Consider the following 144,179-nt stretch of genomic DNA (forward strand, 5'->3'; position numbering starts at 1 on the left):
TACATCACCAAATTTAATTCCAGTACCATTGTATTACTGGCTTTAGCTCTTAAAATAAATTATATTTCTTCACCAAAATCCTATTCACATGTTTTATTCTTGTTTGAAAGAAACCCTGGTTTGTTTTTTTTAATAGGATATGCCAGTGGAAGTCAAGCTATGGTAGATAATAATAATAATGCAATTACTTACATGGTGCTTTAAGGTTTGCAAATGACTTTACAAATATTATCTCATTTGATCTGTACAACAACACTGGGAGGTAAGTGCTATTAATATCCCTATCTTACAGATGAGGAAATTGAGGCAAACTGATGCTTAGTGACTTGACCAGGGTCACATAGTAAGTGAGGTGAGATTTGAACTCAAGTTTCCTGACTGTAGGCCCAGTGTTCTATCCACTGGGTAACTTAGCTTCTTTGTAGGCCCTACTAAGGCGAAATTTTCAAATATGGGTCTGGTAGTTTGGTTATTAGCTGTTCAATTAAATTAATTTACTAATTATCTATTCATCCATCTACCTATGCATTTACTTATTCATTTATTGTCACTAGATGCTAAATTTTTATTTATTTATTGGCTACTGCAGCTCATGCAGACTCTCTGAGAAGGGAGTAGGGGTAGAAAACTTGTCACTTGCATTAATCGAGGATGTACCCACAGGGATATAATAAAGATTCCTCTATACTAGGATTGAAGATTCTGAGTTGGGCAGGGCTACTTTGGGATCAGGCTATTTCATCTCTTCATTCTATAGATGAGGCAACCGAGGCCTCTCTAAAGCAACTTACCCGAGGTCGCAGAGGTAGTGGGTGACAATGTCGGCCTTGAAACCCCATGTCTTCTGGCTGCAGATTCTGACTTTTCTATTATATCTTGCTGATTCTGGGCTAGAAATGTTTTCTGGGTGCCTATAACAAAGGCTTTCCACTCTAGTATGTCATTTTCTTCTTTGCAAGATTGTCGGTGGATAACAGACCCTTACAACTTGGCCTAGACTTCCTAGTACAGCCCAGAGAGACCTTCTAAATTCAGTGTACCTGTGAATCTTAATCCCCTATGCGCTCATTACTCACCAACCTCTAACCTCAGGGATTTAGTGATCATTCTGGGGCTCTTGGGGAAGGCAGTCATTACTTCTTCCTTATTTTAGGCTGTGAATATATGTATGCATGTAGATATATATATATATACACACATATATGTGTATATACACATATACACATATATACACACATATATGTGTATATACACATATACATGTATATACACACATATATCCATATGTATATATATCCACATACATTAGATATAAGATATATATAAATATATATATATTTATAAATAATTTCCTACATGTCTGAATTTAGAGCCTAGATTTCAGGACTGGTCATCTTGATTTTAGTAGGATACGGTAAATAGCCTGACCAATCAACCAACCAACCAAAACATCTAAAACATTAGGGCCAATGCCTCAAACTGACTGGTGTCAAGTTTCAGAGATGGAATAATTACTGGGCATTTTTCAATCCTGAAGCTGTTTCCCACTGACAGTACTTAATATAAAGGCATAAACCACAACATTGACTAAATATTGCTTTATTCTAAACAAAACAAGGTTTGATCAAGGCTGATGTTGAACTGTGTGAAGGAAATAGTAGTACTGCACTGTCTCCAACCCAGTCCTAGTTCCATATTATTCCTTTTTGCCCCGAACCCCAAACAAAATGGGGACCAGACTTCCCTACTGACTGAAGGGGACAGTCATGACCACATCTTGCTTTTGCTTATCCTAGGACAGGAAAGAATACGAGGAAGGAGCAGGTGGGGAGGTGATAATTGGCTTCCACTGCACTCCCCACAGGACAGTAAAGATTTGTAAACAAAAGGGAGGGCTGAGGCGGGGGAAGCAGGAGGCTGAGCTAACAGCCCCTACCACACAGCTGTTCCCAGCTTGGGGCTTTGGTAGCTCAGGTGGCCATGACTTCCTTGGAGACCCTCCTGGAACTTCTTTGACCCCACTTAAAGGAACATTGAACTAAGTGGATACTTTCCCTTTGAAGAGCAAAGAAAAGTTTACAGAGCCCTGGGTGGAGTTGTTTCACAGCAGTCTCTGTCTAGAAGCATTTGATCCATGATTAAGTACTTCCACCCCCCCCCCACCCCCACCCCCCACCAGCCCCCCAACCCCTGAAAGCAACCAGGTGTCCTGTTTCTTGGGTGTGTGAATACCTTTGTTACAAAAACACCACCCCTTTAGGACCACTGAGACTTAATTAAAATATAGAAAGTGTAAAGTTTAACTGGGGAGAGGATACTGAGAGATGAATCAATCCAAATACCTGAAGGCTTTTTGTAGTATTAGGGAGCGCTTCCCTGCTGCTCCGTGACTAAGCTGAGTTCTTGAAAACATTAATATTCAAAGATGATTTCTTAGAAGATAGTGTCAGTATCTACTGTTTGTCTCAGACCCTGCGTAGTACACCACAGTTGCCTCAAATAGATTATATTCAACTTTTTGTGTAAACATCCAACTCAAACCATAACAAGGCAACTTCTTGGCTGGTTTTATGTTGGTATGCACATTGCTGGGTCAGTTTGCCCAGGCCTCCTTTAGGACGTGGGGAAAAAAAGCAGCTCTAGTTTCAGTCACTGGCTTTCTTCACTTAGCACTATATAATTTCCTGCCTGACATTTGTCTTGAATTGCTTCACATATGTAAATGGTATCGCTGTACTAATAAAACTATAAGCTCTTTGAAGGGAAGAAGCAAGCCTTATGACCTGGAATCTAGTCTGTCTGTCCCCATCCTTCCCAACTAGTAGTGTGATCTAGAACAAGATCCTTCATGAGTTGGATTAGAAAAGAGGGATTCTTAACTGTAGGTAGATTTCAGAGGGTGCACAAACTTAGAACTTTTGATGTTTTGATAACTATATTTCAATATAATTGCTTTCCTTTGTAATCCAATGTATTTCACTGTATGCATTTAAAACCACTGTTATGAGACAGTGTCCACAGACTTCACCAGACTGCCAAAGGGGTCCATAACACAAAAAAGATTAGGAATTCCTGGATTAGATGAACTCCAACAGTCTATAAGTTAATGGTATGTTTCCTTTGTATCTCTTCCACAGTGTCAAGCATCTTGCTAGATGCCAAATACTTGTCGAATTCAATTAAAATAAATTAATCTGTCAGCTAGTGTTCCTTTAACGAATATGAAAAAATCTACTTCACTACTTTATTTTTCATGTTACTGAGGTTCATTGCTAGATTAATCCATGGTATGATCTTGGTCAGTAGGGGAACAACTGTTTAAAAATTATGCAAGATAGCCAACATTTTGAACTGGATTTTGGAACCTATTTGCCAGTTGTGTTAAATGACTGGAGAAGAGACACTTAAATCCCTGCACACATGAGGGTATGGCTTCAGTGCTAGAGAAGGGTAGGCTTAAAGGCTGCTAGCTAACTATGACAGAGTTCTAAGAAGCTGCAAGCCCACCAACTTGACAGAGGTTCTGTAGTTGACTAATCCAAAACTCATAATATTGAGGACAGAACAGGAAGAATATGGAGACTTTGCATCATGCAATAATTAAGATTCTTCCTTAGGAATCCATTTACAGAAACTTCGGCATGCAAGGTTAAAGAGTAGGAATCTCATTCATTTATAAATATTTCTCTCATTTCTTACTTCCAAACCATCTCTTAGCACTTTGGAAGGCCTGTGATTTCACTGGTGTGGGAATTCCTTCCACTTATGGAGGGCACGATATCCCCATCCCTGGGTCTTTTCACTTTGTGCAATTCTTCTCCCTGGTAGTCCACAAACCCTCCATCTAATGCACTAAGAGGTCTTACCCTGATTCCTTTCACATCTCAGGGATACTGGTACTTTAGTTGTCTCCGATTCAGCAATCCAACTCAACAAGCATTTGTTACGTATCTATTGCTAGGTGGGATAGTAGATAGAGAGTAGTGGACTTGGAGTCAGGAAGGCCCCATTACCCCTGACCTTAGCTGTGAGACTTCAGGAGAGTTAACCTCTCTCTGCCTCAGTTTCTTCATCTGTAAAATGGGGTAATACTAGCATCTCCAGGAAGGGCAGAAGGTTACAGTCAGAAAGAAGAATTTCAAGAGTCATGGATTGCTGAGGTGGAATGCTTGAAAGTGATGCTATCAAGGATATGACTTTCCCTGTGTATGGCTAAGGTGGGGAAAAGATGCAGACCGTCTAGCAATATATAGCAACACTAGATAAATGCTACTGTTGTGGTGTTGTTATTGCTACGCTGTGCTGCCTGCCATAGAGAAGTTGATAACCTACTGAGAGGAAGCAACATGTACACAAGTATGTAATTACAAAATATATACCGCATGAATACAAAATAATTTTTCAGGGAATTGCGGAAATAGTATCATTTGGGAAAATAAGTAAAAGGCTTCTTGAAGTAGGTGTCATTCACTTGATCTGAGAAGGATGCTAGGGGTTCTAAGAGGTAGAGGTGTGAAGGGAGAATGGTCTCTGAAAAAACACGGTCATGGGAGATGTGGTATAGTTGTCCAGGAGCAGAAAGCAGGCCAATTTGCCTGGGATATAGAGTGTATCAGGGAGAATAGTGTACAATTAATCTGGATAGACAGACTAGGGCAAAATTCCAAACAGAGGAGTTTGTATTTTGTTCTAGAGCAAAAGAGGAAGCTGCTGAAGCTTTAGGAGCATAGTCAGACTTGTACTTTAGAAATACCAATATGGTAGCTATGTGAAGGATGGGTTAGAGAGGGAGAGACTGGATGTGGAGAAATACATTAGGAGTATTGGCAAGAAGGGATGAGGGCCTAAGAAAAGGAGATAGAAAAAAAATCACCCTGACACACTTCAGATTAAGCTGCATTATCATTTTCACAATCGCTTTCTTGTCTAATCAAAACAATAAATCAAGCTCTGATTTGTAGTGTTTATTGATTTCTGGAGGTAGATTCTATAAAATTTTAAAAATCGGCTTGAGTTGGTAGGAACTGATTCCAGCATACCAATGAAGGAAGGGCAGAAGGTTATGATCAGAAAGAAGAATTTCAGAGTTATGGATTGCTGAGGTGGAATGCTTGAAAGTGACGCTATCAAGGATATGACCTTCCCTGTGTATGGCTAAAGTGGAGAGAAGGTGCAGATTATGAAAGCTAAGGAAGTTGATGAACTGGGAAGCCAGGGTCTTTTGAGGGGGAATCAACATGAAGGTGAAGTCCCTCAGTGTAAGGACAGGGCAGGGGGTTGTAGAGAGACTGAGCTTGGTACTGTTGTTGTTTGTCTTTCCTTCCTGAAGACAATCATGACATCAGGGAGGTGATGCCATGACACACAAGTGAATTGGATTTAAGTGAAGGAGGGCTGTGCAAAGTCACCAGTCTCTTTTTCTCCTCCGGAGCCATCTGGGTCCAATGGCCAGATATAGATCAGGACAGCTGCAGATGGCCCTGGATGCAGTGGGGAACCTTGGCCTTTTCAAGCTAAGTTCTTTAACAGGTTTGATTGAGGCATCGCTCATTTGGTGATTAGGGCTTAATAAGAATTGAGGCAGAGCATGGCCTCTCCTAGTACTGAGCTCTTTCAGCAAGAATTTTCACTACATGATTAACTTATTTCCTTTTCTAAATCATACACAGTATTTTCACAAATGCCAATCACTGTACTACTTAGGTTTGGCATCACTTTGTTACTACTTTCAATTTGCAACATTAATACTTCTGAAATCATGGCATTCTATTATTTATAGCCACACAACATCACTAGCAGAATCAGTGTTTCACAGTCACCCATTAAATTCTTATGTCTTTTTCACGTTAGCTCAATTTTCTGTTCAAAATTTTCCATGGATTCCCTTTACAGGGCTAACCTTTCTACAAGTTAGATGTCCAATGCCTCATACTCATACTTAGGGACTTCTCCAAAACCTAGAGGCAAATGGACTTTTCCAGAATTATCTACCACCATGTTTCTATATAAACCCCAAACTAACCAAACTGGTCTAACTCCTCTTCCTTGAAATAACCTGTGTTTTTTTCTCCTCCCCTCTGCAGAATGCTCTTTCTCTTCCCTAATCAAAGCTTATCCTTGAAGGCACAGATCCAATCCTACCTCCTCTTGGAAGTGTTCCCAAGGAGCCTCCCTCCTCTGATACTTGTCCTACTCATTGATCTTTATTTACTGTCCTGTATTTTTAGTTACATCTTTATGTGCATTCTTATCTCCCCAATTAGGCTGCAAGATCTTTTAATGTAGGACCTGTTTTGTACATAGTACCTTGTGCCTATTAATAAGCATTTATTTACTGCTTTAGAAGTATTGGGGAGCAGAAACCTGTTCTGGTAGGCATTGAGAGACTCTAAACCAGCATCAATAAAAAGGACATGCAATTAGAAGTTGGGGTACCACAATGATGTTGTTCAGCCATGTCTAATTCTTTGTGACTCCATTTGGGGTTTTCTTGGCGAAGTGGTTTGCCATTTTCTTCTTCAGTTCATTTTACAGATGAGGAAACTGAGGCAAATAGGGTTAAGTGACTTGCCTAGGGTCACACAGCTAGGAAGTATCTGAGACCAAATTTGAACTCACAAAGAGGAGTCTTCCTGACCTGAGGCCCAGCCCTCTATCCATTGTGCCACCTAGCTGCCCACTGTTGAAATTCGATAAATTCTGACAGAACTCAGGAAGAGCAGAAAAATGGACATTTTATTGGGAATACCCCAAATAAACTTGAATGTTATGGATAACTAAATCAATTTTCTTTAGAAAAAGAGTCCCTTATTAAGGGCTTTTCATGTGCAAGGAATTATACTAGGTCCTGAGGGTATTGAAAGATTTAAAAAATAACAGTGCTCATTTTCATGGAGTGTATGTGCTACAACAGCAATGGTTCTCAAAGACTTTTTAGGGGATCTGTGAGGCCAAAACAATTTTCATAATAATACTAAGATGTTTTAATTTCTAATATGGTAAATAGCAATACATATAACCCATGTGAATCAAAGCTCTTTGGGGGTCCTCAATAATTTTGAAGAGTGTAAAGGGGTAGTGGGACCAAAAAGTTTGAGAAGTGATATGTATGCTACACTGATAAATATAATGAATGAAAAAGCATTGGTTAAGCTCTTACTGTGTGCAAAGCACTATAAACTAAGTACTAGGGATACAAAGAGAAAAGCAAGACTGTCCTTGTTCTTAGGGAGATCACATTCTGAGAGGGGGAGATAGCACAAAGAGGACATTTCAGCCACAAGTCAGATGGTAAGGGCCCATTGTGCCTCTGGTGCAGAGACAAAGTAGATGGTAATGCATCTTTAATGTAATTTCCATCCATAAAACCATTGACAATGCAAGAGAGTAAGATGCCAAGGAAAGCTTCTACCTACATCAAAAGTCCAGGTCTCAGAACATGTAAAGAGAGGGAATGTGTTTTTAGCAAGGGTGTTTCTTCGACATTATAGGTACGGGATCATTGCTTGCCTACTCAATAGGTGGGGGACAAGCTAGAGGAAGTGAGAATGAATGTAACAAATAAACAATAAATTTAAAAATAGCCATAGGATCAATGAACAAGTATTTATTAAGCACATACTATGTGCCAAGTTCTGTACTAGGTGCTAGGGAAACAAGTACAAGGAATGAAATAACTCTTGGTTTTTATGAGGCTAAATCTGAGAGGTACTTTGGTGTCCTAAGACTGCAAAACCCCATTAAATACTTGCTGCTACTTTGCATACTGAATATACTACTTATTTTTAGTCATGGGAATTTTTACCTAAGAGTGGGGTCTATATACTTCACCCAAGAGTTTTCCAGGTTTGTCTGTAGAATTCACAGCATCTCTTAGGGTTCTGCATTATTTTCTCAGTCAAGAACGTGAAGAACCAGATTTTGTAGGCTAAGGGGCTTGCTAACTTTTTGGTTTCCTATTGACATAGAACAAAATGAAGGATCCTATGTCCTAGGTCTTGCTAGCATAATCAAATAAAGAAATCTTTCCTATATTTCAGAGACCAATATGTATAGCTCATTGTCTTTCCACAAACGGTTACATTGTACCAAGGATTCAACTACAGCAAATACACAAGGCATGGCAGCCTGGCTGAATCATGTAGGCAAGAAATGCAAATAGCTCATGTTCATGGTCTCAGTCCTCGCTCCCCATTCATTAAGTCATGTACGACAGAAGTATTTGACCCCAACCATACACTTAGCAATAACCCCGTGTCAGGGCTACTGACTACCATTGCTTCCCTCCCTACTTTCCTGGTTAGCTTAAACCTGTAGGACAGGTTAAGTATAGGCCCCAACCTTTAATAAAACAAACCCCCAAACGCTCCACCCCAAAACATCAAGCCTCTCTCCACCTTTGTATTTCATTTCAAACTGATTCATCACAGGATTCCTCACTTTGAAACCAATGGCCCAATAGATCTTTAAGGCTCTATCTTCCACACTCTATGTACATGGTTTGTACTTAAAATACCTTCCATCCACTGAACTGCACATGCTTTTCAAACAATAATTAATCCTTTCAATTGTCTAGTGAGGTAGGCATTATTTTTATTTTTAGAAGAGGGATAAGTCAAAGAGACTGGTCAGAGTTATAAAGCATTCCGCAGATGAAGCCCCAATCCACAGCTTCCTCCTCCCAGGAGATTGCTTCATCAGATGTACATACCTGATTTATTATTCTATGGTTGGAAGCAAAATTCTATATGGCCAGACCTATGCCACACCTGAAAAGACTACATAAATACAATACAGAAATAATTTACCAATTCAGTTTACTTGTTTAACTAGTCTTCTTCCCAATGACCATGGCACATTGTAAATTCATGCCATCCAGCTTTAACCGGGCGCTCACTACAAAAAGGCAATATCCTTGTCTAATGGGCTCCTCACCTTACTCTCCACAGAAGCCAGGCATTCTAAATTTCTTCTCATGTTTCCCATCCCTCCCTCCCCTGCCAGTAGATGATCTTCCTTCTTACTTTACTGGGAAATTGAGATTATTCAATGTGAGCATCCTCTTCTCCCCTTTTCATCTCAAAACTCCTTGACATTATCCCCCCCTCCCCCTCCTACTTCCAGTCTCTTTTTAGTGAAGCGGCCTTTCTCTCTGCCAAGGCCAACCCCTCTACATTTGCCCTGGATTACATCTTGTGATGTGACTAGATTTTTATCCTTCAATCACACCCTAGCTAATCTTCAACTTTTTCTTATCTACTTGTGCCTTCCCTGCCAGCAAACACATATAGATCTCTTCCATCATTAAATGACCTTCACTAGGCCCTACTAATCCCTTAAACTGTGACTCTCTTCTCAGCCAAACTCCTAGAAAATGGTCCTCTAGATGGCCCGTGTCCTCTCTTCTCATATTCATTTCTTAACTTTTTGCGGTCTGGCCTCTAACCTAATCAGTTAATTGAAAGTGCTTCTCCAAAGTTACCAATAGTTTTTTGGGGGGAGTGGGGGTGGTAGTTGGTGTTAAGTGACTTGCCCAGGGTCACACAGCTATTAAGGGTCGGAGGCTGGATTCGAACTCAGGTCCTCCTCGCCCCAGGGCCAGTGCTCTATCCACTGAGCCACCCAGCTGTCCCTCAATGATCTAATTATCAAATCTGATGATCTTAGTCCTTTATCCTCAACCGTAGTACATAACAGACGCTTAATATATCATGTGGATCATCTCCTGGATTTGTCACCTCTCATTCTGGATACTCTCCTTAAAGCTTTTGTCACACTACCCACTCTCTCCAGGTTTTCTTTCTCCTTGTCTAACTTCCTCTTCTACACCTCTTTTGCTGGCTCACCATCCTGATCATACCCCCTAAGTGTGATTATTCTCCAGGAGCCTGTTCTGGCTCCTCTTCTCCTACTTTCTTAGAGTCCTCATCAGTCCCCATGGAGAAGGAAGAAAAAGCATCTATCAAAGTGCATAAAGCATTGTGCTGAGTACTTTGCAAACATTATCTCATTCGATCTTCACAATGGCCCTAGGAGGTAGGTGCTACTGTTATCCCCATTTTACAGTTAAGGAAACTGAGGCAGAGAAGTAAATATCTTACCTGGGGTCACAAAGCTGGTGTCTGAGGCTGGATTTGAACTCAGGTCTTCCTGACTCCAGGCTCAAAACTCAATCCACTGTACACCTATAGTTGTCATGGGTTTAATTGTCATCTCAATGCAGATTTATGTGCTTCAGTCCCACATCACTCACTGCATACTGGCCATTTCAAACTCAACATATTCAAAACAGAATTAATTTTTCCCCCCAATTTTATTTCTGCCAAAGGCATCAGCACTCTTTCAGTTTCCTAGGTTAATCACCTCGACGTTAGTCTCAACTCTTCACTCTTTCATCACATATCAGTTTCTAAATCTTGCTATTTTTATTTCCACATCTTTGACCTGACCCCTTTTCTCTATTTACACAGCTACCAACCTTGGTTCAGAACTTCAACTCAAACTCCAATGGCTCTCTAGTACTGACCTGAGGTGGGAAAAACAAACTCCCTTTATTTAGCTGTTAAAGCCCTTCACAATCATGCTCCAACCTACCTATCCAGCCATATTGCATTCTCCCCCTCCTATACTCTGCCATCCAGCCAAACTGGCCTTCTCCCTGTGCCTTCCATATGACACTCCCATCTCCTGTCTCCTGACCTTTGAGCACTGGTCATTTCCCATACCTGTGATCTACCTTTTCTCATTTCTGCCAAACAGAAGCTCCCTCTTCAAGACAAGGCTCAAGTATGACTTTCTATGTGAAGCCTTTCCTGATCCCTCAGCTGCCAGTGTCCTCCTTCCCAAACTACTTTGTATTTACCTGCTTTGTATCTGCTGTCTTTATAGTCTCCTTATATGTAAGCTCCTTGGCACTAGAGATCAGTGCATTTTTTTTGGTATTTATATTCCTAGCACCTAACATAGTACCTGGTATATAGGAGGCATTTACTAAATATTTGAGTGTTGAAGACTCTCATCCATGTCTTTCCAGAAATCATCCATAGTGGATTTATCCACTATGAATTTAAGAAAATTACTATTGTACTAATGCTTACTGGACTTCACACTTTGCAACTTTAATTTTTTTTTTTAGTAATATTAAAAAGGCTATTCACTTTCCTCATTCCACAGTACCGCTTTTGCAAATGTACCTCTTTTACAGTTTTAATACTCTTATTTGTGAAAATTGGAGATGTCTAAGGAATAGAAACACATTTTTAGGGCCAAAGTTCATACACTTGGGTCTATGAACTTTTTAAAAAAGAAATTTTGATAACTGTATTTCAACATGATTGGTTTCCTTTGTAATCCTATGTCTTTTAATTTACTTATTTAAAAACATTATTCTGAGAAGGCATCCATCTGTGGGTTTTTTTCAGACTGCTAAAAAGTTCCACGACACAAAAAAGCTTAAATATTCTTGCTTTAGAATTTATGAATGTACTCTTAGGAAGCAAGTCTTTTTGCTTATTTTCAACTTTTTTCTGTACTCCTCTGATAAAAACCCATCAATTAAGACTATCCTCTACTTCCTATTTTTCATTCTCTACCCCCATAGTATTCTCTTTTTTTTGATAACCCATTTTATTTACACATTTTATGGCTCATCTTTACCACTACTTTGGATCTAATGATTCAGAAATGTCTTGGGCAACTTAGGATCATAGAATCAGAGAGTTAGATCTGGAAGACCCTTGGGAGTCCAAATCTCCCTTATTTGACAGCTGAGGAAATCGTGCCCAGGATTTTACCGCTAGTGCAGGGGTGGGGAACCTGTGGCCTTGAAGCCACATGTGGCCCCCTCAGTCCTCACATGGCTTAGAGGTCACAGGTTCCCCATCCCTGGGCTGGTGAATGTCTAAGGCAGGATTTTGAACTTATACGTTCTTGACTCCAAGTCCACTATCCTACCTGCCCTGTCACCTTTATCTCCTCAGAACTGAGACTGCTATTTTCTGAACCTAATTTTGCATGCTCAACAATTCACAAATTTACCTTAGCTGGAGGAATATCCCCTCCTCAATGAATGTCACACTTATATGGATGAAACAGGGGTTTAGAGTAAACAATTCTAGTTTACATTACCCAAATATCTTACCAATAATATTTTTGTGTGTCTTTTATGCAAAGTTTTTTTAAAAAGTTAAATATTTTGAAATGAGACAAGAAAAACAACAGGATTGCAAAGTTAACATTTCTTTTATTGAACTAAAATTGGTGTAGAACAGTGGGGGCAACAACGGCTCAAGTGTTCATTAGCTTAACAAAATGCCCCTGTGGCATTTTACCTTTGAGAGTCCTAATATGGGTTGTGTGGAACTGAGAAATAATGTGGGTATGTACTTTTTTGAAACACTTCAAAAAATTCAAAAAGGAGCCTCACAGCCTTGTTTATTTAGTCTTCATGTTACAAAACGCTTTGCAAACATCCCCTGTTGTTTTTCTTTAGTAGTGTCAGTTTCATATTCTTCTCCAAAAATGTTCCTTTCACAGTGCTGGCTATGTTAACTCTTTCCCACTAGGTATGTGGAAGGAAAGGATTTAGTAACACTTAGGCAGATAGCTAGCTGTAACAATTTCAAAAGTAGCGAATGCATATGCCAAACATATGTGGTGAGTTAACACTGCCAGAAAGGCAATGAACTGGCTAAAATGTCTCAGTAAAGTTTAAAAAATAAAGATGGAATGAGCAGAACTGTCAGGTTATAGTATATCTCAAATGATGGATCATTTTTGTTTAAATCTCATTTCAGAACCTTGCTTTTAATATGTGAATCTGCCTTTGCTTTACATAATACAGTTAAATACTTCAGAGAAAAGGAAATTCTTGTAAAGATTATAAGATGATTTGGAGATATATAGAAATTAACACTGAATTTTTTTAAAATAAAAGTAGCCAGCAATGATCTAAACTTGCTTCAACCAGCTACTTTGCAAGAATCAGGATTGACTGTCTACTCAGAAGGTTGATCCCTCTTCCTAATTTATCACTTGAGAAACAGAAAACCAACAAAATGAGGAAAAAAAAATCTATGGTTTATTTTTGCTTTTATAAAACTATTCAGTATCATTTGGTTTGATTTAAATCAACTGTTCATTCCATTTCATAAGAGTCAATTAGAGAAGAAAAACTCTTAATGAGTGCTTCCGACTGATTTAGACTAACTGCTGTGAAAGACATGACAACCTTGACTGATGCTAGTTTACTATTATTGTTTCTCTCAAATGAATCAAACTGTATACAGAGAGTGTGTAACTGAACCTGCACCATCACCATCACCTGAAAAGTTTCATTTGGCTTTCAGTTGAGAGAATCTATAAATCTTGCGGTGAGAGATTAATTATTATTAAAAAATCACTTTGATAAGTTCATACACTCATTCAACAGAGAAGCAGACTAGAGTAAGAGCAGATATGTAGATTTAAAGAACTACATTTTGCAACCAATTAGATGGACACACATTTTGCAAGGATATGACCAATGCAAAGGATGCCATCTACATTAAGGCTTTTACAGTAGGTGGTGAAGCCTAAGGATGTGCAATGCTGGACTATACATGTGATCTCCAGCTTAAGTTATTACCCAACCTGTAAACCAGAAGATGTGCTCACATGTTTGTGGTAGTAGTTTTAAGCAGGATAAAATTTTGGCTACAGGGAGAGTCTTACTTGTAAACATAATATTTAAGCAGGAATTGGCATGGAAAAAATTCTAGATGGACTCTTAGATCACAACTAGAGAAGAAGTGACTTGTATGTGATGATGGGCAGACACATATCGGTAGTGTTTTCTCTCTCTTTTTCCGTTATTTAAACTTACATTTTAACTGAAAGATGATCTCTAGGGTTTCTTCCAGCTCTAAAATACTATGGCTTACAGATTTGGAGTTGTACCCAAGCCTTTAGAAGTATATATTTCTTGTCTTAAAGCCAATTATTTTTTTGTTAACCTATCAATTCATCATCATCCAAGTAGTTATACCAATGAATCCCTTCTGGGATGAACTGCATTATTTATAGATAAAATACTTGCGATATACTGATAAAATCATAATATGTATAAAGACCAAATTCTACCTTATCCCGGAATAAATTCCCCTTGGTTTGTATATATATTCTTTAAATTTGGAATCCTATTAACATCTAATAGTGATTGTATCAATTATGAGGTAAGAGAAAGAGCACCAAGAGTCTCAATGATGAGTAGTAAAATACCGTGAATTCTGCTCTCCTTATCAATAGGACTGCTGTTTATAGTAATGTGAAAAAGAGCTGGAGACAAAGGCAGACTTGTGGAGCCTTTGCAAGTTTCTCTCACACGAGCTAATCTTTTTGGTAAATGTCCTGGAAGGACATTGGAGAGAAGGTTCCCCCTCCCGCCCTGACTACCGGATGATGACATGGTACCTCAAGTAGCCTAGACACTGAACATATTCTGGTTTACAGTGATACGCAACAAAGTTGGTTAGGTTTTTTTGGATGCTGGAGACATTTATTAAAGACACTACCAAAATTTTGGCAAACATTCCAAAAATCAGATTTGTAAACATAATGCTTCCCTTTTCAATTGGCAGCACTTTGAAAAGACAATACGGTAAGACGACACAATTTAAGCCAACATTAGTTCAAAATCCTTACGTGCTTGACCAAATAACTTATGTTCCCACGTGATAAAATAAGCGATAGTTTAAATCAAAGTAAACAGATAAACTGCATGAAATGAAAGTTTGTGCTGTTTGATGAATCACAGTATTTTATAGTTAAATATATCTGTTCTTTGTTATATTCCTGTTACCCAGGAGAAAAAAAAATCTTTAAATATACATTTCATGTAGGCAATAGCTTCTTTGCATATCTCTCTTCAAAAAAATACTTTGTAGCAGTATATAAATAGGTCACCTACATGTTTAATTTTATAATTTTGCCCCAAAACTATAGATCAGTTCCATTTTCATAACATCAATTTTCCCCAACATTAATAAAGCTGACAAACTGTTGAAATGGAAATGCTTTTGTCTTCCACAATAGAAGTAGCAATTTTATAGGAAAAAACCTACAGTAACACTCGTCAGTTGTTTGAACCTGAGCGTTTTGGCCTACTAAGAGTAGCAGCTTTTTTCTTCATGCATGCTCACATCCACACAACCTCCGCACACATACAGTAAGCACAAGCACACTCTTACAGACGCTGGTAGGCCACAATGTGCTTCTCCATTGCTTTAATAAAATGGGAAGCTGTGTAGCTAATGATTAACTACACTATGTATACAACAAGCAAACACCTTAAGGCAACCATTGCAATGGGGGGGAAGGGTTTAACTTGTAGAGATAAATTACTGTTCGAGATCAAGTCAGTCTGTATATAGTTTATACATATGTATACACACACCTTTCTATTTCTTAACCCTCCAAAACAATGTTTTAACTTTTTTTTTGTATTTTGTGCAAATTTCTAAACCTTCTACCAATTAAGGCAAAGAGTTCTCATTAATAAAGGTCAAAAAACAGGCCTATATTTATCCAAAAGCATCTCAACTTGCTACATTGTTATTTCTTTGAAAATGTGCACAACCTTTAAGTATAGACACTGGACCCCCAATATCTAAAAGTGATCTCCACGGACAAACTAAAGTCTTGAGGGGGAAAAAGGGACCAGAAAAAGCAGCTTCAAATATGCAGGGAAGCAAAATAAAATAAAAAATAATAAAAAAAAGTAACTCAAAGTTTGCTAATACTGAAACTTTCAAATGACAAAGTTTCAACTTTTTAGAATCTTAGAGCAACTCATTTGGAATTTTAAATAAATAAGCTTAAGTTTATTCACATCTTCTGGTCTAAGCAGAGGTCTAGTGCCAGGACCCTGCTTGCTGTTGGTCGAATTCACCTATTAGTCTTTTGATGTGAGCCAACTTGTTATGAAGATATTCACATCTGTATTTTTCTTCATGGTAATTAGGACTAGACTGTGGAAGGGAAAAAAAAGTTGGTTTTAGAAACATTTATTATACTTTCTTACTACAGAATAGAAAGCAAAATACTGACTGTTCCTACCTGATTGATCTTCTTATATTCTTCTAAGACTTCTTCATGAATAGTCTAAAAAACAAAATGTTTGAAATGAGAACAGAAGGAAGCTTTCTTTAGGAAGAATGATCTCATTGGTAGGAGCTGAATTTCATTTTGAAGTTTGTTATTAACTAATAATGCAGAAGGAAATAAAAATTAAATCCATCTCCACTGCTTATACCCTAACTAAGTAATCCTGTAAAAATGGTACAATTCCATAAAGTGCATATAAAAAAATTAAACCCTGTTAAATCTGTCATGTAATGAATGAAAGGCATGAGCCTTCAGGTTGTTTATCCATGGAGGGGAAAGGAGAGGATAGATTTATACTGACCCCTACCTACTGTCATCTATTCCATTTTGTCAGGATTTTATATGCATTTTATGACCATACAACAAAGCAAATGCTATCTATTTGCCTTACTTAGGGAGGGAGGGGTAAGCTAGCCTGATCCTTCTTTTATGAATTAGGAACAATTCCCTTAGCCAAACGGTTGGGAAACACTCCAAGTACTTATGTCCTAGGTTTCCTAAGTGTGACATAGTAACAGTTATCACTTGAAATGGAAGTTAGAGCTCAATGACTTAGGTGGCTTGAACAAGGGCTGGGATGGTTAAATCTGAAGTTGGGGTGACAAATTCATGCTATTTGTTTATATTTTATCATAATTTATGCTATATATTGTTATGAGTGTTTACTAAATTTTTATTTCAAGAGGTTAAAATGAAGGTAAAGTGATTCCACTATGTTTAAGGATATAATAAGGATTATATAAGGGTATAATACATAAAGTGCTAACATACATGAGTCTCAGTAGTTAGTAAACAAATGCTTATTAAATGCCTATAATGTGCAAGCTAATATATCAGGTGTTGAGGATGCAAAGGCACAGTACCCGCCAACAAGGAGCTTACCCTGGGGAAGAGGATGAGATTTGCAAAATATGACAAAAGGAAGAATTGAGTAAGTGCAAAGGAAGACATCCAAACAGAGCGCTATGAGAAATCTAGGAATTTCTGTTATGGGGAGAGCAGGAATGGCTTAATAATTGATGAGTGACTTGGATTAGGAAGTAAGGGAATTATTTCAAAAAGGGCAAAATGGGAATGGTGGGCACAATTCAAATATGAGGTGATGGCATACACACAGGCAAGAAGACAGGAGAGACCAGGACGAAAATGAGGCAGTCCCACTTGGCTACAACACTGAGCAAGTGAAATGGAACAATATGAGATAAAAGGTAGGAAAGGTAGGTTAGTAACAGATTGTGGAGGACCTCGAATGCCAAGTAAGGACATTTATACTGCAATTGTTAATCACATTTGTTTTTTAAGTACACTAATGACATTGTCTGATCAGTGCATTAAGATTCATGTAAAGGACAGAGGAGAGACTTGAGTTAAGAAGGCCAATCAGAAAGCCACTTCCCACTTTACTAGAACTGGCTGGTAAGAAAAGCGAGAAAATAAGGAGGAACATTTAACAGAATTATGTAATAAGCTCATATCTGAAAAAACACTAGTTATTGAGGAAAAAAAGCAAAAGTAATCATGAGTGTGTCATCAACACCAATTTGACAGGTACGCCTTCACCACATGAGCAAATTTCCGATATAGCGCTACTCAGATATTTCCCTCAGCAGACAGTAGGAGAGGAAGTTAAGAATTAAAGCCCAAATGAATATTTGAGCAATTAAATTAAAATGTGGGAAAGGTTAAATTAGACATAGTGGCAAAGTTTTAGTATTTTTATGTGTTCGTAAGTGTTTTGATGATTTAATAACTTGTTTTGGGTGACAAATGCAAAAAAGGGAATTCCTAATAGGTAATGCTTTCTTCAAACACCACAGGTTATGGGCACGGAACATACATGTTATGCATGCTCTAAGGCAGGGCTGTCCAAAATGCAGCCCACAGTGCAATTTTATGCGGCCCACCCACAAGCACAGGAATTTACACAAATGCTTCAGTAAATGAAGCTGAGCTATCGCAGAGCTCCCACTAAAATGGCAAATCAAAATATACTGTCTATTGTTTCAATAAAAACCTAAGGTTGGACAGCCCTGCTCTAAGGGATAAGTTCTCATTTTTATTCATGTCAAGGTGGTACTTGTCTCGTGGGTTCAAAGAGTTAATATACCTCCAAAAAGGACACATTCCTTCTACTCATGGGATGAAACTGAACACTTCTATCAGTAATAATTTTTCCGTTAAAGAGCTCTTTGAATTATGTATTGCCTCTCTAACTTTATATTAGGTCAAATATCACATAGCTGTGCTTGCCACTCTGAGCACTGCAAAAGGGCTAAGGTTTTCTGAAAGTGGGCTTGCACTCTTTGGTTCGAAATGGAAGAGGGGGACAGAAAAGTTCAGTCATGATCATGAGGTCTAGTCCACCCATTTATTACCTGATACTCCTTGGAGCCTGGAGAAAGGCGCTTGCGTTGTGCATCGAGTTTAATAAACCTTCTAGCTACAGTCTCCATCCTGGCATGCAAAGTTCTGTACTCATCATACTCTGCATTGAAGTCATCTTTATAATTCTGGCGTTGCTCGTGGGAGACAATAGCAATGTATTTTCTAATAAAAAAAATTTGAAGGTTAAGATTATAAGGCAGAACACCTAAAAATATAAGCATCATCATTCTGACTGCGGATTTTATTCAAATATTTGAAAAAACATCTTTGATAACTTCCATTTTCATGTTTCTATTACCAATTGCAAGAAAAAACTACAAATATTCTCTTTGCTGAGCTATCATAAACAAGTTAGTAAAAGCTTAAGGGCTTAAATGAAATCTGATAAAATGTAAAACAACACTGATAACAACAACTTGGTGACGGAATGAATTAAAATGTCTTCGGGCAAAAAAAAAAGAGAATAATTTATGGAAGATTTATTCTCTTAAAACTACTTCTTTCCAAAAGCAGGCTCCCACTACACTAATCACAGATAAGTATTTGACACATTGAGACATAAGGAATCAAAAGAATTGCAAAGTATTCATAACCACAGGAAAGAATGCTCCAAATTGCTAATAAGAGAAATGCAAATCAAAACAACCCTAAGGTTTTACCTCACACCCTGACCAAAAAAGGAAACAGTTAATGATGGCAGGGCCACGGAATTTTGGGCACACTAACTCCTAGTAGGTGGAGCTTTGAAATGGTACAACCATTTTGGAAAGCAATTTGGAATTATCAAGCGACTTAAAATTTCCACACTCTTTGAACCAGAGACTATTACTGGGCTTATGTCTCCATGAAGCCATCAATAAGAAAAAAGTCCCCCAAAACACTAAGATATTTATAGCAGCACCTTTTGTGATAGCTAAGAATTAGAAACAAAGCAGATGCCTATTGACTGGAGAATGGCTAAACAAATTGTGGTACACGAATGTAATAGGATATTACTGTGCTGTAAGAAATGGTGTAGGTGATGAATACAGAGAAGCATGGAAAGATCTATATAAACTGATTCAGAGTAAAGTAAGCAGAGCCAAGCAAACTATACACCATAACTACAACAATGTAAACAGAAAAAACTACATCAAAAATCAAAAGAAAATCTAACAAAATCATAAAGATCAAGCGTAACTTGATTGAAGAGATATGAGAAGATACTCTCTCATCCTTTGTGGGTCCCCAGCTATTATAAATTGTATATGTTTTTGAACCTTTTCAAGGTACTGATCAGTTGTGTTGATTTTTTTCCCTCTCAAAAATATACTATACAATATATGGGATGTTTTTCTGGGAGGGGAAGGAGAAGGATACTTGGGATAACTATGCTGATGTAATAAACAGAAGATATTAATAAAAACTTATTTAAAAAATAAGTCATGAGGAATTTGAATCCTAGCACATAACCAGAAGAATATTATTATACTTATAATAGAGCAGGGGCTTTTAACTTGATTAAAAATTGTTATCTGCAGTTCAGTTTAATTGGTTGTCTTTTTAATCCTGTACATTTTCTATGCATTTAAAAACATTATTCTGAGAAGGGGGGGGTCCATAGGCTTCACTAGAATGCCAAAGACACAAAAAAGGTTAAGGGGTCTCTCTCCTTGATAATTTCTTGAAAGATGGTATCTAGGCTCTTTTTTTGATCATGGCTTTCAGGTAGTCCAATAATTTTTAAATTATCTCTTTTCAATCTATTCTCCAGGCCAGTGGTTTTTCCAATGAGATAGTTCACATTGTCTTCCATTTTTTCATTCCTTTGGTTCTGTTTTACAATATCTTGATTTCTCCTAAAGTCACTAGTTTCCACTTGCTCCAATCTCATTTTTAAGGTAGTATTTTCTTCAGTGGTCTTTTGGATCTCCTTTTCCATTTGGCTAATTCTGCCTTTCAAGGCATTCTTCTCCTCATTGGCTTTTTGGAGCTCTTTTGCCATTTGAGTTAGTCTAGTTTTTAAGGTTTTATTTTCTTCAGTATTTTTTGGGTCCCCTTTAGCAAGTCATTGACTTGTTTTTCATGGTTTTCTTGCATCATTCTCATTTCTCTTCCCAATTTTTCCTCTACTTCTCTAACTTGCTTTTCCAAATCCTTTTTGAGCTCTTCCATGGCCTGAGACCAGTTCATGTTTTTCTTGGAGGCTTCTCATGTAGGCTCTTTGACTTTGTTGACTTCTTCTAGCTGTATGTTTTGGTCTTCTTTGTCACCAAAGAAAGATTCCAAAGTCTGAGTCTGAATCTGAGAATGTTTTTGCTGCCTGGCCATGTTCCCAGACAACTATTCCCCTTGAGTTTTTCGTTGGGGTATGACTGCTTGTAGAGTAGCAGAGTACTCTGTCCTAACGTTGAGGGGCTGTGCTGTTGTTTTCAGAGCTATTTCTACACAGCCAGCTCTGCCACACCAGTGTTACTCCTCCCCCAAGAACTGCCTACCCAGACCATGACTCAGATCTAAGCAGGCTCTGCACTCCTGCTCTGATCTACCACTTAATTCCTCCCACCAGGTGGGCTTGGGGCTGGAAGCAATGGCAGCTGTAGTTCTGTCCTCAGAGCTGCACCACCTCCTCTGCTGCCACGGTGGTAGCCGAACTGGGAACTCCTTTCACTCTGTCCCTGCAGCTTTTCCCACTAACCTTCTCTGTTGTCTTGGGTGTTTGTGGGTTGAGAAGTCTGGTAACTGCCACAGCTCACTGATTCAGGGCACTAGGGCCTGCTCCACCTAGCTCCTGGTCCCGTTGGTCCAGGCACGGCTCACGTTGTGCTCTGCTCCACTCTGCTCCCAGCTCCATGCGCAATAGACCTTACCCAGCAACCATCCAGGCTGTCCTGGGCTGGAGCCCTGCTTCCCTCTGCTATTCTGTGGGTTCTGCAGTTCTGGAATTTGTTCAGAGCCATTTTTATAGGTGTTTGGAGGGTCCTGGGGGAGAGTTTTAGGCAAGTCCCTGCTTTCCAGCCACCATCTTGGCTCTGTCCCACAAGGTTAAGGATTCTCACAAAAGAATCTGGCACTAGGAGTATTTCATAAGGTGCAAGTATGCATCTTAATTATATCGTATCCACAGGACACATCCATAGGATATAAAAAGTGTTATTCATAGTTCATTTAACAATCACAGCAATAAAACAGAACAAAATCTATTCTCTTAGGCAGAGAGGTAGAAGGGATTATAATCATGCCTGATATAGATTCAGAGATAATGAAGTTGAGGGATTAGAATGAGGTTTTATTGATTATTGAATTTAGTTTTTTGAAAACACTCATATGTCACACTGTATGGACGACACCTGGAAGACAGTAGTATACATTTTAAGATGAGGTTATTATACTACCTAACATAAGATTACTTTCAATTTTCTTTCCTAGGAAAATGTCTTGATTTACATTCAACTGCATTTATTACATGATCCTATCGATTTCCTAGTAATGGATATACTACAGATGCTACAGGAAACAGTGATTTAATGCTCCACTTAGTATATTTATTCATGCTGAGTTGGTATGCAAGTTTAATTTCAGTGTAACTGAGATAGTAAGGCAATGCCAATTTCAAGTCATTCTGCTGGCCAGAATTGCCAAGGAGGGGCAAAATTAGTCTTCATTGCAAGTGGATTGCCTTGACTGCACACCAGATGGAGCCCAGAAAAAAAAGAAAAGAGAATTTACTGGGAATATCAAGAATAGGCAAAATGGCTACACAGAACACCAAGTTTAGTTTTATTTTATCACTTAAAATATTTATCCCTTGCCAGATTCATGCTTTCCAGCTAAAGTTAGTTATTTTATTTAGTGGCCCTAAACCATTAGGAATACGTTTGGTTATGCAGTTTAGGGTCTTGTCAGTATTTTATAACTTCTATTTAAACATTTGAAAAATTTTCCTTAAAATTAAAAAAAAATGGCTCACTTTTTTGTTAAAGAATGATGTTTAAAGTGGTACTAGAGCAGATAATAAATAGCAACGAGACATACAAAGTAAATTATGCTTCTTGTGGCCAACTCCCAGTTTTTAAAGGGATAGTTAACCAAGTTGGGGATAATTGTCCTTTGCTTTTATTTTGCCTTCTTTTCTCTGACAATCAGTCTTTGAGATACTTTGCTGTCCTTAAGTTAGTGGGGGATCTGGGATAGTAGAAAAGAAAGGCAAATTAATTCACATCCACTTTGCTAATTGTTAAGCATCATTATAAAAGTGTCTAGCTGGATTAAAATTTCTAGTTAGGATGAAGTTTAGAATTATGGGAGAATTATTTGTCCACTAACTTCTGTCTTAGACATAAGAAAAACTGACATTGACACAGCTGACTACCACATCCTCATGAACAATACTTTTTCCTCATGATAGTCGTCTGTGTTGGTAGATCCTTCTGAGATTCCTCTGCAGGGGTGCTTATCTCTCAGTTCCATTCCCACTGTATCAGTTTACCTGAAAGCCTCTGTCCTGAGCCTCACTACATTCTCAGTGATTTCATCAGCTCCCATGGAGTCAATCTTCTCTAGGCTGACAACTCTCAAATCTTCATATCCACCTCCCATCTTTCTCCTGAGCTCTAGCCAGGCATCTCCAACTACCTGGGGTGTCCCACAGGCACCTGAAACTCACTATTTCTTAAACAGAACTCATTATCCCTTTCTTTATGCCTATTTCTCCTAATTAACTTCTCTGGATCTGTTTAGGGTGCCACTACTTTTCTAGGCAAACAACTCTTCACTCTCACTTATCCCCTTTCCCCCATACCCAAGGTATTATTGTCAGGTATTACTGATTCTGTTTCTTGAATATTTCTCACATCCAGTGCCTTCTCTCTCATATCATAGCTATGATAACTTAGGTCCTTATCACCTCTCATTTGGATGAACTGGCTTTCTGGTTTCCATCCTTCATGAAGGTGTTACACTGATATTCCTAAAACATAGGATGGACAATGATACTACCCTGCTCAAGGAGTGTTAATGGCTCCCAGTCCCATTATGATAAAATACCTTTTCTACTTGTTATTAAAGCTTTTCCTAATCTGGCTCCAGTCTATCTTCCCAGGATGATTGATAACAGGTTTGAATGATTACCCTCCTTTACTTACTCTATACTCTAGCCAAGCTGGCTGCCTTTCCCATTCTCTTTATATGACATTTATATGGTTCTCACTTCTGTACCTATGAATAGCCTCCCCCGAGCTGTTCCCATGTCTTGAATACTGTCCCTTTCTCACCTGCCAGATCTAGGCTGATTACCCTATGGCTTCCAGCTCCCTTCAAGACTTTGCTCAAGGGCATCTCCTTCAAGAAGCCTTTTTTGATTCTCTGTTTGTAGTGTCCCCTAACCCCATGTATCACTTGGGGTCTATGTTGTAAATATCTTTCATTAGCTTGTCTGTGAACACAATGTATTCCCTCTTCCTCTCCCCCCACTGTAAGCTCCCTGAGGGTGGGGACCACCTCACTTTGGGATTTTTATTCTCAGTGCCCAGCACAATGCTTGGGACATAGTGTAAGTATTTCATTAATGCCTACTGATTCATACTGTGAAAATGCTGGTTGATTGACTAGGGTGTCAAACTTCTTTAAAGTACATAAACCCAAAGGACATGAACAAAATTTCTCATTCACCCCTCACGCTCATTTTTGTACGTATATATAAAAAGTTACCAGCACAAGTTTGTTAATCATAAATATCAACACAAACATGTATAAGGGACTATAAAAGAGCCATTTAAATTGTGATTTCTTTTGGAAAAAAAAAGTAGTTACAAATGGCCCTAAATTTCCATTAGATACTGAAGATAAAAAAAAATAGTATCTTTTTACATTCCTTTACAATGAATCTGTCATCACTAGTTATGTGGACAGGGGGAGGAAGGATTGGTTCCACATACCAATAGCAAATGTTGACAAAGTACGTTTTACCATTCCATCATGGTGAATCCAACATCTACAGGAAAAGAATTTAGGATACAATACTGTCCTGTCACTTATCATATGAGAGTGTTATAGAGAACAGCAAAATTTCTGTAGTTACAAAAAAGCATCCTCTGTAGCCACGGAGGAGGTGCTGTCTCACCAGAGAGCATTGCTGACAGTCAAAGGCAGTGGAGTGCCAGCTCAGCAGACACTGCGAAGTAGCTGATTTGGTCCTGGCTGCTATTGGGTGTGTTTTTTTTAGGCTTCTCTACAGAGCTCTAAAATCATATACTAATTCAAATGAAAGGGATTGTTTAGCACTACTTCTCGCATGCCTTTTGAGCTACACAAGTAATAATTAGCATGGAAAGCTGGATCTGGAGTCAAAGAACTAGGTTCAAATCCCAGCTTGCTACTTAATAGTTATCTTACTTTCTTCAGTTTCTTTATCTATAAAATAAAGGCACTGGATTGGATCAGGGTGTCAAACTCAAATAGAAAAGGGGACCATTAAACTGTACATGAGGATCCCTGTGGGATATTGACTTAGAAAACCACATATTAACATTGTTTGTTTTACTGTATTTTTATTTATTGGTTAAATATTTCCCAATTGCATTTTAATCTGATCCTGGCTACATTCAGGAGCACTGTGGGCCATGAGTTTGATATCTCTGGAGATGACCTATGGGGTCATCTTTCAGCTCTAAATTTATTATCCTATGTTTTAGGGAATTATCATTCAAAATTAAATTTGTTTTTCAAAATAATGCAATCACTTCATTAATAGGAACTTTAGGATATATTATATTTCAGAAAGAGTGTTTTTGGAAAATCTAGATAGCATAAAAGTCTGACCTAATCTAACATAAGATTCTGACAGTGGCAAAGGTCCTTCCAAACACTAGCCTAAATTCCATTTAGCTTTTTATGTTTCATAAATGTTACACATTTGTTCATAATGCATTTGGAATAGGGTTTGCCTGACTCAATTTCTCCATCCTCCTGCTGCTTAATTATTTTCTACTCCAATAGAACTTATGATCCTATAGAAAGCAGGAGGTATCCAAATCATAATTTCAGCTTGTAATAACATTCCCAACTCAGCATTTTAATATGTGAGTGGTATCATAAATATATTATACACACACACACACATACACACACGTACATAGTCACACACAGGGAGAGGAATTAGGACCATATAGACATTGTTCAAATTTCCACATTTTCTCCATCTTAAAGGGAGAACAGACCTTTAAGTGTTTGTTTCAGTATTTGAAGAAAACAATGTACTGCTGTCCTTTATCTAATTAAAAAGCATGCCGTAAATCCCAGTGATTCCACATTTACTAATAACTAAGCCTCCCTTTGGGAGGCTAGAAAATGACTGGCCCCCTGACTAAGTCAGGCTTGTCAGCTTTGAAGTATTGGAGAGCTGAAATTCTTCCATATTCAAATGCTTCCTCTACCCATGGGAACAAAGAGCAGGATTCTTGTACACTTAAAGGCCATTGAACAGAAGAACAGCCCAGAAGAAGGATGGGGCGGTACTACATGCCTAACCAGGAAAGCCAGTGGGCAGGACTAATTTGAGAAATATCAGCTTTTAAGAGGTAGTTTTTTGAGGGGAAAAAAATTGTCCAAGTACTTTATTTTTTAAGCCTTCTTACATTTTCTGATTTGGAAGTCATGCAGAGGGAATCTGCAGACTTTTAAGCCCCACACTATCATTCTCTGGTGGCAGACATTTCAACTTACATCAAGTAATCCGGGAGTTCAATAGTTGATGAAGGATCTGTGGAGGCAGGGCAAACCTCTTTAACTCCTAGGAAAAAACAGAATTTTAACATGTTCATCACCTAACACAGTTATAATAAACCTCAAATTCTAATCGAGATCAGAAGCACCCAGAACACTCTTCCTAGAAATTCTATTCTGCCACCTCAATAAGCAACAGTGAGCAAGGAATACAATTGAACATGAACAATAGAGGCCATATGACCAGTTCTACCATGGCCAATACCAGGAGTTGAAAGTGCATTGGCTACTGCAGCGTCTGCACAATAAAGGAATCCAATCTTAACCCAAGGTCAGTCTTCTATTATTTCAAGAAAAGTTGTGGCATCTGCACAGCATTCAATGACTGTGGTGGCAGATGCAGTCAAACAATCAGAGATACAAGTTTTACATCAACATCGAATTTTCATGGGATTTGAACAAGACAGACAAGACAATAATGGGAGGTAGCAGACTGCTTTAGTCACTGTATTTTTACTGCCATCCTTTTTGGGAGGAGATGGGGAGGAGGAGTATGAAGTCTGCTGAATAGTGTCAGAAGCTTTCCCATCAGTTTTAAGACACTTAAAATAAGGCAGTGCTATGCCCTATTGCATACTGAACTAACCTGCTAATGCTAAACACAGCTTAAAAAAAAAGAAAGAAAAAAAATAATGTTTAAGTCCCTGAGGACTGTTATGAAAGTGTGTAAAATCCCCACAGTATTCCATCTGAGTAAACTATCTTCAGAGAGCATGTTTAGTGGTTCTTTTAATTAGAGTAAATTTGTGCCATCCAAAGTAAAGCGAGGCTAATAAACTAATACTCTATCACTTGCTTGCTGGAAAAACTTATATCTTCTTTGCATAATAAAAGTGAACATTTTGTAATTTCATAGACATTTTTTTCTCTCCATCCCCTCCCCCCTGCTGCCCCTGCTTCCTACAACGCAGAACTCTCCTTCCAGAGCATGCAGACTTTGTAAGTTTGTGGTTCTTAAGGATATCTGAGGAAGGTTTGGATAATGCCCCCCGCCAAAAAAACCCAACAAACAACCTGTGACTAGTATCCCTTGCATCTCTGTATAAGCCAAAGGAGAACACATCCTTGTGGATACCTGAGTACATGTCATCTGGTCCCTCTCCCTAGTCATTAAAAGGAGATTGATCTCAAACCAGATTCAGGGAATATGGCTCTAGATGTTCTTGTTTTTCTCCAACCAGATTAGCTCTGGGAGGCTCCAAACTCTGACTGAAAAACTCCAAGAAGCCTGAGATAGAATCTGTCAAGGGAAAGGAGTCTGACTCCTACCGAATTTCTGAGGACAACACTAAGCCTGGTGAAGAGTTGACTTGACCATCTCAGAAGTTGAAAATGTGTGTCCCTAAGTATTAAATTACTCTGGACCCCAACACAAGATTAAGCCAGAAAAAGAAGTCTATCTTGCAGGCAAGGGGAGAGGTTAGGAGACAGCATATATTTAGAGATTTTGATCTATGAATTCTGAATCCTGCACTTCTGAGGTTACTGAATTATGCCTCCTTTTTATCTGCCTAAATTAAATATTGTGGGTTTGGAAGAGACAGCCCCTGCTTCAGACTCACCATGCTATGAGTCTATATAAGTACTTTAAAGGGCATACATTGACATGCTATTATACGCAAGTTCACATTAATGATAAATTTTACTACGAACATTCTACTGTACCACTTCTGCAGACTTTTCACTGCTAAGAACACCATATGGCAAAAAAAAAAAGAAAGTTAGATTAGAGAACTGTACCACTTCAATTCCATACACAAAAATAGAAAGTAAAACATGACACTCCTTAAAACCTTATTCATACACTTGACAAAAGTAGTAATTTTTTCTGGGAAATTTTTCCTTAGTCATCTCCTGCATTTATAATTAGCTGCAAGACTGAAAGATGGGCTTGGATTCTTCAATTTTTTGGTGAGCCTGACCTCAACTCTTAGAGAAGTAACTCCAGAAGGCAGTATTTCTTTTTGAAAAGCAAAAAAATGGAATTGTACTATGATCAGATTTTAAGTTCAATGCAGTGACTTCAAGAAAGCACCCTAGGAAAGCTCTATTGTGGGAATTACAGTACTTTAAGCTTAGTGTTTTCTTTAAATGGGGCTTCTTAGTCTATCTACTTGTTCTTTTTTTTCTTCTTATGATGTTAAGCTTCTGCCAGAACACGCAGACTCTCTATGTTTATGGTTCTTGGGAAAAGACGACACTGATCTAGGTTTGGATAAAAGAAACCTATGCACATCATCCCTTGCAATTCTGTTACCCCTGAATAACTGGGTTAATAGGAATTCAGAATTTTCTTAATTATATTACCTTACTGATATACAAGACTATTGTTATAAAATATCTGCACAAGACTTATCAAACTATTAAAATAGCAGCTTATGGAAAATTGGTGAGTCTGAATGAAGGTGACATTCTGCATCTTCAAATTTAATTTTATTTGTAAATTCCAAAGGTTTTTTAAAAATATTTTCTCACCTCTAATGCTAATCATAGTAGCTATATTTCTTTTTTCTGGGGGAGGAGTAATTAATAAATATTCCTCATTGTTAAGTTTAAAAATGACATTTATAGCTGTTAAAATATCCTGTAAAACTTCAATAAGACCCACTTTCTATAAGAGGCCTAAAGGACATTCTTGGGAGGGAAGACTGACAATCAACCCTATTGTATTGTTACCAAATACTACACATATAAAATCATATTTAAAGATCTTTTTAAAAAGTATTTTCAAAGGAAACCATAGAAAAGACAATGCAAAAAAAGGTTATAAATTGTCATTAAAAAAAACAGCAATATTTCTGGACATTTCAAATACCTTCATCTGAATCCAGACTGGAGTTATTTAGCTTGGCAATTTCATCTTTTGTCTTAAGATCTTTCTCCTTTTCTTCAATGTCCTGTTTTTTAATTTGGTCCTTTTCCTTATGTTTTTTAGATTTTTTTTTAGATTTTTTATGTGACATTGAATGTTTCTCTTCCATGGGCTTTGGACACTTCAACAGGATTGAATCAGGCGGTGGAATTTCCAAAGAAGTCCTAGAGGTATATTTGTCCTGCTGGTCCTCAAAGATACTACCATTTTGACTAAAACTGTCAATAGGTAGGTCTTGAGTCCCCCGGCCTTCTGGAGTGCTAGGGGAATTGGAGTTAGAATTTACAGTCTGAGGAGGATTTGAAACTGGAAGGTGGGTTGAAGGAAGAGGTGGTGGAGTTGGGGTGGCGGCAGCTGCAGGAGGAGGTGGTGGCGGAGGAGGAGGAGGTGGTGGTGGTGGTGGTGGAGCCACAGCAATTTTTTCATGGGTGGAATTCAAATGACCGTTTAATGTTGGGTGAACTCTATTTGTTAGGTGAGATATCCGAGTTTTTTTATTCATTAAAGGATCTATGAAATCTGAATCCAAGAGGCGTTTCTGAAAAACAATAATAGGAAGGAAAACAAAACAGGCTAGTTGGCACAAAAATGGAACACAAAATTTAAATGCTACGTTAACACATGTCCAGTAGAATAGCCTTGCTCACACCTTAATGCTAAGGGTGCAACTTCAACTTTTTCTTAACTGTCAGCAACAATAAAAAATAAATGTTAATGTCACTTAGCAGTCTGGCTCATGGATATTTTTCTTAAGAGATGGTATTCACATCCATTTGATCAGATCACCCCCTCTCTATAAATGCCTCTGTCACAGAGATCTTAGGACATAGTAATAGCACTAAATAAAGCAAGTAGTCAAGCGCTGCTGGCCATAGTTGACCTAGTTTCTGACAGTGTGAGGACGAAGCAATTTGTACCATTTCATCCTGTGAGAACTAACAAGACCTGGCAAAAGGCAATAGACCAACACTTATTTAGTCTCTCCTAATGTGTGAAAATATTCCAGCTTTAAAATGAATATTACAGCTTGCATTTATTATTTCATCTACCTTGGAAGAGGAAGTGATTATACCAGTAATTTCTTAAGTACCTATTTTTACTCAAATATTGTCACCAAATAATAACAATAATGATAATGATAGCTAGCATTTATATAGTGCTTCAAGGTTTACAAAGTGCTTTACAACTATTAGATCTCACTTTATTCTCACAACAACCCAGGGAAATAGGCGCTATCGTTATCTTCATTTTAGAGATGAGAGGTGCCCACATATCTAGTACGTATCTAAGGACGTATTTGAACTCAGGTCTTTGTGACTCTTAAATGTAGTGCTCTATCCATGGCACCACAAAGCTGTTTTCAGGTTACAGAAGAGAGCTAAGTGAGCTCAGAAGAATGATAGGGAACAACTTTGACTCAACCAGGAGAATATCTACTGTCACAAAGTTATAGATGGATCCATCTATACCAGGGGTTCTTAACCTGGAGTCCATGGATCCCAAAGGGGTTCATGGGTAGATTTCAGAGGGTTGGTGAATCTGGATGGGGTAAAAATTACATTGCTATTTTCATTAAACTCTAAGAGGAATTTAGTATTTCCTTCAGGTACTTAAAAACATCTTTTTGAGAAGGGATCTGTACGATCTAATAGGTTACCAAAGGGGTTTATAACACAAAAAAGATTAAGAATCCCCTTTACTTTATGTAGAAAAGATGGGATTTAAATAAAAAGTGAAGCAAGGCAGTTCAAAGTACAAGTTACAGGTTTAAAATGAAATGTAATATAATATTGCAGGCTTCATGTGTGATACAAACAACATAAGGAATAACCAATACATTTATCTACTCTCTCACAGAATTTAACACCATTTATCTGCCACCATGAAGTATCAAATCATTCTCAGTATATAATTAGATCAGAGTATAAGTAGTGTCAATAACAGTTATTTGCTATGTGGGTAAAGCTCTGACAAAGTCAGAGCAAAGCCACAAATCAAAAGATTTTCTTTTCTCCTATGCTCTTCACAATACATCTCCAACATCTCCTAATAGCCTAAGGTAAATGGAGAAGTTATGCACCAGGGATAATGATGAGGATGAATTAACAGCTGCCAGGAAACCCAAGGCATGCTTCATTATTCTTTACCACAGGTCACTTCTATTCCCAGTCCTGGGCATGTGTGCCCAGAGTGGGAGGTCTATTCTGGTCATCAGTACCATCAGGGATCTGGGTCAACTGCCAAGAATAAACGATCAAATTTGCTCGAGACTGCTTCACAAGTCTTGGGCAGAAACAGATTATGTTCAACCTCAGGCAGACTGGTTCTGATTTAACCCAGAATTGCTCTGATCTCCCTTTGGATTAGGCTTAATCCACTGGGGTATAATTCCAAGTCAGAGGGGATCCTCTGGGACACCCTAGTTCAGAGAGGTTACAACCTGACTGGAAAGGCATGGCAAATGTTTGTTTGCTTCCTTCCATTCAGTGAAAGACTGAACATTTTTTCCCACACCTGGAACATATGGAAAAATGTTTTCTTTGAACCTACAAGCATATTAAAAACAAACTTACTCGATATTTTCTTTCCTGAAAAAGGATGTGAAAATAAAACTCTTAAATAAGTAAATTAGGTTTTAAATGTATTAAGGAAGGCGTCCAGCAGTTTAAGTGGCTTATCTAAGGAGTATTTATTAGAAAGAAATGGCTAACAATCAATTAGGCTGAGGAGTTGAGGGGTTGCAATTTGTACCAGTAGGTCAGCCCACACCCAAGCAGAGTATAGCTTCATTTAAATATTCAAGTTAAGGGAAGTTCATTTTTAAAGAGAATTTTCAATGAATGCTTTCACAAAACAAATAATTGTTCTGTAATATGGATAGCCACCTTCTAGATTTACATCATTTAGTTTTCTTTATGACCCTTCGTGTAGGGCTTTTAAGAAAATCGCTAAAAAGGTTCCAAAAAATTAAAATTATACACATTTCTAGTTAAGATTAGATTTCCTGAATTTCCTACAGTAAATCACAGAATCATGGGGCTGGAAGGGACTTGAGGGTCATCTAGTCAGTTATCAAATGGAATAGAAGAAAATCCTGTTATGATAGTTAAGCTTTAGAACCACCACCACAGAAATCTGTTTTGTCTGTTGCACCAGAGGGTCAAAGTGAAGCATTCCTCTTAAGACACCACTGCAGGGGGAAGGGCACTGGATTGGGAGCCAGAGGACCTGGGTTCTTCTCTTGGCTCTGGCCCTTCTCCCAGCTGTGTGGCCTTCGGCAGTTACTTCCCCTTTGGGCACCTCAGTACCTTCATTTTCTATAAATCAGGGTCAGACTCGATGATCTCCAAGGTCCTTTTCAGCTCTAACATTCTATGATTTTATGAAATACCTGAGAAGGAGAAGATGCAGCATCTTTACTAGAACATATAGGAGACTCTGAACCGCTGGTGCTGGTAGCATTCTGAGGAGATGGATTTAATTTTCTGTAAAGGACACACATGTTCCAGGTTATACTAAAGATTGAATCAAGACTTTAAAGAGAAAGTTTACCCCTGTTTCTCCTCCCCACTCCCCAAATCAAAACAACATTAATTGCCAATGTTTATCATCAAAATTTTATTCTTCCCCTTTAAAAGCTACAAAACAACTTACCTAGATAGCACTAACTCCAGGGACTGTCTGTCTATCTCATTGTATCCAGGCCAATCTTTTTGGAGCTCTTTAAATACATAATCCTTTAAGGTATAAGAGAGGTCCTTAGGATTCAGGTTGGCTACCTGTATCATAGGACATAAGAATATAACATTACACCAACTGGTAAAAGAAACTGCACTGGCTCCTTATCATCTCCAAAATCAATAGTCCTCTATTTGGCATTCAAAGCCCGATGTTTATCCTATACATATGTCATGTTTGACCTAGTTGTCTTTGGGGGCAGCTAGGTGGTGCAGTGAGTGCTAACCCTGGAGTCAAGAGGACCTAAGTTCAAATTTGGTCTCAGACGCTTAGTAACTGTGTGAAACTGGGCAAGTCACTTCACCCTGTTTGCCTCAGTTTCCCCATCTGTAGAATGAGCTAGAGAAGGAAATGGCAAACCACTCCAGTATTTTTGCCAAGAAAACTCCAAATGGGGTCACAAAGACTCAACTGAACAACAAAGTATAGAACCAGTAGCAACTTTTAAGATTTACACTTACAAGTCACTATTGAAGAATTAGCATACAAGAGATGGCTAATTGTGTACAGGGTAGATTTCATTAAACAGACTTTATTTTATTTTAGAAAGTCTAGGTTTTTTTTTTCCTTTTGTGGGCATCTAAATGTTTTCTTCCTGAAAGGCTTTTTCACTTATATTACTATGATATACAAAGATAAGTAGGAAAATATCATTAGGATAAATGAGGAGAAAAAGCATTTCTTGGATAAATTCATCTCTATTTTTCCAACCACAGGCAGCAGTTTTGTTTATCAATATCACTATATATCTCTAGTTATAGTAGCATTACTCTCCAAAGAGAGTTAATTCTCAAATTATCTATGCTCCCAACATACACATACCTTATAAGGACACAAGACAATTGGACATTTGAACTAAATTAAAACTCATTTAACTTTCACGTTAAGAAACATTTCTTTGGCCACAGTCTAGAAAAAACCTCACCCTAGAAGAATCAATTTGATTACACTGTTAATGTTTATATTTTACCAAGCCTGAAAACGTGTTTGCTATATACTACTGAAGCCTGCATAGATATTTAACTAGATTTGAAATAACTACCTCCTGCCTTCCAGTAGCTGCCGGAATCATCCCAGGAGCACTAATATAATAATGAACAGGTAAAAGTTATATGGAAATAAGTTATCAATTTGTTTTTCCTCCTTTTACCTCTATTTGCTTATTTTCACCAATCCATTTATTAACTACACAAATTCATGGTTTCCAGAATTGATTAATTACAACAAGTTATTTTTTTCCCCCAGGTTAGATGAAAGGTGTCATTTTACAATGGAATCTCTACTTTTTTGGGAGGATGGATTGTAAGTTTCTTTCATGATTTCAAATCACCTCAAATCACAAATATCCTTAACTACACAATTGTCTCACTGCAACTCAGCTGAAATTTATACAGTTTATGCACTGATGACAAGAAATGGATACTTGAAGGACCTGTTATTGGTAATACAGGGGAGAAGTCCTGGTGTAGGAACTCCCTCTAACAAGCAAACTGTTGCAATCCATCTATGGCTTGGTAGTTCAGACTTAGGGAGATGACTGAGACTTATTCAGCATCACATAACTATTGTCAGAGGGATTTTCTAAACACAGGTATTCCCAACTCCAAGTCCATCACATGACCTCATTATGCCATTTGTATTTATGATGATATGCAAACTAATGTAAACTATAAATTTTGTGGCAGAGAAATTATAAGTGAAAAATGTTAACATTAAATTAACATTATATTTTTATGCAACGTCACCAGACTTTTACAGTACAATTCCTGTTTTCCATTAGGAAATCCTCAGGCTTCCCACTATTCTTTATGAAGTTTATGACTACTGTCCTCCTGAGTTGTCTGTAGCTACATCTCTGGCTACCCTGACCACTCACTAGCTGTGGCAGGCACAGGGTGATTGAGCACCCAAATCATCCAGGCCATGATGGAAGCTGAAGTATGATTAGTAAATTGGAGTGTCACGCCTTTATTGAATGGTCAACAAACTCAGGTTATCAATAGCAGAAATTTTATTTTCACTTACGGGAAAAGAAGATATTGTCCTAAAAAGTATGTCAAAATGTCTTTTATTTATTCATTCATTCATTCATTTATTTATTATGTTTAGATGCCTTTAAACATTTATTTGAAGAGTGTCAAAATTTTTGATGTTATCTTTTGAAAACAAAATCAGTTATTTTAATGTTAAATCATAAGGGCACACTGTTGGAGAGAAGGTGGACCTTGGAGTCAGGACCTGGAGATCTGGATTCAAATTCTGCCTTTCAAACACCTTCGGCTATGTAACTGCTGACAAATTATTTAACCTTTCATTACCTCGGACAACTTCTTAAGAGTGTAAGTTACCGACAGAACTGCTGATATCATTGGTAGAAGGAGTTTCCAAATTAATAAAATCACAAGTCACAGTTAAAAAAAGGTTAAATCTAAGTTTATTCTAGTAAAGCAAAATGGAAAGCTAACCTGAAAGCCCAGATAATTTGAGTAGTAAAACCCAATGATTTTTTTGCTTTGATTATTTGGCTATTGAAGGTTGCCTTGGGGTTGAATTACAAGATAGCTGCTTCAGTTCTTCCCTTTCTAAGTATAAGCCTGGCCTTAACATTTGAGCTGATTTTTCCTGTGCCAGGAAAATGGACACACAAGAATATTCTCTGTAGAGTTATAAGGTAAAATTAAGAACAAAGTCATACATGTTTTTTGAATAAAGAACAAGTAATCAAAGTTCCCAAAAATATTAAGCTAATTTTAAATTGAGGCATAATCATTTCAGTTGCACTTTAGTTTGAGGAGCTATCAACTCACTGAATTAACAACAACTTTCAAGGGATGACTTATAATAATCAGGTTAAGCAACAAATCAGCAAACATCCCTATTGGCAGAGGAGGGACAGGATTAGTTTAGGCAACTTTTCAACTTTATTACTCAGGAGATGATTAACCAGTTTGTGGACAATCCCTTGATCTTTCTCTTTCCAACCCTTACATGTCCTTTGGGGCAAGCTTACTATCCATTTCCATGGACATTAGAGAGAAAGGAAAGGCAGTGAAATTTTAGCCAATATATTCATGAACTGCAAAGATACTAGATTTAATTCAATCAGATATAATTTGATACAGTTAAGTATCTAAGTGTCTATTCAAGGTAAAGCACTGGGGACAAAAAGACAAAATTGAATCAGGCTCTGCTCTCAAGGAACTTCTACTTAGGAAAGGTACTAAGATGAAATCAATGTTGCTGTTCTGTTGGGGGCAGGGAGAGAGGATTCCTGTGAATTTCTTCTATCTCTGCTTTGCCTAGGCTCTCCTAACATTATTACATCTTATGGTTTCAAGACAGAAGAGTCAAGAACCACATAGTATAGGGTCCCTATATATCAGGAATCCCAAAACAACTCCCTCAAATGCTCCATTCATCAATGCATGCCCAAGGCTTTAAGACATCTTTGTATACAAACAGGCATGTGTACCATACCTGAGGTTTATCAACACTGTGCTTATCCATTTTGTCACTCCTATTAGAGTGTCACTTCTGTATTCCAATGCAATAATTTTGATTTGTAACCTGCCTATAGTAAACACTTTTCCCCCAAAGAGCTCTCTGTCATATGAACTTAAACTGATTTTCTTTCTTGGATTGTTTTTAAAAATACTCAAACCACCTGACACCTGAAGATATGAATATATACATGCTAGGATGGGACAAATCGATATCTCTTCTCTAATTCTGCATATCATTTAGTAGATAATGCCATGAACATATTAGACATCCAATGAGGGAATAAAAAGTTTTTAGTCTTCAGAGAAATAGATTAAAACCTGTTAAAACTTTTAGTGAAACTTAATAGCTACTCCTAAAGTGAAACCGTTTTTAGAAAAAACAAAGGATAACAAGTCTCACACCCATAACCATAATCAAAGGTCTGAATGCTATTCAAACTTGAATAGCTTCATAAATTAAGAGGCTAATACTGTCAACTTAAGAATTAACATTCTAATACTAGACTCAAACCTATGATTATGATGTTGTAAGAACCACTAATGGTCACTTCAAGTTCCCCCAAAATTCATAACCTAAATATATGTTTTGGTTGCAGAAAAATGAAGCTTAGCACATGTAGTTAATAGAAATGGGGATAAGAAGAAAAGCAATAAAGAATCATCAGCATATTCTAAATTGATTTGTAATTTTAAAAATATATTTTAGCAAAAACTCAAAAAATGAAATAAAAAGACAATCTGTCAAACCTCTATTTTGGGTTTACTCAATGGAAACTGGGATAACTATTCAGGTAATTTGATTAAAAAGTACAAAATATTCTTTCTTGCTTACATTTTCTAGATCATAATTTAGAGATAGAAGGGGTCTTAAGAGGCCATTTAGGTTTACCACTCTCATTTTACAGATAAGGAAACTGCAGCCCAATGAGAGTAAGTGACTAATCAACGTAAAGCACTAGGGACAAAAGCACAAAATTGAATCAGGCTCTGCTCTCAAGGAACTTCTATTCTACTTAGGAAAGGTATTAAGATGAAATCAATATTGCTGTTTGTAAGAGTAAGTAATCTAGTGACCTAGACTACTTTGCTATTAAATGGCAGGGCTGGGATTCAAATTCAGATCTTCTAGCATTCATCCATCTGTGGGGTGGATAGAGGTCACAGGTTAAATGAATTGCTGAAGACCTTGCAACTCTGAATTAGAGTCCAAAGGTCCTGACTCTGGGTTCAAGAAGGTGTGCCTTTCTAGTAGTCACTGAAATGTGAGGCCTGCATATTCTTTTGGTTTAGACTGTCCAGATTATAGCTTCAAGTTTTCTATTTCATTTATGAATTAAATGGCTACCCTGAGGGAGTTCAAATTTGCATAAGTGAATTATATTTTCTAAACTGTCCCTTTACTAAACTGAGCCTGACAGTTCTCTGTTTTAAAGAGGAACAAGCCATCTTAATTGAAGGTGAGGATCTCTCTCTAGAAGACAAAGGAACGACCACAGATAAAACTGGTCTCACCTGCTGAAGGATGGCTCCAAGGGAGTTCTTGTCTTTTTGATTAACACCATCTTTCTGTAATCGAGCAAGTAGCTCCGGTTTCTTGTATGTCTTCAGTGCCAGAAGGTGAATCACCCTGTCTCTATAAGGCCGCTGAGAAACATTGTTGTTTAAATGGATCTTTCGTATTGTATTTGCAGGGTTAATAGGAGTTGACCTTTTCCTCTCCGGTACTGCATCGGGAACAACTTGAGGTGCTTTCCGAATTTGCACTCTTTTACCTAGGTCCAGTGGAAAAGCAGTAGTCAGTGTCTGCGTGCTACGATGAGCATCTGTCAGTATTCTGAAGTAGCTGTCTTCACATTTCATACTTAGAAATTCTCCAAAGGCTATCTTTACCCCACCAATTCATTGTCTTAAAGTTAGTTCTACTAGTGGAATGTTTATCTGGAACCCGATAATCCTAAAAAAGGTGAAAAGGCACTCGGAGTGTGAGAAAGCATGATTTTACAATTAATTTTGTTTACTTTTTGGTTTTGATTGTGACACACATATTACTGAGGCAAACAATAACTCAAAGTAAGTTTCAAGAATTTCTCTGTCAGGTTCAGCTAGACTTATTCATTACATAAACTCTAATGAGATAAAATTAGTCCAATTCCTGGGGTCCAGAGAATAAAGTGATTTGTCAGAAGTCACAATGGGACTAGAGCCAGGGTTATAACCAAAACTCCTTACTCCCAGTTCAATATTCTTTCTTTTTTAAAAAATGAACTTAATAATTATCAACAAAGATGAATATTCCTACACAGAACAAAAAAAGAGGACTGCATATGAAAATACCAACTTCTGTAATATACGGTTTGTTTTTCTCTGTGCTATACATAAATCTAAAAAAATCACACAGTAAGATTACTAAAAATTGTTCTAGCCTATACTGAGAATGGGCTAGCTAAAAGACGGTTACGAATCTGTTAAATTAACCTTTTCACTAAAAGCACAAAGTGTAGGGCTAGTACCTACTAATTAGATGTTCTTATCAGTGGTACACCTAGAAATTTTGGAAGCCCAAACCAATATTTCAGAAATGGCCAAATAAGCAGATCTCTATCCCTCAGCAATGGAATGATGGTAAGCAGTTTATAACTCTGCAAAGAGAAAAAGGAGGCTTTTCCCACTATTTTTATGCAGATCACATCTATATTAGAATCTAAATCTCACTAAACTCTGCTTCATTTCTGATTATTCAACAAGTAAGTATCTCTTCCAAATATAGACAGATTGGCTGAAATGGGCATTGTGTACTAAGTATACAATTTATTGACTAAAAGTTTTTTTTTTTTAGGAAAAAAAGTCTCTTACTGTGATTTTTGTGTATCTGGGACTCAGGCAGTTTTGATTCCCCTCCCCCAAACCTTGCTGGGTTACTCAGAGAGTAGCTATGCCTATGCTCCTTAGTTAACTAGCTATTTGGATTATAAAAATGACAGCCCAGCTATACTGGAGCACCGAGGTACAAATAAGACTAATTGGCTTCAAACCTTTCAGAAGGAAAAGTAAATGCTGGAGTCTTCAATGAAAGTTCTAAATGATCTTGTTAGGAGCTTTATAACCAAGGTTAGAGCATAAAGGGTAAGGAGAAGGGAGAGTTGGCACGAAGAGATGACCTGTTTTTTATTATCTTGACCAAGTTAAGCTTGAATGATCTCAAGATACCTCTTCCTACCATAATTACTTTATTTTCACATCTGGACACTATTAATGGCAAAAAACCATTTCTCAAAGTACAAAACAAAGACCCTCAACAGAAAGGTGGTCAAGTCTAAGGACTAAGGCAAGCCTGCACTGAAGGATGTTGTGGAAAAGAATTATGGTTGTAAAAAAACCTCTTTTTTACTTTCCCATCTAATTTTAGAGATCATTGGACTGTTTGGAAATAAACAATAAATTTCTAACAATGACAAGGGCTAACCTTTCCACCCTTAATCTTAGCTAAGCACATCCTACTAAAAGTAAATAGGTACAGCTTCATGGTCCAGAGTAAGATAAATGTTAACAAGCACAAGAAGTGGCAATACTTTTTTCACTGCATTGCAGTTTGCTTCATCCCTTTCTAATGCACATGCTCCTTTTTTCTCAGGGTGGGATGGAGGCCAGGGTCCTGGTTTAGCTTTACCTCTCCTCATGGCACTATCGTCACTGAAGACAAGCAGAGGGGTTTGGTTAGGAGGGTACAGGAGTAATTGTCAGGGTAGTGACACAGTAGAAAGGTCACAGCAGGGGCCTAGTGCTGGCCAGGTAACCTGGGTCCTTCCCCTTAGTCTAATTTTACACTTCTCTTGATATGCTGTCTAATCTGAAATGATGAGCCATCATGTGGAGCCAGTGGGTTATATTCAAGGAACTGCACATCCTTTTACCCACTCTTAAGTTCCTATTCAATTCAGGAAAAACAGTGTGGAAGAAAGAAAATGTTAGTAATTTATATAACAGGTCGAAAAGTAAAGCAGGAAGTATTAAGTACAAGGTGGGGGGCGGGGGGGGATGCTGTGGGGAAAACATTTTTTTTTAACCTCAGAAAAGTCCCTCTAATGAAACCTGTGGGAGAACCTAATTCTCTTTCCAGATCCAACTTCTAATCAATCCCTAGAGCTCTTTATATAACTGGCGACAGTGGATCTAACTGCATTGTGTGACTTGGGACTGCTCATCTGAATCTATATTTCACTATATTAAGACCAATACCTAATACTATGTCTCTAAGAGCTTACAGACCTTCTCTTAATTATGAGATGGAGAGTAAGAGATTCATTCCCCATGCCTCACAACCATCGAATAAGCAAGCTGAAACAGAGACAAAATACCACGTCCCAGAAAGAGAGTAGATATTGCCAACTGGCTTTTAAAAATTGTTTTCCTGGCCTGGGGTGGGGTGAGGGGAATAAAAGACAATGGCTTTGGCAATATAGAACCAATGCTGGACTTTAAAAACAATGACTATAAACTCCAACACTATACAGCTCAATGAGTATATAAGCACTTAGGTAGATAATATGACATTAATTTTTGAAAGGAAACAAATACATATAAACAAACAGAAATACATGCGAGTATATAAACAAACACCACTGACATATTTACTTATCTGGAAAAACTAACAACCAATAACATGCACACTTGGAAAACATTACTATACAAAATATGCTTCTAAGCATTAATCAGATCACATGGATAGGGGAAAAAACAGATTAATTTCCTCTTAAAGGAATAAGAAATTTGAATGACTCGTAAAAGGAGCTATGACCAATATTCTCTTAACAACAAGCATATGTATAACAAAGACGTACTTGTTGTGGGAAACTTGGTTACTAAAAGTAGAAATATTATAGAAGGAACAAGAATAGGGATTCCCTTCTAATATTCATTCTTCTCTGCCATTCAAGCTATGGGTTCCCAGGCTTCTCAGTCTAGGTAGGTCACTCTTGTCTCTGGGGGATGAGGCTCTAAGCAATAGTACAGAAGAACACAATGCACAGGTGTTTCCCCTCCTCCCAGGTGCAACTGTCCTATAAGCCTTGGTTCACTTTTTAAAGTCCTCTATTCGAGACTGAACTCCTGGGTTGCTTTCACCTGAGATCAGAACTTTCTCTAATCCTCTTTGTTTGCTGAGGGACTTTCTGTGAAGAATATCTTTGGTTCTTGAGATATCATTGTATTGACTTTGAACTTGGTTTTCCATGGTGTAACAGTTAAGGGGCATTCTGTTTTATGAAGAACATACAACTGTGTCAAGGATTATTTGCTGTTGACCAAATCTAGGTGGTTAGCTAGCATTTAAGAAGAGAAAAGAATCTGAAATAACCTCGACAAATTGGTGGAAATGGGAAGATGAGAAAAGATAATTAGAGAGAAATGAATGGAAGATATGTGATGCCATTAGGATTGAATATAAATGAGATAGCAATATGGACCTCTTGAAAAAGCATTATAATAAAGAGCAGACCTTTATTAAAGCAGTCTGTCCACTTTTGAACTCAGAGATGAGAAGAATTGGAGAGGATTCAGAAGAGAGCAATGAAAATGATTAGAGGGTTGGCATACAAGCCCTACAAAGAAAGGTTAAAAGGACTTCAGATCATTTAGCTTGGAGAAGAGAAGCTGAGGAAAGCTGTAACAACAGCATTTAAGAACATGAAAGAATATTGTATGGGTGATTGTAAGTAGCTGGTTCAATGAGGATGAGGAAAAAGCTTGAAAAGTTAGTTAATCAGGTCTAAGCATTTATTAAGCACCTCTTATGCACCACACACTGTACTAATAAGTTTGGGGAATACAAAGAAAGACAAAAGACAATCTGGCTCTCAAGGAGCTCATAGTCTAATGGGAAGACAATAGGAAAACAATTATGAATAAACAAGACATAGACAGGATCAATTGAAGATGATCAATAGAGGGAAAGTACTAGCATTGAAGGGCATCAGGAAAAGACTTCTTGAAGGAGGTAAGATTTTAGCTGGGACTTGGAAGAGGAGGGAAGAGTATTTCAAGCATGGAGTAAATTCCATAAAAAAAGTTCAGAGATGGAATGTCTTGTTTGAGGAACAGCAAGGATGCCAGTGTTATTTGATTGCAGAATGTGGAGGAGAGGGGAAGAGAAAGGTGTAAGAAAAATGGGCAGCTAGGAGGCGGCTGGCTTTGAATGCCAAACAGGGCCTTTTATATTTAATGCTAGCTAGAAGTGATAGGGAGCCACTGGTGTTTACTGAAAAGTTGGTGACAGGGTCAGATCCTGAGCTTTAAGAAGATCAATATGACAGCTGGGTGGAGGATGGCCTGAAGTGGGGAGAGGTTTAGGGCAGGGAGACTAACAAGCAGGCCTCACAATAGTCTGGTGTGAAATGATAAGAGCCTGCACCAGGGTGGTGGCAATGTCAGAGGAGAAAGGGGGCTTATCTGAAAGATGTCACGAAGATGTTACAAATTCCTAACTCTAATAGGAGAATGACCTAACTGAGGTCCTAGGGAATGTTACCAAGGGAAATTTTTAATAGCAAGGTAGACAACAACTCTATGTCTGGAATGGTTGGGCGCAGTCATAACTAAAAATAGTACATTGTACAAAGCAGACACACTGTTCGTTCATCTTCATTGAAACAGGGAGACTCAATAACCTTAAATCTCGTGAGTCTTTAAGGTATCTCTTGGAAGGATGGAGCTCCAGTGATGCCAAGCTACAATATCCTCTTTTTTTAAAGGCTGAAGTAACTTGGCTACTTTTTAGTACCATTACACAGTATTGAACTTACACTATGTGGTTTGTAGGAACCTAGGTGTTTCAACCCCTGCGCATGCTAACCACAAAGCGCTGTTAGACAAACAAGAAGTCTTCAGCAGCTGAAGTCTATTTAAAACCTCCAAACCATTTCGATGTGAAGTCAAAGGGTTTAATCAGAAAACCATCTATTCCTTCAGTTTCTCTCCACTCACCCCACCCCCTGCAGTCCCAATTGATTTCTGTTTTATAATAAATGAAAACATTTTTCAAAGCATTTTCAACTGACTCTGCCAGACAAAGAAATTCTTAATTTGATTTCTATTCTACTTCTACCTTCCCTGTCCTCCCTCCCTGCTCCCATTCCTGTCCCAGAGACCCAACACTTCTTCCATCTCCTTAAAAAATTCAAATACATTTCACTTGAACTTCAATGATAAAACTTTTAGGACATGTTGAATAAAGAAGTGAACTACAATGTCTGTCTCTAATACTTTTAGATAATCTTGCTCCATCAAATTAAAAGAGGATGAGAGATAACCTAAAATGATATAAACCCTATATTGTGAATCTTAAAAATAATAGAGCAAGATTAGACAACTGGTACATAAATTTAATTAAGTCAATTTTGAGGAGAAAGGAGTAAGAAAGGTGATAAAAGATTGTTATTTTACTCATTAGAAGAGGAAAAAAATGCTCTTTGGTGGCTACCTACTGAAGAGAGAACTTGGTCCTATGTGTACAGACACCTGGGGAAGTTATGAATTGTTGTTAAACCAAACTAAGTGTATCTAAGCTAAGCATTAGTTCCCAGGAGCATTGGCCTTGTTCCAAAAAAGTGCCTATTAATGACAGAAGTGTAGTTTCTAAACACTGATTGCATTGTAGCTGGCTCACACATAGAAGGAAAAACACAGAAGCAGAATTATACTCAGCCATGGAAAGATAAAGATTAAGGGGCTTGGTCCTCAGAGAGGCTGTCACTGCTAGAATTTAAGTTTTGAAATTAATAATACTTCACTTTTAAAAAAAGTATGCTTGTGCTATTTAAAACTGACAAAGGGTTCATCTAATTCCTGATAGTATTAACAGTCATAAAAATTGATATGCCAAGTTAGATCTGATAAACATCTACTCCTTTCTCCATGTCAAGACAAAATAAGGGACACAGCCAAAAATCACCTTTTTGTCGCTCTTATGGTCCCTTGTTCTGGTGGTTAAACTGGTAAAGTCGAAAGCCTGAATTTTTAGCCATTTTCTCTCATCTGACAGATGGAAAAAGCACCAGAATACTAGATGACAGCCTAAAGTACTGAAGAGTAATTAAATTTCATTCCTTTAGTACCTGTACCCTGAGGCTTTGTAATGGGTACCTCTTGGAGATAAAAATTCCCTTCTAAGTGTCCACTGAAAATGCAAGGAAAAGTCTGCCATGGTGGGTCATTAGACCAAAAAAAAAAATCCATCAACGGGGAACTTTTTATTTTAAAAATAACTATCAAACTGTAAAACAAGAACCATCCAACATCTTTCATTATTAAAATTATATTTTTCTGGTGGCAAGGAAGAGCACAATAATTCCAACCTCCTGTGTCACTTTCTCAGATCTCAGGAGATATTTTGTAAAGCAATAAAGACTAGCTCCATTAGGAACAGTCTGGGAAATAAACTGAAGAAAAAAATCACTTTTGACAATTAAGTAAAAAAAATTTTTTTAAACGATATGGTATTCTTATAGAATAATTTTCACAAGATAACAAACTGTTTCATATTTGCACACCCATTTTTCCTGACAACTAACTTCTTTGATTTAATAAGTTAATAATGGAAGTGGAATTTATATGTGGCAACCTAAGCTACTTCAATTGTTCTTTATGAGAGGGGTAAAAAAAAAAAAAGGAAGCATATACACACCTACAAATGGTCCACCAGGTTTTATAACCTTTGTACTTCGGTTACGGGATTCCTCTTCTGCCTGGGTCATTCGTTCTCTTGTCATTTGATAGGAGTCATTTGTTGCACATACTGTAATTTTATCTTGTATAAATCCCAGGCAATTGAGCTGTGAGGCACCAGAACTGCAGAATAACAAAGCAGCTTTGTAAGAGATGACTATTTTAAATTTATTTTTTGGTTGGTAGAGGCAAGCTAGAGTTTTAAAATTATTCTATTCTTGTGTCTTTCTCTAATTTCCAACATTTTCTTCTTTTGTACTCCGAACAGAACGGGTAGAACCACATAGGGTTACGCTAGGTTTATGGCAACATATGAGTGCCACATGTTCTTACGAATCTTCTACCCCTGATTCTTACTAGACCTGAAATGAAGTCTGTGGTTAAAAATGACTTTTAAGAAACTCTCTCTTTACAGGACAAATCTTTAGCACTGAGTTGAGCAATGAGATGTGTCTTAAATTTTAATTTGCAAATAGTGTTCTAATTGGTAGCAAAATTCTAACAAGCACTAAATAAAGCCTGCTTTATTACTCCAGGATCCTCAAGCATATTAGAAGTTACATTTGCCTTTCCATTTAAAACTTACTTGTAGAGAATGAATAAGTGGCACTAATTTAACATTTTTAAGAAAAAGCAACTTTATTCCAAAAATTTTAAACTTAGCAGCAGGTTCTTTAATTTTCTTTAAGAAACTTTTGCTGTCATTGGATGCAACTTTCTTATTAAATTCAAGGGAAAATAAAACTATGGGTTGATTTTTTTTTAAAAATCAAGTTTTATAGACTTAGAAATTGACTTTCAAAGTTGTTTTAAGAATTGCCTCACAAGTGCTAAAATTTGTAAAATGTGTTAGTATCATTTATTAGGTGACATACAGGGCTAGAAACAAGGCAAATGAGATTTATATTTAATTAGTGCAATCTGCGTTCAACTCTAACATAAAATGGAGTGACAACTGGAGAGAGATATTTCAGGTGGACATTTTTCTCTAAAGCATTATTTCTATGGGTCAAATTTTGTTTTGACAGTTTGGTTGTGTAGTGGATAGAATGATGAGCCTGGAGTCAGGAAGTCCTGAGTTCAAATGTGTCCTCAGACACTAACTAGCTGTGTGACTCTTGGTAGTTCTAATAAGAATAAGGGCAGAGGATTTTTAAGAATATATGGTGCTCAGGAGAAAACTGCACACAGCAATACTGTATGATGAAGAATTGTGAATGACTTAGCTATTCTAAACAATACAATGATCCAATTACAAAGGACTCATGATGAAAAATGTTATTGGTCTGCAGAGAAAGTACTGAATACAGACCAAAGCATACTATTTTTCACTTTTTTTTTTGGTTTGAATTTTCTTCCACAAAATGACTAACATGGAAATACGTTTTACAAGAATGCACATGTATAGCCTACATCAGATTGCTTACTGCCTCAGGGAGGAAGGGAGAGATAAAAATTTGGAACTCAAGACTTAAAAAAAAATGCTAAAAGTTGTTTTTACATGTGACTGGGGAAAAATGAAATATTATTTATAAAAGAATAAGGTGCTGATATTTTGTGGCAAGTCATTTAACTTCTATTTGCCTCAGTTTCTTCATCTATAAAACGGGGATAATAACAGCACTATACAATCACTACATAAATGTTTGCTGTTATTATTATTATACAACATTGATCATTAACAATCAGTCTCAGCCAATCAATTATTAACTACTTACTACAAGCCAGGCAGTGAGCCAAGTGCTGGGGATACAAAAAAATGCAAAAAAACACTCCCTCAAGGAGCTCACATTCTTCTTTTTTCACATTTTTTTGGGGGGCAGGGCAATTGGGGTTAAGTGACTTGCCCAAGGTCATACAGCTAGCACATGTGTCACGTGTCTAAGGCTGGATTTGAACTCAGGTCCTCCTAAGTCCAGGGCTAGTGCTCTACTCACTTCGCCACCTAGCTGCCCCAAGGAGCTCACATTCTAATGTGGAAGACAGGTCCTACAAGGCAGATGTTGTAAATGGAAGGTAATCTCAGAATGAAGGTGTGAAGGAGAAAGTCAGTCAGAGGAGGCAGGCTTTGAGCTGAGTCTAGAAAAAAAAAGCCAGAGAAGCCTAGAGGCTGAAGTGAGGAGAAGAAAATTCCAGGCATCGGATACTATGGGAAACAAAACAAAAAAAACCCCCTATATAAACAAACAAACAAATCCCAGAGAACAGACTAGTTATTTCAAGCAAAATTCAATACCAAGGACTTTAGCTAGTCCCTTCGAATTTCTGGTAAAAGGATGTGACTAGTCTTTTCATACTGCTCAATTTAGTTAGTTGATATATTAAGCCAAAAGCCAATAGTTCATAATTACTGGGATCAATGGTAAGAATATTAGAGCTTAATACTTACAGGAGATTTCAGTAAATGGTCAAAGAAAGATAAAAAACACTTTTAAATATAAGAAACAGAAGGGTCTTGAAGTTCCTTTTCCAGTACTGATATGTTATATGGAATGGCCAAAGTATACCTACTGGCTAATTTCTATTAATGATTAGCCTAATAATGTCACATACTTACATAATAAAATGTTAACTTCAAAGGGAGAAAATGTCAACCAGAAAATTAAGGTGGCATATGTGGATGAAAGACAGAAGCCAGATTTCGTATAAATGAAAGATCACAACAAATAAATGATAAACAATTATTGCTCTAAAAATAATAATAATTTTTTTTCTTAATCATTGATTGCTTAGAGACAGACTTCCCTAATGTCTTCCTGGCAATATCACTCTAGGTCTTTCAAAGAACATAATTACAATCCAGAATGGCATTTTTCTTTGCACTTGCTTTAAACACAAAATCAGACTCTAAATAGTTTCTTTTGGCTCAAGGCCATGGAATGACCACCCTATAAAGGGGAACTTGAAAAGGAAGAAGAGTCAGTCAGAGAAGTTAATAAAGGAATCCAATCAACTAGTATTTGACTGAGGTCAGGTTATGAGAGACAAAGTAAATATAGGGCACAGTCTCTCTCCTTTAAGTTTACAATTTTGTTCATGAGATAAGTTTTATAGACATAAAAAGATCAGAAATCATCATAAAAATCCTAGCATATCATCATATGTAAATCACAGAATAGATAACAATACTGATAAATGTTGTAGAGTTCTCACATATTAGATGTTTAGGTTGATTAGGTAAGATGGGCCAAATTATAGGGGTCTGATGAAAGACAGAGACATAATTTCTGTTAATTTAACATTAACCATCTTAGTAAGTATGAGTATATGCCCTAACTACAGTGAGGAACACCAACAGTAATAACAACAGTGATGGTAATGATACAGCTAACACTGTTACATAGCACCCCAGGGTTTCAAAAGTGGAAACTGATAGGACAATTAATTGCATAATATCACTTATTTATAAGATGGTGTTAAGCCCTTTAATGAAACAAACAAACAAAAAAACCCAAAAACACTTTTCTAAAAGAAGTCAGTTAAATTAACTGACAGAATGTATGGGTCTGGTATTTTGGACTGGGAGCCAGGAAATGTGGATTCTGGATCACTGATATTTTCTACTATTTAATTGCGTGACTGTGGACAAGTCAATCAAAGTCTATAGGTTTCGGTTTCCTCTTCTGGAAAAATGAGGATATCATTCTGGATTACTATTAAAAAGTACCTTTGGTTCTGATATAAGACCCACTATTCGGGGAGTGCCACTCAGCAAGGCCTGCCCCCACCTTCTCCCATTGGTGAGTCCTTCTGGAACCTTCATTTCGTGGAAGGGCCAGCCTTCATTCTCCTCCTGGCCCTGCTCCTTACTTCCTCTGGTCTTCACAACTATGTCCCTGCCCTGGGTGGTCCCTTTATCTCCACCATCCCTTCCTCTCTTTTCCACCTTCCTTTTGTGTATTATCTTCCCCTATAAGAATGTAAGTTCTTTGGGTGCAGGTGTTGTCTTTCTTTTTCTCTTGTATCTGTATCCCTAGAGCTTAGCACGTGTAAGTGTTTAATAAATGCCTGCTTTTTATCTTCCTTCCTTCTCACAGTTTAAAGTAAAATTTCAATTATGTGTATTATTTCTTTACATTGATTTTCAATCCCTAATGCTGTTTTTCTCCTCACAAAAAGTAAAACATTCAGAATGTTTACTAAATACCTTATGAGTATCAGGGCTGTGACTGGACAGCTGGGCAAATGTCAGAGGCCATGTACTGAGGAGTGGCCGAGCCAAGCATGCTTTAGGAAGCACTAAAGTTACCTTAATGATAAGGAAAAGGTACAAATTCTCCAGAGGGCTCTTTGTCAACTGGAAATATAATGTTAAGAAATATTAAATAAGTAGCCAATTTGTTTGCCTTAAAAGAAGGTATTCTATATATGCACATGTGTATATGTATATATAACAACATATTAATTATATATGTATACACACACACACACACACATATATATATAATGTTAACTTTTTAAAGTCTGATTTAGAATTAAAGTATCCTAACCACCATTCTACAGTTCAACAAAAGTCTCAGACATAAATACAAATATTTTTCTCTTATCATGATTTAAAATTTACTTACCTTGAGACAGTTTGCTGGATGCAGTCAAAGCTTCCCTGAGGGTTATCTTTGCCAACGTTTGACAAGTAGAAGTTAAAGTTATGCACTTCATTTGGAGGATCATTTTTGGGAATTTTGACAAGCTAAAAGAAGGCGGAGAGAAATGGCTCAAATTATAAATACAGCACAGGACTTCATAACAAAATTTGCTAAGTAACATACTAAGTTGAAGCTGTGTTCAAATCACAAAACTGCTAAGGTTCAAGGTGTTTGTCATTTGAAAATAAATCCTTTGGCATTCTCCAAAGATTCTTACTTGCATCCTTTTCTGTAAGTATAATTATTTTCACAAGGTTGGTGGATCAACTGCGTATTAGCCAAAAGGAGGAAATAACTAGTATAGTAACTATCTTTACCATCCTCTTCTGGTTCTCCTCTGGTTTGTCTGCTGTTCCTCAGTCTCTTTTGGATCATCAACTGTGTCCCAACCACAGGTCCCAATCAAGAAATCAACAAACATTTATTAAGCCCTCAGTATGCTTCAGGAACTCTCCTGGCCTTTCTTCTCTTTCTATACACTTTCTTAGTGAACTCATCAATTCTTATTTAGATGACCTCCAGATCTATATATCCAATACACCTTCCTAAATACCAACCCCATTTTGCCAACAGTTTTGCTAGTTGTCTTGTAGGCATCTCAAAATCCACAGAACTCATTATCTTTCCCCTCAAATATGCTCTTCACCCTGGCTTTCCATGTCTGTTAATGGCACCGTCACCCATAGTGTCATGAAGGTTGGTAGCTTCCAAGTCAACTTCACACCCCTTTAGTCTCTTTTACCACACATATTCAATCAGTTTGCAAATTTTTTGAGATACAACCTCTATAAAATAAAATCTCTTGCTGAACCTTTTCCCTCCACTCACAGAACTACCACTATAGTTCAGGGTCCCTGTCACCTCTCACCCAGACCTATCTATTCTATTTCCAATCTTTCCCCTTTCCTAAAACCATCCTCCACGTGGCTATTTCCTCAAGTACAAGTTTGATCATGTCACTCCCTTGCTTGAGAAGCCTCATTGATTCTCTATAGCCTCCAGGATCAAACACAAACTCTCCTTTGGCATTTAAAGTCCTTAACAATCTGACTCCAACTTATTTCTCCAGACTTCATTTCACATGACTTCTCTTCAAACATCCTAGGTTCCAGCAAAACTGGCTTTCCATACTGACATTTTACCTCTGCCTCTTAGAATGTCAGACTTCTTATAAAGCTCAGCTCAAGTGCCAATTCCTTAGAACTTCCCTGATTCCCTCCCAGAAGACAATGGTGCCTCTACCAAATCACTTTGTATGTATTTTGTAATTCCTTAGCTGTGTACCAGTGGCTTCCCTCCTGCCTCCCCCCCAGTAACCTCTAAGTTCTTTGAAGGTACAGGCTGTTTCATTTTGTCTTGTATTCTGGGCGTTAACTTTATAATATGGGCTTAATGCTTGTTGCATGCTTATTTAAAAAAGGAAATCAAGTTAATTTGGCATGACTGCCTCCCAATTAAACCATGTTAATTTTTTTAAAAAAATGCATTTTTACAGATAACTATGTTTCCTCCATTTCCCCCAAATCCCCTTTCCCCATTCCCAGAGTGTAATCTTAGAATAAAAAAGTCTGATGTCATAATAATAACAGCAGCTAGCACTTATATAGCTATAATGTTTGTACAGCACTTTACACATATAAATGAACTCAGTTCAATCCTCATAATAACCCTGGGTAGGAGGTGATCAACATCCACCCAAGGTCCCCCACTTCTACAAAGAAGTAGGGGATGGTGTGTTGCAACAAAGACTGAATGATTTAATTTCTAAGTAATTTAATTCTTATTCAAGCAGTGAATCAGGAAGCAAGCATAGATCCCTACATCACCCAGGTATTATGCTGGGCAATGAGGATACAGAAACAAATGTCAAACAGTTCTTGACTTCTAGGAGCTTACATTCTATTGGAGGAACACAATACATACATATATAAGTCAATGCAAAACACAATATAAAGTAAATATAAAAGAATTTGCAAGGCATTAACAGCTGGGGGGAGGGAAGGTCAGGAAAGGTTTCATGGAGGAGGTGACACCTGAGCTTAAATGTGAAGGAAACTAGGAATTCTCAGAGGCAGGAGAATGTATTCCAGGCATAAGGAACAGCCAGTGCAATCACCACCTGGAGGTGGGAGATGGGATGCTGTGTACAAGAAAGAGCAGGCCAGTCTAGATCACAGATTGTGGAGAGTAGGATTTAATAAGCCAAGAAAGGTAGGTTGGAGCCATTTTCTGCAAGGCTTTATATGACAAAGAGGTAACAGGTCACCATTCAATTATTCCTATTCAGAGGACTCCTGTAGCTATATTTCCAGCCCTAATCTCTTCTCAAATCCTATCCTGCATCATCAATTGCCTTCTAAACATCTTCACCTGAATGGTCCTCAACATCACAAACTCAATTATTATCTGTTATCTACTTCCACCCCCTGACAAATCACCCCCTCTCCAAACTTTCCTATATCTACTGGGGGCCCCATTATCCTTCCAGTTACCCAGGTTTTCCTAATCCCAACCTTGATTCTTCCATGTTCCTTACATTCCACATCCAGTCAGTTGCTGAGTCTTAGTCAATTCTATCCCCACCCTATGCTAGTGCTTTCTAACTCATCAAATTATCTTGTATTTACTTAGGATCACAGAATTATATGCTCCCAGATTTCAAGCTGAAAGAGACCCTAGAGGTCATTTATCCAGTCCTCTCATTTTACAAATGAAGAAACTGAAGCTTGAGAAGGTTAAGCAATGTGCCAAAGGTCTCACAGGTACTAAGAGTCAGAGCTAAGATTTGACCTAATGTTCTTTAACCCTAAACACAGAATTCTTTTTGTGATATGACACAGCTGTTTTTTGACACACATTGTATCCCAGCAGCATCTCAGTTCCTTGAGGGAAGTGTGTTATCTTTCCACCCCAAGCTAACGCTTAGCACAGTGCTTGGGATATATGAGGCATGTACAGAATTACAGGATCTCAGCATTGGAAGGGACCTCAGGGGCCATAGCATCTAACCTACTTTGAACAAAAATTGCTTCAAAACCATCCTGTACCCAATGAGTGGTCATTTAACTTTGGCTTAAGACCTCTGGTGAGGGGGACCCCCTTACCCCCTGAGATAGCACATTTTGTTTTTGGACAGTTCTCAATCTTAGGAAGCTTTTTTCTTGCATTAAACCTGTTTGGCTCTCTGTAATTTCTACTTATTCTTCTCAGTTATGACCTCTGGGGCCAAGCAGAACAAGTTGAATCCCTTTTTCACATGATAGTCCTGCAGATACTTGCAGATTGCTATCACATTCCCTCTAAGTCTATTCTTTGCTGGGAGGCAGTTTTCTAAAGTTTCTTGCTATTAACAATAGCACTTATTAATAATAATCAAGGTATACATTAATAATCAAGGTATACAAAATGCTTTCCTTGCAACAACTCTGTAAAGGCTCCATTTTACACAAAAGGAAACTGACTCTCTGAGGAGTGAAACACTGCCCAAATCTTCTTGCTTAGGCTAAACACGCCCATTTTGTTCAACTGATCTTTATGTCATTAATTTGAGGCCCTTTGCCATTCTAGTTTCCATACTTTAGATGCTCTCCAACACATCCATCTCCTTCCTAAAACATGGTGCCCAGCTGTGGTCTGACTAGAGTACAATATGGTGGGATTATCATCTTCTCTCGTCTTGTACACTAAGCCTCTCTCAATATAGCCTAAATTTATATTAGTGGTTTTGGCTGACATATTATGTTGTTGACTCATATTTAATTTGAAGTCCAATAAAACCTCCAGGTCTCTTTCAGACAAACCGAAAACAAAATGGATGTGGGCAAATAAAAAAGGAAGACAAGGAAAAATGGATGTTAAACGAATAAAATTTTGTAATGAAGGTAACAGTTCAGACAACGGCTTTTTATCTACAGCTGCTTCACAATTTAGCCAGAGTTGCTAAGATTTAGATATTTTATTATGAAACCATCACGAATTTATTTAAACTCAACCTCATATTTCTGAGTAACAGAGTAACAGGGTAGTCTAGCCCTTTATAGATGAGGAAACTGAGGTTTGAAAGGTGAAATGATTCATCCAAAGTTATATACACAGTGAGTACTACCTCTTGGGATAACAAGTTCTATAATTTTATTGCTACCAGTATAAACTAGCACTTTAAAACATTTCTTCTAAATTTACTCTTTTCAAGTTTCCAGGATGTCACCTAGTTTTAGGATTCTGAGACTTTGTGAACAACCATTAACTTATCTGTCTCCTTCATGATTTTATAAGCACAGGAAGGACAATGCGCAGAGAGAAGGTCGAAGTGAGACTGGAGAAAAAAAAAAAACCAACCAAATCTATTCCTGTGTAGTGGTGTAATAATTTCTCTTTGCTTTAGTTTTTTTCTGTGAGTAATATTAATTTGTTGGGAGTCATTATCCTTCAGTCTCCTTTACTCCTAAGGAGAGAAATTTCCTATGCTTATCCTCTCCCCTAGAAAACAGCACCAGAAATTTACATTCTTACAGTCCTCAGGGTTAGGACAAGACAGTGGCACAGGATTCCTAAAGTCCAAGTTTGGATAAGGTAGCACGACTTAATGGACTGAGGACTAGAGCAGGGGGTAGTAGTAGTAGGTGGTGGTGGTGGTAGCATTTACATAGCACTTTCAGGTTTAGAAAACACTTTATAGATATCTCATTTAATCTTAATGACACTAAGAAGTAGATGCTATTATCATCCCCATTTCACAGAAAAAGAAACTGTGGCAAACAGTGGTTAGATGACTTACCCAGGGTCACAAGTGTTACTAAGTGTCTGAGGCAGGATTTGAACTCTAGACTGCTTCATTCCAGGTGTACCACATTTCCACTCTATCCATAGGTGCTCTATACACTGCACCACCCAGCTGTCTCTAACTCTAGTTATGTGGCCCTGGGCAAGTCACTTAACCTATGAGACTTACTTCACTCATCTGAAAAAACTGGATTAATGATACCACACAAATCTACTTAATCAGGGTTAAAGCATAAATGAGGTACTGAATGTAAAGCACTGTGCAAATTTACATTTAGTGTATAACACTAAATACATAAGTTGTTACAATGATGATAATTTCAATGGAAAACTTATGACTTAAAGATAGCATCCTTCCTACACATGTCTGGAGGCTGGTTCTCTCAACACACAGGTATGACCATGTCAAAACACTTTCAACAGCTCCTCAGTAAATAAAACACACCTCCCCACTTAACTTGGCTGCAAGGCTGTCCGTAACCTCACCCCAACCCCTAATAAGTCTTTCCAGTTTTATCTCACATCAACTCTCACGGATTCTACACCAGTCTTTCTCAAAGTGATTTGCCATGAAATCTTTATGTTATTACAAAAAAAAGAATTTATAATTTTGTTTAATAGACCTTTTACTTTTCCAGTGAATGTAATATAAGTACAGCATTTGAAAAATAAACAAACCTTGCCTATTACACACACCCAATCATCTCAACTTGGAAAAAGTTCAACAAAATGGCTACTATTATTGAAGACAAACTGTGCATGCCTGAGTTTCCTGACTTTCCTGTAGTGTTGCCAACATAAATGTTCAGTGTGCTATAATTTCTCACAACAAAGGATTCTGTGCTGTAAGCAAAAAAAAAAAAAAAAAAAGTTTGAGAATTACTGTTCTACCCTCTAGCAAAACTAGCTTACTTGACATTCCCTGAATATATCCATGCTTTCCAGCCTCAGTACCTCATCTCTCATGGTTCAATATGCACATAATACTTCCCCACCTCAGCCTACTTCGGTTTTACCTATTAAGACTCAGCTCAAAGGATATCTCCTCCATATGATAGGCCTTTATCTTCCACCTTGAAGTAATTTATTCCTCATGTGATTCAACATTTTTGATAACTCTAGTGCCCTTTGATATGTTAATATACTAATTGATATCATATTTATGTGTTACATCTATTCTCTCCTACCAACAGTAAATTCCTTCAGGGCACGGATTAGGACTGATTTAGATGATGGTGATGATAGCCCACTACATGGTAGAGTTTATCAGGCAGTTAGGTAGTACAGTAGATAAAGCACCAAGAGTCCAAGTCAAGAAGACCTGAGTTCAAATTTGATCCTGAGACATTATTTAAGTCACACCTGGCAAATCATTTAAACTGTCTGCCTCAGTTTCCTTAACTGTAAAATGAAGATAACAATAGCACCTATCTTCTAGCTTGTGGTGAAGATAAATCTCTATTCCCACAAATACAAGCCATTATTACCATCTCTATCAATTATAATAATGTTTTATATAAGTCAACAAGCATTTAATTAAGGACCTACTACGTGCCAGACACTGTGTTAAGCATTTTTTTTTTTAACTTCTACTCTCACCTCCCTCCAAAATCTCTTACATAAAGAGCTGGGTTCCCTTCTGAACTTTATTCTATTTTACTATGATCCAATCAATCGGTAAACATTTATTAAGCACCTACTACATGCCTGGTACTGTGTGGAGCATTGGAATACAAAAAGAAGCAAAAACCAGTCTCGTCCCTCAAGAAGTTTACAATTTAATGGAGGAGATAACATGCAAACAAACATATACAAATCAAGGCATAAGAAGGATAAATTGGAAATAATTAATGGGGGAAGGCACTGGAATTAAGAATGGTTGGGGAAGGCTTCCAATAGGAGGTGGGATTTTGTTTGGGACTTAGAAGGAAGGCAGGAAGTTCAGGAGTTGGAATGGGGGAGGGAAAACATTCCAGGCATGAGAATCAGCCAGAGAGAATGCCTAGAGCTGAGAGACAGAATGTCTTGTTTGTGGAAAAGCCAGAAGGCCTGTGTCACTGAAATGAAGAGTACACGGCAGGGAGTAAGGTGTAATTATGATGACTGGAAAGGTAGGAGGGGGCTAGGTTATGAAGGGCTTTGAGTAGCAAGCAGAGCATTTTATACTTGATCCTGGGGGTGATTGGGAGCCATTAGAGTTTACTGAGTAGGGCACAGACGTGGTTGGACCTGTGCTTTAGGAAAATCTCTTTGGTGGCTGAATGGAAAATGGAGTGGGAGGAGACTTGAGGCAGGTGGACCTATCAGCAGGCTATTACAATAATTTAGGTGATGAGGGCCTTTATTAGAGTGATAGTAGGGTCAGAAGAGGGAAAGAAGAGTATTCATTTTTAATGAATCATTGATATTCTTTTTTCCCTTTTGAGTAGCACTGTCCCAATCTGTTTTGTCTTGACCAACTGCCCCTGCTCCAATAAAAGCCCTCCCCCGTATAACAAGTGAATTATTTGTTGTTCAATTGGGGTTTTTTTGGTCGCGTCTTTCTCTGTGACCCCATTGGGGGTTTTCTTGGCAAAGATACTGGAGTGGTTTGACATTTGCTTCTCTAGCTCATTTTACAGATGAGGAACTGAAACAAACAGGGTAAAGTGACTTGCCTAAGATCACATAGCAAGTAAGTGTCTGAGGCCAGATTTGAATTCAGGTCCTCCTGACTCCAGATCAGGCTCTATCTACCGTACCACCCAGCACCCAACAAGTGAATATATGATCAGGCAAAGAAAACAGATGCATCAGCTGTGTCTGAAAATGTGTCTCATTCTGCTTTTCCAATTGATTACCTCTCTGACTGTAGATGTGAGAAGCATAACCCATTGTTCTGTAGTCTTCTGGCATCCATAATCGGTCATTTCATTGATCACAGCTCTTAAATCTTTCACAGCTATTTTCCTTTACAATGTTGCACTGATTATATACAATATTCTTCTAGTTCAGTTCCTTCATTCTGCATCAGTTCATAGGAGTTTGTTGTTGTTCTGCATCTATGTTTCATTATTTATTATTGTGCAATAATATTTCATTATATCAATATACCATATTTTGTTCAGCTACTCCCTAAGTTTCCAGTTCTTTGCTACAATAAAAAGTATAACTATAAATATTTTTGTCTATGGGAATTCTTTCTCTCCTTATTTGATCTCCTTCAGGTATGTGCCTAGTAGTAGTATCACTGGGTTAAAGGGCATGACCAGTACCAAATTTCTAGAACAGCTGGATGTCTTCATAGCTCCATTAACAGTGTATTAGTATGCCTGTCTTCCCACAGCCCCTCCAAAAATGGTCAGTTTTCCCATTTTTGTCATCTTTCCGAATATAATGAATTGTAAGGTAGAAACTTAAAAGCTGTTTTAGTTTGCAGTAAGAGTCATGAAGGTTGCCTGGGGTGCAGAGAAATTAGGTTGTTTTTTTTGGGTCCGGTGTCATAGTCAGTATTTGTGTCTTAAATAGAACCTGAACTCATCTCCCTACTTCTCAGATTGGCTTTCTCCCCTCATCTGTTTTAGTCTTATACCCTTACTGGATGCTAAGGAATGTGAGGGCAGGGATTGAATAGTATTTAAGCTTATGAGGCCAGCCAGTACCTAATGCAGTGCTATGTGGATAGCACATGCTCAATAAATGGATGTGTTGCAAAATCTAGAAAAAATAAAACTACAATCCACTCAGCCACTATCATGTCATCTCAACCCATAGGTTTGCTTATTGAAGATAGTATTCTATGATGTGGCAATCCATACAGCATCACTGGGAGGATACTGGTGTAAAAAATGAGTTTTTTGGGGGGCAATGAAATAGGTTCAATGGTACTAAAACTATGTATAGTTGCCAAATCACAAGATCATAGAGGGTCAAAGATTTAGAGCTGGAAGGGTCCATAGACTTACATAAGAGGAAATTAATATTTAGAATGGTGAACTAATTTAATTTGCTCAAGGTCACACAGAAAGTAAGCAGCAGGTGGAATTTGAATCCATATCTTCTCACTAAATCTACTGTTAGACTGAATGAATTACTTAAAAAAATGAATGTTATTGAAGCTCTGAGAATTTCCTGGATATTCTTTCTTTCTTACCCTAAAACTGTGAACTACTCTTAAGTAAAATCTTGAAAGTCAAAGATCTGATTCTGTAATATTTTAATAAATGAAAGTTCTTTAAAAGAACACACATTAAGAACATAATCTGATTGCCCTAAATTCAAATATTGGGATTTGTACAACATATATTTCAGATGTCAGCACACATATTTGAAAACCTTAAAGGACAATCAATCATTATTACTGTTACATAGTAATAGTACATACACAATAGGGTGTGTTAGAGTGGCACCTTGCTGCTTTAGTATTCTCATTCTTAAAGTCACTTAGAATGCTTTATTAGGATTTCAACAACATTGAATGTTAACATTCAATAAACACTACAATGAGCAGAAAAGGATGTTGCCACAGAAAGAACTCTTTATGGGAAGAAATGTGAGTCCTTTAGATGCTGGCACCTCGGAACAAAGTTCTGTTTGCCCAGGGCAATTTATGGCTCTGATCTGGGCTAAATATGGTGCTGATCCAGTTATGTCTATATTTCACCATCTATTTGCTATACCAGAGACTTCTTAGCTATGAAAAGATCAAAGTGCGTGGGGGAAATTCTACTTAAAATTTTTTTTTAAAAGCCTCAGAAACTTTATTTATACGGGAATACACATTTGTTATATCTTATTTCCACAAAATAGCAAATAGCAAAATAAATACCCAAATATTGAGCTAAGGATGAAGTGGACATAACATAACAGTTTTGACAGTTTTAAATGGTCTTTGTAATTCCTCCCCTCCCTTTTTGTATTGGGCAACTGGTGACAGTCTATTCTGGCACCCAGGCAGGACGGAAAATCAGGAAAGTAGACTGGTGCATATCCATGGCCATTAAGCATATCCTCCCAGCTTGTGGGATGCTGCCCAGTCAAACTTCCTGATAGCTTAGTTGGATCAGAGCCAATAGGGTTACAATGATGTTAAAAGTTGAAAATTAGATTGGATTGGCAGCCTTTGAAATGTAGCCACTCTAAGAGTCCAGGGTGTTAGAGAACCTACTGGATTAATAGAGCTCTCTACTCTAGATATTCATACTCCCTTTGACTATTTTGTTGTACTCTAGGAAGGGAGAGAAACGTGTAAGTACTAGCTCTAATACCCATCCTCCTTCCATATATATACACATCAGAATATTCAAGAGATCTGGAAACTATTCTATCCACCTACCAAGAACTGCTCCAGATCAATGATCTTTAGATTTCTTTTATGATTATTTTTATGCACCTCATCAGTTAAAAAAAAAAAGCACATGCTAACGTGTGCATTGTATACTTATTTATAAATTATATAATTATGTATATTATACAACTTACAAAAATATAAAAAGATGAGATAAAGATGAAACAATATTTGATCTTGGAGTCAATAGGGAGTCACTGGAGTTTAGTGACTAAGGAAGTAACCTGTTTAGCTGTGTGGAGGAGGCCAGAGAAGGAACAGACTTGGGTCAAGGAGACTCATTAGGAAGCTATTTCAATAGCTCAGGCAAGAGGTTGAAGAGGTAAAATAGAGAAGGGTGTGGACAGAAGGGGAAGAGATGAGAGATGTTGCAGAAGTAGATAAGTCAAGAATTGACAATGGACTGGCTATGTGATTGAGGGAGAGTGAGGAGTCCAGGATGACCCAGAAGCTGCAAACATGAGTGCCAGGAGTCTTTATTCCTTTCCAGATCATATTTCTGACTCCTCTGACTTTCTTTACCATTAACAGAGAAATCTATTTACCTTGGAAACTCACTCTACCCTGGACTTCCCACACTGGAAGTACCCTTAGCTCTGGTGGCTCCCTTCCCTCTGATTCACTGGTTCTTTCCAGATTCTGATGCTCAGACCAACCATGTTTTCTTTTCCTAAGTCTCCAACTTTCTCTACCATGCACCCTCGACCCTCCCGCAGTGTGGGTACCTTCACCTTTCCTCTTCCCCAGCCCCTCTTCCTGCCCCTAGTAGCTCTCTTCTTTATGTGCAGTCTTCTTCATTGGGATGTAAACTCCCTTGAAGGGAGGGGCTGTTTTTCCTTCTGCTTCTATTTGTATTCCCAGTACACAGCACAATAGTGACACATAAGTGCTTAATAAATGCCTGTTGGCTGAGCATTGATAGATGCCTGCCACTTCTACGAGGTGATGTGAAGGGCAGGGTAGAGAGGGTGGGAGATTTTTCATGTTCAATAGCTGTGGGTGCTTGGGTCAGTAGGTAACTACCTTGAAGAACCAAACATCAGAGGCCAATAGAAGAAGAGGAAAGAGTGGGGAATTTTGAGTGGTAATAGATGAAAGGGACTGGTATTGTGCTGGGGATAAAGTGAAGGGATTTCTGGGGAGGATGGGGAGAAACCCATCTTTTCATTTCTTAATTAACTGATCACATACCCCACTCCTTCCAGTCATTCTATGGCCCTCATTTTGTAGACCAGTGCTAGAGATAGCTAATTACCAGGGTCCAGAGCAAGACTTTACTCCATTATGTCTGTAGATCTTTCTGATTTAACCTTGGGGATCCCAGAACTAATCTTAGCTGATGGTATATCTTTTGGGGAAGAGTTGCTGTTAATGCTTCATCTCAAATTACCCAGTGCTTTCAGACATAGTATTTATTATATGAAACAGGTTGTTTAGATTAGTATCATCTATTGGTCAACAATGGTAGCAGATCAATAAACAGGTTGGTCAGCAACTTGTTAGACTTGTATCTTGCTGAAGTCTGTCCTAGAAAAGAGACCTAGATTTTGTTCCTAGCCCTGACTATGATTTTATGTGATAGTGTCAGGAAACAGTGGATTAATACCAGCAGGGTAGGAAGGCCAGAAAAACAGTTCTGAAAGCAATAAAGCATTTCTTGACTCATGAATGTTCTCCTGAGGTATGTGCCTACTATTTATATTCCCATTTTGCTTTATGCAGGGCACCCAGCACAGATGCAACAATTGGAGGTCAAGGTCACATTTGGATGACTCCCCTCTCTTATGCTGGTGTAGATGGTGGCTGGGCTAGAAGACTGCTGACCTAGTACGTGAATGTGGGGGGAAGAGAAAGGAGGGTTCCCAGTAGTGGTAAGTTCCCTTATCACATGGTACAGAACGATCCCTATGTAACAGTGGTTAAATAAAAGCCCATTTAACTCATAATTTAAGTGGCTTTTGAGGACTTTTTTCAGAACTCAATCACCATTTAGATTTAAAATTTATAATACTTCAAAAGTAATAAGGAATATAACGGTAAGTAATTTTTTTTTATCAAGATGAATGCTATAAAAATATCCCATTCTGTTCTGGAAAAACTGGCAAAGCAAATTTTTATTTTTGTTCCAAAAATGAGAGACTGCAAATCAAAGGTTAAGGACCACAATCCACAACCCTTATCCCAAACTCCAGTCTGTCTCTGATAAAAGCTATGAATAAAAAAGTTTCAGGGAACTTTCAGACATTTATAATTAACATAAACACAGTATACCATGGTATATATATGTTGAAGCTTCTAATTATTTTCACTTTCATGCTCAGGCATGTGGCAATGGCATAGAATACTATGAGAATTGTCATTTCACCAGTTTTGCACCTCTCATTTCTGTAAAGTTGAAGGCAGAAGACATACCAAAGTTACTACCACAACTGTTTTAATATTGGTTTAAAGTATCACTAGTACCTCTACCACAGGAGACTGTCAACATTTTGGTCAAAGAAATTCACTATTTTCAGCTCCATTCTGTATTGCGGCACTTTCCTAAAATATCCAATTGTTTCTCTGTTAATACTAATACCCAAAACCATTTTTTACTCAGGTTACTGGCAAATTCTCATTATCTCACAGGTCCATATTAATGATATAAGGCCTCATTGGGACCATTTGATCACTAGAATTTAACCATTTGGAGGGACCTTAGAAATTTTCCCATCAAACTGCTTCATTTTATCAAAGAAGAAACTGAACCAGAGGCAGAAAGGTTTGAAAAGACTTACCTCAATTAAGGGAATACATAATTAGAGAGTATAGTTGAGATCAGCACCCAGGGCCTTTTGCTCCCAAATCTAGCTACATTTCTATTATGCCACTATGTTCCTTGTTTCTACAGAGAAGGAAAATAAGACCCATGGAAATCAAGTGATTTCTCTTAGTTTTTGCACGCTGGTTAGGAACAGTTAAGAGCCCACGTTTCCCTAGTCGCCCATGCAAGTGCTTCATCTACTATACCACATTGCCTATTAATGTATATAAGATATGCTTTATCTTTATACTCTACAGCAATGGGTGCAACAGATTTACTGTTTTTGGAAGCTTAAGACTCTTTGCCAGATTTAATGCAATGTTTCTATGAAAGCATTGCATTGAGTGAATGATGATATAGATGACCTCTCAAGTCCCTTCTGACTCCATGATTCTATGATTTACTATAAAGAAGTTTAAAAATTTAATTCTTCTAGGAAGATGTATTTCCTTAGACTGGCAGAGCTTAGAGGCAGAACCAGGAGTTTTGGGGTGAGACTGAGAGTTAATAACCTCAGGCAAAGTATAGATTTATGAGAAGAAGAGAAAACAAAACAAGGTATAATATAGTAACTGATAATGAAAAAAACCAACACTAAAAAAATCTGAAAACTGTTTCATGAGTCACATGGGACAACAGTAATGCTATGGCTAACAACCATGAAAGGAAGTCAGGTTAGAGCATTTATTAAATGCTTACTTACCTTCTCAGTAATAGGAAATAAACAGTGTTTCCTGGCTACTATGTGCTAGGAATTGTACTAAGTGTTAAAGATAAGGAATATAAGCAAGTAAGACAATCCTTTTTCTCAAAGAGTTTATAATTCTAATGAGAAAGACAATATGTAAAGGTGAATTGAAAATAGTGGAGGAAGTGACTTGCCCAGTTGGTGGCATGTTGAAGAGATGGCTGGGAAACTGGTCAAGATCAGGCAAATGCCAACCTATCAGAACCTAGTGTACCAGGATGGAAATCCATGTTTCTTGGGGGTAAGGAGGGTGAAAATGACCAGAATACTGGTAACATGATGAGGAGATGTCTGGGAAATGAGACTTTGGTATTAGTAATTAGCCTGTCAATTCCATTAAATCTTTCAGTAAGAAAAAAAAAAGAATCTATATTTTCCTGGTATTCTTATTGCTTTAGGTAACATATGTATTTAAGAAAAGGAAGGCACTAATATGAGATGCTTTCTCTCTAATTCATCGTTCTAGTATAATCTCCATACTCTTTTTTAGAATTTCTTGCAGTTTTGTTAAGAAGCAGCTCTCCACTGACAGCTTGCTTTCTATTTTGATTACTCAGTGTCTTATTAGGGAAATTAATCAGTATTAGTAACAGTGTAACCTTTCTCAGGCATGACCATTAAAAAAAGACAACAATAATGTCAAGTTTCAAAACAATTGTAATAGAAATTATACACAAGAAATACACTCTGCGGTAATGAAGGGTAAGCCTTTCAACTTCAAATACACAGGAATGGAAAATGAAATAATTAACTTTAGATTATTTCCCCCTTTCTTATTACAGTGCTGAGAAGTGATCAAGATGGTCTTAACATGGTTGCATTTACGTTTATTGTTAAATACAATAAATCAGTTTTGTTTTCATCAAGTAAGTTAGGGTTTTCCAAAGCAGGTTTTGGTATTGCTCAACAATGGTTATTAAAAATCAAATTAAAAATTAAAAATTTTGGTACAGCTGTCCAGAAGATAAGGGTAAAGGCTGAACAGGGTCTTCTAGGATAGGGCTCTATGAACTTGTTTTTAAAAAATATTGATAATTGTATTTCAATATAACTTTCCTCTGTAATCCTATGCATCTTGTGTATCTGCAAATATTACTCTGAGAAGGGATCCACAGATTTCACTACACAGCCAAAGAGAACCAGGGCACAAAAAAGGCAAGAATCCCTGCACTAGGAGGAAAAGAATGTGCTGGCAGTTTTTAGGTAGTGAAAGAAGAAAGTTACAGGGGGCCTGTGCCTCTTTTAATAGTAAGAGAAGGCACTGCCTACAGAACATGAAGAGATAAGAAAGCTGCACTAAGGATGGTTTAAGACTACACCAGATACCAAAATAGTTGTTGGGGGGAAAGATGGGTGCGTGAGTGCATGCATGCATGCGTGCCTGGATGTATGTATGTATGTATGTATGTATGTATGTATGTGTGTGTGTGTGTAGTTCTCATTTTCTGAGTATTTATTATGCCAGCCCCCTTAGTGACATGTTTGGTTTTGTTTTTGTTGTATTTTTTTTTCTGGTACTAGTTATTTTATTGGCATAGGGAACCCTCCTTGAGGAAACTCTCTCTACTAATTCAAATCTGCAAATATTCTGCAACTTAGCTTTAGAGACTTGTCTGAAGCACTGAGAAGTTAACTGACTAGCATGTGACAAAGGCAAAACCTGAACCCTAGTGTTACTGACTGCTAAAGTTGCATAGGGGAGCAAATCTTCATAATATAAAAGTATTCATCAAGGAACTGGCCACATATGAACTTAGTTCACACTTAAGTATCCCTTCCTGTTTAACATTAGTGTCTATTTTCACCCCAGTGAGCCTATCAGGAAGTAGTTGTTTTAGAAAATGATCTGTACATCAAAGGATTATGCAAGGATATTTTTACAACAATGATGCCTCTTAATAGGAACTTGCAGAAGGAAGTCAAGAGTGAACTGAAGGGTTTTGTTTTATACTTCTATGTAATTTTGTTAGAAAAATTATGCCAAAAAACTACCATGATTAATCCTTTGTTAATTCTAAGAATTGGCACACAGCTAAAATTTTAAACTAAATTTTGTTAAATATAAAATAATTTTCATTATTTTACTTTCATTTTTCAAGACAAATTTCTAATCAAATTTTTCCCCACAAATATTTATTTTACTTTTAAGTGAATTTACTTTAAGTAATCTTTTACAGTATCAATCCTTGGATAAATGAGAATCTCTTGTAGTTTGCTTAAATTTATAGTTTGTTAAACCAGTCATGGATGATACCGATTCACTAGTTAATGATGCAATAAAGAAAAACTAAAAAGCTAAATGATGTCCAGAAGACAAACATAATAAAGCTGTATATAATTTTTTATTGACTCATTCTCTTTAAAAGCCTAAACATACCATAAAACCAGTGCTTATATATAGAAACAAAATTTGGGGGTGACAGAGAAACTTGATAAAACATAAGCCAAACATATTATAAAATGGATTCCAGGGAATTACAGGCTTTTAAGAGTTTATGAAAAATTAAGCTGATGGTCTAGGAAAAATAGAAAACCCCAAAACAAAATAAAGAGAAGGGTATTTATTTTATCTTATGTTTGTCTTCCAGAAATCATTTAATTTTTTAGTTAAAAAAATCAGAATGAGAAGGAGTTTTTGACCTCTTTCTGCTGTGCTACATTTATTTCCCTAGGTTATATTACTTCCTGGGTTTGTAGGGCACAGATTTATGTTCTGCATTTTTCTTTTTAAAAAATCTCATCATCTTTCTTGAAAAGAGCTACAAGTTCTGACCTTCCAAAGTTTTGTTGAAAATATAAACCAACTTGAAGGAATATGTAACCTTCTAAGGTGAGTGCCTCAAAGATATCTATTTCATAAAGACCTTTTAAAAGGTACACTAATTTGCACTTTAAAATAGTACTAAGCTTAGAATGCATTTTTGTACATATGTTTTAACAGATACATGAGACGGAAGTTTTCTTCAATATTTGTTTAACGTGAAGGTCTGCTTCAGTAAAAGCTGGCAAGTGATACAGGTTTTCTATTGCTACCCTTGGCCAATTACTCCCCTAGAGTCACCCCATTTTAGGGATGTTTTGGTATAAAATGTTTAAGAGGGCTGTTGGTTGTTTTTTTTAGTTTGAGTATTTGGATTTTTTTATGGGTGGGGATGAAGAGTTAATAGAATTTATTGTATTGACAATTTCTTCTCTGGTCGATCTCTTTTGTTTGTACCCCTTATCCTAAAGAAACAAAACCAATAACTTTTTTTAGGCCCTTCCTCAGTGGCTTAAAAGGTGAGCCATTAAAAGTGACATGTTTCTTCAGATGTAAAGCATCAACCTAAGTAGGGCTGCACTCTCTTAGAATTCTATTTAAGTCGTCCATATACTTTTCTTAGAATGGGAGGTAATGAAGTGTTTAAAGTTCTTTCCCATGGGTTGAAGACTGGTAATAAATCTCCTGTAGATAATGAAGAGTTCTCTTCCTCCCACCCCCCAAACCAGGTTTACAGAAATTAAGCAGCTAGAAACTCCAAATCATGGATTCAAGGTTAGATTTTAGTGGAGATGGACTCTTAGTAAGCAATTCAACATGTTCTTTCACAAAATTTACCAATAAATCACAGCAGTATGTCCAATTATTCTTAAACTTAATTATGGGTAAAAGAGGTGCAATAAATATTCAACCACAACACAAATACTTGTAATGATGAAAAACTATAGATGACTGCTGTTTCTCTAGGAGATTAGCAAACACTGCTTCCCAAGTGCTCAATGGAGAAAAAAATATACAGCTTTCAGAGCCCCAGAGAGCCCCACAAACTAGTTACAGCACAACAAAGACAAGAGGAAATAAAATTAAGAGTTCTCATGGGAATGACAACATTGACACCTTAAAACATTGTCTTGGTAAATGCTGCCAATGTTTTTAGGTTGGTATTTTTTTCTTGTATTAAAAAGATAATCGGCCCTAAAAATCCAGTACTAAAAATTGGCAATAAAAAGTTGCGAAGAATTTTGTATTTACTTTCATCCATGGTTCTCAAGAGGCTTCATGAATACCTATTTTCACAATACCCCTGTGACGGAGGGTAAACCCATGCTAAAAAAACAGAGCTCATGTTGTTAACAATAATTAGTTTTGTATAACCTTATATTTTCCAATTCTGCAACATAGAAGTCAGAGTCTTAGTTCTTAGAAATTTGACACATCTGTTGTGAGAATAAGCTTATAATAAAATTTCAGTTTACAACTGAATAAACTTTTTCTCTTTAATTTTTGTTTTGTAGAGGATTTTCTGATAGATTTCTAAGACCAGCTTTATTGGGCAATTGAATCAGGAGCTCTACAGTCTAGACTGATGTCAACATACTGGCTTGCCACTTTACTGCCAATATATACCTCCTACATGCTGTAATGCCAAAGCACGACTGGTCTTGCTGCCTGGGCCCTCTCTAAACATTCCCTACCCCTTTGCAGGACATGCTCATGGGATTGATTCAGTTATCCCAAAGGAGTAAAATATTTTTTCTCTGCAGTAATAGACAGGGAATAAAGCATGTTGCAACTGTAAAATGCTTTATAAATACAAGCTATTATATTGAAGGTGGCATGACAATCAGAAGACCGGAGTTCAGGATAAGTTCTTCCACTTATGTAATATTGGGCAAATCCTGCAATTTATCTACCCTGAATTTCCTCATTTTAAAAATGGGAATGATATTATTTATAGTAATCATTCATAGGATTAATTTGAAGATCAAATAAGATAATCAATAAGCATTTATTAAGTTCCTATTATGTGTCAGATGGTGAATTGGTCCCTGCTCTCAAGGAAATTACATTCTACTGGAAGGGAATATGACATGTTCACAAATCAGCAGATACAAGATATATAAAAAAATAAATTCACAGTTATTTGTGGGGCACTGAGGGCTCTTGAAAGACATAGTCTTTGAGAGAAAGCTTGAAGGGAGGAACCAGGATTTCAAAGAGGTAGAAGGTGAGGAGGGAGAGTATTTCAGGAATAGGGAAGAGCTGTGCAAAGACAGATTTGAGAGGCAGGACCCTGTATGGGGAACAACAAATAGGACAGTTTGGTTGGAGCATAGAGTACAATGAGACGGAATAGCACATAATCAGCCTGGAAGGATAGAGTGAAATCAGATCATAAAATGCTCTAAGAACCAAACAGAAGTTTGAATTTTATCCTCAAAGCAATGGGAAGCCACTGAGCAAGGGAGTGATATGGTCAGGCCTATACTTTAGGAATATCAGCTTGGCACCTCTGTGGAGTGCAGATTGGAGAATGAGAGGTGGTGGATAGAATGAGAGCAAATTAGGAGGTGACTACAATAATGATGAGGGTATGAACCTAGGATGCTTGTGAGGTGAATGGAAAGAAGGGGACATTTATAGATGTGGAGGAGGTGGACTCTATAAGATTTGGCAACTGATATTATATGGGGATATGAGGATAACTCCCATGTTGTGAACCTGGATGACTGGAAGAATGGTGGTGTCTTGACAAAAGAGAAAAATTAGGAAGAAGGGTGGGCCTGGGGGAGGGAAGATCATGAATTCTCTTTTGGAAATGTTGAGTTTGAGTTGCCTATAGGCTATCCAGGCAGAGAGAGACAGCAGGCTATTGGAGATGCATAACTGAAGCTAAGAATAGAAATAAAAGCTGTGTATGTAGATTTAGGAATCACCTGCATAGAGATGTCAATTGAACTAGGTAGGTGGTCATGAGCAGTTTTAAACTCTAAAGCCCTATACAAATATGTGATATTCCAAGAATCTCCATAAGGAAAAGGGCTAGGGGACTAAAGAGGAGTAGGTGTTTGCTGTAACCAAAAGCAGTTTCTTCCCCCTGAGACTGACTCTCCATGACAAGGAGCCTCAATACCTGATGCTGGGAATGAGGGATCTTTCTCTCTTCTCTTTTTCTTTTTTCTGTCCCTTAGGAACTCCAAATTAATGCTGTTTGGGTTATAATTTCAGTCATTTATTTTCTAAGTTTTTTTTCTAGTAATTTATCCAGGTCAACATTTCACAATGAAGTTCATGATTAATAATAAAAGAAGGAAGAAACCAATCTGTTTTCATCCCAAAGCATGTTCTAGGATCTGCAGGGCTCTCTGTCTTTTTTTCTTTTGGTTCTCACAAATTGTTCATCTGTCTAATCTCTGAGTCTTGCTATCTGGGACACCCTTGACTTCCGTATCATTGTACCAGGCCTTTGCACTATATAACTGCCCAGAAATGTTAGTGCTGACTTGTAGAAAAGTGGCCTCTCCTCCCACATGCCTGATAACAGCCAGTAACATAGCCTGTACTTCCCCATTCCAAACAGCGATCTGAGGGCAGGGATTGAGTTCTCCTACTCAGCCAATAGGTGACAAAGCAACATTTTAAATAGTTGGCTCATGAGAAACTTGGCTAGCTTTGGATAATTTTTCAAATCCTTCCCACTCAAATAACTTTTCCTCATAGACTCTGTTTTTCAAACTTTTAGTCATTTCTCACTGCTTTTCTTAGGACTTCCTTTAAGCTTTCTACATTTCACTTAAATTTGAAACCTCCAAGTTCATTATTGTTAGGGCCCTAACCGATATTAAAATCACAAGGAGATGACCATCATATTACACAGTCTATTATAATAGTTCCCTGCAAAACCTCATTTCATTACTGATTTATATTCAACTTGTGGTTCATTATTATCTTTAAAACTAATATAATACATATTACAAATGCTCAATAAATGTTACTCATTCCCCATACTAACTATATTTACCTGATTTGTTCTCTAAGCTGTAAGACCATTTTCTAGTTGTTTTTTTTTTTACAAAAGAACCTAATAAAAGGAATTTTAAACTTCCTTAAATACTACTAAAAACTTCCAGTAGTTAGAATATAATATTCTTTAGTCAACTATAAGTTTTAGCATTTAGAAAATAGCTTAGGGGCAGCTAGGTGGCACAGAGAGTAAAGCAGCAGCGCTGGAGTCAGGGGCACCTGAATTCAAATCAGGCCTCAGACACTTGACACATTTACTAGCTGGGTGACCTTGGGCAAGTCACTTAACCCCAATTGCCCTGCCCCCCCCCAATCTGAAAATAGCCTTACACTAAAATCACATTCATTTTTTTCTTCTCTATTAATATACATGAATTTTGATTAATATCTAGAAAACAAATCTTGGATTTGCTGGATATAATTTCCAGGGACCTGCAACATGTTCATCTTCCTCTGAAGATGAACAAGTCCTATTCTGATGCCTCATACCTTCACATAAAGATGATCCCAGGCTCTTAGTGGTCAAGGCAGAGTAGTGGCAAGCTCTTGAGAGGTCCTACCAAGCAGGAAAGGCTTCAGGTATAGGTGAGGAGGAACACTGTCACCTCAGAGCCATGCTTTAATACATCCCCCAATCGAATTTAACCTTTTTTGGCTGCCATATAACACTGTTGACTCACATTGAGCTTGTAGTCTATTAAAATCTCCAGGTGTCCTCCCAAGATTCACTGCTATCTAGCTAAGTGCCATTATGAGACAGTTATCGCTAGCTGAAGACTTTTTTCTGTCTTGGCTCTTGTATACCATCTACTGGGTAGGGGAAACACTATACTTATACCAATGAAATTACAGTTCTTTGAGTTATGAAAATATAAATTATTCATATTGCAAGACTCAATATGTAACAAAGTTAAAAAGTCTTGTTGATACACATAAGCAATAAAATAAGGAAAAATAAGTAGGTATTTTATGCTGCATACAGTAAAATTTATTAAAAAGATCTTAGCTTGGGGCAGCTAGGTGGCGCAGACACATGTACTAGCTGTGTGACCTTGGGCAAATCACTTAACCCCAATTGCCCTGCCAAAAAAATTAAGCAAAAAAAAAAAAAAAAAAAAAGATCTTAGATACAAGGAATTGCAAAATTCCAGCCTGAAAGAACCAAAACATGGCATCAGGTTTCAATCAAACTTTGTAACTAAGTTTAATCATTAGAACTTGTTTCTTCCTCAAAATATTTTTAAAGTGGTAGTTTCCTTACCTAGTGTACATGGTGGTAATTTTGATAACATTTATATTTAGTACTCTCGACCTGTTTCTAATTGAAATCACTGCTCAGGAATCCATTAATTCATACCATATCTGAATAAGCACCTATCTACCAAATGAACTGAATACAATATTCCAAATACCACCTGATCAGGGCAGAGTATAATGACATGACAATCTCCTTATTTTTTCTTTTACTGTGAAATTAACGACTCTCAATTGACACAAATATTTCAAAAGTACAAAAAAAAAGGATATGAGGCCTTCTTTTAAGAACTTCTGTTATGCACAATTTGTTTTTTAAGATATGTGTGTATAGATACATACACACACACACATAAAATTTAACAGGTAACAAAATTGCTCTGTGTCCTCTCTTGTACTTTTTTATTTACCTTTGTACATTTAAAACATATCTCACTGATGCTCTTCTCCCCCTACAAACTGTCTCTTAACGCATCCCCAAATCAGATTAGCTTTTTCAGCTCAATATGTTAACTCGTACAGAGCTTGCAGTCCATTAAAATCTCCAGGTCTTCTCCATGCACCCCCCATCCACCCTTGTCCAGTCAAAGTTTCTCTGACTGAAAAACAACAATTGATTTTTGGAACTCAAACACAATTCAGTCCAAGAAGACACCCCATCCACCCACCCAAGGACAGCTCCACATTTATCCCTATTAAATCTCAAATTATTCAATTTGGCCCACTATTTTACTGTTCTAAAATCTTTTCAAATTCTGGCTCTGTCATCCAATGTGTGAACCATCTTTTAAAACTTTGAGTCATATGCAAATTTGATAGCCATGCTGTCAATGCCTTTGAGACAAAAAACTACAAGGTCCAAGCGTGGACCCCTCAAATCTTCCTTTAAGAGATCTTCTTCCAAGTTGACACTGAGCGATTAATGATCAACTCTTTGCATCTGGTAATTCAACCAGCTTTGAATCCACCTGACTACCCAGTCTATGCCTCTGCACTAGAACGGCATGAGGGATTTTGTCAGATGATTTGCTAAAATCTAAGTAAAATACATGCATAATATTCCCCAGATATAATAATAACTATTACTTAACACTCTAAAGTTTAAAAAGCAATTTACATACATTATTTCATTTGATCCTCACAACATCCTTGTGAAAAAAAGGTACCTCAGGTATTATTTATTCCCATTTTACAAATGAAGAAACTGAGGCTCAGTGACATTAAATGATTTGTCCATATCACACAACTGTAAATATTGAAGGAGGGTTGAGAACTTGCCTAACAATTTAGTAATAGGATCACCTCTCTAGTAACCCTATACAAATGAATATAAGTGGGCATAAACTGTTTCTGATGAAGCCATATTGCCGGTGTGAATATCACTACCTTTAAAAAAAATGTTCACTCACCACCCACTATGGCATAGTGCAAACAGTTGGATTAGGAGCCAGAGGGCCTTGGTTTGAATCCTGGCTCTGTTACTTAGTACCCATAGAACCTTGGGCAATACCCTGGGCACCCACTTCCTCATCTATAAACTAAAGGGGTTGGATGAGATGGCCCCCAAAGTTCCCTTCAGCTCAAAACCTATGATCCTTTGGCAATATGATCTAGAGAACCTAATCAGGAATCAAAGCTGGCTTACAGTTTGCAGACTCTAGTCTCATTTTGGAAAACTGGGTCAGCAGTCCAGTTGAATCTCTACTGTTCTGAAACATTTCAAAGATCACTAACAGTAACTGTAATCAAAACCTCTAGTTCTTTCAGTACTCCAGTGCATAGTTCATTGAAGTCTGGTGACTTGAACTAATCCAGGCAAACTAAGTGCATTCTTACTATCTGCCTACTTAACTTTGGCATCAACTTGTTAGCCATTTTGGCTTTGTACTTTCCAAATATAATTCTCTTTGGTGGGGAAGATAGAAGCAAAATAAGGTCCAAGAAGCTTGCTGTCTTCCCTCTCACTAGTTAGTACCCCATCCCTGCTTCGACTCTCACCTTTTCTTTAAAAAAAAAAAAAAGAAAACATTTCTAGCTTTCTTTACCAGCTTCAGTTCATTCTGAGCTTTAGTGTTCCTGACCCAGCTCTATAGAAGACTGGACCATGCCTTTGTATTAATCCACTGTTACCTACTCTCCCCTCTATCTCTGTTACATTTTTTAAATGGATACATGTCAGTAATACAGTTGCCAAAACATTCAAGAATCCTTCAGACAAATGTATGTGTCTTTTTAAAAAATCTAAGTTGGTTGACGAATTCCCTGTGCATCCAGGGTCTTTTTAGTCAGACCCCAATTTTCTTCTGTATTGTAATTCTCTCTGTCTTTACAATTTCATTGACAGCATCTCTGCTCTGGAAGCCTGACTTCCTCTGCAGAATGGGAAGCAATCTTCTCTTTTACAAATTCTTTGAAATCCAATCTCCCCAAATTTAGGATGTATGTCAGATTATGCCTAGCTTTTTTCTTTGATGAAATGGTAATTTCTGCCTAAGGCTCTTGTCATTTCTACCCTATCCTCCCATAATCAATTCCTCTTTGCTGGTCACTATCAGACCTAGAATTGAAGTTCCTTTCAATGGCTCCTCTACCTTTTAAAGGATGAAATAATTTCTCAAAATAAGAAATTATTAGTTGTTCTACTTTTAGCTGGGAGTTTGAGTAGTTATATAATTAATAACTTATAACTAAAGCCTCTCATCACTTTATGTTATGTTCTCATGCCAGGCTTGTGATTTGTTTCCTAAATACATCATCTATTTTCTCTTTCTGTCCCAGTGGTCTGAAGTATACTCCCTTGACAACATTGTCTTCTACTTACTTTCTGTGTTATTATTCACACTTGGCTGCAATCTTCTCCCTCTTCCCCAATCCCTGATCCTGTTTTTCCTCACTTGAGTATACATATTCTTTATATATGATATTATTTCTTCCCATCCACGTTTTCTCTTCCCTTATCCTGTTTCTTTTGAATAAGGCACACAAGCCAAAAGTTAGTCCCACCAAACATCAGTGATAACTACTGATACCAAATTTGTCTCCTTGAATTAGGAACCCTATTGTTATATATATTTATATATTTGTGTATAGATATTTTACTGAGGGCTCCTTTTAGTTTTTATTTCCTGTAAATTTCTGCATATGGTTACAAAAAGAATGGCTCCCATATAAATTTGCCAAAGATTTCAAAAAAGGCAAATGCAGCAGCAAAGTGGATCTAACACTCAACTTAAAGTCAAGGCTACCTTAGCTAAAATTTAGCCTCTGATACTCATTTACTTAAGCCTCTATGACAGGCAGTTTTTCCTCATGGAAAACAGGAATATCGCTTGTAGTACTTACCTCTCAGAATTCTGATGAGGGTGTGATAATATATATGAAGCATTTTTCAATATTTAAACTGCTAAATAAATGTCAGTTCTGGTTGTTAAAGCTAATAATAACAGTTAATATAGTTACATAACACACTGAAGTTTACAAAGTGTTTTAACACACACACAGATACATTTAGATACATACTTTTTTAGATAAATGCATCACACACGTAACACACATGTACAAATGAAATAAAACAAAACAGATTCTTATCCAAGCAAAATCTTCTTAAACTCACCAGATTGTCTAAATTATTCTACTTTACCATTATGTTGTGGTTATCAATTACTTCTCAAAATAGGCAATATTTGGTTTATACAAGAAATTTGTTGCAATAATATCTGTTAAAAATGAACATGGATCTTTATTTCAATAACATTGGTGGCTCAAATTCAGGGAATGCTCTAGTAAAAAAAGCAAAGTAGTGTTTTTAGAATGTGTCAAAAAGAATAATTTTTTTAAGGTTTATCTTGCTGGTTAATGTAAATGAATTAAAGTGACACTCCACTGAGCAAGTATTTACTAAACAACTATAATATACAAGATACTGGGAATACAAAAATAAAAATGATACAAGTCCCTGTCCTCAAGGAGCTCACAATAGAAGAAAAACACTTTTTTATACTATTTGTAATTCTGGGTTCTCAAGTAGTTCCCAGAAAAATAAGGTTCCTAATAATAGGGGTAAATGCAAATGGAAAGCATATATAAGAATTTTGCAAAAGCAGCTGTTCAGAGAGATGAAAATGAACATTTCCATATTAATAGGACAGAGAACTTTTTTCATCACTGGCATAAATGTCTCCAGAACTTAAACAGAAAGAATCCTGGAGGAAAAAATGGCTTTCAATTCTTAATAGAGAATGTTGTTTCCAGATTTAATGATCTTTCCTGAAGAATTGGAAATTTAGCATTATTATTTGTAGATGGTCTAAGCACTAAACTGTGTTTAGGGAAAAAAAAAAGTATCTCCTGGGAAAAGAAATTATTTTGAACCACTTAGTAATTGTATTAACCTCTTAACAGCCCCTTAGTATTCATACATAATTTTATAACACTAGGAGTATATTCCAGATAATTAAGACTTTCTCTTTACTATTCTTAACAGATAATTACAGATTGTTGTGGGAAGAATAATACTGCCTTATTTTCAACTCCAGTTAGTTATTTCTTTTAGAGACTTGTTCTGTTACCATTAGACTGTCAACATTACATGATGAGCTCCTTGAAACGAGGCAGTTTTTTGCCTTTGTGTCCCCAGCATTTGGCACAATGCCAGATATGTAATAGGTGTTTAATAAATGTCTGTGGATTTGATTTATGCATATGATTTATAATTCCAAAGAATCTGGACTCTAAGGATGCCTAAAGTTTGAACTGAGAAGCAGTAAATAAGTATGTGAAGTTATCTCTCTTCAGACCTTTTACCTATGATTACATATTCCTTTTCACTTCAAAAAAGAGTTAAGTCGGGGCAGCTGGGTGAGTAGAGCCCCAGCCCTGGAGTCAGGAGGACCTGAGTTCAAATTTGACCTCAGACACTTGACACACTAGCTGTGTGACCTTGGGCAAGTCACTTAACCCCCAAATGCTCTGCCTTCCTCCTTCCAAAAAGAAAAAAAAAGAGTTAAGCCTACTTCTCTGAACTGGTTGGTGTTTTGAGAAATAAAAGCATACATTCTTAGTGCCATCTATACCTGGTAGATTGTTGTATGAAATGATTTAATGCATGTCAAGTCAAAAAGCATTTATTTAGCACTCCACTAGGAAATGCAAAAACTCTGGCCCTCAAGAAGTTTACAACTTAAAAAAGTCAATAAGCATTTATTAAATGCCTACTGTATGCTAGGCATTGTGCTAAGCACTAGGGATACAAAGAAAAGCACAGGACAGTCTTTGATCTCAAGGAGCTCCCAGTGTAAGGAGGAGAGGGAAGAAGAGATGAAAGCAAACAACTATGTACAAATGATACAGCCCGGAGAATCTGGAGATAATATTTGAGGACAGTCAAAAGCATTAAGAGAACTAGGAAACACTTCATGTAGAATATAGATATGGTATGTGGAAGTGCTGTCTATCCACAAGATGCTACATAAAGGTAACCTACTTATCATTATTAAGGAAGTATGATGTGGTGGAAAATACACTGGATTAGCAGTAAGAGGACCAAAATTTAAATTCTGACTATGTTACTGATACTTGTGTAACTTTAAGCAAATCACTTATATACATACATAGAGATGGACATACACACATATAAATATAATATAAATGTGCAGCACCTAAAAGTCATCTACTGTCAGTGCTAAATAAGTCACTGAGATAATTTATGGGTTATTCGAACCAAAGATGGAAAAAAGAAGAGGACAAAGGGATATCATCTAGGAAGGAAAGGAAGCCTTAAGGATTTATTTTTATCTCCATTGCTTGATTCAGGCCTGTAGTTAATTATGCCTTTAAAGTACATAAGGAACGAAGGAATGGCAGTAGGCAGGAAGCACTTTTAGGGTCTAAGGCATAGGTGCTGGTTTCAAGTGGGCTGAAATTGCCTGCTAATTTGGAACACTATATAATTTGTTTTTTCAAACCCCAAGACCTCTACCCATCCCCAAATAACTTGAAATGGATAATCAGCAAAGCATTTCTAAATGCTTTGCTAGTTTTTTGAAGGAAAAGAAAACTTTTTTTATACTCTTATGGATTCTCTCAACTCTTGTATGAAGCATAGCTTTATTAATATTCAGAATCACCTGTTTGACCTGAGATCTAATCTTTGGAGATCACTGAGCTCTTCTGAAAAACATTTATTTAAAACTTGTTAGTCTGGCTGCATCTCTGCATGTCCTTGTAATTGTATGTGTCATATTTATTTGCTTACCTGTGTTCAACCTTCTTTTAAAATGAGTTTTCTTTAAAAAAAAAAGAGCAACTACCAACAATAGGGCATTGGGGGAGGGAAAGGAGAAGGTCACTGAGCCACTTTAACTGCACTAAAGGTTACTGTAGCATTATGTCCCGAATTAAAACAAATTAACAATGAAATATAAGCAGGGTAAACCTATTCCCTTAAAAATACAGGGTTAATCTACTGGGACTTTAAATGTATTTAGCATGACAATTAAAATTGCCTCTTATAATCCTGTTATTTAGTGTAATCATTCCATCTAGGATTCAAGTCCACCCTAGGACACCACATGGCTGCATAATCAGTCATTACTTACAGATGGAGATGTGTATTTCACAATTCATCTAAAATACAAAGTACCAGAGTTTAAACCAATTTCTTAACATCCCTTAGGATATTTTACCTACCCACTGTTTATAATAGTATATGTATCTGTAATAGTGCAGCTCAGTGGATAAAGAGATGGCCTTGGGAGTCAGAGAAGACCTGAATTCAAGTACCAACTCTGATATATACTGGCTGTGTTGCCTTGGGTAAGTCACTCAACCTGTCGGTGCTCCGGAAAACTTGTTAAGACAAGAGTTGAGTAAGCAATATTGACTTACACTGGTAGAAGGATTTTCCACACCCAGAATTCCCTATACCAATTAAATCATAGATCTGAACAAAAATCTCCAAGGAAACTACATCTTCAAGTCACATGTCATTGTTCGACACAAGTTCTATGTGGACAGTTTTGGATAATTATTTCTTCAATACTTCAAGGATTCTGGAACCCTGGGTCACTTCTATATAACCATGAAACAATGGGCTAGGATTTTGGCAGAAAATACTCTATTATGAATTTTTTTTTTTGCCTTTTTGAATGGATGTGTTAAAAGAGGAATGGTGGGGAGGGTGACTGCACCAAGTCCTAGGCTGATGGTGAATCATCATGGCATGCAGGTGACCCTGGCCTCTTCAAGTGTATGTCAGTGGATCATAAGCTCTGGCAGGTTCTACAATGTTGGAAAGACTTTGAGTGCAGTCCTTATAACAAAATGTGCCTATTTTCCTAAGATGTATCTTAAGGTCAGAGAGGATTATCACCTATAGGCTGACCATGTGGTGATGAATTCTTTGGCCATGGCAACTCATAAAACCAAGAACATTACAAAATGATCGATGTTCACATGCAGTCATAAGGTGGCTAAAAAAGGGGGCAAAAAGGTGCTAACAATCGTATAGCTTCTGGACTATCTGTAAATATAAACTTGGCTTTTGATCTCCCTGCTTTAAGTCTTTCCCCATTACAATCCATGCTCCACTCAACCATCAAACTGATCTTCCTAAAGTGCAAGTCTGACCATGTTACTCCTCTTTCATTAAACTCCAGTGGTTCCCTATCACCTCTGTAATCACTTATAAAATCTGTTTGGCATTTAAATCCTTTCATAACTTGGCCCCTTCCTACCTTTCTAATCTTCTTACACCTTACTCCCCTTCATGTACTCAGTGATACAATGACACTGACCTCCTTGCTGTTCCTCCCAAATACAGCAGTCCATTTCCCAATTCTAGTCATTTTCACTGGCTACCTCCCCATGCCTGCAATGCTTTCCATCCTCATCACCACCTCCCATCTTCTCTGGCTCCCCTTAAGTCTCAGCTAAAGTTCCACCTTCTGCAAGAAGCCTTTCCCAGTCCTCCTTAATCTTCATGCTTTCCTTGTGAGAGGATTCCCAATTTATCTTGTATATTGCTTGTTTGCATGTAATACTTGTTTACATACTGTCTTTCTCCATTAGACTACAAGTTTCCTGAGAATAGGCATTATTTTATCTTTTTGCCTTTCTTTGTATCCGCAGAGCTTGGCAAAGTGCCTGGCACATAGTGGGATATCAGGTACTTAACTAAAAGCTAACTGAGTTGACTGACTGTGACTCTAAATGCAAGATATTTATCCAATGACTCAGTGGTCATACTAGAGAAAATAAATTGTATCAATATTGCCATTCTTGCTATAAATGAAACTAGAAGACAGAAAGAAACTGCAGCTAGATGATGGGATAGAGCACAGGTTCTTCTTAGAGAGGCAAATAAAGGAACTGACAAAGGTAATTTTATTGTGCAGCCAAAGGTAACCAGTTGTAAAATTCATGGACATTTGGATAGCTCTTATATAGCCTCCAGGAAAAGTATATGCAAAAAGACCACTAGGTAAGTAACTGTAGCTAATGCACTGACCTAACAAATTAAATCAAAATATACTTTGATACTTGGTGCCTCCAATGCATATATAAAAACAGGCAAGAATGGCAAAAAACAAACGGGAAAAGTAATTAGGCTAAAGACTTGTAAACTACACAGAAGCCTCCTGATAAGAAGTCACAAACAACTTTCTCCGAAATAAATAAATAAATGAATGAATGAACAAACAAGCGAATAAATAAATAAATAAATGGATGAATGAATGAATAAATAAATAAATAAATGGAAGGAGATGGGCAGGGTGAGTACCAAATACTACTACTATTGCTACGACCAATAGCTAGCATTTTGTTATACAGCCCTATGTGCCAGGCATTGTGCTAAGCACTACACAATCATTTTCCCATTTGATACTCACAACAATCCTGGGTGGTAGGTTCTGTTATTATCCCCATGTTACAGTTGAGGAGACTGAGGCAAACAGAGGTTAAGTCACTTGCCCAAAGTCATACAGCTAGTAAATGTCTGATCCCTCTGTACTTAATGATTATTTTTAATAAAGGGAGAAAAAAAAATTTGATTCAGTAGGGCTAAGTGCCAGCTTAAAAGGTTTTCCACCAACAAGGTGTTACCCATGTAAGTAAAATAATACCAGATTCCTTTAAGGCCAAGATGTCCGATCATTTAAATCAGGCAAGGTGTAAAAGATAACAACATTGGCTTGTCAAAGGAGTTTGCCATGGTCACAAGAGTAAATCTTGTGCAGAGTCTAAATCCGAGATCCCCTATAGACCATGAAGTGTACCAGATATTGCTGTGGACAGATGTTATCATTTTGGTTGCTAGAACCTGGCAGTCTCCTAAATGAGATCCATAATAACTCAAAATAATTTTGGCCTAACTATTCACAAAGAAAAATACAAATAAAGGAAGAAAATCTATTGTACAAACTATTATATATTCAGTTGTATAGAACCCAGAGTTCATCCATTTATCTTGTACAAACACTAAAAAATGTATAATGGGCTGGGCCCAGAAGTGAATGGGAGCAGGGAAGTAGATTAGATTGCCTCTGCAAGGCTCTAAAGCTCCCAAGTTCCTCTCTGAAACAAAGGCCTATATTTTTAATACCAATATTCTTCCACTGATACAGTATGACTACAGAACATGGAATACTAGCCTCTAAAAAATGAAGTTGAGGATCACTGCCCAAAGGGCATCAGAGAGGTCCATGATGGGCATGATCAAGCTGTAACACATTATAAATGCAGAATTATACAGAAAAGAGAATTGTATAAATTTTAACTCACTATATTATTATTATATAATTATATATAATGTATATATAATTGTATCTGTTCAATTATGTATGGTGATATGTCACTACATTATTATTATATATTACTTCTTACTATAAATGAAACCATAAGACAGAAATTTCAGTTAAATAAAAGAATGACACACAGGCTCTTCTAAGAGAAGCAAATAAAGGAATTGGCAGAGATGGTTTTCCTGTGTAGCCAAAGGCAACAAGACATAAAATTTCATGAGATATCTGGTTATCTGTTACAGAGCGCCCATGATAAGCCTGCACAAAAAGATAAGAAAAGTATTATAGAGAGTGTCTCCAAAGCAGCGTGTGACTCAAAAAGAAGAAGGGCTAGTCAAATGGTGAAAAGGAGAGATAAGTGACTTTGGGCCTCATCAGTATCCCTACAATGTCAAGAGAACATGAAGAAGGCCCCTAAAGCACTGGGTGGATCCTCTGCAGCAATGACTATATGGGAGGATCTAGATAAGAACTGTTCTGTATGGAATGGCATGGGTGGGCTGCTATCTGCATCACTGGAGGGAATATTACACTAATAAGATTCTAGATTCATTGGAGTAATTAGACTTCTGTTTGTAACTATTGTGAAAAAGTTGTATCTGTAGATCCTAGTATAATACTACCTATATTTTCTAACATGGTAATCATTGATAGGTATAACCCACATAAAAATTATTAAGGATCCCAAAGAGCTTTTAAGATTGTAAAAGAGTCCTGAGATCAAAAAGTTTGAGAACTACTGCTCTAGACAAACTGGCCTTCACAACTGTCATATGAAAATATTGAGTGAGACTTTAAATAGCATCTTGTTTTTGAGGAAGCGTAGTGTTAAAGAACATTAACTTAGGAAAATAACCTAGGTCATACTCAAGTCAGTCCATCAGTAAACATTTATTAAGTGCTTACTATGTGCCAGGCATGGTGCTAAGCGCTGGGGATACAAAAAGAAGCAAAGGACGGTAGATCTTTCTTTCATTCTCACTGCCATCATCCTAGCACATTATCATCCATCTACCTGGACTATTACACGAGCCTCAGAACTGGTTTCCCCATTCCAATCTATATTTCATACCATTGCCAGATTAATTTTCATCATGTACAAATCTGGTAACATTATCCATTTTTCAAAAACCTTCAATGGAGACAGATGGTTAAAGATTGACATCGAGGGCCCTCCACAAACTGACACTACTCTACCACTGCACCTTTCTCTCCCATTTCTCTAGGGTGTACACTCCCCACTCACTCTTTATGGTAAATAGCCCAGTGATTCTCAAAGTGTGGTCCAAAAGTGGGTCTGTGACGTCAAAATTATTTTTATTAATACTACTAAGATATATTTTCTAATATGGTAATCGTTGATAGGTATAACAAACATAAAAATTATTAAGGACCCCAAAGAGTTTTTAAGAGTGTAAAAAAAGTCCACTGCTCTAGACAAACTGGCTTTCACTATCCCTCTTCATAATACACCCTTATTCTTTTCTGCTTCCATGACTTTGCTCAGAGTATTTGCCTTTCCTTTGAATACCTGCCTTCCCCTTCCCCTCCACCTACCACTCTATTTCCTAAACTAAGCCTGTTAAAATTCTTCAAGACTCTATCAAACGTTATTAAAAATCTTCCTTGATCTTCCTTCCAGTCAGAAATTCTTTCCTTATTTAAACCTTGAACCTTGCGTAGTAGTTTGTTTATACCTTTTGTATGCACAAATTATCTCTATTCTATATTATGGTGACTTAACTGTGAATCATTTTCTAAGTTTCTGAATTGAATTTGTTGCTAACAAATGCAAGAGTAAAATAAATGCACACATGCATGAAATCTAAGAATATTATTAACTCTGGTTAACTCTTGTAAAATGATACTATGACATTGACTATAATGAACTAAGGAGAACTTTAAAAAATTGTTAAAGTGACCTAAGAAGTATAGGCATGGTCTAAACTAATGAGAGGCCAACAGTTCCTCCTTCCTGGTATAGACAGACATTCATTCTATCTTCACATTCTCCATATCCTGTAAGTTGTCTGCATGCACTGACTTAACTTTCCAACCTTTACTCATTCCTCAACTCTTTGTAATCTAGCTTTTGACCTCATCACTCAAATGAAACTATTCTCTCCAAAGTTACCAATGACATTAATTTACCAATTCTCATCTTTTCTTAGTCCTACATGGTTGGTCACTCTCCTAGTTTTTCATGACACTATTCTCTCCCACCTCATTCTCCCCACCACATCCCCAACAGGTGGAAGTGAAGTGAAGACCGCTTCATCTTGGTTTTCTTCGCTCGTTCATCATGTATATCACATTTCCTAACTGTGGGTGTTCCACAAGGTTCTGTATTGGGTCCTCTTTTTTCCTTTCCCCCTATATCTTCTCTCTCAGTAATTTCATTAGCTCCCATAAGTTTAGCTATCATATCTCTATGCAAATGACTCCGAGATTTATACCTAGCCCTAGCTTCCCTCTGATCTTTAGTCCCACTTACCAATTGGATATTTCAAACTGCAAGTACCAGAGACATCTTAAACTCAACACATCCAAAATAGAACTCATGAACTTTCCCTCAAATCCCTCTCCCTCCTCCTGACTTCCTTATTTCTGCAGAAGGTACCACCCATCCTTCCAGGTTCATAACTTTGGCACTCTTTGGCATTCTCACTCTTCCTCATTCCACATATCTAATCAAGTGTCAATTATGGCTATTTCTACCTTTACAACAGCTCTTACATTTGACCTTGACCCCATCACTCTATTCACAGAACTACAACTTCGTTCAGGCCCTCGTCTCCTTTCATTTAGATTACTGTAAGAGCCTCCTAACTGGTCTCCCTGCCTCAAATCTCTCCTATTTTAGTCCACCCTACAATGCTGCCAAATAAGTTTCCTTATGCACAGACCACATGACTTTCCTACTAAAAATCAACCTAAGTGGCTTCCTATCTCCTCCTTGATCAAATTAAAACCTCTTATATAGCTTTTAAAGCCCAATGCAACCTGGCTCCAACCTATATTTCTAGCCTTCATGGATATTACTGCTCCTCTCACACTCTGATCCAAACAAACAGGGCCTTCCCTTTGTTCTTCACTCAAAACATGCTCTCTCTCATCTCTGTGTTTATGTACTGGTTGCCTCAAATGTATTCTCTTCTTACCTAACCCTCATAGGTAGCTTCCCTTAAGATTCAGATTAAATGTCATCTTCCGCATGAAATCATTTCTGACTCCCCTGCAAATGCTATTGCTCCCTCCACCAAACTACTTTGCATTGTGTATATATATGCAAACATACATATGTATTTATTCACTTTATATTTATGCTGTACATCAGGGCTGTCCAACCTTAGGTTTTCATTGAAACAAGAGACAATATACTTTGATTTGCCATTTTAGTGAGAGCTCTGTGGTAGCTCAGCTTCGTTGACTAAAGCATTTATGTAAATTTCTATGCTCATAGGCGGGCCACATTTTGGACAGCCCTGCTGTATATATTTTTAGATGTATGTTGTGTATTTTTTTTGTCTTCCTCATTAGAATGTAAGCTCTTTGCAGGTAGGGATTGTTTCATTCCTTGTATTTGTAGTCTAGCACAATGCCTGGCATATGCTAGGCACTTAATAAATACTTATTGATGGATTGTATTAAGCCTTCTCACTCACATCCAAAGATCAGAAAAATCAGATATTTATTACAAAAAAAAAACAAACAACTAAACACCTCTAGAATACAAATTGCTGGGAGTGCCCATGTTACATACACTTTTGGCATCTAAAGGAACTGTGTTCTACACTTTAATAAGCTTATGAGGAAATGAACATGAAATCGAGAGGCTTAGCATATTACCAATGCAGTCCTTTGAATTAAACAATTTTAGCATGCCAATACAATAGTTCAAATAGAGTTCTAACAAAAAATAACTATCTTTATTGTTCAATAATATTTGTCTCTAAAAAGAAACTTAACAGTCACTGTAAAAAACTTTAGATATGAGTATTCTGAGTACGGGTTTGAGAACTTGTACAAAGATGATTTGTTTAATAAATCAGAATGTGAATACTGCATTTTTTCGAGAAGTTCATAAAGAGTTCCTGACATATATCAGTTTTAGAAAATAGAATTCCCTATTCTCATTGGAACATTTCCTGTTTTTCCTTATTGGAGCACAGTGCTTTATAAATAGGACAATCTAATTATGTGGCTTTTTAAAAAAAGAGAATGTTAAAACCTATTCACACTTTGTATACTTTAAAATATATCTGCAGGAACTATAGTATAGAAGACTAGAGAATGAAGTTATTCAGAATTTTCACTAATTTAATTAAAATGAATTAGATAAACCATAGTTTGCTTGACATTTCAGTTTGCACATATTGGGAGGAAAATTTAAATGTGAACATTTTTAGACACAAAAGCGAAATATACTTAAGAGCTAAACTGAAAGTTCATTTGTACAAAATGGAAAATGCTGGCCTCCTAAAGACATTACTGAAAAACAATGGCATGATAGGCAACAGGGAAAATCTGTATCAGGAAGGATTCAGCACAGGTCTCAGCAGGTAAAACTGAAGAGGTAAGCATTCAGTTTTAAGATGCCACTGGAATTTCAACAACATGTCAATTCATCTTTGAATAAGCCTATAAACTAAACAGGCATGACAATTAATGGAGATTTTAAACCAAGGCTAACACCTGAAGAATGTAACATTGTTAAATAATACTGCCGAATCCCTTCAAGGAAGAGGTATGAATATCTCAGAAATGTCTCAACTACTTTACTGAAAATTTCCTTCAGAAGAAAAACACAGGAAGGAAATATAAATTTATGGAAACCATCAAGTTTTTAAGTCTTATCTACATAGCATGGCATAGTAGATAGCCATACATGTAGTCAAAAAGACCTAGGTTCAACTCTTGTTCCTGTTATATATCTCTGTGTCCTTGGACAAGTCACTTAAATTTTCAGTGGCACAGGCTGAGTTCATAAAGAATAAATTCTAATTCTTCATTACTGGAGAATATTTTCAAACTGGGAATTTTCTATACTGATGAAATGAGGGGTGAGAACCCCTCTTTCACCATCAAACATGAAAACTTCATAAGCAGATATTCCTTTAGGAAGGTTTATACTAGTTTATTTTATTACCAGAGTCTCTAAGATAAAAATAAAATGCAAGAGACTCACATTTATTGTTTCACAAATTTGCTGTGGGTTTTGCTAACCAAAGCTATCCTCCCAGCAATGAATCTATTTTTACTGAGCCCCAAGTAGTACAGAGAGCTCTGCAAAAGGGAGGAAGGGGTGGGTGGGTACATGTTACTAAACATTTCTGAATTCACATTGTTACCAGTTGAACTAGTTAAAGTGTGTGGAGGGGTGGGAGGTGGGGGGAGGTAGAAGGGGTGGGGAGTAAAAGGGGAAAGGTAGTGTGTGCTCCGAATGAGTTAAGATGGAAAGTCAGATCCACCTGTTTGTGGATCTTCCTAATCCTTAACTTTCCAATCCTCACAACCAAGGAGAAAAGTTCTGAAAGGGAGCTGGAATGACTCCAAAGATAAACTCTGTAATTCTGCCCAGCGCCTGAAGGTAGCCAGTGTTTCACAGAGAGTCAAACTCCTTCACAATGCCTGAGTTACTAGTGCTTAAATTAAACTATAAGGACTAATTTGGAATGCTACAAACCTCAGCCTTCCCCCATCCCCCCAGGGTCAGGCCAGTCTGGGTGACTGGCTTGGTATCTCCCTAACCAATTGTGTCTCCTCCCCAGCTGGGAGGAGAGAGGAAAAGAGAAAATGTATGAAGAGGCCTGAGGTATGGTCATGTGTCTGCAAAGGAGGGACAAGTATATTAGGCTCTGACTCTCATATTATTCTCTCATCTCCTCCCTATTGTGCTGGTGAAAATCCTCAGAAAGTCTAGAATTTTATCCCTATGAAAGCTAAGGACTTCCTATATATGCCCTGGGATAGTTAAAGAATGCCATAAAGATTCACATATTAAAAAGAAATTCTTCTAAGCCAATGAACGATATTAAAGAGCCCCAGATTCATTGTCAAAGAACCAGGGTTTGAATTCTGCTTATGCTTACTACCTTGTGCGACCTTTGGTTCTCACATCTGTAAAATGAGGGAGTTGGACCATATCTAAGGTCCTTTTCAAGCTCTAAACTCCTTGATTGTAAATAAACCAAAATCCCTTATACTTTCTAAACTACTACATTATCATTATGCAATGGGGCCTAGCAATACAACGCCTCTTCCAGAGCAAAATCCAATCTATAAAGCTGCTTTATCTTACATCTCATTTGTGGGGTGTCAGTTATAGAAATGCCAAAGAGACTTCATTATAAGGCTCCTACGTACATGGCTCAGCCCTAACATGTGAAGATTTTTACTAAAGAGGAATATAAAAATCTGTTATAACACAGATTTAGGGGGAAAAGAGGGGGAGGTTCTTACAACTTATTTCTTGAGAACTGGTTTCAATGGTTGGCATGCTATTCCTTGATCCCTGGAATTATTAAAATTATAAAAAGGTATATAGAGCTTTTATTTTTCAAACTAAAAAATAAAACAAAAACAAAAACACATTCCCTTTATGAAGCTAAAAAAAGGCAACGGAAGTAATAATATGTACAAGGATCACCAAACAGATAATTTTCTCCTCCTTTTCCTCTTTTGTAAGAAAATCAACTTCGGGAAATGTATGTATATTAAAAAACACATAACATAACCAATGCTTAAGACAGACATATAAAGGAGATTTTAATTTGTGTGAAATGTACACAGAAATGCACTTTTCCATAAAATTAATATTATTTATATTTGACTTCTTTAGTGTACACACACACACACACACACACACACACACACACACACTTCATCAGTTTTAATTATCGGTTTCTCTTTAATGAATATCCTATGTCTGGAGCTTCTGTCATTATTATTTACGTAGCTAAGTGAAGCAATAAACTAAACATAGAAAACTTCGCTATATTCTTTAAACCTGCTACTACTATGTACAAGAAAATCTTAATTTTCCATTCGTACATTATAGTTATATAATTTAAATAAATTCTGAAATTTTGCCATACTACACTTAATACTAATGGCAATTAGAGAGCTATAAGTTGTTTATAATTGTTTTTAATTCCTTAGGGTAAAGCAAAGAATCATAGTATCTTGTGATGCAGAACAGCTCTTTCTCACTGTAAGAGCCACCTTCTACAACATTTCTGGAAAGTGGTCGGTCAGCCAACCTCTGCTTGAATAATTCCAGTGACAGGGATCTCACTAATTAAAAATGAAACTCATTCCATTTCATACATCTCCAAATGCTAACAAGTTCTTCCAATATTTAATTATGATAAACTGGTATTTTTTCCATTTAAAAACAGTGATATTTATGTTTTCCTAATAATTGTTAATTTCTTAGGGTATCATCCAATGGATCTGGAATATGATATGATCAATTATACAGCCTATAAAAATAGCAAAAGTAATCCATGTCTTGCTTTATTAAAAATAATTTTAGTAATTTATGGTTGTTACATATATCTACTTTGTTACTTTACATTCACAAAGGACAAACAGCCTAAATGCTTATCAAACCAAACCATGAGCAAAGGATACCTAGTACCCTTAGCTATCACTGATTATAAGAGGAACAGGTGAAAAAAACAGATAAGAAATTTAAACATAATAGGTAAAATTTAAAAAAAAAACGCTTTCCTGAAAAATTATGAAAGAAAAAGAATACTCACCCCTTGGAGTCCTTGAAACTGAATTGAAGGTCTGGCAGGAGTTAAATTCTATATTAAAAAAAGGCAAAAAAAAAAAAAAAGCACATCGATTAGCTTAACCTGTGTTAGAGTAAGATAGTAACAATCTCTTAAAAACTTCAAATCCTTTGCAAACTTGGTAAGGATATGTATCACAAAAAATATTGTTATCTTACTTTTAACAGAATTATGAGACTAAGGGGACATGATAAAAGATATGGCATTGTTTGAATTATAAAACCTAAAAAAGTTTCCATTTTAAAATGTTTTTCTCCCTATACTCCCCATACTGACTGAATTTGTTGATAATATGCCATAAGAATATATATTCTTAATCAGTTTCTCAAGAATTTTAAGACTGTGGGGAAAAAAGAAACCAAAGAGAAATTCAGACATGTAGCTCACTGGTGTAAATTCAGTAACTAAAATGTTTCAGAACATTTGGTGAAGACTCTTTGGACCACCTCCTTTCCCATTTTATCAGGGATAAAACCAAGGGCAAAGTTAATATATGGGGTATTTAGGTCTCTTTCTTCCCAAGGGTCTAGTTCCAAAAGAACATATTTTCTGGTATAAGATTTTCAGTTTTATTATAAAACTTGTTTGCGTCCTTTATAATTTGAGTTGAATGTTTGGTCAGAAAGTAATTTTACTTTTAAATATGTAATTTTAAAAGATCTGTTTCATTCTTAAATATGATCTATCTTGGGGCTATTTTTGGTGGGGAGGAGATAAATGCATGTTCCAAAATTTTAGTTTTAAAAACATTTACTTTCCTTCCATTTTTTCTTTTACCTCCTCATATCTCCCAATCCGGTTGTAAATTCAAGGTCAGGAATTGAGTTTTAGTATCTAGGAGTATTCATTCATTCAACAAACACTGTTAAACACTAAGTTGGTTGAACCCGATCTGTGTTTGTTGAATTGAACATATCTACTCCATGAAGTGAACCTACACCTCATACTCAATGTAGAATAAAAATTCTGAAACAAGACTGAAGGATACTGAATACAATTTTTTGCTACAGTATTCACTCCTGGTACAGATAAAAATATACAAGTATACACAAACATTTCTATGTTCTTTCTCATGGCCAATTATTTGGTTATTTTTTTATTTACAATTTGTAAAGATTTTCTTTATACTGAACGAGGTCTTAGTAATATGGGAGTGACAGTCAACTAAGCAGACATAGGTAAATTAGCAGTGCATGTTTCAAAGGGATATTATCTTTATATAAAAACTAGGGGAAACACCTATCTATAATTCATGAAAATAGACAAAAATAAAGCTTTCTGGTAAAGTACTGCATGGCTAGGTACTATAATAATGATGATAATAAATAACATTTATATAGTGCTCACTCTGTGCCAGTCACTGTGTCAAGCATTTTACAATTATAATCTTGGCAGGTGTTATTATTATCCCCATTTTGCAAATGAAGAAACCGAGGCAAAAAGGGTAAATGATTTGCCCAGGGTCACGCAGCTAGTAAATGTCTAAGGTTGAAAATAAAAATATGAAAAAATATGAACATAATTACTACTTTAGGCTTATCAACAAAAACCAAACTTTTTAACAGGTAAATTCATTTGTTGGTTTGGGAGCTATGGGTGTAAAACTGCTAATTTCAGCTTATTCATCTGTCCATCCATTCAATTTCTCCTACTGTCTTTCACAGTTAAACAGCCAGAACTGAGGTGGTCTACCCCTGCCTGCCTCTGACTTCACCATTCCATCAGAACTTCTCTCTAAGGTCACCCAATGACCTTCATTTCTCATATTCTTAATCTTCCATGTAGAAAGATTATTACTTGTAATCTACACAAGTAGCTAGCTAGGTGGCTCAGTGCATAGGGTGCTGTATGACCCTAGACAAGTCACTTAACTTCTCAGCCTCAGTTTCTTCATCTGTAAAATGAGAATGATAATTATAGCACTTCTCTAACAAGGTTGTCATAAGGATCAAATGAGGTAACATGTAACTGCTTTGCAAACCTTAGGGCACTATATAAATGTTAGCTATTATTATTATTGTTATTAGGTACTCTTGACACAGATACCACTTTGTTTTTGAAACTGTCGTTTCCTGGCATTTGGCCCTACATCCTTATGTGGCTTTTCTTCTGTCTCTGCCTCTTCTTCTTTCTCTAGCCCTTAATTGTAGTTATCTCAGAACTGCCATCCCTGGTCCTCTCCTCCTCATTCTATATTTGTTCCATCAGGAAGCTCATTACTCTTACAGTTTTAGCTACTACCTTTAAATAACTTCCCCCAAATCTCCATCTTCATTCTGATTCTCTTACCTCTCTAATCTTATGACTCCAAATGCCTAAAAGACATCTCTGTAAGTACATGTCACTTTCTCCTTATATGAAATATTGAAAATTTACTTTCTTCCCTCCCACCCTTCATCAAAAGAGGACCCCCTTCTCTATTTCTACCAATGACAACTATAGGCGTCTTGGTCCCATAGACTCACGACTTCAGACTTATTTTTGGTCTTATTTAGGCCCAACACCGCACCAAGTACTATGAGAAATAAACAAATATAAGACATTATTCCCTGACCCTGAGTAGTTAATGATATAGAACAATAAGGTTATTAAACTGTGTACCAATTTAAAAATAGTAATTCTGAAACGGGAGAGAACAGAACAAGTGTGACAGGGTAGCTGGGGCAGGCTACAAGAAAGAAGAAGGGACTGAGCTGGTCTTTGAAGGATGGACAAAAGGGAGTGGAGGGAGTAGCATGAGTAAAATCAAGTCAAGAATGGGTATGATGTCTACAGGGGACAGGATGGGTACGATATCTACCAGAAAGAAACAAAGTTATGAATTGGGAGATAATGGCAAATAAATTGATAGGTAGAATGGAGGTGAAATTGTGGAAAGTTTTGAAACTTGGGTAGGAGAGTTTAGGTAATAGGTAATCATAGGTTATTGAATGGGGGATGCTTTCAGAAGATAAAACTGTATTGATAGACTGGATACTGGAAGAAATTGTTGATCATTTCGGATTACTGTTGCAGTGATCCAGGTGTGAGGATGATGGTTTGCACTAAGGGAGAAGCTGTGGTAATGAAGAAGGGTAACTGCTACCCATTACAAAGGGGGGAAATGAAGTATTATATTGGAAAAACTGGGTTCACAGGATCACATGTTTTAGAGTTGGAAGGGACCTCAACCCCTTCATTTCACAGATGAACTAGTCCCAGAAAGCTGAAGTGATTTGTTTTCCTCACCTTTTGTCCCAGGCTATTCTTCTTCACTAGAAGAGTTCTTGAACCCAATTGGTCAATCCACCTTTTATCACTCAATTTCCTCATGACTCAACTGAATATTTAGCCTTCTAAGAAAACTTCCCAGACTATACTCACCCCATGCTGATCACTTCTAGTTCCAGGACACTTAACCATAATCTTATGCTAAGCACTAGAGAAACAGATTGGTGAAGTGGAATAAGGCCAGGACATTAGAGTCAGAAGACTTAGAAATCTTTCCCATTTAACTTCTCTTATTTAACCTTAGTTCCTTCATATGAAAAATACTTAGAGTACTTAACTTACAGGGTGATTTTGAGAATCAAATTAGTGATAATGTAAGCCCCTAGAAGGCAGGTACTGTGTCTACTATTTCTATGGTTACCTAATATATTGTCCTCAAAACACACAGCAGTTGCTTAAAATATAGTTGCTGAATACATGAATTTTAGGGTTGTGAGCCAACAGAATGCTATGCCTAGAAATTTGTAAAAAAGGCAGTTATCTTTCCAGAATGGTTCGGTACAGAAATAGAAAGATGGAGAAAAGAGCCTTTTCATCATCATTTTGCTATTTTGATTCTAAAGAAAGATGACTTTTACATAATCATTACAATTTTTCTCTTGCGTAGTTAAAACACTTTGACATAGAAAAAACCTTTAAGAAGCACATCTCTGTCACTAAATATAATTCTAGTAATAAGTCTACTGTAATGGAACATACTTCTAAGGGATTGTATTCTCATTTTTCACTGAAAAATCGAAAATCTCACAACTAATAAAGGAGCCTTGCATATGAATTCAAGTACGCCAGAATAAAAGTTCTTTACTAAAAAGCTACAACAGAAAATGTCTACTACCAGAATGACTTAAAATAGCCCCAAATATTATATGGTTTTAAATTCTGATTCCAGACTCACATACAATCCTGAAGTGCAGCTCTTGCATATCATAAAAAATGCAACAGGAAGAGACAGGCAGAACACTCTATAGAACATTTTATATATCTAAAAGCTCTCCATACTGAAAGGACAGATATTAAGACTCATGAAGTCTTGAGAATGAACACCATTATAGTAAATTCTTCAGTTAAGAATATTTTTAGGTTTTTTGCCTAAATCTAAACAAACACGACTTGACTGTGAAGACAAAGAAAGACAAATTAATTTTATGCAGATTTAGTTGGCCAGAGAAGGAAATGGCATATTTCAAAATGATGATACCACAAAGGAGTTAGTTAAATGTTAACAAAGCATTTAAACTGTCAAACTACACCTAAATGTCTGTACCAAGTAATACTTTTAAAGGTAAAAGTAGTTTTGCAGGATTCAGCTTCTGAAAAAAAAATACTTATCTTACAGCTGTCTACAAATCAAACAAGAAACTGAATTACAAATTAGACCTAAGGAAACTCCTTTTGCCAAATGTTCCAGCTATGGGATAAATGAAATGTTATGGACTTGTTATTAATGTTCCTAAACTGTTCCTCAACCTCCTACAGTTAGGAGTGGGGAACACTGCTGGGGCGGGATGGGGGGGCCCACAAAAAGCCTACTTGGGAATCAGGAAGCCTTGAGTTCAAGTCCCACCTCTGACACATACTTGTACTAAGACAAGTCACTAAATTTCTTGGCGAGAAGGGGCTGATTTGCACTGATAGAGGGAGTTTCCTCAAAGGAAATCCCAGTGTAATCATAGGTCCAGCCCCATCCCACCTCATACAAAATTTAAAATATTTTAAGGTGTTAAACAGAAATAAAAGCATAGCTTTATCTTTCTACATGCCTAGCTCCAGAGAACTGAAAATGAGTATTAATCAATCAGCAAGTATTTATGAAGTTCCTACTATGTTCCACACAATGTGCTGGGTGCTGGGGATGCCAACACAAAAAATGAAACAACCCCAATAGGCAAAGAGCTTATATTTTAATGGAGGAGACAAGAATGTATAAAAATACGTATAGCATATATACATATAAAATACACAACGTATATTTACAAGGTATAGAGATAAGCAATATAATAGAAGGTGTATATATATATATACACATACAAGGTAGTTGGAGGGGGTACTAGCAGTTAGGTGAAATTAGGAAAGGCTTCATGTAGAAGATGGTCCTTAAACTATATCTTACAACAAGAGAAAGACTTTTTATGAAGGATAGGCAAGGAGAAAATATAGTGGCAGCATAGAGGTTGGAGATAGGAGTATTGTGACTGAGGAACAGAAGGCAAGGCCAGTTTGGCTTTTTAACTGTCAGGATAGGGAAGTATTATCTAATATAGATGGAAAAGTAGGGTGCCAAGGGATCAGATTGGGTAGGACTTTGAAAGCTAAACAGGAGCTTTTATTTGATCATAGAGGCAACAGGAAATCAATGGAGCTGACATAAGTAGGGGAGTCAAGTGGTAAGATCTGTGCTTAAGGAAAATCATCTTGGCAGAAGCGTGTAGGATGGACTAGAGTAGGGAGAGACTTGAGGCAAGGAGACTAATCCAGAGACTGTTGCAATAATGTAGCTAAGAGGTGGTACAGGCTTAAACTAAGGTGGGAGCTGTGTGAGTGGACAGAAGGGGTGACATGAAGAGCTAGAAACAGCCAGGTGTGGCAACTAATTGGATATGAAGGATGAAGTAGAGTGAGGAGCCTAGGATAATGATGAAGTTACTAACTGGACAAACTGGAAGGATGGTGCCTTTCAACAAAAATAGCAAAGGGGAAGGGAAAAGTCATGGAGTTCAGTTTTAGACAGGCTGAGGTTAAAATATCTTTGGGACATTCAGTTTGAAATGTCCAACAGGTAAATGGTAATGCGGGGCTGAAGCTCACGGAAAAAACCAGGGCCCTGTATCTGAAGCTGAGTCATCCACATGGAGATAGACGACGGTTAAAGTCACAGGAGCTGAGGGGCCAGTGGAGTGGCACATGGTGCATGTGAATGGTCTACAATGAATTATGAAGTACTGTAAATTAACAGGTCTTGTAAAGGGTGATTACCAAATAGATGTACAAGCAAAAAAGATTGGCTGGCTGATACAGCTACAGCAAGGGCACCTGATGGATCACCTCTGTTCTACTGGTAGCCTCTTTATGTCAAGAGAGAGGAAGGCCTCACTCAGCATGGCGGCTGAACTTCTGGGAGAGCACCAGCCCTGGACACTCTTGTCTCCCAACTCCAAGCATTTTTGTTGGAGTTTTCTCCCTTCTCACCTCTCTGGTTTAGCTTCTCCAGCTTCCACCAAGTCCCAGATAAAATCCTACCTTTTACAAGAAACCTTTCCTAATCTCTCTTAAGGCTGGTCCTTTCCTTGATTGCATCCACCCCACTTGTACATAGTTGTTTCCATGTTGTCTCTCCTATCAAACGGTGAACCCTTTGGGAGGAGGGGCTATCTTTAGCTTTTCTTTGTATCCCCTGCATTTAGCCCAGTGCCTGATACATAGTAGGTATTTAACAAATGCCTACTGACTGAATGTTCTCCTGGAAGGGCCACCCACAGCCATAAGATCACAAATCCATGGCTCTTAATAAATATTTGTTGATTAAGAACTGTCTAATTATAATCAAGCTTGACCCAGAGAAGACAGAGAGAAACCACTTCCCTCCTTTCTTTTCAGAGGTGCAGGACTGAGAGCATGGTGCATTGTAAATACTGTCAGACATGGCTGATGTGTTTTAATTGGTTTGCTGAGCTGTTCTGTTCCCTGCTCCTCCTCCATTCCTTTTCCTTCTTATAAGGGATAACTCTCTAGGGGTGGTAAGGGAGGAGGGATATATTTGTAAATGAAAGTGATATAAGAACAAAATATAGCCATAAAATGAAATGAACTGGCTGAAATGACCAATGCCAAAAATTAGTAATTAATAGGTTGGAAGACTTCTGGCCAAGATAGCTACCTGAATTGAGGTGGGCTACCCAGCTTTCCTATTTACTTCAGCAAAACCCTAAAATTCTCACTAGATTGTAAAATTGAACAAGAAAACCAAGGAGAAAGTACAGTACAGTAAGTGACTTCTTCCGTCCAGAAAGTACATATGAAATGTCAGGGGCACTACGGGCAACAGAAGGGACCATCAGCAAAGCTAGTGTCATAGACAAATAAGCCTGTAGCTTCCCAGCTGACCAGAGAAGGGCCAGAGATATGCATGTACTTAGGGATAGCCATAGGGCTTTTCTATCCAGAGGCAGCAAGAGAAGAGTGCTCTCCCACAAAGCCCCAGGGTTGCTGTAAACCTACCAAGTGGCCTTTGGTAGCCCTGAGGGGCAACAGTGAACACAACTCTGAGCAGGATGACCAAGAGATCCCTTATCACTCTGTCCTGACAGATCTCAGAAGGCCCTGAAGATTCAACGCTCTAAATCTCACAGATGAAGGGGGTGGGAAAGCTTAATCCAGGAAAGACGTTATCAGTCCAGGAACCCAGGTGACTGTGGGCAAGACTAAGCCAGGGTGACTGCCCCACCCAAAAAGCTATACAGTAGGCAGAGCCTGTTCCTGGCACAAAGCCCTAGTTTAGGAAATAAAGCTGGAGACATGAAAAAAACAAAGACACTGACCAGTATACAATTTTTAAAAAAGAGATCTCTCAAAAGGAGTGTCACTCGGTAATGACTGTAAGCCAAGACTTAAAGGAAAAAAAAAATGGATATTCCACAAGAACTACACAAATACTTAAAAGAAATGAATCAAGAGATTAAAAAAATGAAATAAAAGCTATGAAACAAAGAATTGGAAGAAGAATGCATGAATTTATGTCTCATACAGTCTCTTTAATCTATTCTAGTTTTCAGGGAGTCCATTACTTGGATAACAGTTAAGTTACTACTTTCTCTTTGTAAGTCAAGAGCAGAACAAAATCTTTGATCATAAAGAAGAAATTAAAATAGAAGAAGAAAAGCAACGAACTAGAATCCGAAGGGCTGTTTATCAGTTGGGGAATATCTGAACAAACTGATGAATTCAATGGAATATTATTGAGCCATAAGAAATGATGAAAGAGATGATTTCTGAGAATCATAGGTAGTATGAACCCATGCAAAGGGAAGTGAGCAGAACCAAGAGATTATGCAAGCATCACAACCGTAAACAAAAACAACTCAATTTAAGAACTCTCATCAATGCAATGATATCTCCAAAGGAACTATAGACAAACATGTTACCCATCGTCTGACACAGAGAGACATAACATTTAAGATGGCTACTATGTGGATTTGTTTTACTTGACTATTTGTTACAATGGGCTTTTCCCCCTCCTCTTAGAAATACTGATCCCCTAGCCCCCCAGGGTCCTTGAGACATTTTTTTCAAATGCACAGAGACCCAGAGGGATGTTCAGAAGGAAGCAAAGACACACAAGACAATTCTGAAAGTGGTATGTGGAATTTATCATATGCTTTAAAAAATATTCAAATGGTATAGAATGGAAATTCAAAGTTTAATATTCAATTATTTTTGTGCTGTATATAGAAATGCCCTTTTTTGGTATTTACATTCAAAATTTAAAAGCAGTTTTAAAAATTGGATTGATTTTAACTTTGAAGTTATCTAGTGCTACGTCCTACAGACCTATCCTTAACTCCAAGCTGTTCAATATTTTTATTAAAAACTTGGATGAAGGCAAAGATGTCATATATACTTATAAAAATGTGCAAAGGAAAAACAAGGCCAAAGTTCATATAATTTTGGACAAAGTAGAAAAGATACAAGACAAAAACATTTATTTGCTCATTTTATGAATTCTATTTTGTTTAGAGAAATTGGGTTAAAATACTGCCCCTCATGTTCTGTATTTATTAAATTGGTTTTTGATGACTAGCTAGAATAACTGGCTGAAATAAGATAAAAATTAATAAGAATAGATTCTGCATTTGGATTTTTAAAAACTGCACAGGTACAGGATAAAGAAAGCAAGGCTACAGTTGTTTCAGTATGTCTGACTCTCCATGACCCCATCTGGGAGTTTCCTTGACAAAGACACTAGAATGGTTTGCCATTTCCTTCTCCAGCTCACTTTACAGATGAGGAAACTGAGGCAAACAGGGTTAAGTGACTTGCCCAAGATCACACAGCTAGTAAGTATCTAAGGCCAAATTTGAACTCAGGTTCTTCTGACTCCAGTTTCAGAGCTCCATCCACTATGCCACCCACCTAGACCTTCTAAGCTAGACAACAGTTTATACGTAAAAAATGTGTGGGCTTTCTGTGACTATACAAAAGTGGAAAGGACTGCCATGGTAGACAGTAGGTTCCACGTCTCTGGAGGTCTTCAAATAGCATCTAAATTCTTATTTGTACAGGACGATTTAGAGGAAGTTCTTGCTCAGGCAGGAGTTGGATTAGGAAGCACTTTCCAACTCTGGAATAATTTGGTTCGATGTTGCTGAGAATCCCTGGCAGGCTTCCCCTTTCTATTCAGCATGTTTTTAGGTTGTGTCCAGCTACTGTGATTTTATGCATATAAGAAACTTCACACCGATTTAGGACACTTCCATCTATCCCAATGCTATTGCTCTGACAGACAGTAACAAATTTTGTGGGAAAGCATGGTCCTTGATTCATCTTAAGGCTGGGTCAAATGTTTCTCAAACTTTGTCTATGGAAATCTAGTGTTTGAGGACCAATGACAAATTCAGCAGGTTTTCCTCTTCTCAGTAGAGAGGGGGTGAATTTTAAGAGCAGAATGGGTTCTATATTTTGGGGCACGATCAATCTCTTGATTTGTTGCCCCTGCCCCATTATCACTTTCATGACAAATGAATATAATCTGCTATTTTGGGATTATTTACGCTGTTTCTTCTTATAGAATTAACAGGTAGATGTATCCATTTCACATGATAAATTTAAAAGAGGCGTAGGCTATACAAACCATTATCACCATTAGCTAGTCTTTTCCTTTTTCTCCATTCGAATGACTAAAAGGTAAATGGCAAAGAACTTCCTTCTCTTGCAACACAGAAAAAAAGCCTTAAAATTAGGTCTAATGATACTTTTCACTGCTGCATTGGCTATTAGGATAAAGAGTTAGGATACAGAGTTTCCTACATTTTAGTAGAATAGATCATGTTCCCTCCCTAAGAAGTCTACAATACTACTTAAAGACATTAACTTCAAAAATATTTTATTTTTGACAATTTAACCAATCAAAAGCATGGCCAATGTCATTAAATATCTAGTTGGGGAGGTTTGCCCAGGGACAAGGGTATCAGGGAGAAGAAATGCTATGATAAAACACCAAACAGCCTTACAACCCGATGGCCTTGTGGTGAAATCAAATATAACCAACCTTTACTTTCCTCAGTTCGTGGGAGGAGAGAGGAAAACAGACTGGCAGAATGAATATGAAACCTACAGAGAATCTAGATTCTGGCAGAGTAATAAGCTTCTTTATACCAAAATCATTAAATACCCCCTTCAAAGGGTCTAAGAGTCAGAAAATCATACTACCCAGCAGCAACTGCAACAAAAATAACTAGTATTTATATAGCATTTTAAAGTTTCCAAAGTACTTTACAAATCTCATTTTATCTTCACAACAATCCTGGGAGGTAGTTACTATTATCATCATCATTTTATAGGTGAGGGAAAATGAGACAGCAGTGAAATGACTTGCCCAGGGTCACACAGCTAGTTAAGTGCCTGAAGCTGGATTTTGAACTCAGGTTTTCCTGATTCCAGGCCCAACACCCATTTCTCCCATGAATTCTAACTCTTCTCTGCAGATGTGTGGGAATCATACTCAGCAATTTAAGTAAAGAGATTATGCAGTTTGTACAGGAAAAAACCAAGTTGATTGATTTCTAGTGATTATAGCACACCCAAAGATTCAAGAGGAGGGTCATAAAAAAAAAAAAACATCCATTCTCTGTTCCACATAGCAAAAATGATAAGGTTTTTGTTTCTTTTGCTTGTTTGTTCTGGAATTAGGATTTTAATCCCATATCCAAGATGGACATCTAACTTTAAGTCTTAAAGGGTTGCCTGGGCCACTGAAAGGTTGAGTGACTTGCCCAGGGGGCACAGTCAAAGTGCATCAGAGGCAAGACAAACCCAGGTTTTCCCAACTCCAAGGCCAGTTTTCTACCACTATATTACACTACTAAATACTACTATTTATTGTAGGGTGAACATTAAGAACGTCAAAGATTTTAGCACCATTTCAATGTTAGGATTCTAAATGGCTCAATTTAAGAGAAATTTTTATATGTAGCAGCAGCTAAAGAAAAAATGAGTCCTTGTGAATCACCTTTTACTTTGTACTTGCTGAGCACAATATCCTTGCCTTTTTTTTTTTCAAAAGAGAGATCCACTTTGGCCTTTTAATTACTTGGTAAGTTTATCTGTTATATTTATCTGTTCCTCATAAAGGAAAACATAGTTCAGTTCCCTAAGATCAACACCAACTGAGCTGAAGATTTAGAACGAAAAATGGCAAAACAAGCTTTGCTTTGAGGTAGGGTGGTATTGCAGAAAGAAGGCTGAATTTGAAAGAAGTCTAGGATTGATGGCTCTGTGATTTTTCTACCTGTGTGACCTTGGGCAAATTACTTAAACTATCTGGGCCTTGGTTCAGCTGTAAAATGAGTTTGTAATAGGTAACTTCTAAAGCCCTTCTACCTCTCAATATACAGTCCTATGAAAAGGCATATGGTTTTATATTGAAAACTTAGAAAGCTTCCACAGCTTAAGGGAGAGTCCATAGAACTCAGCTTCCAAAACACATCTGCATTTATATTATACACATATTGTAACCATAAAACGCAACCAGTTGGTTTGCTGATAGCTAAAGAAAACTTGGCACTGTTTTAACATATGGTGAATATATAAGAGTTAACACCGAGCTTAACTCATGGTTATCTCAATACTAACCTGGATCTACAGAATGTTTTCCATACCCTAGATGTTTTAGAAGAAAAGCCCCACAATATACATATAGATACTACAAAACTGGATTTTCCATTTGTAAAGGATATGTTCATTTATTCAGCAAATATGTATTACGAATAAACAGTAAGGGGGGAACAGGTCTATATTCCTTGTTAAAAACCGCAAACGATACCCATATCATTAAAACCATAAATAACAGTCCACTTTATAATTCTGATGCCCAAAAGCCTTTCAAAGAAACTGTCCTTCACAACAAATTTATGATTCAATAATATTGTTTTCTTTCAAGATATAGGATATATTATTTTATAGATCTGATACCAGTACCTTCTCATTAATATTTTTATTGAAGCAAGAAATATCTAATAAATTACTCAACTATCCTTTTACAGTATGTGTTCCAGGGTCACTCAGTCATTCAACAAACATTTAATTAAGTGCCTACTAAGTGGCAGGCACTGCACTAAGCACTGAGGATACAAAGAATGGCAAAAGACTGTCCCTGCTCTGGAGGAGTTCACAATCTAACAGGGGAGACAACATGCAAAAAACTATGTACAAACTACATACAGGATAAATTAGGAAAAAATCAACAGAGAGGAGTCATTAGAATTAAGAAAGCTAGGGAAAGGCTTCAGGCAGAAGGTGAGACCTGTGACTTCAAGGAAGCCAGGAGGCAAAGTTTTTGTTTCTCTTATTTTGTTGGCCTAGATTTGTAATTGTATCCTGACAGGCAACATCAGTGGAAATGAAAAAAAAAAAATTTTTAAAAAGGCAGTAATGTGAAAGTATCTTCTTCAGATAAATTTTTAGATCCCAAAGTGATTAAGTACATCCTAGAGGAAAATTTAATCTATTGGATTGTTCTTGCATAGATTTTTTGTTGTCAAACTCTCTTTGACAGGTATTCCCTATTCAGTGAATAAGGTTCATTGTTTAGTAGAAAAATTTTCTGGCAGGTTACCTCAACAGACCATGAACCAAGTGTTGATAACTGGACCTTTACAACTTTTAAAATGTATAATAAAAGCTTTATGTACTCATGCAGTGTGTGTATTTTAAATTTCCTTAAAGAAATTCTTAAATTAAAAGAGAATGAAATAATCAAAAGACATAGGAGAACAGAGATGGAGGGGTAAGGGAAAAAACAATGACTTCTTTTTTTTTTCCAGGAGTTTAATTAATTGTTAGACTTAGAAATGGAGCTCCAAAGTATAAATAAGGGCATATACCACAGTAGTGTTACTTAACTTTATGATAGTCATGAATGACAAACTACAATGGCCATCTTCAAGTAAAAATAAAATTTTTCTATTAACAGAAGTCTCTGAAAGTCTTATGTATAACTTATAGAGGTTATACAATTAAGGCTGTCAAAAAGGACTCAAAATCTACATCCTCTTAGCTATGAGGAAAAAAAGGCAAAGACATAAAAATGCCCATTACATCCAAGATTTCTTTTCAGCTTGACTTAAGAAATACAACAATTTCCTAATTTCACATTCTGATATTTTTCTTGGTAGAAAAATCACTTTTCAAACCTTCACCCAAACAAACCACTTATCTAATCATCCTTTAACTTAGCTGAAAAAAATTTAGTGTGTACATCATTGAGCTTTAACACTGCCAGGATTGTTAAAAATCTAGAGTCAAGATCTGGAGATTTGCTTTCAGTCATTTAAAGGTCATTTATGGTTTGACAGCAGACACATTCTCCAATATGGAAAGCTGAAGCATGACCCTATTTGTCTGTATTAATAATTTAATTACTTGCAGTACCAGTAGAACAAACTTCTTGTTTTGAAAATGCTGGCTAAATGTCCTATATTCAAACAGGAGCAACCAATTACTTCTGAGTTAAAGTGCCTGGATTTTGACACATAAAGTTTTCAATCATTTATATACTCATTATTTGATGTACTGTCTTCCCCCCTCCCCCCACCTCATAATTAAATGCCAACCATAGATTCTGTCAACTGGGTTCCAGGTATGTACTTTCCAGGTTGTCAGTGGAATCCTTAGAACCAGTTCTTCCTGAAGGTTTAACATAGTCCATTGATAGCAATAACTCCATAGCCAAGCAAAATAGAGAGCTACAGCCTTCCTAAGTAACTCTGGCCTGGATTATGCTTCATATTTCCCAACAGTGATTTTGACGGGAAAAACCAGTTAGAACTGTGCTACAATGCTACCTGCTTTTTTTAAAAAGTCTTTTTTTTTTTAACAACTCAAGGAGGGTAGGTGAAATTTAGACAAAAATAATTCAGCTTTGTATGATGTTTTTAAAAAATGCATTGAAATTTTCTGAAAAATCACTTCAACACACACATAAAAGGAAAAAGATTGGGTCATTTAAAATGCATTACCACTTGGGATACTATCCCCTTTCAGAGACATCTTTTTTTTTTTAACCTAGTTTCCAAATACATCCAGCCAAAACTAAGAAATGGTCAGGCTGTATTCTTTGTAAAATAAGGAGAAGGATCTGGTTATTGCAAAATTATGCCAATGACTCAACAGTTGAAAATTATATTTTAGAGCTTTTGTGAACTTGGACTCGGATCATAATCTAAAAAGCTGGATGAACACTGCTTCTTTAATTTTTGAAAGTAAAAACAGAGATGTAAAGGCTGGATCCTGTGGTTGTTGTTACTAAACATATGGGTAATTATTTCAGGATTTAAATGTCCTAATCATATGTGTGTTCATATTTATGTATGTATACATATATACATATATACACATGTGTAATATTTCACCTTCCAGTTTCACTTTCCAAATTCTCTAACTTTTCAGACAATCAAGATATTGCTTTTCAGAACAACCTCCTTTGTTACCACCTTTCAACTTTCAGTTATCGCTGAATGATCTATTCCTATGAATTCTCTATTACATGAACTCTTTATTTTTGCCTGTCAAAAAGCTAGAGCTCATGGTTTGCATTTTAAATTACTTTAAATTTAAAAATCCATATAATTCACTGAACAACAACCTTGGCTACTTTCAGTGAAGAGGGATTTCTGTTGTGTATAACTATATTTATGGAAAGGAGACTGAGAAATGTTAATAACAATTAGAAACAGAACATTGATGGGAGTAAGGGAAGAAGATGGCAATCAAGAAACAGAGCATTAAGTCAAATCAAGAAGCATTTATCAAATTTATTCAATTCTACTATGTGCCTGGCATAGTGCTAGGGGCAGAAAGGCAAAAATGGTCTCTTCATAAGGAGCCCATAATTACGAAAACAACTACATATATATATGAGACATATTGGGAAAAGAGAGAAAATAAGGTGCTAGCATTTAGGGAGATCAGAAAGTTCTGGCAGAAGGTGAGATTTTAGTTTATTCTCTTAACTAGAATATTTAAATGACTATTAATCCAGTTTTGGAAACCCACCATAGTGAGGGTTTCAACTAGTAGATCTGAGTATTTTACTTTATTTAATCTAGGATTCAGAGTGTATATCAAAGTTGATTATGGTTTTATAGTGAAGTAGAGTACAATTCAAATATGTATTAAGCCCCTAGTATGAGCAAGACATATTTTACAGGTAATCATTTCGTTCGTTTAACTTCTGAATTTCTGCTTTGATAATAAGTATTAGTACTTAAGTATATTGATTTAAGCCCTCATGCTGAGCAAAACCTAAAAATATGAATTTTTAAATGTTTATGTTTCAATTTGTACATAATTTACTACCAAGTACTAATAAAAACAAGCCAGTTTTGTTCAAATGTAAAATCATTAGATTTTACGAAAGAATGTGCTAATGGGACACTAATTAATGAATATGATAATTATTCTTCCTTCCTAGAAATTAACTTTCACCCAGACACACACATTAAATAGGTAAGGGAGCTTTAAAGTTAAAAAGATTTTAAATAGAAATACCATAATTAACAGGAAGTGGACATATTAATAATATTCTTTCCACGTATAACTTAATAATGCTTTTTTATTCATTCATTCATTCACTGAGTATTAAATGCCTTTAAAATTTCCATCAAGAGACAACAATATTCAAATGATTAGATTGGTAGTGAAATTAAAGTAAAATCTGCACATGATTTTATATCTTCAATTTCAGTACTCGAACTGCAAAATGATTTTTACTAATGGAAATTGGCAAATCCTTTAACTCAAAACCATTTAAGTAAAATTCTGTACTGTTCCTGTGGATGTAGTTAGGAAAAACTGATAAAAATATATTAAAATATGCTTTTCCCTAAATATTGACACATTCAGATAGCAAATGTTTAAAAATCTCATGTCTCACTTGCCCTTTTCTTTATCCAACTTACATTTACCTGCAGTTAAGAAGTCAGCTTTGCTAATGTCAGCAAATTATCCACATACTCATCTGCTCAAACATGTTTGGTTCATAATGCAAGTCATGAAAACCTTTTAAGTTAACACACTTACACATATAACCTGTTTCAAACTGTTTCCAGATTCAAATTCACTAGAAAATTTCTTATAAAACAAAATTATCTCTCACTGCAGCTTTTTACTCATAGAATTAATTTGTATACTTAAAAATCACACTGCATAGGAAAAAACACTTGACAATCACGCAGCATTATCCCTCTTTTCAACAAAAAAGAGGGCACTTGAGTAACTAAAATCAATTAGTTTGGGAAGTCTTCTGAAGCAGGAAGGAATTGTGATTTGAGGAATAAGAGATTTCAGAATTTTAATTAAAGCAAAGTGTTTTCATGAACTCTTTATGTTGCACAGTTCTTTTAGGTTCACTCAACTACTACTAAAAACTTTTCATTTCTTCTACTTCACAGTTCCCAAAAGTTCTTAAGTTCATCTTGTCAAAGCCTCTCAATTTTCAAGCCAAAATGGATTATCTTGGAAGAGTAATTCAAATGGACAAAGAACAAGCTTAATTTATGAAAGTTCTATTAATTGTAATGTTGAAATTGCTGGCTCTTAGAAAGTATTGTCCCTTTAAAGTCCTCAGACTGAGAAGCAATAATAGCTTTAACCTTGCCCAGCCTGAAGTCACTGGGGGGATGCTTGCTGTTCTGGCACCAGTCACTTTAACAATGAAGAACACAGGAAGGGTGAGGGAAATTTTATATGGGAAACTGAAGCAAATTTTTCTGTGGGCATAGGCCTAAACCTTCTTTGCTACTACACAACCTTCAGATACTGAAGTACACTTCCCAATTACAGCTGCAGTTTAAAGTTTTTACAATTTATTCCAATAAGGGCTCAGGATGAAAAGAGAAACAGACTGGCATCTTTTTATATATCAGTATATTTCTTTTTGGGGGTTACTGCTGGATAGAGTAGCTGCTTCTTCCCTACCAATCATTTGGCTGACTAGAATCCAACTATTAGTCAGAAGGAAAAGAGCACTTTAATGCAGAGTGAGTTCTAAGATAAATTTGTGTCTGATTCAGTCTTTGTGTCTGATTTAGTCAGACATTGCATGGGAAGAGGTTGCATTGGGAAATAACCTCCCATTAGTTGGTCTAAAAAAGTCAATGTGGCAGCTCCCTAGTTTCTGATAGTTCCCCTACCTCTTGAAACTCTTCCCACTTCCTGATCCATAGTGCCTAGGCAGCCTCACCCTGACTCATAGCTTTGCCAAGCATGTTAAAAAGTTCTGTTGGTGCTGTACTGACCGCCTGAGCTGTTGGTCTGGCCTTGGGATAGGAACTGGTTAAACCCAGAGCTGGGCCTTGTCCTGTGGCAAATGCCAAGTCAGCAGGTTTCCTCCCCCTCCTCTTCCTTTCCCCTCCCCCTCCTCCTGCACCCAGGAACTATGCACAGTACCAGCAACAGTTTCTCCTCCAGCCTGGTAGATGGGAGAAAAGGGATCTTATGTCTAACCCATCCCACCTGGCTCCCATGCAGAGAGAAATAAAGGGACAAGAAAAAACAACACATTTTTCCTTAACACCTCACTCTGTCCCTACACAAAGAGTACACATATTCCACCAGTTTGCAGATGGAAGAGGAAAGTAACTTTATGGAAAAAGCCCAAAGCTAACACCGCTAATATTAACCCCCAGACTGATCCAAGGACTCAAGTTAGCAGCCTAACCAATACCATAAAGTCACAGTGGAGAGGGGGTGATGGGAGATTTCCTTCCCTTCTCAGCGAGGATGATGGAAGATATATACTTTTCCTCCTACCCACGCCCAGAGCTGAAAGCTATGGGGTTCGAATTTGCTTGATCTTAACCCCATACTAACCAGACATTGAAAGTAGTGGAACATATATAAGTGAACGCCGGAGAGAAAAGTAGGGAAAATAAATGGGTCTCCTTTCTCGGAGGCTCAGAATGGTGCAGGGCAGCACCGACTGTGAATCACTTAATCATCCTGCTACCCTCTAAACAGCACATCTCTCCCTACATGTCAGGGTTCTCAGTAGGAGAGTATGTCAGTCTTTATCATCCTCTGTATCCAGTCTTTTCCCTTCACACTGTGTGTATGTCTCTTTCTGTCTATCTGGGTGTACACATCTCTCCTTGTGAGACTGTCTTTTTTTCCTCTGTTAACCACACCTGTCTTGAGTTTTTCTCTCCCACCTCTACATGCCCATACTGTCACCCCCATGGCATTGTTTTTGTCCATAATCCCTCTCTTTCCCCTCAATTCCACTTTTCCTATACTTGAACTCATTCTCATCTCTTTCTTTATCTGCAAGGCTGCATTCTTCTCTTGCTGCATGTCTGTCTCCTAGCCTATTCTGCCCCCAGATCTGGCCTGTTTCTCCTATGCATTTCTCCTTTTCACCTTTCCTTTAGTATCCCTTCTGGATAACTTTGTTGTCACATTTATCTGTGCATTCCTCTAGATCCATATTTCTCTGTCCTCAACCATGGTGGAGCTTTTCCCAGATCTGCTTTTAGACTCCTCTGTGCATGTCCTTTCACTCTGTCAATGTCTCTCTGGATGTCCGTACAGTTGTCTCTCTCCTCTATGTGTATGCACTTCCACTTGTGAATCCCTGAGTCCCTCTCTTCCCATGTATAGCTCACAGGTACTCGTATTTTCCTCCATGGGGGTGGTCTCTGTGTGTACCTATGTACCTTCTAGTGTGTCTACATCTCAGTTCATGTTCCCGTGTGCACAAGTCCCCGGCCTTGGTGTTCTCTGTGTCCGTGTCTCTCCTGCCTACACTCCGGTCCCCGCCGCTCCTGTCTCCCTTTTATGGGTGGGTGTCTATGTATCATTCATTCCACCTCCACTTGGTGGGTGCCTCTGAATTACCCCTCTCTTTGCCCCCCAATGGGGCTTGTGTGTGCATTCACCCCCCCCCCCTTAAGTGCTGAGTGTCGCTCAGACAGCTGTCCCCAAGCGTGTATGGCCGTGCCCGAGCCTATGTCCCGACTCTGTCCCCTCTCCCACTGTCGCCTCTGTCCCCGGTCTGCCCGGCGGGTCTCAGGCTCTGACACTGCCCGGGTGTTTCTCTCCTTTTCGCCGGGGTGTCTGTGGGGTGTCCGCTCCCCAGGACCCGCGGGTCCGTCTGTGCCTGTCTCCCTCGGGGTCGCGTTATGGACAAGGGGGGGCACCCTCCGAGCACCGCTTGGACCCGGGGGAGCCTCCCTGTCCCCGCCCAGCTGCCACCCGAGGAAGGGACATCCAGAACGGACGCCGCCCGCCGGCCTGGGGCTGTCCGGGACTGAGAGAATCCTCCCGGGGCTGAGGAGAGAACAGTCCTGGGAAGGAGGACAGAATCCTCCCGGGATGAGGTGGCGCTTGCCGTCCGCCCCATGACTGCCCTGCCGGGACGGGACAGGAGCCGGCAGGAGCGCGCGGCGTAGCCCCGCTCCGAAGCGCCCGCTCCGCTCTACTCCGCTCAGCTCCGCAGCCCAGCCCAGCCCCGGCTCGGGCTCTCACCTTATGGGTCTGGTACGTCTCCAGCGCCCGGATCGCCGTCTCGGTGAGCTTCACATGCAACACGGTGATGTTGTCCTGGCCGAGCCTCCCGCACGATAAACCGTAGCGCCGCTCCTCCCGCAGACCCGCTGCCCCCGGCCCCCCCGCCGCCATTTTAAACTCCCCCGGGTGCTGCTGCTGCTGCTACTGTTGCCTCCACTGCGGCCGCAGCTGCTCCGGCTCCTGCAGCCGCCACCACAGCTACGGCCATCCCGCTGCTGACGTACTGTCATATACTGAGCGCAACTAAACCCACCCGCTGCCCCGCGGCCGCCACGGCCCGCCCCTTTCCACTCCTTTCCGCGCCCCCCAGGCCTGGTCACTGCCTCCCGCCTCCTATCATTGGCTCTCTTACTTCAAGGCCCTCCTCCATTGGCCGCGCTCCACCCGGAGTGGGGCGGAGCCTCTAGTGGCCTCAGTTTCGCTTCGGAGACTGGATGCCAGGGAGCCGAAGGACTGACGTAGAGGTGACGCGACTCCTTAATTATTTCTGACGTCACGCATGGAAGAGTTGGCCGGTCGGCCGCGATTGGCTAGCCTGGCCAGCGGCTCTTATCCTTATTGGGTGGCTGGGTTTAGGCTCTGGTTACTTGGAACCGGAGCCCCTCCCAGTTAGGGAGTGAAAGCGGGGGTTGCCGGTAGTAGTTGGAGTTTTCCCCGTTTTCGGTGGAATTCCTGAACTTGTGTGTGGACTTTTGGGATGTGAGGAACCAGGGCTGAGTCAGGGGACGGGCGGGGTGGGGGAAGGGTTGGCGGTGGCCAAGTAGGGAGTTCGCCCTCTTAAGGTTAAGAAGTCCTGGTCTTTCATGTGAGGACAGTGGGTGAACTTGTCTTTCCAAAGCTCAGACTCTACAGCTTGGGGGCGGGGACTCTACAGCTGGGGAAGGGGGGAGGGAGACTGCGGCTGGGGGAGGGGAATCTAGTGCTAGGAGAGAGCGCTCTGCAGCGTTGTCGTGCGAAGGAGAGGGGATTCTGGATCCGGGATCTGCCACCTCTGGTCATTTTCACCCTGAACCTGGAGTTCGTGCTATAGACTTTATTTGGAAAGTTGTGTGATTCCCTCAATTTCTTTGATTGCTCTGGCAAGAAACTGGATTTTAAATCAGAGGTCCATTCTGCTCATTAACTTTGTGACTTTGGACATTAAATCATTCAACCTCTCTAGGCGTATGTCAACATCTGTATAATAAAGGGGCTTGGACTAGATAACCCCCAAGGTCCCTTTTTTGCTCCAAATCTACAATCCCATAATAGTTTTTACTGAAACACTTGTTCACTTGAAACCACTTCAGTATATCCAGTGGTGGAAACAGGGCTGCTTGAAATGCAGTTCCAAGATACAAGATCAGTTCCATTCCCACCCCTGATTACATACAAGGGGCCATAGCTGGTTAGGGAGCATGGTTAAGTGCCTATTGTTGTGCTCACAGACTTATTGTTAGTTTCTGGAGGAGTTTCAAAGATAATTGGAACTTAAAATTTAACATATTATTCTTTCAAAATAGCCCAATTGGGACAACTATTAATAAGGAGATGGGGCCTTGGACCGAGTTCTAAGTAATATTGTTAATTTTATCTGCATTCGTCTATTTGACAGGGAAGGGACACCTGAATGCATTAAAATGGCAAAGTTGGGGAGAAGGTTCAGAGGCCAACAGGGATCTAGGAATAGTAGGGAAATATAGGAGTCATCTTATACTTCCCATTTAACAAGATAGGATGTCAAGCCCTGTCTGTATTGTGGATGTAGCTGGAAGAGCTAAAAATATCCAATAGTCCTTTTCCCCTTTCTGTGGAAAGACATTACAGATAGAATGCAGAAAATTAGTGTTAACTGAATTGTTGGAAATAATGTATAATAAAGCCATTGCAAGAGTTAAAGGAAGTATTCCCCAAGATGTCATTCTTATTTTAGCCCATCTCTCATTGCCATCAAGCTATCCACACTGGTCTAACTTTAAGTGGAATTAGTTGAGTTAGAGCAAACCTGGTAATATTTGTAAAGCTATTAGCCCAATGCTTAGCACACAGTAGGCACTTAATAAATGCTTGTCCCTCCCCCCACCCCTTTTCTTAGCTAATCAGTATGGTTTTAAAATTAAATATTTTTAAAGTCCTGACTTAAAACATTCATCTCTGTTAATCAGGTTGTTCATGATAGTCTTAAATTGATTATTTGTGGACATAAGGTGATATTCAATGTCACATTTAAATTGTTTTAAAACTCCTTTTGAATCTTCTTTCAGAGGTGTTTCTTTTCACACTTTCTGAGAAGTGGAAGCTTTTTACAAGGCTAGATCTCTAATATACTTCGAAAGTAAAAGAATTGCTCAAATCATTTAGACCATGGTATGAATTACTTTCCATTGTCTTATTGACTATTTATTAATAGTGAGTGTCTGACTAATCCATTCTTAAAACTATATTTTTCTTCTTCACTTTGGCAGTGAATCTCTAGTTATATACCTATAGTCTCAGTTATTTTGTGTATTAGCAGAGAACAAGAATAATCTAGATCTAAACTCTTTCCTTGCATAGGGTTCCTGATGAATGAATTCCCACCCACAAAGGAGCTTAATTTGTTTTCCCCTTTGATGGTAACTCTGCTTAAGGGATTGGGTGAGTAGTTGGTGGTATTTATTGCCATTGTAGCTTTGAAGCCCCTTATTAGGAATTTCATATTCTATAATTTGGAAATTTTTTCTCACATGTTAGAGCATATACTATATTAATGAGGGAGTTAATGTTTACATTTCTACTTTTTTCTTTGAACTTAAGCATTTTATTTCTTGTCATTCAAGATATTCATAAAGACAGTGTATCAAGAAAAAATGCTATTTGGATGATCTGTCACTCATTCATTGATGCCTCACAGGCACCCAATACATCATGCTTTCATGAGGATAGCCAGAGTTGTGATGCTGATAAGGGTGATTATGAGGGGAGTGATGAAGAAAGGCAGTTATAAAGCTTGCTGTTTTTGTTATTTGTTTTTATAGCTCATATCCAATTTGTCCTATCAATATTTATTGGATACCTACAATGTGCAAGATGCTGTGGGATGTTTATTGGATACCTACAAGGTACAAGATGCTGTGGGGATGTAGATAAATATAGATAAAATCCTTGACTCAAGCAGCTTACATTCTGTTTGTGGTGACAGAACCAACATTCATAAAATAGAAAGCAATTAAGTGCTGAACCATTGTTTAATACTGTGTCAGTGTAGCAGGAATTCAGGAAAGAAAAGATCCATGTGGCCTGTCATAGGTGGAAAAGGTTTCATGAAGGAGGTAAGATTTGGGGCCTTGAAGAGCCAGTAGGGTGTAGGTAAGCAGATGGGAGGAGGAGGTGGGGCAGGGACTCTCTTCAGTCCGTTGAGTTCCTTATTTTTATTGTGATTTCGTTAGGTATCTGGAAGAGAGTGTAAAGTATACAACAAAAAACCCTATTTTAGGGTTTTGGGGGTACATTCAGTCAACTGCAATACTTTAAGGATTGGTGATATTGTCAGTGGATAACTCCTGGACTTAGTCTATGATCTTTGAGAGTCCTGGCACTTGAAAAATTCATTGTTATCCAGCCAACCTGCTAATGAGCCTCTCTGAGCCTAATTAGTTTGGCTAGTTTATCAGTCAATTAACAAGCGTTATGAAGGACCTCCTGTGGACTAGGGGATTGGAGTATAAAGAATAAAACAATGCCCACTTCAAAGAGCTTTCATCTAATGAAAAAGACAAGAAGTACATATAACAGTATATTTATATGTGAGGCAACTAGGATAGCATGCAGGGCCTGAGAGTCAGGAAGGCCTGGGTTAAAATATATCTTCAGATACTCACCAGCTATGTGACCCTGGTCGCCTAACTGCTCTTTGCCTGTTTCCTCAACAGCCCTACTTTGAAGAGTTGTTGGGAGGATCATTGGAGATAATATTTGTAAAGCACTTAGCACAGTACCTGACAGAGAGCCGGAGCCAAAAAAAAAGACTTTCCCTCTATATGTATGATATGAATAAATACAAATATTTATAGTAAGAAGTTAAATACAAGGTAATTTGGAAGAGAAGCCATGAGGAAAAGTTTCATGTCAGAGATAGTGCTTGAACTGGGTTAAGAAGAAGAAAGGGATTTTGAGGCAGGGAATAAAGGGGGAACCCATTCCACCCAGGTGGGATGATGGCAAGTGCAAAGGCAAGGAGGTGGGAGATGAATTTATTTCATTCATTCACTAAACATTTATTAAGTGCCTACCATGTAGCAGGCCCCATTCTAAGCTCTAGAGATACAAAAAGAGGCAGAAAATAGTGCTAGCCCTCAAGTAGTTTACAATCTAATGGGGGAGACAAAATGCAGACAAATCTATACAAAGGAAGCTAAATACGGGACAAACAGGAGATAATTAAATTAATAAATTTAATATATTAATTAAATAATTAAAAGAGAAAGCACTGGAATTAAGTGGGGTTAGATAAAGCTCCCTATAAAAGGTGGGATTGTAGTTGAGACTTAAAGGAAACCAGAGAGGTCAGTAGGTGGAGTGGAGGAGGGAGAGAGTTTCAGGCACAGAGATCAGCCAGAGAAAATGCCCAAAGCCAAAAAGATGTAATGTCTTATGTACAGAACAGCCTGGACACCAGTGTCACTGGATCAAAGAGTATGTATCAGTGAGTAAGGAGGAAGAAGACTGGAAAGGAGTGGGCTAGATTATGAAGGGCTTTGATTGGCAAACAATATTTTGCATTTGCTCCTGGAGGCAATGGGTGAGGAACAGAGAAGTCAGGCTACAACATGGAGAGTGAGAAAAGAGTGATAATGTCCAAAGAGGCTACAAAGATAGGTTGGGGGCAGTTTGTGAAGAGTTTTAAAAGCTAAACAGAGTTTATATTTAATGTAGTGTAACTGCTCAATCAATACGGTCAGATCTATTCCTAAGAAAAATTACTTTAGCTGCAGTGTGCAGGATGAATGAGAATGGGGAGACACTAGAGGCAGACAGATCAATTGTCCTTAGAAATCTCCATGTGTACATAGAGATACATACATGCACAGTCTATCACTGGGCCTGTTCTCAAAACCTTTCCTGCTTTTTTTCACTGGCACAGCCTTTGAGAACCTATTGACCCCCATACCTTCATGAGAAAGCATCAGAGAAGGACTTTTTGATCATAGGGTGTTGCAACAATCTGCTAGCAGCTGCCTTAGAGGCGTAAGACCCACCAACAACCAGCACACAGAAAGCTGCCAACACAGGTTCTTTCAATCTGCTTTACTAAGGGAAGCAACGTTAAGAGGTTAACAATCTTACTTTAATCCCACATACAAATATCATTCACTTAGTTCAGGGGGAAAAGCCAGCACCCTGAACTTCAGAGCAAATACAAACAAATTACAAACATCAACAGGCAGACCTTGTCTGATTCAAATCTCGATGCATAGTTACCAGGGTTTAACAAAGTACAAATGTCAGGGTTTACAACCTGGAGGGCTCTTAACTACAGCTGCCCAGAGTCTCCACATCAGCACTCAGCCAAGAGTGAGAGCCCTAAGCAAATAGCTCTGTTCTCTCTTTCTATACACTCTTTAGCCATCATCAAACTGTCGTCTGAGCAATCAGAACTTAGGCTCCTACTATTGGCTCTGGTCTTAGCAAGTACCCTTAGGACCCTGAGGTCTTCACGCCCACATATGTTTAAGCACCTAGTAGATAGGGGTTTGGGCCTGGAACTTTGCACCTAGTAAGGCTCAATCAAAGACACTTAATTAATCATTTTAAAACAGTAAGAAAGTCCCAACTTAATTGATATCACATAGGGATAGGAACTGGAACTGTGTTTTAATTGCTTTGGGGAACTTCGAGATGAGAGAACTCCCATGACTGATGTAGGTTGCAAAAGCATTTGAAAAGTTAAGTGACTTGCCCAGGTCTTCCAGGATTTGGGGCCTGCTCTCTATTCCCTGTGCCACGCTGCCTTATACCACCAAACAAGTCATGGTTCTCCTTTTTCTTTCTTTTTTTTAAAATCCACTCCTGTGAGGGAAAAGCTGAAAACTAGGGGAAAATTTTTACAGCAAGTATCTCTGATAAAGGCCTCATTTCTTAAATATAGAGAACTGAGTCAAATTTATAAGAATACAAGTTGTTCCCCAATTGATAAATGATCAAAGGCTATGAATAGGCACAGACGAATGAATCAAAGCTATCTACAATCATATAAAAAAATACTCTAAATCACCACTGATTAGAGAAATGCAAATTAAAACAGCTTTGAGGTACCACCTCACAGATTCACTAATATGACAAAAAAGGAAAATGATGAATGTTGGAGATGATGTGGGAAAACTGGGACATTAATGCATTGTTGGTGGAGTTGTGAACTGATCCAGCCATTCCGGAGAACAATTTGGAACTATACCCAAAGGTCTATAAAATTGTGTATACCCTTTGATCCAACAATACCAAGGTTAGTTCAATATTCCAAAGAGATTTTTTTTAAAAAGGGAAAAAGACCTATTTGAATATTTGAGGACCTATTTGAAAAATATTTATAGCAGCTTTTTTTTGTGGTGGCTAAGAATTGGAAATTGAAGGGATGCCCATCAATTGGGGAACAAGTTGTAGCATGTGATTGTAATGGAATATTATTGCATCATAAGAAATGATGAGCAGGGTAATTTAAGAAAAACCTGGAAAGACATATGAACTGATGCAAAATGAAGTGAGCAGAATCAGAATATTGAACACAGTAACAGCAATAGTGTACGTTGAAGAATTGTGAATGACTAAGGTATTCTCAGCAATATGATCCAGAACAATCCCAAAATACTCATGATGAAAAACACTATCTGCCTCCAGAGAAAAAACTGATGTTGTCTGAATACAGACTGAAGTGTGCTATTTTCCATTCTTTCTCTTTCTTTTTCTCTTTTTTCTTTCTTCTTTTTCTCTTTTTCTTTATTCTTCCTTCCTTCTCTTCCTTCCTTACTTTTCTTCCTTTCTTTTTTTCTTCCTTCTTTTCTGTTTTCTTTTTCTCTCTGTCTGTCTTCTTAAGCAAAATTACTAATATGGAAATGTTTTACATGATTGCGCACGTATCAGATTGCTTACTGTTTCAGTGAGGGGAAGGGGTGGGAAGGAAGGATAGAATTTGGAACTCAGAACTTTAAAAACAAAAGAATGAATGTTAAAAATTGTTCTTAACATGTAATTGGAGAACCAAGTATTTTTAATAAATCAACCAACCTCCACCTGTGACCTTATTCGTAGAGGGAAATTCCTGTTGAGGAAATTCTCTTGACAAATGGAAATCTGTATCTATTCCACACTTACAGCCTTAGAGAATTGTCTCTATTACTGAGAGGTTAAATAAGTCACATAGCCAGTGTATGTCAGAAGCAAGACTTAAAACTACTTAAAACTTCTGACCCCAGGGCTGGCTCCATTGCTACTTTAGACCCTCTCATTATTCTTCCTTATTACATATTTAGTGATATGCAGTGGTTCTCTCGTAGGACCTTGCTTTGTCCACTCAGTGCCATAATTGAGTTACAATTTTGCCCCTGTGCTCTAAAGTCACCTAGGTTAGGATGATTACGATGTTGATTGAACATTAAATTCAGTAAGTATGTATTAAGTATCTAACATATACAATGTAGTATACCATACTATCCCCTAGGGATACAAAGATGAACTGAAATGTATTCTTCCCTCAGGAAACTTAGTGGAGTGGAGAACAGAGGGAGTTAAGACAAATGCACAAGTAACTGTAGTACCGATTATATGGTAAGGGAATAAAAGAAGCAGAGCAGAACCAGGTCAGGGTGCCAACATTTTAAGGATATTAACTGTACTTACACACTTTTAATGGGAAGAAACAACTGAGAACCTCTTAGCTAAGGGTTTGTCTCTACCTTGACTGAGAAAATTGATGCCATTTGCTATGTGCTTCCTCTTTCTCTTCTCTTCATCTCAGAATCACTTGACCTCATCCCACTCTCTCCTTTTCTGCGGTCTCTGCCAACGAGGGAACCATTCTTCTTGTCAAGGCTAACCCTTCCACATGTGCACTTGAGGACTGAACTGCTTCTCATTTATCTGTTGTTTAAATGACAACTTAAGTCATCCCCCTTGTCTAATCTTCAGCTTCTCCTTTAACTCCTGATTCCTACCCTACTGCCTTCAAAAATGTCTGAGTCAAACCAGCCTTCTCTCTTTGTCTTTTGAACACCCCACTCTTACTTTTCATCTTGTCTTTGTACTGGCCATGCCCCATACCCGAAATGTACTTCTTCCTCACCATAGTCTCACAGCCTCCCCCTCTCTTTCAAGTTGAAGCTCAGCTTCAGTGCGTGTAGGATAAGAAGGGAAGTGGCTGAATGGGGAAAAAAATGAAAAAAAAAATAGCAAATTTCTCAGATTAGGGTGTTGCAGGATGTCCCAAAAATCTTGGTGCAGTTTTAAACACTTAAGTGCTTTAAGTGACTCAAATCTCCATTACTAGGCATATATCCCATAGAAATCATTGAAAAGAAGAAAATCCTCATATAGTTAAAAACATAGCTGCTGTTTTAAAGCTGCCAATGCTTAAAACTGGACTAAGACTTTTGGGAAAGCCTGCTAATCACAAAACCCAATCCTCAGTAGATCAAAGAATGTGAATAAGCAGTTCTCAAAAGAATCACAAACTATTAACATTATGAAACACATGCAACAATTGCAAACATGAAAGTCAGTGTTGTCAAACTTAAAAACAGGGCCACTACACCATATATATGGATCCCTGGAGGTGGCATATTGACTTAGAAAAACATTAATATTATCTATGTTTTACTTTATCTTTATCTTTTACTTTATCTTTATTTAAATATTACCCAATTACATTTTAATCTGGTTCTGGCTGTCCTCAGGAATGTTGTGGGCCCATAAGTATTTAACACTTCTGCTCTGATTCACTAATAATAAGAGAAATGCAAATCAATACAATCCTGAGGTTTTACCTCACACCCAGAAAATTGACAAAGATGACAAAAGATGGGAATAGTTGTTGTTGGAGGGGCTGTGGAAAGATAGGCACACTCTACTGCATTGTTAGTGGAACTGTGAATCAACATAACCATTTTGGAAGGCAAATTGTAATTGTTCAAGTAAAATGACTTTAAAATGTCCATTGCTAGGCATATATCCCATGGAGGTCATTGATACACAAAACTATTTATAGCAGCAATTCTTGTGGTGGGAATTGTTGAACAAATTATGTATGGTACATGAATGTAATGAATATTAATGTACTATAAAAAATAACCAAAATGATAAAGAAGCATGAAAAGACTTATATGAACTGATGCAGAGTGAAGTAAAACAGAGTCAAGAAAACAATGCACAGAGTAATTAAGACAATGTAAATGGAAAGAACAGCCACCACAAAATGATCCAAAGTGAATGTTGCAGAATTACAAAGAATAAGCCTTGGCCTCAAAGAAGAGATATGAGAAGACACCTCCCTTCATCCCTTTGCACGTGTCCACTGGTGTGGAACATTGCATGTATTTCCAGATTTTAAAAAAATGTATTGATTGATTTTGCCTGGGGGGTGGTTTTTTTTTCTGTCATTTTCCTTTTCTTTAAAAAATATTCTTTATAATATGGGAGGGCTACTGGTAAAAATTTAAATGTAAAAACAAAAGAAAATTATATTTAAAAAAAAGATGCAGTTCAGCCATCATTCTTAGGGGTTCTTAAACTGACTTCTGTGAACTTAAAGTACCTGTATTTTGATAACTTTTAATATAATTAATTTCCTTTGTGATCTTATGTATTTTATGAATTTAAAAACATTCTGAGAAGGGGTCCATAGGCTTTACCAGACTGCTGAAAAGGACACAAAAAAAGGTTATGCTTACATGGCACTTTCCTGAGCTCCCCCACTGCTGGTTCTCTCCCTCTCTAGCTATCTTATAGTCTATTTACACTTATGTATATACAATATAAGCTCCCTGACTGTAGAGATTGTTTCATTATTCATACTTCTGTCCCCATCACCACTTAGCACAGTGCTTGGCACATAACAGGTACTTAATGACTTATTTGCTTGCTTGGTTGATTAGTTAGCATGCATAGTGAATTAAAATAGGAAAGTGCCAGGTGATTCCTACCACTGGCTGGTAATGCACCACAGGTGAGCTTCCTACCCTCCTCATACACTGTACTCCCACCCAATTTTGGTAGACCAGCCTCAACTGAATTTATCTTAAAAGGTTAAGTTGAGGGCATATGTATATAATTTTGTCCTTTTGTAAAGCTTGCCCCAGGGTCAATGTCTCTGGGTTATGGCTTTGAGTATGAGTTTCAGGAAGGAGTAACTAATTAATAGTTGGAGAGGGAGGGAATCAGGAAAGGCTGCATAAAGGAGGTGTCACCTGACCTAGTCAGAATACTGACCTAAGTCTACTGTTCTAGGCATGTTCTTTGGAAGTGTGAACTGTAGTATTAGCAATACATAGAGGCCTCATATAGTACCATCAGAATGTGGTGATTAGATTTAAAAAAAGGTCTTCTTTTGAAATTAAAGCTAAGCAGATTCAGCATAGGTGAGATTAGTCACCTTTTAATTACTTTTACTTAAGATAATTTACTTTAAGAGATTAATTGAAAATATTATCTAAGACTAGAATTTCCCATATCGTAGAAGAATAAAGGGCTCCACAAATTTAGGTCTAGAAGACTAAAATATATTCATTGGAAAATAAGGCAATACTACATAGGTAGGTAATATGCCCGAGTTATGGCCTTAGGCAAATCACTTAACTTGCCTTATCTCATTTCTCCTCACCTATAAAACAGAGGAGTTAGACTAGATGGTCCCTAAGGTCTCCTTCAGCTATAGGTCTATCATCCCATGAAGCTGGTACAAGGCAATGGCACGATGGAAGAGTGGTAGTCTCTGTGAAGTATAGACAAAGGTGAGAATTTGTCGGAGTGTCTCTGGTGTTGTCTAGGGAAGAGGATTTCTATTTTAATAAACACTACTGTTAATCAAGAAAAAATAGCTCTGGAATGTTGTTTATTTGTTTCAGTAGTTTCCCAACTCTTTGTGACCCCATTTGGGGTTTTCTTGGCAAAGATACTGGAGTGGTTTGCCATTTCCTTCAGCTCATTTTACAGATGAGGAAACAGAGGTAAACAGGGTGAAATGACTTGCCCAGAGTCACACAGCTAGTAAGTGTCTTGAGTTTAGATTTGAACTCAGGGAGATGAGTCTTCCTGACTCCAGGTTTGGTGCTCTGTTCACTGTGCCACCCAGCAAGTAGATTTGCCATTCATTGGTTAATTTTTATAATCACTAGGGTGGCATGCAAATAACTTACTGTGACATATGTTGGTAAAACAATGCTTTTAGAGCTAAAAGGAACCCCAGAGAGCACATATTTTAATCCCTTTATTTTGTAGATGAAGAAATTGTGGCATGAAGGGGTTAAGAAACTTGTCCAGTGTTAGAGCTCAGTGGTAGAACTGGAACCTCCACTTCTACAGTATTGCTTTTTTCTTCTATTAGACCACACAGATTATCTATGGTTTAGATTTTACACCAGAATAGTGTTGCCAGTTTTAATGTTGGCTCAGCCCAGTAGGAGCAAAGAAAAAGGCAAAGCCTAGGAAATTGGCTCAGGATCTGCCGCTCTATTGTTCAGGGCACAACCCAACCTTAGCAAATTCTGCAAGGGAGTTTTGGATTGCACAGGCTCACCTTTCTTCAATTTAGCTTTGTTGGTTTCTCTAATCATCCCTGGTGACTGTCTATTTAGCACCCATTACTCCAGTGGTTTTCTAAACTCTAGGGTGATCAGTTTTATGCCACTCTTAGAAATTTAGTGAGAGACCTTTCTTTTTGTAAGGCTGTGCTAATGACCAGCTTTTTGTTTTAATGGCTTTCCAGCAAGGTGATAGCTCTTTAAGATTTAACAGCATTGTTTCCTGGTGTCGTTGCCAAGTACAAGCAACCAAGTCTATGAATCTTTATATACGAGTGAACTATATGATCTTTAAGGTGCTTTCCAGCTCTAAAATTCTCAGATCCTGTGGCAACATACACGTGTTATCTATGTGTGACTCATTTAGTTTGAAAAGCATGCTGAAGATGGTGTTGTTTTCTATATGTATGGTCACAAAGACCTAAGTATTACTAGTACCTCTTTGCAAACCTATTCAGACTGAATTCTGGTTTGTGGCTGCTAGCCATTATTTTCAGGGCTCAATGTCATCATTTCTGGATTTGCTATAGATCTACACAATTTTTTTTAAAATGAGGGATAATTTTATGTGTGTTTTAGGTTCCTACATAATTATTAACTTCTTTAAAAATGACAGTATTATGGCTTTATGGGGTGGCTAGGTGGTACAGTAGATAGAGCACCAGGCCTATAGCCAGGAGGACCCGAGTTCAAATGTAGCATCACACACTTACTAGCTGAGGGACCCTGGACAAATCATTTAACCCTGCTTGCCTCAGTTTCCTCATCTGTAAAATGAGCTGGAAAAGGAAATGGCAAACTACTCCAGTATCTTTGCCAAGAAAACCCTAAATGGGGACACGGAGAGTTAGACATGACTATAACAACTCAACAACAGATTATGGCTTTCCACGTTTATCCTATGACACTTTTAAAAGATAAATGACATATGACTGCTTCTGCCCCTTGCACTGAGCTTAATGTCCTTACTTAAATCTTGAGATTTAGAAGGGACCTCATATCACTAGACGAACCTATAGACCAAAAGAATAACCACTGCAAAATAGCCAACAACTTCTGCTTGAAAACCTCCAAGGAGGGAGAACCTATCCTACCATTCTACTGTGTTTTTGTTTGTTTGTTCAACTAACATTAAGCCTCCTTCTAACTCTGACTGCAAATTTGCAACTTCTTTGTAACCTCTACCCATTGTTTCTAGTTCTGCCTTCTGACACACATAGAACAAGTCTGATCCCTCCTCCATGACAACTCTTCAGATATTTGAAAACAACTATCATGTCTCCCCTGGCTTTTCTTGAGGCTAAACTTGTCCAGTTCCTTCAACTAATTCTTCTATTTCAGTCAACAAGTATTTATTAAACATTTTCTGTGTGCCAGCACTGTACTAAGAACCAGGAAAACAGAAAAAGGCAAAAATAGAGTCCCTGGGCCCTTCACTGTCCTGGTGCCATTCTGGACATTTTCCAGATTATCAGTTTCCTTAAATTATGATGCCCACAACCGAACATGGTACTTCAGATAAGGTCTGATGAGGGAAGAATGCAATGGGACTATCACCTTCTTATTCTTGAAAACTATGCTCCTCAATGTAGCTAAGATTTAATTAGCTTTTTTAACTGCCATATCACCCTCCTAACTCATATTGAACTTGTAGTTCACTAAAACCCCCAGACCCTTTTTGGAACAACTGTTATTTATACATGCTTATCACATCTCTTATTTGTGGAGTTGATTTTTTTTAACCCAAGTGCAAGATTTTACAGTTATCTTACTATATTCAGAATAGGCCAATTCTCTAGCCCGTCAAGATGTGTTATCCAGCAGGTTAGCTTGTATTTGTACCAGTTTGTACAAATTTGATGAGCATGACATCTCTGCCTTTCTATCTATACCATTGATAAAAATGCTAAACAGCACAGGGCTAAACAGTTTCCTCCCTTCAAGGCCAGCTTTTTATTAACTAAGTTGTCTCTCTGCATCCCTTCTTCTAGATGAATATGTGTTGCTTGTATAAAGATCATGAATATTTGTATTCCAAATCAGTTGTTCATTTGTTTCTTTTGAGAGACTTGTCACTGTGAATTCCAGTTTTTCTATTCTGCCTTTTTTTTTAAATTCTGTGCAGGCCATAAATTCCGCTTTCATGATTCTTATTTCCTTCTTGAAACATTCAGGAACCTTCTGCTGTGACTCCATGTTCTCTTGAATCCTTTGTCATATCAGGTATTGATTCATCTTCATTTGTTTTGCATTACTTAGAGATATCTGGACTCGGTTAGATGTTCTGGAGGCCATCTTCCCTTATGTTCTAGTATCTTACCTTTTGATTTATCTGCTTGTACTCAAGGTCTTTGAGTTTTCTTCTAAGATCTTTGGCAATTTCAATACTTTCTTATTTTATATTCCCCTATCAAGTTTTAAAAAAAATTCAGACTTTTATTAAAAATCTTCCTGCTTGGTTAAAACAAGATCTATGACATACAATATACACATATTCTAATAACATTTCACTGTACGTAACGTATTGTATATATACAACTCAGAATTCAAATTAAGAATCAAGGCTTTGCCTAAGCTATGAGACACTGCAGTTAGTAGTGTCTATTACTTGTTCAAAGCTCTGAGCTATAGTGCATTATGTATTTAAATCAAGATTTTGATAATATTATTGGAGGTGAGGAAAAGCTGCTAACTTTTAAATAAGATGTATCTTTGTGGGTAAAATTTTCTTGGAAAGGAAAGTCTACACAAACATCTTTTTGTTTCTCTTCTAAATATTAATTCTTTTCACTGTTTCTAGTACAATTTAAAATGGAAAGCTTTTCTTGAGCACTGGCACAATGTTCATTCCAACAATATTCTGAACATAGAAACATGTTTATCAATTATTGTACAGCTAGCAATAGGGGCCCCCAAAAAGAAGGGAATCAAACAATATTCAAGTTCTGTCAAAATAATACTGATTCTTCAGGATGAAGATATTCTGAATTTGTGGAATGTGGAAAGCATTCTCAATTAGGAATTATCATTCACTTTCTGACTCCTTTTTCTTTGATGGCAGATCTCTAGGGCTGGATGTTAAACCTCCCACATTAGGGAATTTCCTTTTTACCAGCCTCATTTTCTTCCCCATGTGACTTCTGGGACGACAGAATTGGCCTCAGCTGGATGTCAGTCCCCTTTCCTTTAGGCCTGGAGCAGTCTTCCATGTGTACTGGCACTCTGCCCTCTGTTCTTTAGTACTCTGGATAAGTATGACTGCAGGGTAGCATGCTACCACCTCCCTCAAAGTGTTGAGGTTACGGAACCATATGTTGAGGTCAGGAGGCCATATGTTTTTTAGGGTGCTTGAGACCCCAAAATACCAGCAGGCTGGGTCCTGCCGAATGAATTCAACTCAAGCCTCCTCACAGCCAAAGAGAAACAAAGTTTCTTACAGATTTGCCATATTGGGTAGTCTTAAGCAATCTCACCATTTGTGATGCTCTTTTTCATAAACCAGCCAGATTAAATCTGAGGTAGATGGAATCTGAGCACCTTCATGGAGGCAAGATGGAGTTTATATACCGAAAGATTGTGGGAGGGATCTAGGGTGGTCCTGGGGTGATGGGAGGAGGGTTTTAGGGAGGGTGTTGAAGAGGGGTCTAAGGAGGAGCTTGATGGGACTGGGGTGAGGTCAGACTCCAGGAACCAAAAGAATGGGATTAAGGGATTAAGTAGCTGAAGGCTAGGCTAGTTTAAGGGTAACAGATTTAGGCATAGGCACTTTGATAGGACCAAGGGTGGAAACTAGCCAGATGATGGAGGGCTAGGCTAGGTTAAGAGTAACCTAGCTTAGAGATTTGGGCCTAGTAATAATGAAAGGTTTATTGCCTCAGGCAAATGCCTCTTCTAGTGGTGAGATTCAAGGCCAGTTCAAGGGGGCTCCCACAGTCTAAACCCCATCATTAGCACCTTCCTTTTTTCTATACCTTCAGCTTCTCTTCAGGGGTGAAGGTGAACAGGGTTGAGTTCTGCTGCTTGTTGCCGCAGAATTGTGGGTAAGCATAGGGATGGGTGTTCTGGCAGAGCCTGCAGCAACAGCAAGGAAATTGTTGACCCACAAGCCTATGGGTCCTGTGGTGTAATTCTTCCAGGGTGTGGGGGCTGAATAGGGAAGGGATACTGAATGAGGGCTGGGGTTAGGAATTATCTTTTTCTGAGGTTAATCCATCAGCTTGTTACTTCCTTAGACTTTTGGGTATCTACTGCAATGACTTTACCTCTTGCACAAAATTCTTGTGTTGGGGAGTTCTGAGAGTTCATGAGGGTTAGAAAAAATGTATAGTCTTTTCTCATGTTTATCAGGGGACCTGGAAGTCCCTTAGAACATTTTCCCAAGTTTTATTTTAGTCTCTGGTTTCTAAAAGCCAAAACATTTACTTCACAAGAACTTCCTAAATACTGGGACAAAGACCTTGCTTCTTGAGTTATCCAAGAAAATACAAAAAGGGTTATGTGTCTAATGTAGAAAACTTCTTTAGAACTTTCCAGCTGTTTGTGTCATAACATCTAGAAAAGTGACTTTCTCTTCACCCAGATTTTGATCTAATTCTAACATTCTAAGAATCTTTAATACAAGATAATATATGTCTATGCACACAGACATGCATGTATCTGTGAGATACAATGTGGGAGAATAGAAAAGGGCCAATCTCAAAGTCAGGAAGTCTTGACTTGGGTCCAAGCTGCCCTGCCATTTGATACTAACACATACTAGCTGTGTTACCTTGGGAAAATCATTTACCTTCTCAGTACCTCAAGTATACTAAGATTATAAGTTATGGTTGAGTTATTCATCTGCATTGGTGGAAGGAGTTTCATATAGGAAATTCTCTGTACCAAAGAAGTTACAGACCTGGGCCCTGAAAAAAGTATGTGTATGTGTATACATATATGAAATAATTGACATATCACCTTTGCTAACAGATCCATTAGGCACTTTTATGCATGTTTAAAGATCAAAAGCTTATTTACCCATGCTTTGAATTACTTAATATGCCTGTGTGACCAAAAGCAAATCATTTAACCTCAGTAAATCTGCTTCCTCATTTATGAAATGGGAATGAAATTGTAGACAATTGATGCTAAGGAAGAGGAAGAAAGTACTTCTTTCTTTGGGGTAATCGAGGAAGTGGGATTTGAGCTGGGCTTTGAAGAATAGCTAGGATTTCCTATCTATTAGAATAAGATGGTAGGTAGAAGTGAGTGCATAAAGAGGATAATGTGAGCAAAGTTATGGAGGTAGGGAAGTATGAAGTTTATTCAAGAAGTGAATAGTGAATAGGTTTTTTTTAACCATTATTTTTTTCCTTTATACCTGTGTTACCAGATCCATTAGCCACTTTTCTGTCTTCAAAGGCAAGATTTTTAAATCAAAAGTTTACTCACCTATGCTTTGAATTACTTGGTATACAAGTGCAATGCTACAAATGTGTGGCACTACAGGTATAGTTGGGGTCTAGTCAACACCCCCACTGTGTAGGAGCTTCACACCTCTCACCTAGACCTATGAGACACCCTACTTTTCTCTGGTTTTGGTTTGCTAACCTGCTCTAGCACGTCTCAGTTTCCAAAGAAAAACCACTACTAAATAGTTACATTTCAACTCTTGCAGGGTCCTAGACTGATTTTGTTAAGGGCTATTTCCCCTATTTGCCATTCTAGCTCTTGAGCTTCCAACTACCAAATTTTCTATCTATATAACTTGCCACCCAAAAGGCAATGTATCCACGTAGTATATGATATTTACACAACCAGCTATTCACAATAATGATACTTTTAGATCTTAAACATCACCACTCAATAATAAGGCAAAAGAAGCAATGATATTATAGACACTAATATTAAAGCAAATGCATCACAATACGCATATAATGGATCATGGATCTATTATATCCATTCTATTGGATGATGATCTTTCACCAATGTGCTCAATATCTGTTATGGTAAATAAGGCGGGACTTTTTTGTTTTTTCTTTTAGAATGCTGAGATAATCACGTACCTTTGTTGAGTCTTGCCTTTCAAACAAGCAAAATGGACTTCTTGTTGTCTTTTGTTTGATTGAATCAAGAGTCATTGACTTTCTTAAGAAACAAGAAAGCCTAGTTCACATAGGTTTGAGTCACATGGTTGTGACCCCCTCTGACCCTGAGAAGGGTATATTAGATCTGAAGTTGGCATTTTGTTTTGGGGCTCACTTGTGTGTCCTGCGATTTGACCAGACAAGACCCTGAGTAGCCGTTGTTAAGAGCCCCCTGGCTTTGAAAACCCAGATGTTGGTGCTTCTCTTTTTGGTAACTATGTATGTTATGTCTTGGTCAGACAAAGCCTGGCTGTTGATCTGTTTGTAGTTTCTGTTTGTATTTGCTCTGAAGTTCAGGGTGCTGACTTTTCCCCCTGAAATAAGTGAATGGTATATGTATGTGTAATTAAAGTTAACCCCTTAAAGTTATTTTCCTTAGAAAAGCAGATCAAAGAACCTGTGCTAGCAGCCTTCCTGTGTGCTGGTATTATTTACCTTACACAGCTACAGTAGTGGCAAGCAGCATTGTTGTTACAATATCTAAGATGAAGAATAGGCACACATTTACTGGAACCTGACACAGGAGGCCCATGTTGACTCTGAATGTAAATAGCACTTCTCTTTAAGTTAGACAACTGAAGGTTTATCAAACTGGCTATCTCTTGGTTTTACAGACCAGACCAGACCAACTAGTTATTCATTCACCTAGATGCTTCACTCTTCAATCCAAACAGAGCTCATAGTAATATCAGATCAGGTTGACTCATTAAGCCATTAAGCCAGTTCTCTAGGATACCCAAGCAGATATGACGATTTAAAGCCTCTTTGCTTTTTCTTCTCTAGCCAGATGTGACTGTAGGGAGCAACAAGCCTAATGCTCTCCTTCTCTAGGTAGCACTAAAGCGCAATTACTGTCATTGGCGCTCATAACCAATGAAATCATTTCTCACTGACCAGGCTAAAGCCTTTTATCAGCTGGATACTGCTGATGGCCATAGCTTTAAGTGAGCAGCTTTCAGCCTGTCTTCCCCTCCCCTACCTTTAATTCTTCTCAGGTTACATGTCAGGCTCTTCTGCAGCTTGGTGGTACAACTTACTTGTTTCAGTGGCTCATCTGAGCGTCTCCTGACTTTCAGTGATGTGTATCACTTAAAAAGTCACATCTCCAAGTTTCTCCCCTCCCTTTTTCAAAATACCTTTACTAATAATCCAACTATTTATGATTTCTTACTTTTTTAGTTTTACCCTCATTAGTCACAAAACATGTATATGTATAGGTGAGGTACCTATCAGCTTGCAGCTCTTTAGTGCTTTTGAAACTATTTCTTTACACTGGTATTTATTTCTCTATTTAATAAATAAAATATCTTTATCTCTTTATAACAGACTGTACCCACCTATTGTTAACAGATATCTGAACCCTCACATTTACGTCACAGATTGTTCTCAGTCCAAAATTATCCAAATCCTTTCAGAAAGCTTTTTCTTCATACACATGTTGACAGTGTATGTTAAAACAAAGTTGTTTTTTCAGACTATGCATGAAAATGTTTATTACAGTGGCAATATCTTACATCCTTTGACAATATAAATCTTTATACAAAAACATTTTTCTGTTCCTTTTATCACTAAATGTCTACATTTATCTTCGAGAGAAGTGTACCTTACATCAGGACAATTTATCTTCATTATCTTTACGTAGGCAATTCCTCTTCTTAAAAGCTGTGATGAAAAACCAAAAAGTACTCTATTCCACTGTATTTTTTAATTTGCCTTATCAAACTCCTCTAGCCGCTATTATGCCAATCTCACAGGTAAATGAAAACTTTCTCCTTGTTCTATTGAGAGGGGCCCCAGCAAACCCCAAACAATACTTTAACCACAGGAAACCAAAGCCTTTTGCCTAGCTAACCCATTACCTGATGCTCCTTTTCTTCCACAGCATTCTTCTTCCACTTAAAAAATACATTTAACCATTTAAAATACATTTAACCAATTAAAAATACATTTAATGGCACTGCCATTGCAAAATCATCAGTGCTTGATTTCACCAAAGGTTTTTAGCCAGGCCTAACCTAGGCCAGTCCTATGATTCAACTTCAGGAATTAGAATGCAATGAGGCACTTTTGAGTATCTTAATTGCAATGAAAACAATTTTACTGATAACAGATTAAAAGAATACAGTTTCCAAAGTTAAAGAGAATATCGAATCAAATAAAATATTCCTTCCTTTCCCTATGGTAACCATGGGAACTGGCCATTCTAGGTCAGGAAGAAATTTCCCTCAGGCACTCCAGTAAAACCTGACACCAATTCCCCCTAGACTGAGTCTTTCATTCATCAGGTGGAAAGGAAGCCAAATGGCCTTCCTGCCCACTTAAAGAACCAGTCCAGCCTATATGCTCTTGGTGCCATTCCAGGGTGTATAGGTAGGATGCTGGGCAGGGCCGCAAAGGAGGAAAAAAAGAAGGGGAGAGTGAGGGGGCAGGGACAGATTGAGGAAGAAGAAGAGGAGGTTGCTAGGGTAGGATTTTCTTGTTTAGCATGGAGAAAGAAGAGAATCATATAGATAGTTTCTGCAGAGCATCTTATTTGGAGAGGAAAACCAGTTAGTTATTTGCACAGTGCAGGTCCACAGGGAAGGGAACTGATTGCTTGTTCAGCAGCACCTCAGATATTTTAAATTATGAGTCAAGTCTAAACCATAGGGTGTTACTACAGTCCCTCCTTGAGGGACTGTGTGTGACTCTGGGAGAGAAGAATTTTACTTGGAATCAGAGTATTGCTCCAATGGCATCTCCATATTCGGTTCCCTTCTGGCAGGAGCTTATGTGCTAGGTCTTTCATGTATTTCATTATCAGTTCATGAACTTCTGTGAGTTCTTCCTATCTTTTTTGTTTTTTGTTGGGGTGAAGTAAAGGCTGCCCTATACCTATTACTCATATTGCACTCTGGAAGCCGGGGACCCTTTTGCCCATATCTAGATAACTAGATGATAACCTACTGATGAGTACACTATATTTTCCTGAGGCAACTCCAGGTGTGGGGGAGTGAACCAAGAAATTAACCTCTTGGATTCAAGTCCTTAGGATCAGACCTAGCCAATGTGAGTTGAGGATCTTTGGAGGGCCATAGATTAGAGATTAAAGCACTGTGTAGTAGTTTCTTCATCTTCTACTATAACTCTTTTAAAAGGTAGAAGGTCTAACACACTTAGTCATTAGGCTGCAAAACAAAACAAAAACAAACTAAGAAAATTCCTGCTTTTTTTCTGGTATGAGGTCTGTTTTCTGAACCTTGACAAATTTTATTTGGCCATCTATTTTTCAGGAATACATTCCTTGTCTCAATCACCAAACTTTTGGGAACACAGAGCAAGCAACCCTAGGTTTATAGTTTTCCTAGGCTTAATTCAATTTTTTGAATGATCTGTGTCATTTGACACTGTTTTTGGCACATAGTTTTTAGCTTTTTAGAGCTCCTTCTAGCTTAGTGTCAGAAAGTCTGTATAAATTGATGCTTAATTTCTATTTGCTAAACTGCTCTTAATCCCTTAAAGTTTAGGTTGTTGTGCCGTTGGTTTTTTTTTCCAGTCACAAGTGACTCTTCATGACCCTATTTGTTGTTTTCTTGCCAGAGATACTGGAATGATTTGCCATTTCCTTCACCATCTCATTTTACAGATGAGGAAACTGAGGCAAACAGAGTTAAGTGATTTGCCCAGGGTCACACAGCTGAGTGTGAGTGTCTGAGGCCAGATTTGAACTCAGAGAGGATGAGTCTTCTGCCTCCAGTCCCAGCACTATATCCGAGGTACCACCTAGCTACCCCTTTAGGTGGCAGACTTCCAGACAATTGCTCTTCAGTCTGGGATTCACCAGTTTCTCAATTTTACAACCCAAATTTTACTTTCCCATTCAGGTAGGAAAGTGAGGGGAGCAAAGGGGATAGAGTGCTGGGCCTGAAGTCAAGAAGGCCCGAGTTCAGACCCGGATTCAAAGCTGGCCTTAGACACTTAGCTGTGTGATCCTGGGAAGTGACTTAACTTCTATGTCTGCCTCAATTTCTTTCTCTGTAAAATGGGGATAATAGTAGCACCTATCTGACAGGGTTGTTGTGAGGATCAAATGAGAATACTATTTGTGCAGCACTTGGCACATTGTAGGTGCTATATAAATGCTTGTGCTTCATGTTGTTATATAACTGGTAAGGAGAAAGGCTTCAGAACAAAACTGAGACCAGGGGAGAAGACCCTTGTTTCCCTTCTACTTAATCACATTTTTGGCCTACGATATGCAAATGCATAAGCAAAGCCCTTCTACTGGGACATATAAGCTTAATACGAATTGGTTTACTAGTGATTGTACTAACCCATAATTAGAATAATCCAGTTTCTCTATGGTAGTCTCTAAAAATTTGGAACAGTAATGATCTATTGTGATCTTTTGAACTTGAACATATCTGTTCTAAAAGCAGATCATTTTAAACTTTGGTAAGTTTTTACAAGTACCACCAGTAGCATTTTGCTTTCAGTCCAAAGCTCAAAAGATTCATATCCTTCTGAGGGGAAGAAATCAGCCCCAGGCAAAGTTTGACTGGGACCACTGTTTTTACCTCCTGTTTTCTTTCCTGATTAATATAAATAGAAGTTGAACTTCCATGTCCTGTGGTAATTTTTTAAAGTCCTCCTCCTTTTCTATGCTCAGTCTCTAGGCATACAAGTTTGAACAGGTTGAGAGAAAGATGTACTTGCCCCTTAACCTTCTGGGGGGAAAATGACATTGGCTTAGATGTTTACGCTTAAAGTAAAAATTTAACATGCGCAAAATTGGTTTCCATTAATAGTTTTCCTAGGAAGTGCAATACAAAACATTCAAGTGCAAAATTAAAATTGGCTCCCATGAATAGTTTTGATGGAAAGCTCATCAATTCTCCATGGTTCTCTGCCCAATTACATTCCTCCCTTCTTTTTAGTACAAATGAAAAGACCAATTCCCATCCATTTAGGTTACTTCTCTCTGAAGTGACATATTCCTGTGTTTGGCTGGGAAGCAGTCCAGCCATACCTGCTTCTCTTTTCCTTTTCCTGAAAGGGAAAAATTGAGCTTCAGAATTAAGATCCAGTGGGTCATTCTATCAAGCCAAAATCAAAGTGAAAATTCCAAAATTTGAATAAGAACTTTCCCCAACCAACTACCATGAGAAACTCTCTCCTGCCAATCTCAGTAAAGAGCTCCTTTGTTGCATGGGTCCAATAACACTTCTAGAGCTGTTTAGATAGTTGTTACAGCTCTAAACCAATGAAAACCAGTACTTCAGTGCTTCCCATCAGGTGGCATAGCAAATAAAACCAGCTGTGTAATTCATCTTTTCTATTTCATCCTTAGTTTGGTTTTGGCCAATTTTCAAGTAAAGTTAAAGGATTTAGTTTCCATCAACTTGAATAGTTTCCGATTAGGACAAATTTCTTTACGAAGGCAGTTTGATTTCAGGTATCTTAGAAACCAAGCCTTACATCCCTTTATAATTTGTAAATATTTCAGGCTTCCATTTCAGGCAAATACAAATGTGTTACCTCATACAGCTGTGCCTCCTGAGAGAGTTTCCTGAAAAATAATCAAGTGTAGCAACTTCTGAGTAAAAGCGACCTTCTATTACCCATCATTTAATTTCACAGAACTTTTTAGTTCATTAGCAGGCAAAAATTCCCTATACAGGACATGACTTGTTATGTTTGAATGAGAAAAACAAAAAACAAAAGCACTGCTTGGTCCCTACGAGGGTATCAATCCGTTATCTAAAGAGATCATAAAATTCTCCTTGTACCACTGAAGCAGTTTCACCCTGCTGTTTTGTTGTAGGGGTGGTGACAGCAAGAAACAGAATTAAAGGAGGAGTAGCTTAGCAAACACTGAATCTTTTTATAAGGTTTGTTAAGTTTTTGTTAATTTGGTTAGTTTCAACATCATAAATCAATGGGAACACTAAAACATTTATCACATTTCCACGGCCCTATCTGTAATAGACTGTATGTTGATTACAATATAGAATTCTAGTTGTATATAGTTAGTTTACAATTCATTCTTTGGGAAAACAGATGTACATATGCCTACACACACACACATATATATGTGTATATAAATACATATACATACATACATATATATATATATGCATACATTATATCTCCTTTCCCATTGGCTTGTCAGCTTTACATATGTAACCAGAATTCTATAATCATGCACAATCAAGTATTGATAGGGCTGGGGAAATGGGATTGATGTTAATGTTTAGTGATTATGGATGGTGATGATGATGATGATATCGATACTGCTGCCAACAACAATAATGCAGACGCGTAGGTTCTCAGATGAGATTGTATAGGAGGTAGCAAACTACGACTTGAAGACCAAATCCATTCAATTTCACAATTTTATATTGTAAAAGCCATTTTTATCTCCTTGGCTGCACAAAAACAAGGGGCAGGCAGGATTTGGCTCTTGGAACTGTAGTTTGCTAACACCTACTATAGAGTATGATTTGGAGTCTGGAGACCTAGATTGGAATTTTTGTTAGAGATCTACTTCCTCAGTGATGCTTTTACCTTTGTTTCCTCAACAGTAAGATGAGTACAATAGTTCTCATGCTATCTCACAAATTTGTTGTAAGGAAAGTGTTTTGTTAGCCAATAACTCTTAAAAATATGAGTTGTTGTTACCAGTGATATCATCAATGTATGTACTCTCTTCAACAGTGCAGAGTGCATGTAGTCCGTCCATTCCTTCTTATCATGGGCACTTTTGTTTATTTCTTTCCATAAATCCTCCATAGACTGACTGACAAGTATCGTGAGGGGCTTTCCTCTAAGTCTTTAAACATTATGTAGTGTCATAGGCAGCTAGGTGGTACCATGGATGGAGGGATAGAATGAGGACCTGGAATCAGGAAGACTCATCTTCCTGAGTTCAAATGCCACTTTAGACACTTACTAGCTGTGACTCTGGGCAAGTCACTTAACCCTGTTTGCCTCAGTTCCTCATCTATAAAATGAGCTGGTGAAGGAAATGGCAAACCACTCCAGTGTTTTTGCCAAGAAAGCAACAAACAGGGTTATGAAGAGTCAGACATGACTGAAATGACTGAAAACATCATAGGACCCTCTACATAGCCTAAGTTAATTTTTCCCTTCAAAAAAAAGGCAAAGAAAACTGGCCAAATCTCTCAGATTTGACATACCATACTGCCTGGGTGTGCTACTGTGGCAAATGGGGAGGTGAAGGCAGCTGCATCAAACTGAATTAATGCTGTGTCTATGTTGTAGATATCCTTTTCATAATAAATATTATATGGTCGACATGTGTCTTGTTTTGTTCCAATTGTAAGCCTAAATCACCATTCGTCTGAGTCAGGCCTGTCCCGAGACATACAAATGCTAGTGTAGTATGCAAACTATCCATCTTCCTTCTCACCTGACTGTCACATTTTTGGACATACATTTCTTATATATTTTATACCACTTTTTGCATACAAGACTATATACTGTAGTAATTAATGCCTATCATGTTCATTGCCCTAAGGGTGACTGACAGTTTTGATTCTTAAGAGACTTGTGTTCTCTTACTTGTAGCCATGTAGCATCACTGGAAGAGTATTGGTGTTAAAAATATGGGTTTTTGAATTAAGGATAAACTTGGGGATTATTAGAAGCACTTCATAGTTTCCTAAATACATACCAGTCCTCTCTTTTCCTCCTATTCAATTCTCTGCCCAGTTCATTGTCCATCTGTAGTGTCTATCCAACATATATGTACTAGTAAGCCAAATTGGTGACTTGGCCACTCTAGCTTCACATTCTGCTCTAGACAATAAGCATTCTTCAAGTGCTTGGTTTGTCCTGTGTAGATTGTTATGCTGAACATTTTTGAGTAATGGTGAATCCCATTTAGGGGGCTCTGTAGTGGTTCAGAGTTTGATGCAATCAGCACAAGGCAATCTCTGTAGGAGAATATAGAAACTCCACTATAATGAATCTGTGTTGGACTCAGTACTACATATCCTCCATGACAGTGTAGGATATACTCGATGAGCATGTATCTTCTTGTTTAATCCTCAATTGATATTAATAAGCAGGGGATCATTGAACAGTATCTCTACCAAGGAATCTTATAGCCTCTTAATTTATGCAAGGGAGACACCTTGTTGGAGAAGTACCTTTATAGTGGCATTTTACTGAATCAAATGCTTTTTTAAAATAGTAAAGCTATTTATAAAAACCTGCCTATTTTCATTTTATATAGCATATATATTTCATTTATATCTATATAAATATATAGGATATATTTCTGTTTTCATCAAGGATACTCATAATACATATGTAGATTATTGTTGTAAAAATGTTATAGAAATGGGAAACATGTAGGTCAGCTATTATCGATGTCCTCTTAATCTACATTTTCCCGGTATTAATGCTATCTGATTTTTTCCATCAGTTAAATTACTTGACCTCATCCAGATATCTTGAAAATTGATCCCTCGTTATACTCAAAATTATATTATCTCTGGCAGGGGCCTCCATCTCTGTATGTTTGGCTTAGTCCTGCTGTTCATCTTATCCTTGTTCTTTTGTGCCATTTCCACTTATTTGTGCAGTTCGTCAGGAAATGTAGTGTTAAGGTACATGTGTGGTAGCATGACTATCATAGATGAAGAAATTAGTTTGTTGTAGATATCCTGACACTTCTTTTCTAGGACTTCTCAGAAACCTCTTCATTCTAGAAGATTACTTCAGCCCTGCAATTCATTTCTCAGAAGTACTTTTCCCCCCTACAACCCTTCCCTTTGACTGGATGGCTCTTCCTAGACCCTCCAGTTAAGGAAGCACCAACCACCTCTTCATTTTTCACAGGCTATATTCCAGACTTCTTCTTAATACCCCACCCCTAATTCAGCTTCCTTTAATATTTTGTCTTTCTCCATTATAATGTATACTCCTTGAGGGCAGGGGTTATTATTCTTTTTGCTTGTATTTGTATTCCTAGTGTTTACCACAGTGTCTGATGCATAGTGAGTGATTAATAAATACTTGTTGACTCATTGTTCCCAGAATAATTTGGCCTAATTTGTTCTTTCATCAGTCTTTCTGCCAATTCATTTTTCTCTCCATCATTTCTTTTTGTTTCATGAAACAATGTAGCTAAGAATCTCTCACAGTCCTTTTCTAAAACGTTTTACAAATGAGTTGATATTCTAAACCTGAGTAGTGTATACATGTTTCTATGACAAAGAGAACTGAATGTTTTCCATCTGACACAGTTTCCAGGCTCTTTTGTTCACGTTGTGGCTACTTCATATCAGTTTAAATTTCTCTAGGAAAATTAATGGTCCATGTTGTTGTCTGTTCTATGATCCATTTCTTTCTTTCTTTTTTAGAACACCAGTAGTCTATTTGTATAGGTCAACTGGTACTGTTTCAATTGCATGCTGTGCATTTTTTGCTCTTTCTCTAAATAGTTATTGATTTTTGTCTTTATACATTCAGTGGTCTTATTATTCACTGGTAGCTGATTTAGAAATGATTGCCTCATCAATAGGCATTTCCTGTCTGTTCAGATAGAGTCAATTGCGTTTTTGTTTGGTACCTGCCAAGTCCAGAGTATTTTAACTCTCTGTTATTTTAAACTTATACTTTAAAAATTATTTTTAATAATAATTTATTATTTCTTCCTTCCCCTCAATTGAACAATTATTGACACTCTGTCCCCCCACCCTCTCCCCCCCACCCCCCGCCAGACTCTTACAATAAATCCACAGTCCACCAAAAAAAAATCCTATATTGATCATGTCCAAATAGACATGTCTTATTCTGGGTTTTGTATTTTATCACCTCTTTGGAAGAAGGTGGGAAACATGATTCTCTTTTAGATCTCTGAATTTGTGATTTGTTTTTTTGGCATTCTAATGTCTTTTAAAGTTGTTTTTCTCTGTAATATTATCATTGTGTAAATTGTTTTCCTAGTTTTGCTCACTTCAGTTTATATCAGATCATAGAGTTCTCCCCAGTTTCCTATGAGATTGTCCATTTCATTATTTTCTATTGCATGATAATATTCTATTATGTTCACATACTATAATTTGTTTAGCCAGTTCCTGATATGTGGATACTCCCTAAGTTTTCCATGTTGGGTTCCTACAAAAAGAGCTGCTAAAAATATTTTTGTACAAATGGGCTCTTTTCCTCTTTCTTTGATTTCTTTGGGGTATAGACCTAGCAGATGTATATTTGGGTCAAAAGGAATGCACAGTTTATTAATTTTGGGAGCATAATTCCAAATTGCTTTCCAGAATGGCTGGACCAAAAAAAGTTGTTCCATCTGTGTGCCTATTTTTCCAGAGCACTTCCAATATTTGTTATTTTATTCTTTTGTTATCTTTGCTAGTTTCATGAATCAGAGTCTTCCATCTCTCTTCTTGAAGAAAATTTTTTGGGCCGGATAGTGATATGCTAGAGTCAGTTCTTACTGTTCCTGAGAGCCAATTATTAAATTTTCAGTGGGAGCATTTATACCTTGGAAATCAGAAAATGCTATTATTCAGTTCTTGATTTATTGTTTGTTGGCTGTCTAGAGTTAAGAAAATGAGAGAGAAAATGTTGATAATTCAGATTAAACATTAAGTGTGTCCTATGTACCTTTTGTTTTTTTCCTTCCGGAGATACACCCCAGCCCCAGATCTGTGAATTCATTAGTTCAAGGAACTTCTGATGTGGAAACTCCTTAAACCTATGCAGACCAACAACTCATCTGTAACGTATACTATTAGAGAGTAGCTTGGGATACTGAAAGGTTAAGTGATTTACCATTGGACACATAGCTAGCACATGTGATGGATAGGATTTAAATCCATGTCTTCCTAATGCTATCTACTAGGAAAAAAAAAGGTTTTTGTTATACGTAGGCATGAAGCTTCTGTGTAGTCTATAATCCCATGGTTGTTTTTCTTGATTCCGAATTTATTTTCCATCATTTTGGGGCCATCATTTCCTATGCAAATCTTCACATTGAAGTCACTGAGTTTTAAAGGACATATTGACCTAAATTGGAGGGTCTTATTGAGTTGTTCATATAATTTATCTGTCTTTTCATTTTTTTCAACCACTGTTAGCCTATCAGTTATAATTAGCTTCATGTTGGTCTCTTTGCTTATGTTTGTCTTTAGCATCACAACATAAGATGACTGAATGTCTCATGAAGCAATTTGTTGTCATTGTTTTTGGATGAATGACAGAGATAATTCCACCAACTCCTTTATGTGCTTATTTCTCCTTGGAGTGCCAAGAAAACCCTTCCACTTAGCTGTAACTTCCTTACATCTTGTGATTTTATTTATAGTGCGAATGTCAATAATGTTATGATTGAGCTCCTCCAGCAGCATTGTCTTCTTGACTGTCCCTCACGCATGGTGCCCTAACCCCTGTTTCTTCGCCTTTATGTTTGCTATCCTCTGTACCCAGAATGTACATCCTTCTCATCTACACCTCGTGGAACCCTTCACTTCCTTTAAGATGCAGCTCAAGCATTACCTTCTACATAGAGCCATTTCCCAATACTCTTCTGGTACTCTCTAACTACCTTTTATTTAATAACATTTTTATTTTATAATTAGTTATTCTATATAGACTTACATATGTGCATGTTATCTCCACATTACAATATAAATTCCCTGACAGTAGGCTCGTTTTGTCTTGTACCATAGGGACTTAAGGTGTGCCTGTTGGTGTGTATGGAGTAAGAGTAGGGGTGTGTAAGAACTACAGAATTCAGTGTTGGAAAATATTTCAGTGGCCAAGTAGTTTAACCCTTACCTGAAAAGGAATCCTTACAATGAAATAAGGAACAAATGGTCATCTGCCCTCTGCTTGAATTCCTAGGAATGAAAGAGCAAGTCTTTCCTAACATCAGTTTCATTGACATTCATAAATATGCAATCAAATGAGCACCTTGTACATCCATTGCTTGATCCATTTCAAATGCAAAACTGAATGATTTTTTCAGTTGATAGCAGAGTTTTTCAGAATGTGGGCAATTCTCCTTCCTAGTCTATTATCTTCAAGTAGGACCATTTGAAGCTGTTTTACATATAATTCACTATCATTTCAACTTTGTCAATAGCTGTATGTATTACCAACACTTTTTCCTATCAAATGAGGCTTTTTTCTACTTAGCAATTCTATGAATTATCTTATAAAATGCAGGCAATCCTTTTGATATCACAGGTATGGCTTTTGAAAAGGGGTGCTTTTTTTCTTATTAAAAGTTTTAAATTTTCTCTGGAATAATTCTATTGTCTTACAGACATTCTTTATGTATAATTTCAAGAGGTTTTAATATACTAGATTTCATGCTATTTTAAACTAAATCATTTGTACTGAACAGACACAGTAAGTAGTCTTTCCTCGTGAATTCCAATGATAGTAGATTAGACTTTTAGAATTTGGGTTTTTTACTTAATGTTTCTCTACTTCCTCTATTTAAACTGTCTCAATTGCCTTTATGGTTATGTATTTTCCTATCATGAATAGATATTATTTCATTTTAAAAGAGACAAAAATGAATGTAAATTTAATTGTTGAACATTTCAAAGGATTATCTCAAGTAATCTCAATTATCTTCAAAGGATTACCTTTCTCAAGTGATTTTAGGTTTTTTTTTAAGTTGAAGTGTTTTGGAAAACTGCTTATACTTAGTGAATGATGTTTAGAAAATTATTGTGGTACTTTCAATTTTCACAAAAAAAGGATTATTTAACTTTGATTTTACACACTTCGTGTTCAAATGCTGTCTGCAGTCCAGAAACACAACTTACCTATGTCATGAACCTACGCTAAAGATGGTCCAGCGGATTGTACACATATTGACTCAGACTTGATCTTGTTTGTGATCTATGTTTGTAATCTTTGGGCTGCATTCACTGTCAATTGGAGTTAGTGGGACACTTGTCAACTTTGTTTTTTGTTTCACAGAAAAAAAGTGAATATATTTATGTGAGAGTTGTACTTGAAAATATCCAAATATTTTGGCCGTTTTTTTGAGCCCTTCCTTGCAGGGCCTTGCATACTCTTCCCGGAGAGCACCCTGCAGTTTGGAAAACTCTGATGTAGAGTATCTCAAATTAATCTTTATCAACATTGTGAAATTTTGACAAAATGTATTTCAATGAGCTTGAATATTTTTGTAAATATTTTATTATGAAATACTTTTGTAGGTAGGAGAAGGTATTATGAAATCAAACAGCAACATGTTTCTGGAAGCCTGAAAAGGTTGGATATCATCTTAAATTTCCTCTGCTTGACTTAGAATATGATAGAGAAGCAACTTTCCTCAGAAACTTAAGCTAATAACTTTCAATTAGAAGTCATTACTTATACAATTTCCATTTCCAGGTCACTCATAGCATCCACAATAAATGAGACACACCAGTCATAGATCTCTAAGGAATTTCACAAGCTTCTATCTAAATCATTGCTTGCCTACTGAGTTCTTAATGATGTTATTCAGGATGCCATTAAGTTAGCAGTGTCTTTAATAATTGGTCCCCAGATAGTAATCAGGGAATTTTGTAGTTCTGCCTCTGACCTAGGGATATTAGAGATAAGATGAAGATTAGAGATGTCAGTTTTTAAGGACAGTTTGCTTTCTTGGGACAAGGTGCATTCTGCTCCAGGGGAGATTCCATAAAACAAACCAGAAACCGCAAGAGAAACCTTTTCTAATTCAGGCAGGCACTCATGACCTACTTTTAAAAATAATTTGAAAAGCCCCTGTCAAGCAGAAGCAATCAAAACCCAGATTCTCTATCATCCTTTTTATAACAAGCATCACAACTGTTCCATCTGCTCACCCTGACAGCTTAAATACCCTTCTGACAGTCATTTCTTTCCTCTCCTCATTGGTACCCTGAAGAACGTTAGGTTATTGACTGAAGGATCGCGTGCATTGAAATATAGGGTATTTAGTTGTTTTTTTTCCCGTGGGAAATGGAATCACTGACCTGGAAATCATATAATTTCTGCATCGAGAAAAGCTAACAAATCATCAGATTCTTCCTCTTATTTCTTGTTTTCCTATCATTCTTCCTCTGAATATATGACTTTTGGAGTGATCAATGGAGTAATCTGTGTGGATGTGCATTGAAAAATTTGAATTCCTTATGCATATGTAGAGTCTTCTTTAGTCTCTAATTGGAGTTGCTAATAGTAGACTTGGCATGTTGGCAAATAACCCACTCAGACTCATGGTCTCAGTTGAGGGGAAGGGAAGGAAACAAGCATTTATATAGGACCTACTACGTGCTAGCCACTATGTTTAACACTTTTTACAAATATCTCATTTGATCCTCACAACAACCCTGTGAGGTAGGTGCTATTATTATCCTTATTCTACATTTGAGGAAACTGAGACAAAGTGACTTGGCCCACCCAGTTAAGAGTCACTCAGCTAAGTAAGTGTCTGAAGCCAGATTTGAGCTCAAGTCTTCCCAACTCGAGACCTGGACTCTGTCCATTGTGCCACCAGCTACCTCTAGAGCTATATTTCTTTTTTAATTTTGTCAGTGAAAACAAAATGTTTCTTTGAATTTTAAGTTAATTACAACTCAGTCCTACTCCAGTGCCTCATTATAGATGAAGTTCTCAGTGGCTTCACTGGGGGATAGAGTTTTTTAACCCAAGGTCCATAAATTTGGGTTTTGTTTTTTAAAAAATATGTTGGTAACTGTGTTATATAATTGGTTGCCTTTGCAATCCTATGTGTTTTATTTTTTGCTATTTAACAGCATTATTATGAAAAGGCATTCACAAACTTCACCAGACTGCCAAAGGAGTCCATAACACACATAAATGAAACCCTGGTGTAGAGCATGGGGGTGCTATGCTTAAATGTTGGTATACCTTACCTGACTGCCAAATGCCAGACTGATGTTTTTTCCACTATTTCTCAATATTCCAATCATACTGCCTTATCAGAAATTATTTCCTTGTGGTTTTACAATATTTCTATCACCCATCCTGTTTGCATTGTCCTTCAAATCCCCTTACTTGCATAACCTCTTAAATGTTATCCATTACTTCTTTATGTCCCACCTACCAAAGTCATATGGGCAAGCATTGTTTCAAACATAGTAGACAAAAAAAGCGGGGGGGTGGGGGGTGGGGGGGCGGGTTGTGAAGAAGAGAAGGGCTTCAATGAAACATTTTTAAAAAATACACAATAAAGAGCAGAAGGAAGTTCAGGAAAACACTGAGAAGCAGGTTAGTATTGGTTATGCCACATTAAATTATGTATATATATATATACATATATGTGTAAAGCTACATATCAATATTCACAGTTTCATATAATATCTGCTTTCTGTTTTTTCTTTGCATGTGCAAAGTTCATATTTGGTAATGTTTGTCAGGTTCACAATTTTAAAAAAAGATTCATAGATTGATTATATGTTAGAATTTGGTAGCTGATGATCCTAGATCTTCATTTCTTGTTTTCATGATGACATAAGATGGTCCTTAAATCTACCTTATTGATCAATTAGAAAGGAAAATAATAGCTTATGTAATATGTGATAAATTGATTTTTATATTTTCACCAAATAGGATGGAGCTACTTTAGGATACTGCCCATATTCACACAGAATCACTTACACAAAATTTTAGAACTGAGATTTCTCAGTGGCCCTCTTATAAAACCCATAATAGAAGAGTAATAGCCATTACAATATACCCAACAATAGTCATTTAGGTTTTATTTTAAGACTCCTAATAAGGGGGAATCCACTGCTTCCCAGGGTAGTCTATTCCACATTTAGATAGCAGTTAAGGTTTTTTCTCCCTGATTTCAAACCAAAATTTGCCTCTTTACAACTTCTACTCATTGCTCTTGATTTTTCATTCCCATCCCCTTCAACTCTCTTACTTCAAAGTTTCAATTTAACTCCACCTTCCACTTCCACTATGCCTCTGGAAAGCTTGTTCCATAGTCAGCAAACTTCCCTTCATCTTAAATCTTTTCCTCTCCCACTCCTTTTAACTACTTACTCTTATTAAAATCTGGCTTATCCCAGATGACGCAGCCTCTCTGGCCTCCTTTTCCTGTACTGGCTGCATTTTCACTCATTCTCCTTGGCTCACTGACTGAGGTGGAGGAAGTGGAATACTCCTCACTCCCTATTGCCACTTCCAGGTTCTACCCCTTCCTCCATCACTCAGTATCATCTTTTCCTTTGACATCCATGCTATTCATATCTATCACCCATTCAAAATCCTGGTAATTGTCTACAGATTCCCAGGTCACTCCCCTTCCTTTCTCAATGAGTTCAATACCTGGCTCACAATTTTTCTCTTTTCTACAACTCCTATTTTCCTACTAGGGGGATTTCAACATATTGATCTTCCCTCAAATACCCAAACCACTCAGTTTCTCAACCTACTTACCTCTCATGAGCTACTCCTCCCCCCCTACTTCAGCCATACACAAAGATCATACCTTTGATCTTGCCATCACCCACCAATGAACCACTTCTATGTTCAAGAATTCTGAAATCCTCCTTTATGTGGCAACTAAAATCCCATCTTCTATGAGAAGCTTTTCCCAGCTCCTTAATTCTAGTATCTTCCCTCTGTTAAATATTTCCTTTTTATACTATAGAAAGCTTGGGTTTTTTTTATAATGTATTTGTTTGCACATTGTCTTCCCCATTAGATTGTAAGCTCCTTGATGGTAGGGGACTGTCTTCTGCCTCTTTTTGTATCCCTAGCACTTAGCACAGTGCCTGGCATATAACCAGTGCTTAATACAGGTTTATTGATTAATTGCTTGAGTCTATTCTTGAAGGCCAGACCACTTGACAGCCCTTCAAATACTTAAACTTTCATTTGCCCTACCCACCTACTGCTGTTCCAATGCAGATTGTCTCTGCTGTAGCCAAAATTTCCTCAGTTCCTTCAACCAGTGCTCACGAGGTGAGAGGTCTTTCACCATTTTATTTCCCCTGCTCTGGAAACTGCTCTGGAAACATCCTATTAGTCTTTCCTAAACTTTGGTGCCTAGAATGAACACAGCATTACAGGTGTGTCTTACCAAGATATGGGATAGCAGGTCTAGATCATATACCCATTCCTGATAGCTGTGTATCTTCCAATGTAGCTCCAAATGATGTAAGCTTTTTTGGCTGCCACATCACACTGCCAAATTAATGGGATATAGGCTCT

The 144,179-nt window shown here is 37.5% G+C and overlaps 1 protein-coding gene across 1 annotated transcript; it reads right to left on the reverse strand.

Annotated features, from left to right (window-relative positions):
• Positions 1-14,511: 14,511 nt before the first annotated feature.
• Positions 14,512-109,555, reverse strand: ELL2 (elongation factor for RNA polymerase II 2). The gene is made up of 12 exons (XM_036767975.1): positions 109,067-109,555; positions 89,027-89,074; positions 49,686-49,807; positions 45,077-45,240; positions 37,912-38,171; positions 32,813-32,937; positions 32,550-32,643; positions 29,102-29,696; positions 26,227-26,293; positions 18,516-18,687; positions 16,093-16,137; positions 14,512-16,004 (listed from the first exon to the last, which is right to left on the reverse strand). Exons 1-12 carry the CDS (start codon positions 109,217-109,219, stop codon positions 15,888-15,890), a joined length of 1,962 nt encoding a protein of 653 aa, XP_036623870.1. The 5' UTR covers positions 109,220-109,555; the 3' UTR covers positions 14,512-15,887.
• Between the last annotated feature and the right edge of the window lie 34,624 nt (positions 109,556-144,179).

This window comes from Trichosurus vulpecula, chromosome 1 (genome assembly GCF_011100635.1).
Source record: "Trichosurus vulpecula isolate mTriVul1 chromosome 1, mTriVul1.pri, whole genome shotgun sequence".
Classification (NCBI taxonomy): domain Eukaryota; kingdom Metazoa; phylum Chordata; class Mammalia; order Diprotodontia; family Phalangeridae; genus Trichosurus; species Trichosurus vulpecula.

Coding starts and splice junctions, on each gene's coding strand:
- ELL2 (XM_036767975.1), bottom strand. CDS start 109,219: ATGGCGGCGGGGGGGCCGGGGGCAGCGGGTCTGCGGGAGGAGCGGCGC. Junction 89,075..109,066: donor AGACGTACCAGACCCATAAG/GTGAGAGCCCGA, acceptor TTTTTAATATAG/AATTTAACTCCTGCCAGACC. Junction 29,697..32,549: donor CTGCATCTTCTCCTTCTCAG/GTATTTCATAAA, acceptor ATTGTTTTTCAG/AAACGCCTCTTGGATTCAGA.